The 143728-nt window shown below is 40.4% G+C and overlaps 7 protein-coding genes across 12 annotated transcripts in view; 6 read left to right on the top strand and 1 right to left on the bottom strand.

Moving 5' to 3' along the window:
• got2b (glutamic-oxaloacetic transaminase 2b, mitochondrial) overlaps positions 1–4283 on the top strand; it is a 9663-nt gene extending 5380 nt beyond the window's left edge. Inside the window, exons 6-10 of the mRNA XM_079666920.1 lie at positions 355–459; positions 619–769; positions 1489–1654; positions 1811–1961; positions 3185–4283. Of these exons, the coding sequence (XP_079523046.1) occupies positions 355–459; positions 619–769; positions 1489–1654; positions 1811–1961; positions 3185–3307 (696 nt within the window). The 3' untranslated portion in view covers positions 3308–4283. The remainder of the gene's footprint in view (positions 1–354; positions 460–618; positions 770–1488; positions 1655–1810; positions 1962–3184) is intronic.
• Positions 4284–5039: 756 nt separating this feature from the next.
• Positions 5040–16363, top strand: slc38a7 (solute carrier family 38 member 7). The gene is made up of 12 exons (XM_079663506.1): positions 5040–5111; positions 6608–7040; positions 7778–7831; positions 8733–8877; positions 10142–10286; positions 10397–10495; positions 10655–10712; positions 10831–10945; positions 11179–11326; positions 11841–12040; positions 12135–12186; positions 14767–16363. Exons 2-12 carry the CDS (start codon positions 6783–6785, stop codon positions 14867–14869), a joined length of 1377 nt encoding a protein of 458 aa, XP_079519632.1. The 5' UTR covers positions 5040–5111; positions 6608–6782; the 3' UTR covers positions 14870–16363.
• A 716-nt stretch (positions 16364–17079) lies between these two features.
• On the bottom strand, positions 17080–21603 carry LOC307028462 (lysosomal protective protein). The gene is made up of 11 exons (XM_079663505.1): positions 21317–21603; positions 21084–21195; positions 20316–20453; positions 20065–20223; positions 19627–19718; positions 18736–18820; positions 18492–18644; positions 18260–18405; positions 17667–17829; positions 17465–17554; positions 17080–17363 (listed from the first exon to the last, which is right to left on the bottom strand). Exons 1-11 carry the CDS (start codon positions 21484–21486, stop codon positions 17280–17282), a joined length of 1392 nt encoding a protein of 463 aa, XP_079519631.1. The 5' UTR covers positions 21487–21603; the 3' UTR covers positions 17080–17279.
• Positions 21604–22501: 898 nt separating this feature from the next.
• On the top strand, positions 22502–26942 carry LOC307030574 (transcription factor E2F5-like). 2 transcript variants are annotated; one of them, XM_079667078.1, is made up of 10 exons: positions 22502–22752; positions 23175–23346; positions 23948–24057; positions 24167–24322; positions 24464–24507; positions 25354–25418; positions 25523–25826; positions 26415–26462; positions 26586–26630; positions 26724–26942. In XM_079667078.1, exons 2-10 carry the CDS (start codon positions 23176–23178, stop codon positions 26831–26833), a joined length of 1053 nt encoding a protein of 350 aa, XP_079523204.1. In that variant the 5' UTR covers positions 22502–22752; position 23175; the 3' UTR covers positions 26834–26942. The 2 variants fall into 2 exon arrangements, with proteins under 2 accessions (XP_079523204.1, XP_079523203.1); XM_079667077.1 differs by having other exon boundaries at positions 23172–23346.
• A 936-nt stretch (positions 26943–27878) lies between these two features.
• Positions 27879–34762, top strand: LOC307029524 (dynein regulatory complex subunit 4-like). 3 transcript variants are annotated; one of them, XM_079665612.1, is made up of 11 exons: positions 27879–28092; positions 30481–30576; positions 31301–31498; positions 31638–31838; positions 31957–32011; positions 32108–32310; positions 32486–32641; positions 32754–32834; positions 32965–33168; positions 33264–33329; positions 33426–34762. In XM_079665612.1, the coding sequence occupies exons 1-11, from the start codon at positions 28045–28047 to the stop codon at positions 33495–33497; spliced, it is 1380 nt and encodes a 459-aa protein (XP_079521738.1). In that variant the 5' UTR covers positions 27879–28044; the 3' UTR covers positions 33498–34762. The 3 variants fall into 3 exon arrangements, with proteins under 3 accessions (XP_079521738.1, XP_079521737.1, XP_079521739.1); XM_079665611.1 differs by having other exon boundaries at positions 27880–28092; positions 32959–33168; XM_079665613.1 differs by lacking the exon at positions 27879–28092 and adding an exon at positions 29764–29872 and having other exon boundaries at positions 32959–33168.
• Positions 34763–36477: 1715 nt separating this feature from the next.
• LOC307028335 (stereocilin) lies at positions 36478–53996 on the top strand. Its single transcript, XM_079663269.1, has 30 exons — positions 36478–36769; positions 37181–37340; positions 37450–38577; positions 39627–39651; positions 39761–40337; positions 40972–41859; positions 41938–42000; positions 42093–42218; positions 42695–42861; positions 42942–43128; positions 43715–43830; positions 43910–44042; positions 44140–44322; positions 44861–44899; positions 44982–45158; positions 45471–45620; positions 46787–46845; positions 46986–47109; positions 47257–47339; positions 47423–47558; positions 48054–48256; positions 48781–48871; positions 48959–49130; positions 49231–49400; positions 50280–50435; positions 50550–50692; positions 51497–51645; positions 51875–51972; positions 52792–52939; positions 53127–53996. Exons 2-30 carry the CDS (start codon positions 37241–37243, stop codon positions 53204–53206), a joined length of 5871 nt encoding a protein of 1956 aa, XP_079519395.1. The 5' UTR covers positions 36478–36769; positions 37181–37240; the 3' UTR covers positions 53207–53996.
• Positions 53997–56141: 2145 nt separating this feature from the next.
• Positions 56142–141398, top strand: furina (furin (paired basic amino acid cleaving enzyme) a). Of its 3 annotated transcripts, none has more exons than XM_079663700.1 (16): positions 56142–56308; positions 63517–63841; positions 99238–99336; positions 107540–107635; positions 110485–110613; positions 110873–110949; positions 117537–117625; positions 122585–122757; positions 124961–125173; positions 127551–127651; positions 128879–128982; positions 129213–129330; positions 132563–132742; positions 132836–132960; positions 134400–134522; positions 136415–141398. In XM_079663700.1, the coding sequence occupies exons 2-16, from the start codon at positions 63632–63634 to the stop codon at positions 137017–137019; spliced, it is 2442 nt and encodes an 813-aa protein (XP_079519826.1). In that variant the 5' UTR covers positions 56142–56308; positions 63517–63631; the 3' UTR covers positions 137020–141398. The 3 variants fall into 3 exon arrangements, with proteins under 3 accessions (XP_079519826.1, XP_079519828.1, XP_079519827.1); XM_079663702.1 differs by lacking the exon at positions 56142–56308 and adding an exon at positions 56637–56788; XM_079663701.1 differs by lacking the exon at positions 56142–56308 and adding an exon at positions 59476–59528.
• The last annotated feature ends 2330 nt before the right edge of the window (positions 141399–143728 follow it).

The following is a 143728-nucleotide window of genomic DNA, read 5'->3' as shown; positions in this document are numbered from 1 at the left end:
AATATTCTGTATCAATATTTGTCCGAATGAAGTCCTTGAGATGTATCAACATGCTGTCAAGGGTACCCCAAGTGAAGAAAACTAAACACATGGAAAATAGAAAAGAACATGACACAAAAATGAAAAAAAACAAAACAGTGACACGACAACCAACTTCCAAAAAAGCTAAAGACAAAAACATAAAAGGAAAGAACATTGATAGCATTACTGAAGGATACCTTATTGTTTTAAGGGTTTAAGATGGGAACATCTAACTCTTTTAAGAAAGCAAAATGTTGGCAGCTGAGACTGAAAAAAAAGGTCTCCACTATACGAGGTGTTGTAATTGACCAAAACTGTTTTATTATGTCACAGAAAATCCCAGAGCAGAGTGTGATCATGCTGCACGCGTGTGCCCACAACCCCACCGGTGTGGACCCCAGGCCTGAGCAGTGGAAGGAGATCTCTGACATTGTGAAGGTGAGTCTGCATCCTATTTGCAAAGCTCTGTAAAACCTTTGCAAACACGTTATCTGAAAATCAGGTCTTGACAGTTCAAAAGCCGAGATGATAAGCACTGTGTGATATCTAGCTGTACATTATTATGAATTAGTTCTCTCTTTGTTTCTCACCCTATAGAAAAGGAACCTGCTGGTGTTCTTCGACATGGCCTATCAGGGCTTCGCCAGCGGAGACATCGACCGTGATGCCTGGGCTGTGCGCTACTTCGTCGAGCAGGGCCACAACATCCTGCTGTCCCAGTCCTTCGCCAAGAACATGGGGCTCTACGGTCAGTCAGGGTTCACTATGGGCTCTTTAAAAAACACACAGATAACACTAAAGCAATGAGATATGTATCATTATGTAAGAACTAAAATTGGGATCAGTAATTTTCTGTTTGGTTCTGTTACCATTTTGGCCAAACTGCAGGATCTATTGAAAAGAGAGTTTAATTGAATTCAAATTCTTCTGTGAAGTTTTGTAAAGTGCCTGTCGGAGAATGGAAAATCTACATAGATGCATAAGGTGAACTGAAGCTTGTGTTTACCAACACCCAGTGGTACAAAGTAGTTAGTGAAACATGATTTATTTAAATGGGCATTAAGACTTTCCAAAGAGTGAGTGTGTGTGTGTGTGTGTGTGTGTGTGTGTGTGTGTGTGTGTGTGTGTGTGTGTGTGTGTGTGTGTGTGTGTGTGTGTGTGTGTGTGTGTGTGTGTGTGTGTGTGTGTGTGTGTGTGTGTGTGTGTGTGTGTGTGTGTGTGTGTGTGTGTGTGTGTGTGTGTGTGTGTGTGTGTGTGTGTGTGTGTGTGTGTGTGTGTGTGTGTGTGTGTGTGTGTGTGTGTGTGTGTGTGTGTGTGTGTGTGTGTTTTATCGCGGCTCCTCGTGATTACTGAATTAAATCATCATTATTAGCCAATTAAAACAGTTGTCGTATTTCTCTCACATGTTGGTCAGACTCACTGCAAACCGCTTTGTTTAACACTTAACATGCATGTTGATATTCGCAGGTGAGCGTGTGGGCGGCTTCACGGTGGTGTGTAAAGACGCAGAGGAGGCAAAGAGGGTCGAGTCTCAACTTAAGATCCTCATCAGACCCATTTACTCCAACCCACCCATGAACGGAGCCAGAATCGCAGCAACCATTCTCAACACACCCGATCTCTACTCAATCTGGTATGTGCTTATAGATGCATATATACACGCCATATTATCTGAACCGAGTGAATAGTTTGGATGTGTGTTAGAAAACACTTCAAGTCTCTCTCTTTCATATTCTGTTCATGATACATCCTAATATGTATTTCCTGATTTTGATTTTGTTCATCCCAGGCTGGGTGAGGTCAAAGAAATGGCTGAGCGCATCATTAGGATGAGAGAAGAGCTGGCGGCGGGTCTGAAGAAGGAGGGCTCCTCCAAGAACTGGCAGCACGTCATCGATCAGATCGGGATGTTCTGCTTCACTGGACTCAAACCCGAACAGGTACACACATGCACATCTCGTTTGCTTCTGAGCGTTGATAATAAAGAAGGACATAAACATTTCTTCATCATTTAAATGTACTTTCATAAATTGCGGCCATACAACAAAAGCTAAGGAAAAGTTTCACAGTTTTTCAAATAAGTTTGACCAGTCTTCTCATCTAACTCTCTTACTTGATTTATTATATTGAAAAAGGGACTTCACACATTTCTCTTACATGATTATAAACTAGCATTTGTGTTCGACTGCCACAGCTGTCTAATTGTATCGTTTATCTGTTTTTAAGGATCTTTTCTATTACAGTACTATAAATCTGTGACATTATTTCTATCATAAGAGTTTGATTTATTTCTTTGATTATCTTTTAATAACAATGGCTTTGAAAAGGTGTTATTTAAAAGGTTTGAAAAACACTCGTCGCCTGGTAGTCAATGTTTAATTAAATTAAAAATATCTGTCCGTTTTCTTTTCTCACTTACAATATATGCAAACAGACATCGAGGGTTTCAATGAATTCACTGAAAAATGTATATGAATGTTTCTCAAATGACACCATGATCATAGCAGCAACAAAGCGGCAAGTTAGAATCACATTAGACCTCAATAATGAGCAATCACAGGCCCATATCAAACATCCCACTTTTGAGTGAAATCATTGAATAGGCTAACGGCTAAAAATAACTTCTAGGCCCTCAACAATAGTTTGGATATTTTATGTCTGAGTGCTACTTTAAGGTCTTAAATGACATGCCCTTTAAACACAGACATTGGAACAGTTTCAGTTTTGGTATATTTGGATCACAAATGACACGAGCACCCACAACATATTAATATCTCGCGCCGTGTTCAACTTGTTAAAATTCAATTTAATGGACAGGGACTACTTTGTGTCCAGCGATAAGTAATCACCCTGGCATACAAAAATGCAAATGAGTATTTCTTCTGTTCCACTTCTACTTGCCCCTACTAGGTCATACATTTAAAAATATCTTAATACCATATAAATACCTTAACTACGCAAAAACGATTTATAACTTCAATCTTATGAATTTGTTTAAATGTGTACCTGCTATTCTGTTCAGATCTACTTTCACTCCATTACCTTTTTTAAAGGTCGATCTGACATCTATACGATGAAAGGACAAAGTGTAGTGGGGATATTTGATGCTAAATTACCGGCATGTGGATTTTGAGTTGAGTGTGTCCATTTATTTGTCCCGCAGGTTGAGCGCCTGACGAAGGAGTTTTCCGTGTACATGACCAAGGATGGCCGAATCTCCATGGCAGGCGTGACCTCTGGGAACGTGGGCTTTCTGGCTCAGGGGATCCATGCCGTCACCAAGTAGAGTGGATCCTGCTGGCAGAGCTATGAAATCAAAGCAGCAGTGTGATCGAGGGGCTTAATGCTTCACTTATTCTCTGTCTCCTCCATTCCACCTTTTCGAAAAGAGCACTATGTTTAATTAGGCATTTTCTTGATCGGATGTCATCATGAGTTTAACTTGGAAACTGATGTCGAATGCATTTCGATTTTTGTGTTGATGGTTTACATTTCACGAAACTGGCTCCCCTGCTAAATTGTAACTGACATGTTTTCCCCCTGACGGATCATCTTTGCTTATTTATTATCTGGAATCAACTCTTGGCTATGCATTAGTGTCCTCCTCTTTGTGTGCCGCTCATCTGCTTTTGGCCCACTCACAATAAAACATCCAGAATTGGGGTAATGTTAGCACTATTGAGGTCTCTGTTTCTATGTGAAAGCCTGTAGAATATGTGAGTTTTTCCTTCTTTCTTTTTTTTTTCTTAATTCTAATAGTGGCATTTTAGCACTTTATAAGTTGTAAGGCACTGTTTGCATTTCCAGATTAGGCTGATCTGTAATGGTCCATCTGAACTAATCAATCATCCATTAATGTCCTCATTATCTGTCTTTGGAATTTTCCTTACCATCTCCCTTGTAATCGGTACTTTTCCAGAGGGTTTTGTGAATTTTTATTTTGGTTTCAATAGTTGGTGGTAACAACAGTTTCTCAGTCAGTCCTTTTTCAACCCCTTAAATAAAAACCAAGCACACAAGCCAGTTTTAATTTCAATCATGGAGGCTTTGTATTTGACACAAATGTCTGCGTTGTTAATAAAAGATGAGTAGGGTGCGTTATGGGGTAAAGAAATATCTTCATGCTTCTCATTCACTCAGATATTATGGTGTACAGTGTATGAATCTGTTCATCTTGTTCATCAATGTTTTGCATTCTGTCAGAATATAATGGATCACTGGACATATACCTTATTGAACAAACAATAAATGGTTATAGAGAAGTGATCTGTCCTAATGTGTGACTTTTAAAAAAATATAACATCTTGCTCATCTCAGTTGATGGGTTTACATATTCAACACATACACCATACTAGGTATCCACACATGTCTCCTATCTTAACAATGTCCTGTGTAATAAGAATGTGTTGATAGTTTTCGTCCCCTTGTTTGTCACTGTAAGGTGTTGGAAAGATTATTTATTGATTACAGTGGAGTACTAAGGTTCCTCTGATATTGAACTGTAGGCCCCTTAAACTTTGACATGTTATTCTTATGTCTTTTAAAACAGAAAAATACGTGATGTTTACTTACAAATTATTACACATTTTTCATCAAGACTTTCACTGTAATCTTATTGCGACCCTGCATATTTGTGGCGTTTAGAACTATGCTTATACTAAAAATGGGTATCCCACATAAAATTTTATATTTATTGTATTTTAATGTTTAGATTAGATGCTATAGGATTTATAGGATAGAATTTAGATGTCTTTAATGGCTAAAGAATAGGGAAAAACTATGTTTGATAGGCTTTAACAATGTGATTCATCTAGCTTTATCCCACAAGTCACTGATAAAATGTGTGTATTGTGTGTGTATGGGTTAGTTAGCATTTAATTAACCAATTACGTTAAAACTCCAAATGAAATGTGATATTCATAAAAAGATTACACTTTAAATAGAAAATAAGTCAAAGACAACTACAGTACCCACAATTCTTAACGCCCCACTATTCCAGTCACGTGATGCGGTGTCACGTGTTCCTCTGCATTCTACGGGCAGCAAAACAGTCAGACGCTCAGTCACCGGGAGGCTGCTCCACACTCAAGGTACTGTTCCTTATTTTCAGCTTTTTATCTTCTACACTTTAATAAACGGCTGAGGAATAACATCGATTGTAAATTATATATGGATGTTTAAATGTGTAGAACTGTTTGATGAAAAATTACTTACATTTGTTGTTTTAGTCAGCTATGTGAAACGTTAGCTAGCTATTGTGGTACATGAATAACAAAGGTGTTGACTGCGTTGACAGATGTTATTGTTACCTTATTGAAAAGAAAAGCATAATCTAATTACATTAAAAGGTGTGGTGTTTGACCAGATTTTTTTTTGGGTTGCTGAAGGAGAAGCTAAGTTAGCAGTAAATTAAATTAAGGTCAGCTGGACATCATCTGCAGCCTCTCTTGTTTCAAGTAATGTTAGTTTCATTAGCTATTAGTTTCTAATAGCAGTTTATGTACAATGTAGCTTTAGTTGTTGAGGGATGTAATGTGAGATCCAGCCTTCATTCTTCAACATGGTTGTATTTGAGATGTATGATCGCAGGATATTTCACTCAATACAGTCAAATGTGAAGGAAGTATTCAGATGTTTTAAAGCTCCTTAAGGTGTTTTTAATGACTTTACTTTCTGTTGTGCAGCTTGTGATATACATTTTTATATATATTTTTTTGTGATACATATTTTTTCTGATCCTTAAATTAACACGGAATTTAAGTTATCAAATGAATGCGTTAAAGTTAAAATATAACTTAATCTGAGAAGTAGTTTACATATTTAACTACTAAAGTAAAGGAAAAGTACCTACCATTTTTACTTGAGTAAGCAATGGTTTCAATGTTATGTGTCAGAGTCCGCAAAACTAAAACAACTTGTAAAGTAAACCACTTGTATCTAGTTTTATCTAATTTTATGAAAAGCTTTGTTATATTTGTTAAACTCTACAACAATGCTTTATATCAGCATTGACAGCCTACATTAATGGTAACTATTGGTTTAGTGGCTTGACCTGTGTCAGTACCTGGTGTGCAGTGGTCAGATGACTTAACTGTTACTGGAAAGCTACCATGCTCTTCATTGACTGAAGGTTTGCATTCCTCACACAGTAAGATGTTCTGCATTAGGTCACCTCCAAGTACTTCCTTGTTTGTTAGCAGGAGATAAGGTTTAGGAAATGGCTCATCAAAACTTAGCAGTAGTGGTGAAAAGCTCCAAAGGGATGGAACCAAAGATAGCGTTGGCCAATTGTATGCACGTTTCTTGTAAACCGAATACGTTACAGGCAACTATTTAGAACTATTATGAAATAGCCTACAGTTTTTCACCAATGAGGAAAACAGATACCTTGCTTGGGAACTGATGTTTCTTCCAAAAATACAGAGAACAAGTTCTGCTTGGATTTATTCACAGTAACTTAAAACAGTAAATAGATTAAATACTTGTTTACATTGACCTAAATGTTGATGTGATAACAGCCCTGTGCATGTTAAGTTCCTTTGTTGCTAATGCCAGTATCTCTAAATGCAATTCTATCTCATTACAGATAGCTAAAGGGTTCCATCATCATACTGATACTGGTGAAAGAGTTGAGAAACATCAGCTGCCTCCTGACTGTGGTGGGACTTCAGATATCAGTCATCAACATTTCCTCACTGGGATCGAGATAGGTGGAGACAGCAGTGTGAGGCTCGGCAGGTCGAGCTACAGCCTGGTAACTCATGGCGATCAACACAGACGTTGAGGACTGGGCCGGGGTTGGGAGCAATGACTCTGGAGAGCGAGCCTGGCTCCTGCAGAGCCCCAGCGTGGAATCGGTCCGGCATCTTGAGACGGAGAGCCGGGGGGGCGGCGGCGGCGTGTCGTCCTGGGCAGCGATCTTCATCGTAGTGAACGCAGCACTGGGAGCAGGTCTACTAAATTTCCCCGCAGCCTTCAATATGGCAGGAGGAGTGACTGCAGGAGTTATGCTCCAAATGGTGAGGAGATCCCAGTGACGAGTGTAATGCTGTGGTTACCTTTTACTAAGGCAACCTATAATTCTGTTGAACAATGACTAATCAGACATTACATTTCTGTGCCGAGTGAGACTAAAAAAATATCTATGTTATTACAGTTATTGGTATTTATCTAGACTTCCTCGTCTCTCTGACCCAGGGGCCTTCAAGGTTTTCAGGTAAAAGAATCCCTTAACTGAAAGACAGACAGAGCAGGGAGCCCCTACAACATTTGTATACAATTACATTTCATATAACTTGGCCTTTAACAACAGTCACATGTATAATGATACAATACTAAGCTATTCAAGAATAATAAAAAGCCATCCATTTTCCAATGGATAGTTGTCACACAGTATTTTGACATAGGCCAGCTAGCACACTTAATTGCATTAATGAAATCGAAATGTTGGATTTCTGTTACTTTAATGCTTTTTTTTAAGAGATCAATTATAAATTGAAATGATTTGGCTGTCCCTTGGCAGAAAATTACGGAGCCGCCATTAAAGACCCATGGATTAATCGATTAGTCGACCTATTGTTGCAGCTCTAGTGCTGGCACACAGCATTTAAAAACTAGTTTGAAACCCAATTAGGGTTAATAACTGCTGACTCAGACTGAATGTCCTTTTTTGTGTTCTTGTGTCCAATGTAAAATTGCCTCCTATAGGAAATAAAAATGGGAACTAAAACGTTTTCCTTCCTGTTTCTTGTTTCAGTTTATGCTGATCTTCATAATCAGTGGATTGGTGATCCTGGGATACTGCTGCCAGGTACATGTCCCTCAATACTTTCAGATGTATTTACAATTCTCACTCTGCCACTTGTCTTACTTTCCTTTTAAACCACTGTTAATATGAATACTTTTCATTCACATTTTCTTCTATAGTAGCCTTGTGTAATAATTCTGTTCTGCGATAGTATTCCTGATCATAGGAAGTGCATTGCACAACATCCCAGGCTTTCACTTCCTGTTGGTTCAGATTTTTGCTGACATGTCAAAAAGCAAAGGAGATTTTTGTCAGTTAAACAAAGTCTAACCAAGATACTCCTGCTGAGTTTTGCTCTAAAATACAAAAAACCAGTACATTCAGCAGCACAGTGAACTTTGTTTTAAAGCACGTGCCACCATTACAATTGCTGATGTCATGAGTATGGGTGACTGTACTCAGCAGCCTGAAACCTTCTTTATAACCATGCCTTAAACTGAAGGTTGTTAAAGTCAGCGTTGAGGCTCCTGCTGCAGGCTAAGTTGTAGGTATCTGCTGGGAATATCATATAAAGGGAAAATGCCGTAGGACAAATACCCCAGTAACTGTTATCCCTTTTTATATTTATATTTGCTTCAAACTTGTCACGCTGTGTTGCAAATGTATTAATTAGGAGAGAATCAAAGAAAAATAAGACAAAGCTAACGTGGCCACATGTATAAGTATCTTAAAGTCAGAGTTTTGAATGATACTGGTTGCGTTTAAACAGTGCTTGGGAATATTTTATTGACTCATCATTGCATTAAATCCCCAGCCTGCCTAAAACATTGTTGGCTCAGCAAGGGCATCCCCTCAAGGCCTCGCTTTATCCAAATGGGTATTTTTAGACTATTACTGCACCATCATCTCAAGCTATGCATTTACTGCTGACTCCACTTTCTAAAGATGTGTCTGTTGTCTTCAGGTAAGCAACGAAAGCACCTATCAGGAGGTTGTCCGAGCCACTTGTGGGAAATTCACAGGGATCTTATGTGAAGTAGCCATTGCCATCTACACCTTTGGGACCTGTATTGCTTTCTTTATTGTCATTGGAGACCAGCTGGATCGCTGTAAGTATAACTACACAGATAACTGAATCACTGCCACCATATTCATGTCTCATTTTATCAGACCGGTCAGACCATCTTTGATCTTTAACCTCTAACGGTTAAAAAATGCAATTTCTCTGAGCCTTGTCTTAATGTAATGATGTTCTTACAGTCGCATGCACTTTGTCCTACTTTTAGCTGACCTCTGTGTTTAAAAAAAGAAAGATAATTTTGGAGTAGTAGTAGTGTGAATCTGTGCCATCATTGATAAGGGCAAAGAGCATCAAGGATGACACCAGTCAGCTTTTTCCTCTCAGAAAATGTGACAGGCTTCCTAAATATATATAATATATATATATATATAAATCCTACTTCTGCCTGTTTCTGGAAAAAGCTGTGACCTTCCCCCTCTTTTTCCATGTATTAATGGAGTGGTTGTGACTTTAATTATCCACTTGGCTAAATGTTTGCCACGTGCACTGCAGTTAACATTTAAATCCACGAGGCACTCATTGCTCTAACAGTGCAGCGTCATTGTATGCAAACAATTCAAGGAGTAGATAGAATGCAGTTGACTGAGCCTGCTCTGAATTCAGCTCATCATTATCATTGTAATGAAAACAATCACTGAGAAAAATATATGTTTATATTGATAAATTACGTTACAATTATCAGTAGACTGTCTTTACGTTCCTGGTTGTAGAGCTGTAATAATAATAATAATAATAATAAACTTTATTTGTATAGCACCTTTCATGCACAAAGAAACAGAAAACGTAACAAGAATATTAAAATACTATTAAAATGAATACAGAACAAGATAAAACATCTACATTGATAATATGTTAAAATAAACAATTCAAAAAATTAAACAAAAAATGTAAAATATAAGCAAAACAGAAAAAGTAGTGACAATTCAAAGTTAATCCAAATTAAAAGCCATATTAAAAAGATAGGTTTTTAATTTGCTTTTAATCATTTCAAGGGAGTTTGCTGTTCTAAGATCCACTGTAAAGAAAGTCTCCGCTTGTGTAACTTGTTTTGCTGTCTTCATGAGGCCCTGTTTGAATTTTTGAAATTGTAACGCCATCTCGCCAGCTTGTCCTAAATGCAGGTATCCCAGCATGCCTTGTGAAGCAATCAGTCGCCCCCCATACACAATGAATGGGAGCAAATTGTGTTGCCACTCTGATTGCATACAGTAGACCTGCACTGTGATCCAGCATTTGCTTCCTGTTTCCATCTGTCTTTCTCAAGTTTAACATGCGTCCTGTTTCTGTTGCAGTGGTGGCTGCAGTGGTTCATGACAAAGATGGCTCAGTCAGCAGCGCCTGGTACACTGATCGTAAATTCACCATCTCTGTTACTGCAGTCCTCATTATTCTCCCTCTCTCCATCCCCAAAGAGATTGGCTTCCAGAAGTATGCCAGGTACAAAACGTTGTCTCTCTTGTTTTCTCACCAAGGATTAGAATGAGATCATGTTTTCTCCCCTTTACCCTGCACCATAATCATGTCTGAGTTGTTGCTCTGCATCGTAGTGCGCTCAGTGTGATGGGGACCTGGTATGTGACCATCGTGGTCATCATCAAGTACATCTGGCCGGATAAAGCAGCGATCCCAGTCTACGTTCCCACCAGGTGAGCGCTACACACACTTCATCCCGCTGCGCTAATTCTATGCAGCTAACGGCTCTTTCAGAACTTTTTACTAATCGTTTTACCACTGTCCAGCAAGTAACATCTTCATCCTCGTCTTCATGCTTTGCTTGAGTTGCTAAATTGTTGTGTTTGTTACAGTTCTTCTTCCTGGACTGCAGTTTTCAATGCAATGCCCACCATATGCTTTGGCTTCCAGGTATACCTTAATTTGCTTTCATTTGAAATCTTAGAACTAAATGCCTGTCTTTCAAAGAGAGTCTGAAAATGTTGAATTATTTTGGTATCATCTTAATCATCCTGCTCTCTCTCTTCAGTGCCACGTCAGCTGTGTGCCGGTGTTCAACAGCATGAGCAAGAAGGCGATCAAACCGTGGGGAGTCGTGGTCACTTTTAGCATGATCATCTGCCTCTTCGTCTACACAGGAACAGGTACTGTCAATGTGTGCAATTATTACTCAAATGTATTGCAATGATGTAATCTGATTATATTATATAGTCAAAGTAAATTATTTATTACAATGAAATGCCTTTTTTTTTAAATCCTACTTTGAAACAGACGGATCATTTATTTGTTTTGTTGTCACATGGATTATAGAGTCTTAATGTATTTTAAAGTCGGTCAGTATGTCGGTATTTAATAGCCTCTTGTTGTGTTTGTTCAGGTGTCTGTGGCTTCCTGACGTTTGGCTCTAACGTCAATCAGGATGTGTTGATGTCGTATCCTTCAGACGATATTGCAGTGGCCATCGCAAGAGCTTTTATAGTCATCTGTGTCATCACCTCCTACCCCATTTTACACTTCTGTGGCAGGTAAGAACCAGCTCATCCAGAAATATCCAGCATACTGTCAGTCACTTTGGCTTAGATTGTGTTAGGATTGTAAAATGACAAGTTGTTATTCAAATGTGTAGCTTTTTTCTACTGTGTAAAATAACAAAGTATGACATACTAAACGTACGAAAAGTAAAAGTACTCCTCATGCTGATTATATTTCTTAATGCATTAGATAGGCCTGCATACTGTACCTTTCATGTTGCAATTGGAATTCAATTTGATATTTTGTATTTATCTGAATCCTGAAAGTAACTGACTGAAGCAAAGATTGTAATACTCTACATTTGCAGTGTGTGAAGTGAAAGTGGAAAGTTGAGAGATAAAAGAATAATAACTACAGCTTGATGTTACCCTAAACATGCCAGAGTGATCGGGATCGGCTGCATACAGTCAGATGGACAGATTTCATAGAGAGCCTTGTACCTGGTGTCAGATCATTACGCTGCAGTTAATGCATCTTCAACCGCTCTGTGATAATGTGTCCTCTCAGGGCCGTCATTGAGGGGCTTTGGCTGCGTTTCCAAGGTGAGCAGGTGGAGTTGTGTGTGCGTCGCGAGCAGAGGCGGAGGATCCTGCAGACGCTGGTGTGGTTCACCATCACCCTCACACTCGCACTCTTCATCCCGGATATTGGTCGGGTGATCTCTCTGATCGGGGGATTGGCTGCCTGCTTCATCTTTGTCTTCCCAGGTAACACTTTAACTCTTCGTTTGCAAGGTTTCCGATCTGTGCGATATTTGAATGTCACACTAATGTATATTCATTTTTATCTTTTGCTCAACAGGTTTGTGTTTGATGCAAGCCAAGCTGTCAGAGACAGACAGCCGAACTACAAGGTGAGAGGCTGATTCTTGTTGGATGTATTTCAGTTTTATTGGAACTAGATTACATTTTAGTGTGAAGCAACAAGGTCCCTGTATCTAACTTCCAAACGGGCCTCAGTATTGGGACTTTGGTTCTTTAACCAGACTTGCTCTGCTGCCTTGTAGATGCTGTTTGCTGCTATAATTTAAGAATAATTGCTCTCACTGGGATTATTGAAGTGTAATTTTAAAGATGCAGTATCACACTTTTTCCATTATAGTCCAGAAAATATACCGTTTAAAACAACTACTAGTTCAAACTGTTTAAAAACGGCAGTTAGAGGCAAAGCATTTGTAGAACCCACACATTGTTTAAAAATAAGTCGTAGTGTAACGTCAGCATTTATTGACGTAATATCTACTGTTGGATGTGCATACATTTTTACTTAAAATGAAAATACGACGTGTTGTCTTAAAAGAATAGTCGCCATACTTATTGCATGAATCCTCAGTATATTACGGTAGTCCATGAGATTCAGAAAATATGTTTTAATTAAGTCAGCAACTGCAGCTTCAAGCGTCAGGTATGATTTTTGAATACATGACGCAAGAAATCATACCCTCGTGGGGGCGCGCTCATGTGATTGGCTTAGAATGAAGGAGACATCTGATTGGCTATAGATAGAAACAATTACAAGTAGGAATCGGGTGAGCGTCAGGGGAGTCTCAAAAAACCCATACACGAATGCAAAGCGATCCGTGCACAGAAAGTGGTTTGTGTTTGCAGGTTCAGGGGATTTAAACGGAAAACAAATATATGAGGGTCAAAAATACATACAGTGGGGCAAAAAAGTATTTAGTCAGCCACCAATTGTGCAATTTCTCCCACTTAAAAAGATGAGGTCTGTAATTTTCCTCCTAGGTATACCTCAACTATGAGAGGCAGAATGAGAAAGAAAACAAATCCAGAAAATCACATTGTCTGATTTTTTTATAGAATTTATTTGCAAATTATGGTGGAAAATAAGTATTTGGTCAATAACAAAAGTTCATCTCAATACTTTGTTATATACCCTTTGTTGGCAATGACAGAGGTCAAACGTTTTCTGTAAGTCTTCACAAGGTTTTCACACACTGTTGCTGGTATTTTGGCCCATTCCTCCATGCAGATCTCCTCTAGACTAGAGCAGTGATGTTTTGGGGCTGTCGCTGGGCAACACAGACTTTCAACTCCCTAGAAAGATTTTCTATGGGGTTGAGATCTGGAGACTGGCTAGGCCACTCCAGGACCTTGAAATGCTTCTTACGAAGCCACTCCTTCGTTGCCCGGGCGGTGTGTTTGGGATCATTGTCATGCTGAAAGACCCAGCCACGTTTCATCTTCAATGCCCTTGCTGATGGAAGGAGGTTGTCACTCAAAATCTCACGATACATGGCCCCATTCATTCTTTCCTTTACACGGATCAGTCGTCCTGGTCCCTTTGCAGAAAAACAGCCCCAAAGCATGATGTTTCCACCCCCATGTTTCACAGTGGGTATGGTGTTCTTTGGATGCAACTCAGCATTCTTTCTCCTCCAAACACGTCTAGTTGAGTTTTTACCCAAAAGTTCTATTTTGGTTTTATCTGACATTCTCCCAATCCTCTTCTGGATCATCTAAATGCTCTCTAGCAAACTTCAGACGGGCCTGGACATGTACTGGCTTAAGCTGGGGGACACGTCTGGCACTGCAGGATTTGAGTCCCTGGCGGCGTAGTGTGTTACTGATGGTAGCCTTTGTTACTTTGGTCCCAGCTCTCTGCAGGTCATTGACTAGGTCCCCCCGTGTGGTTCTGGGATTTTTGCTCACCGTTCTTGTGATCATTTTGACCCCACGGGGTGAGATCTTGCGTGGAGCCCCAGATCGAGGGAGATTATCAGTGGTCTTGTATGTCTTCCATTTTCTAATAATTGCTCCCACAGTTGATTTTTTCACACCAAGCTGCTTACCTATTGCAGATTCAGTCTTCCCAGTCTGGTGCAGGTCTACAATTTTGTTTCTGGTGTCCTTTGACAGCTCTTTGGTCTTGGCCATAGTGGAGTTTGGAGTGTGACTGTTTGAGGTTGTGGACAGGTGTCTTTTATACTGATAACGAGTTCAAACAGTTGCCATTAATACAGTTAACAAGTGGAGGACAGAGGAGGCTCTTAAAGAAGTTACAGGTCTGTGAGAGCCAGAAATCTTGTTTGTTTGTAGGTGACCAAATACTTATTTTACACCATAATTTGCAAATAAATTCTTTAAAAATCAGACAATGTGATTTTCTGGATTTTTCTCTCATTCTGTCTCTCATAGTTGAGGTATACCTAGGATGAAAATTACAGGCCTCTCATCTTTTTAAGTGGGAGAACTTGCACAATTGGTGACTGACTAAATACTTTTTTACCCCACTGTAGGGAAAACCTTTTTCTGTATTTGGATTTTATTTATATGAAACGGAACACATTCGTGTGTGCATGTGCGTATTATGAGACTGTTCTGAGCCCATATATTAGCTGAGTACTTCCTTCTGAATGTAAGTGAAATTATTTCCCATGAGGACTTTTCTTAAATGTCGGTCTTTCTTGTTACAGCTGGCATGGAATGGTGGTCTTCGGCATTATAATGGTTACGATTGGAACCTTCATCTTCGGCCTCACTACGACAAACTCCATCTACCAGGACATCATCAGCTAAGAGGAGCAGTTTTATTGAGCCAGCTGTGTCAAAGACAGAGGGGCCTCAGTCCTGTGCTGCTTTCTGAACTACGATGGAGAAGCATCTCATGACACTCATTTACAAATATTCCTCTGGCATTTAACATCTCTGCTCCACACTGAGTAAAAGCCCCAGAGATCTTTACTCAGGCAGTACTCTGAGACATCCTGCAATGCCAAATGACTTTAAAGTGCATGTTTTATGTTTTTATGATGGTTGGAAACCGTTTTGTGGCGGTTTAGTGGCTCCCTGTATACAAGAGCTGAGGGACTTTAAAGGGGTCTTACAATCAAATTGATTTTAATAATGAAATTGTACCAATTTATGTATTTTAACTTGCATGTCTTCATGTTTATCAAAATTGACATTGTGGTTCTCAGATCAAATACAGTTCCACACTTTAGTGCTGCTGCTATTTGCAGACGAAATTACAAACATTAATGAGTAGTGTGAAAACTGCAGGCCAGCTCTTTTCAAATCTTTGTGTAAACATTCAATAACTCTAAATGAGTTGAAAAATAATACATTTAGGAAAGCATGAGTTGTTTCTTATATTAGAATTACTAATGATTTTATAATTGGCTTTGAGGTGAAACCATGTTTGTAAAAGTAACATTTGAGAGTCAGCAGGTCTTAAACAGTCATGCGATGAATACCAAACTCTTTCTGTATGCAAACAAAATGATACTCAGAACTCAATTTGTACATAAAAAAAAAGTGACTCAGGCACACTGATAATTTACTTGAATCTGTTCATGCTGAAGACTAAGCTGTTTTTAACCTCAAACCAATGTGTGCACTTTCTTTTGACCAAATGTTCAACACTTGACAATATGATATTCGTTAAACAATCGAGAGCAGTTATTTAAACTGCTGGTCATTTTGGGTATGTTAATGCTATAATACAAGTGAGATTTGAAAACTTTCAGTTTGTACTTTTTATGAAACCCAGCCATACTGTTTGTGGAAAACAAGAGACAGTTACATTAACGGATCATTTTGTTGTCAATGGTGTCAACTAACTACATTTACTATGTACACACTAATGAAGGTAAGGAAACTAGTTAAAACAATGCCTGCCACCAGTAGGAGAACTTGAATGTCTAGTTATTGCTGGGATTTTAATTGTTTTTATGATTTGGTGTTCAGTATCAACATGTTTCTCCAATCATTTGGAACTAGTTTTTACTCTGTCAGGTGCATTTACGATTTCTGTTACTGATTTACTGTGTTAACATGGATGTTGTTTTTTTCCCCCTTCCAAGTCATTTAGTTCAGAAATCAAGTCGAATGTTTTCCCATACAGAGAATTGACGCAAACTAAGTTGATGTTTCAATGGGTATACTGAACAGAGCTACCTGTGATATCCCAATTAAAACAGTCAGGGTATGTGAATAAAGCTGACAATACACACCACTGGCAGTTCAAAACATGTAATAAACAGACAAGTGAAGTCAGTTTAGATCAAACAATTGGAGCATTGTTTTTATTTCCAGAGGATAAAGTACCCGCTTTAAAATCAGTGCCACAGAAGTATAGCTTCATTTGATCATGTTAAAGGTCGGGTAGGTAAGTTTGAGAAACCGGCTCGAGATACACTTTGTTATATTCCATGGAATGCTCTTAACATCCCGATAGCAATGAATGTGTTGAGTGTTTTGACAAAAAAAAAAAAAAAAAAAAATCCATAAAGAAAATGTCATCTGTGGAAGCCGTAGTACTGTAAAAAGCACGACCGATCATTTTAGCCGGCTCGGCTAAAATAACTGGATGGCCTACCTGCCTGTCAGCCTTCCATCTGTGCACAAACTTATCTCGTGCCCTCATTGCACATGTGTGCGTGTGTTGGAGGGGCTCTGTAAGGAAGTGGCAGATTTTTTCCAGCTGTGTATTTTCAAATTCTAGTGCATTCGAGCTGGTTTCTCCAAAATTACTTACCCCACCTTTAAGTGCAGTCATAAATATTTTGAAACGGACTATTTCCGTTTAGTCTTTTTTGCTCAATGTTCTGACTTTCTAGCAGCCCTATACCTCGTTATAGGTACATGTAGTACCCCAACACCATGAAGAACAACTAAACTCATTGGTTGGCTTGTTGCGTTAAAGACTAAACTACATTTTGTCAAAAGGCCGATGAGCAGCTGCAATACTTGCTGAAAAAAATAAAATAAGGCACAAATTCCCGAGCCAGAAGTAAAGACAACATTTTAATTTCAAGTCCAAACAAACATTGTCCCTCTTCAAATACTTACTGCAAGTCATCCACGAACAAATTAGATATGAATAATTGCCATGAAAGTAATTTTCCCTTTTAAAATCATCTTCCCTGAGAATAATGTGCCATCCGAAGTGATGAGTGCAGGTACACTACACAGCCTCAATCAGGGCTCAGTAGGGGCCATTTGTTATGAAGGACTGGAACATGTGGAAAGCTGGCCCTGGAGCCCACTGAGGAACCATGTGACCTGCACCCTGAAACACAGAACAGCAGTATGTCAGCCATAATGCAACCATCTCCAATGTGAAGCAGGACAAACATGCTTCTGGGGCACAAACTAAAACACTGCGGTTACCTTGACTGTCAGGAAAGTGATGTTTCCGTACTGTTGGTAGAAACCGGCCACCTGATTATCATGATGCCACATCTTGTACTCTGTGGTTGCCTGAGGATAGCAATTAGTATTTATTATTAAATTGCATTTTAATTTGCAACTTTTCTGTTCGTACTGAAGTTACTCTTGCAAGCTTTACGCAGTTCCCTTTGATAGTTCCTACCTCCAGACCGAGGTCTTCCACAAACCACTGGTCTCCCAGGAAGTTGCAGGCCATGTCGGTGTCGCCGTTGTAAACGAGAGCCCGCAGGCCCAGAGACAGCAGTTTCACATAGACGTACTTCACTGTTGGGTACAGGTTGGTGTACTGCTCTCCCACCTCATCACTGCAATGAAAAGTGATCATTGAGATGAGCATCAATGGGTAGGTGACCTTGTACCAAACGCCACACAGAAAGGACAGCGTAGTAAAAAGCAAATTCCCAATAATTATACACGAGTGAACAACAGTTTCTAAAAAGCAACATGGCTTGTAAAAGAAATGTTTTAAACTACATCTCCAAATAGTTTCAGACAAAGCAAAACATTTGTAAAATACACATGTTTTAAAAGGTCCCCTATTATAAGTCTCAGATATATACCGTGGTTGTTTTTTTTAAAAGAGTGAATATTTTGTCCTGAGACTTTCAGAATGTCTTTACACGGAGGGGACACATGTTTCTGTATAAAAGACATGAAAAAGTAGATTTTGCATAATAGGTGACCTTAAAAAAAGAAAACCAAAAAACAAGGCCATATCCCATTCATTCAGCATACCTGCAGATATCCCAGCGTGGCAGAGTGTCTGGGATGTGTAAAGCTTTCCTTACGTCGCCTCTGTTCAGCCAGTTCATCTGAGCCGTGCTGTTGATGCAGGGAGGGACTACACCCAGAGACATGATGGACGACACTCCATCTGAAAACTTTGTTAAGAATATATTTTGTATTATTACTACTAAAAAGAAAACAAATTATTTGAAGGACAGGTATATGGGTGGGCAGCTCTCACCTTGTGGGTTTGTGGGCGTTTCCTGATGTTCTTAAACAGCTGACTCATGGTCTTATCGTAGCTTCTGAGGGATCTCCCGCCACCCTCACAATCCAAGTACAGGCCGTACTCATTAAGCCCGCTACCATACACAATTCCAAAGGCCACATTCACCTTAAAGGAAACATGGAAAATGTCAATCTTAATGAGTCATTTAGTAGCACAAGAAATACCCATCTTAATAGTTAGAGATGTGAACAAGTACCATTGTCTTGCAGGTCTCTGAACTGGAGTTGTGGAAGTCACAGTTCCCCTTGTCACAGCAATTTATGTTCAGAGCACGCCACAAACTGCACATAAAACACAGCTTTATGAAATCAACCACATGATGAATTCAACATTTTTTAAACAGTGGAATGATTTGCGCCGAATATCAGTAACAGAAAAAACACAAAGTTAATTGCTAAAGTTTAACCACAGACAATGGTGAAAAATGTCCAATACAAGTTACTGATTTCTCAGGCAGAAAACACAAGTAAATAGTTATGCTTTATTAAAAGATAATTACTTTGAAGTGAAATTTAAATACTGTTCCTCCTTAGGAACGAAAAAAGCTTCTCCTCAGACTAAAGGCATACACTAAAAAGCAGAATAAAATATTGTAAACTGAAACTAAATAAATGTGGTCGTTATTTCAACTCTTCTGCTATAGAGCCAGAGATGTTAAACACACTTGACATCCCAGCAGGTGGTGCTATTTTGCAATAAGCGGGTGAGGGTTGCAATAAAAAAATATATATATTTAAAAAAAGGGGAAGACAAAGTGACAAAAGGCAGGTGACAAGTTCCCTGTGGTGGTAGCTTGAGTTCCCAATCATATCATTTAAAAAAGATATATCCATTAAAACTACTGAAATTGATGTCAAAACCTAATACAATTTATATAAAATGTAATTTTTACTAGACAAGTCACATGTTTAATCCACCTTGAAAAGGACTTCTTTCAGTTCTGTTTTAAAACCTCATGTTTGTCCAAAGCGTTAGCGTCATTCCAAAAAAAAGGTAGGTTCAGCATGTCGTGTGTATTGTCGCTGGATTATACAGGGGAACACACAAAGCAGTTTCAGAGGGCATTACTTTTTCTAGTGTCACTTACTCATCTCCAAAGAGGCCGTGGTAGTAACCGAAGTAGATCAAAGATTGGTCATTAAGAGCAAAGCTGCTGAGACCATTTCCCACTGAAAAGCCCTGAGCGCCAAAATATGAGATAGAAATGTATTTTAAATTACAAACATGTTTCACTGCAAAATTATTTTTCATAATATCACAAAATAAAAATCTCTACGTTCATGAAACTGCATTTTGGTGGTTGATATTCCTGCTAAGCAAAACATCAGATGCTTAAGAAACATTTATATCAGTGATGACAAAAGTACTTGGATTTATACCTAGAGTAAAGCATAGCAATGTGACAAGGTAAAACAAAACAACAAACTAAGAGAAAGGAGTTACCTTTTAAAAAGGAAATGTATATACACACTTCAATTAATATACGTGTCTTACTAGCAGTGGTTGTTAGCATGAAGCATCTCACCTTGAAGTTGATCTTGGCCGCTCCAGTAGCCACACGCAGGCTAAGAGTCGGTGCATAAATGCCACCGTAACTCTCCCCAAAGATGAAGAACTCATTTTTAGTGAAATTGGGAAACTTGGAGAAGAAACTCTGCAAGGCTTTGTAATTATCGTCAGAGACCTAGAAAATCAACAAATTAAAAATAATTAATAAAGGCCGTTTCAAAGATTCCCTTCAGTTTTTAAGATATGCCAGTCAGTCACTGAACTCACCTGATCATCATCAGTTGCATACTTCTTGTCATCAGAGTAGGAATATCCCACTCCTGCAGGAGACTCAATGTACAGCAAATTGGCAATCTTGTTCCAGCTGGATGGGTTCTCATACAGCGTGGCTCCATTATCATGGACCTGAAGGGAAGTCAAAAATGTCAATATGCCACTTCGCTTAACTGGTAAAACTTTTAAGAATAGCTATCCCTTAAATTCCCGCTATCAGCCTGGTTTGGCTGCATTACAGTTAATTTGTGTCATTTTCTGAAGTTAACATAATGTCTTAGCTGTTCATCATCTCCACAATGCTGATGATCAGAACCTCATTGAGCAATAGTTTGTGAAAAAGGCTAGTAATCAACCCTTCAATATCTTCTGTCAAATATTTAGCCATCTTTGAGCAATATTCTCCATATTAGTAAGCCCAACTCTCAGCTTCTGCCTTTAGGGCATATTAGGTACAGAGTCTGCTGTGAAAAGAAAAACACTTAGCTGTAGCCATAAAAAAAAAAGAAGTCATAAACGGTAAGGATCCTCTTTTTAACCTGGAAGTTGCACTCACCATAAAAGTATCTGGTACTGCTTTCTTTTTTTTTTAAAGTACTTAAAAAGAGTTTTGGGGGAAATGTATTTAATGGTTCCCGATTTATCATTGCTTTTACACATAAAGCCAAATATAAATGTCTCTCTTTTGTAAGAAAAATGTACACAAGAGCGATAGTTTATCCAATATACATGTAGATTTGTCCATATAGTTGGCATGCTCACATGAAAGGGTCCATTCTCTGACAGGAATCCGTCCAGTGAGCTGCAGCCTGGGCCTCCATTCAGCCAGAGCACCAGGGGGTCTTTGACGGGGTCCCTCTGAGAAGTCACAAACCTGCAGAGGACCAGCAGGAAAAGCTTAAAAACTGCAAATTTAACACACTGAAAGGTCACATACCATCACACATGCTGCTAAACCGAGGAGGAGCAGGGTCTTCTAGCCTGCTGTTTCTCACCAATAATGCAGAAACACGCCGGGTCGTGCCTGGAGGTACCCCGACCACTGGAGATAGTTGGGTTTGAACTTCATCCCCGGCAGATGGGTCACCTCATCGGGAGGGTACTGAGCCCGGGAGCCGAGCTGAAACACGGCCAGCAAACACACCAACAAACCGCAGGACGACATAACTGAACACCACTCACTTCTAACACAAAACTAAACAAAAAAAGACGGGTTTCTTTGTAGCAGTGACTTCCTCCACCGTCTTCATCAGCTGCTGCTCTGTGTGAAGTTACAGGACAAACCGGAACGTCATATGACTGCTCCAGTGCGTCACGTGATCAGCGCCTGACTCTACGCGGAAGTAATCAACAACACAAGAGAAGGTGTGTTTTGTGAAGCAGGTTTATTGAGTTATCTCATCAGATTGTTATTAAGGCATGTGTGCAAAAAGCTATGTTAAGCATCTGTTGCAGACGTGCATTGGACCTCCCAGAACAACTTTGACATTTTATATCAAATTCATATTCACACTTTTGACATATCTGTGCTTATGTTTGATATTTACCTTGTTATGGTTTATTAAATACATGATTGGTTATGACCTATTAAGATAAAGCGATTTTTTTTTTGAATTACTGTTATTTCTGTAACTTTTGCGAACTATAAAAATTGCCCAAATTAATAAATAATGAATGGATATACGTGGACTGTATGATTATGTACATTATGTGCACCTATACATGTATATATATGGTGTATATATTATATAGAGAGTGTTTTTGATTAAAAAAAAATATTTTTTTCATTAAATGCCTGGTTTTGGTAACATCTGCAATTGTGAAAGTAGCTTGATTCAATTAGAAAATGAAGTTATGTACAGTATGGTATAGATTCTTAGATTGTATTTCTTTACACAATACAATAAAGCAGCAGAAAAACAAAAAAAGATAGGCTGGGTTAGATTTGTTTTAAACCCTAGAAGCCTACTCCCCTCAATCCATCAACAACAGTGAACACACAACAACAACATTGTTTAATCTAAATCTAAAAAAGGTTACATTTTCTACAATAGAAAAAAGTCTCATTATCGGATCTGATTTAAATATTTATATAAATACAATTTCATTTCATTTTGGTCAGGCGAACATTGGGGCTTTTATTGTGAAGGCACGCCAGGTATATATCCCTCCGCCCCCTCTGCTAGTACCGGGAAAAATACGCGCCCAACAGTGGGTTTGTCGGGGTTCACTATCAGTAAAGATCGGACATTATCATTTACATTGGCTTCAGATTGGATTTAAACAGAGGGTAGATGCTACCTCCCTGGTAAGTTTGAATCTTAAATTAATGACCATCGGTTGTCGTCCTCCACACGTTAGCCCAGTAGTGTTGGCAGCAGCAGCAGCAGCTCTGTGGACCCCCGTTACCGCTGATCCAGAAACAGCCCAGGTAAAACTGTTTAACTATCCTAACTTTCAAGATAAGCGCTGATATCATGTAGAGACTATAATATATGTTTGAATGCAGGTGTTAGCGCTTCTTCGAAGAACTTAATTAGTTATACAACAAATTAAAAACCTAGGGTTTACAAAAAGGTACACAAACCGTAATTGAGTGTCTCCGGTGAAACCCTTTCATAATAAATCTGCGCCAGAGAGAAATTAACCATGTTGAAAGTGAAGGTGAAAAGGGTTTTTCTTCACCAAATGTTTTGCAAATAATTAAGTTGAATCCTTATATAACTGCACATTATTGCTCATACGGGAAACCCTGACAAGATTTCATTTCGATCCCAAAATAGTATCCAGTTGTGTGAAGTGGGCTGATTTGTGATTGTTGTTTTTGATTTGTTTTTCTCTCCCGCTCAGCAGAATGGATCTTCAGGGAAGCCCACCAAGTCCAGACCATGATCCCGATGTAGAGACCGCAACACCAGAGATAATCCCTACATACAAGAGGAGTCTGAGGAGCCTTCATATGCTCGCTGTAAAGTTTGTGAGATTGTTACAAGAAGCTAAGGGTGGTGAACTGGACCTCAGAGATGTAAGTGGACAGGGTCGGTACAAACAAACATCCATTATTTGATAAATTAATGAAATTAATGTTAAGTTGGTCTTACCTACAGAACACTTAAAACAATATATCTTACATCCACGTTTGTAATTGATCACAATGTGCACTGGGAAACCACGCCTTTTTGCAATTATATTATGTGATGCTTTGTCAGAAATGTGTAACTGTAAAGATTTCATTGTTTCTGTCTACTTTAACCAAATGTGTAATTTAATGAACATATTTTTTATCTATCTAGCTTTTTTAAGAAACCTAAGCCTCAATGCAGCATTTGAAGTGAGTTGCTCAAACATGAGCTAAGTGCTTTCAACCTCCATCATAACACAGGATTATCACTCGTTTGATTACATTTATGTTAAATGTACATCGTAGTATAAATAAAATTGGAACAAAATATATTTTTGAACAAGACAAAGTGCTTAGTTGTTTTTTCCAAAAGCTATCTTAAAAACACTTGTCATTTCCAAAATAAGGCTCTTCAAATGTATACAGAATAAGAGGTCAACTAATATAACAACATTAAGATAATCTACAAACAAAGGGTCAATTTGCTTTATTTGTGTTCTTTCAGGCTATCAGAGTCCTGGCTGTCGGTCAAAAAAGGCGAATCTACGACATCACAAATGTGCTGGAGGGTGTTGGTCTAATTGTGAAAATCTCCAAGAGCACTGTGAAGTGGAAGTAAGTCTTTAGCTCTAAATTGTGTGCATGCTTTTGGATCTTCTGTGTATAAATAGTGTGGGGCAAAATATGTGACAATAAATAAAACATTTGCTTTTTTCTCAAATAGGGGTACCATTACAGGACAACATGAAGAAGTGTTTAGCAACAAGCTATTCAAGTTGAAGTCCGAGGTGGAGGATTTGGAGATGATGGAATCCATGTTGGACCAGCAGAAGCAGTGGGTGGAACAGAGCGCCAGGAACACGAGAGAGGACTGCAGCGAATATCCTTTTGACAAAGAAATTGCAAATTGATGTCATGTAGGAAATGTTAGATTACTTCTGCTTTAACAATAACATTTAAACAAAAAATGAGATGTCTGATATAATATTGTATTTTAATTTAAACCTTGACTCAAATCAACTTTGACCTATGTGAATCATGAAGATCTCTGCAACTGCTTCAGTGGTAAGTTACAGGTACTTTTTTTGTATGCATGTTTTTATTCCATCAATAAGCCAAGCAAAAGGGAAGTCCATGACCTACTTTTTGAACAATATATCTGCGGCACATTTCTTCCTCTATCTGCGTTTCACTGATAGATCCATCTGTGTGAACCCTTAAAAGATGAAACGTTACAAGTATATTCAAACCTTCTAAATGTAAATATCCACTTAAACATGTTAACATTGGTGACTTTTGAGGACATGTTGGATAGTCCTAGATCAGTGCTTCTCAATCTGGTGGCCCGTGAGCGCCCCCTAGTGGTCCGTGAATATATTGGTAAAATTTCACATTTAAAATAAATAAATACATTTAAGTTTTCCGCACTCTTGCGGGAATATCTCCGCAATGGAGCGAGCTTAAGTTTCACCTTTGATTGCATGATATACAATTTTCAGGCGATTTGTAATCTGTTCTAGAAAAATGATGTGTTTTTGGATATTTGTGGAGTTAGGTGGACCGGGAGTGTTTTTTTTTATTGGTTAAGTGGTCCTTGGTATGAAAAAGTTTGAGAAACACTGTCCTAGATTAATCCAGGATAAAAACTAAAACAGTAAAAGAGCAATATTTTTTATCGGGGCATGTTGCAGCTCAAAATTAGTTGTTGTTTTTGCAATTTAGTGTATTTACTAGTTGGACTGATATTAAAACGGCTGGACAAACACTGTCCAAAATGCATTGCCACAACAGCTTATATTGTTGCAGTTTAAGACGAATAAGGCCCACTCAAATTTATTTTTATTTTTAATATATAAAGACCTGAGAAAATGATCGTCATTTGAAAGGATGTTCACCCTCTTCTGTCCTCAGGTAATACTCTTTTGGCAGTACGAGCACCAATAGGAACACAGCTAGATGTTCCCATTCCCAAAGCTGTAAGTGTTGCATTACTGGATCCTCCTGTAGATTCTTCTCTTTGGCTTTCTTAAATGTACGGTACATGGAACAATTGGGTATTTGCCTACTTTTCATTCTTCAGGTCCAGAACAGCCCAGCAAAGTACCAGATTCATCTGAAGAGCATCAATGGGCCGATAGAAGTCGTACTTCTCAACAAACTCTCTGTCAGCTCTGCTCCTGTCGTACTGCCAGTCCCGCCGCCTGAAGAAGTTTTACAGAGAGCAAAATCAGTAATGTCCACGTCAGGCGATACAGGAAGCAGTAGCAAACCGCGTCAGGCTTCAGCTAATAACAAATTAAGCAGGGCAGCCACAGAGAAGATCCGACACCTTATGTCATCGTCATGTTTAAACACTCAGCCAAACCGAACTGGTGCATCTCAATGTGAGTATTTTATTTGGTACAATTTCCAATGCTGCAACACGTTTTTATCCATATCGATTTATCTTCCGATTATTTACTTGTTTAGTGGTTTGTTCTATATAATGTTATAACATTTTGAAAATCACCATCAGTTTCTCAAAGTGCGTATTAGAGTGCTGAAAAAATTCTACAAAACAATTTCTGTAGTGCGTTTTTTGTAAAAATGGAAACTTTAAATGACGTTTATGCTTGAACTCTGCCAGATAGCTCTTAGATCAAATGTTTTAAAAGTGCATTTAATATGAAGTTAAGGACTTTATTTATTCATAACAATCGTCAGGCTAAGACTGGACCAACCTACTGCTGGTACACTAAGAGTTAAAGCTTTTGGTATCGTTCTCCTTATCTGAAGTTATCTGATAATGCAGCAGCAAAGCTCTTCCTTTTTTGGACAGATGAAAACCATTTATCTTTTTATACATCAAAGTGGTTGCTGGTTCTGCGGTTTCTTTCTCTGTGATGATTATCGATTATTTCTTGGACAAAAAGAAATCATTCACGCATGTTTCTTTCAGTTCACATTCATGTTTTTTAACATCTTTTATTCAGTGCAAGATTTATCAAAAGAACTGCGGGACCTAATAAACCCAACCAAAGGTGGGTTCCTTGATGTAATTCTTTATTTAAAAAAAAGTGTGTTTATATTCTTTACATTGTTATGTAAGTGTATTTGACTTTATAAGAATGTATAAACTAAGTATGTCTTCCCGCATTTTATAGAAGTAATAGGCGCAGATCTGATCAGAGAGCTTATGGCCTCAGAAGGTTAGTGCACTTTATTTTCTGACTTCATATATTTAATAGTCATATCCATCACGTATTGATATTTGTATTATCACATTTGCCTCTGCGCTTCAGCTTTTTCCCCGCTGCTCTCTCCGCCCCCATCTGGAAACGAATGTGCTTACAATCTGGATCAGAGGGAAGGCCTCTGTGATGCCTTTGACGTCCCCATGCTCAATGTTTGACCATGAACTCCTGTGTTAAGGACTCCCCAAGTAAACATTATACTTTGAAAATGTACATAGTTTTCTGTTTTTAAATGGTTATTTACAAATAAAAACATATGATTTTGAATATTGTCTCCAATTCATTTGCTTTATTAACAACATTATCCAACACAAATTGAAATTAGTATTCCTAGAATTGTTTAATTGATAGGTGCTGTATAAAGAAACTGAGACAGTCGTGAATCAGGTAACTACTGAATGCCCATTGGCAAACTATTGATAAGAATGAACTACACCTACTAGAGAATCTAGTCAATGCCATCAGAAAAAGTAAAAGAATATGGAGTAATTGTATTATCCAGGAAGAAAGCGACTTGAAATAAGCAAAGATTCAAATGCAGGTGCAATGGTATTCGCCAATTGATAATCCATCATGTGTAGAACTCTTGATTTTACATACATACAGTGCACTTATTTCTGCAGTTTTGCTGCCACAATTTATGTGAATAAAATAACTGTTCAGCTCTTGTAAGTAAATTATGGCAAATTTCAACTAATTTTAAGGTAATTTCATGTATTTATGATTTTATATTTTTCTATTGGAAGATGGGTCAAAAAGTTTGACTCAAATCAAGCACTCCAGTCTCACCAGCTGAGTTTTTTGTTGATTGCTGTCCAGGGGTGGAAGAAGTGCTTAGAAAGTAGAAGTACCAGTGTAAGAATACAACAAATGTTACTCTAGTAAAAGTACAAAAGTATTTGCATCAAAATATACATAAATTACCGAAAGTAAAAGTAGTTAATATGCAGAATGGCCCATTTCAGTTTAATATAAATGACATGTTTTGATTCTAATTATTAATATTAAAGTGTTATCAGTGTGTTACTTTGTACGCGGCAGGGTAGCTTGTGGATTTTACTCCATGTTACTAAAGTCTTATCTTAGTGTTTGTAAGGGAAACTTCTGAAGAAATGGAGAGTTAGGACTCAGAGAGACACGAGGAGAGTTGGAGCTTTGATGTCAAACACTGATGGTTTATTTGGAGTTACGGCCGAAGAGTTCACAAGACAGGGGGTGTGTCACGAGTTGACACAGCGGTTGCCAAACCAATTCTGAAGAACTCTTTCTGTAACTCGAGGTTTTATCTAGTTCGGAGTGTAATAATCATCATTCTTCATCAGTTAGACTAAACAAATATGGACCCTGAATCTAACTTGAGCTCTCGTCCATGGAAAAGAATGCGCGCCAGGGTCAGGGAACCTTCATCCCTGAAAAGGTAAACTGGCGGCTTGTGCTCTTTCATAGACTAGCAACAACAATGCGCCCAAGCTGCTCCTCCTTAAAAGAGATAGCAACTATATCCAAGGCCTTAGATCTATGCCAGTGGTCGCCAACCAGTCGATCGCGATCTACCGGTCGATCGCGAGTGTGGTGCGGGTAGATCGCGGACCGTTAAAAAAAAAAGTAACAAAATTAAGATAATAATGTTTGAAAAATACGTTTTTAGATGTAAACCTATCATCCACCACCCCGTTAGCAGGTGCCACTTCATTGACGTATATTTGAGACACCTCAATAATATAATACATTAACCGTGCTTTACGTGAACCTCATCATGACACAAGAGACGACGGCAGGAGTGTCATTTCCCGTGTTCAGTGAACGCAACAGAGGCAAGACACCAGACCAATCAGAGAGTTGCATGGAAATAAATGTGTGCTTGTGTCATTCAAGCTTGGCTCTGTGTGTGTGTGGCAATAGCGCATTTAGTGTGATAGAGAGAGGGAGAGAGAGGGACCTGTGCTAGCAGGGACCGTGATGTTAGCATCTGGTTAGCTAGCTGCACTAACGGACTTAAGGAGCTGTTTCCATAACAAGCTGCGGAGAGTCCTCTCCTGTCAGACTGAGGGGCTCAGGTGAGCTAAAGGACTTTTAGTGTTTAGAACGGTTTTGTCACAAATTATTCAAAAGATTATTTCCGCGGCATGCCCACCTTCATATGATCATTATAGTTATACAAACAATAAGAGAATACATGAAAAACAGGTATGAAATACTATATGGCAGTAAAACAAGAATACAGTTTAAAAGGGGAGTGATTTGTAAAATATCCATAAAGAAAAAGAAAATCTGTTTACAGTTCTGTTTCATATGGGTGCTGAGAGATGTATCCATAGATCTCTTCATGTTGCTCTCAAAGTGCACCAGATTGATGCTTTCAACTTCAATATTTAAAAAAAAATCTTCCCGGGGGAGCATCCCCCCGGACCCCCCTACAGGAGGTGAGGACCCCCCTAGAGGAGGTGAGGTACGCCCCCCAATAGCACTTTACCCCTGCCTATATGCCGTGAGCTGATTATGGAGCCTTCATTGTAACATTAATTCAGATGCACTTAGCCTATATAAAAGGCCTCAAATTGGAAGCATTGTCTGGGCCGTCTTTTTCACTCAATTCTGCAATAGGTAGATCTCGCCTTTCACCTAGGCCGAGGTCGGTGATCTTGGGCTTAAAAAGGTTGGTGACCACTGATCTATGCCATGGGAAAGGAGACAGTGAGAGGAGAAAATTATGAACTGTGTCAAAGGTTGAATACTTAGGCAAATTATTCCCTAACGGTGTTGATTATATTTCACAAAATCTGCAAACTACAGATACATGTAGTGTAGTAAAAGTACACTTTTTACCTCTGATTTGAAGCGGGTTAGAAGTACAAAATAGCAACAAAATGTAGATACTCAATGTAAAGTCCCCCAAAATGTAACAAAGTCAGTACTTGAGTAAATGCACACAGTTTAGGCCTATACACCACTGTTGCTGTCAAATATTAGTGTGGTGTTTATGTCTTGCTTCACTGCAGGTGCAGCTCGCCCTCTCCTGGAGGGAACACATTATAACTATCTATATCGCGCTGATTACAACGTGCTCTTGTCACTATGGCAACACATGTTTGAAACTAAAGGCTTGACTCTCCTGAGTACTAACTGCTATGCTAGCTAGCTTCTCAAAACGACCAAACATTTCCCTTATATCTGAGTAGGTGGTGCAATATAAGATGGTGAGTAAAGCGTTGTTTAACATAATTATAGCAACCATGTAGGTTTGCACTGAACCGATACAGTAAACAGCTAACGTTAGCAACTATCGCTTTGAACATCATATTGTTGCTAGAAAAAGTATACTCTGTTTACATGTACAATTCCTGCATTTAAATATTACATAAGTAAAAGTATAAACATCAAAATATACTTAAAGTACCAAAGTAGAAGTAGTCATTATGCAGATTGGCCAATTTTAGAATAGTATATTATATGTTTTGAAGATAATTATTGATTCATTTAAGTGCTATCAAAGATGGTAAAGGTTGAGCATGTTTTAATATCTTTGTAAGCTGCAGGGTGAGTTTTACTCCTTTAAAGTGTTTCGCAAGTAATTAAAGGTATTATTTTCTTATATTAATGTAGTAAAAGTACACTCCTAATTGTAGTGAGCTAGGTACAAAGTAGCAAAAAATAGAAATCCCCAAGAAAAGTATAAATACCTCAACATACTAATAAAAACGAGTTACTTTACTGGTTGTTATTAACGTTACATTCATTCAGCAATGTTTAAGAAATATGCTGTGAATCACTTTTAAATAGTTTCTAATGTTTTGAATTTTTACAGCCACCCAAGAAGAAAGGATCAAGTAAAAAGCCTCCAAAGGCGATTACTCCCACGCTTATTGATGGCCTTTCCAAAGATGAGATGTCCAAGGAGCAGGTCAGAGCTGGATTGTGTGTGTGTGTGTGTGTGTGTGTGTGTGTGTGTGTGTGTGTGTGTGTGTGTGTGTGTGTGTGTGTGTGTGTGTGTGTGTGTGTGTGTGTGTGTGTGTGTGTGTGTGTGTGTGTGTGTGTGTGTGTGTGTGTGTGTGTGTGTGTGTGTGTGTGTGTGTGTGTGTGTGTGTGTGTGTGTGTGTGTGTGTGTGTGTGTGTGTGTGTGTGTGTGTGTGTGTGTGTGTGTGTGTGTGTGTGTGTCTGTTTGAAAGTGCTGAGGGATGCTTGACTTGCACTTACATACAGCTGCTAGAGGTTTTCCAAAAGACACAGAGTGGTTCAAATCAAACCTGCAGCGCGGGCAGAGATATCCTGACTTCCCTAGAATGGGTTAAGTTAACACTGGATACTGCTGTACCCGTGTCACATTATCGTCACAGCCCCCATCCCACTAAAGGCCTGTCAAGCTCACATCCCTGAGTTTGGGGCAAAAGTACCAGGATGTCCTACTACATCCGTTCACATTTGCAGTTTGCAAGCTAGCAATACATCCATGAAGCCAGCATGCTTTTCTAGTAAATTGTATTGTACAGCCTGAGTAGCTCACTTTAACGGCAAATTGGACTTTAACATGTTCAATAGATAATCTGCCCCTTTGGGATAACAACAACCTCTCATCCACACTGTCTGGCTCAGATGTGCCCTCACTAAAATATATTTCTGTATTTCAGCTGGAAGAACACATTGTGCGCCTTCGAGAGGAGCTGGATAGAGAGAGGGAAGAGAGAAACTACTTTCAGCTCGAGAGGGACAAAATCCACTCGTTTTGGAAGATCACAGAAAGACAACTTCAGGAGGTCAAGGCTGAGTGGAAGAACTTTGATAAGGACATAGAAGAGGATGAAGGGCGCCACCAAGTAGAGATCAAGGTGAAGTTATTACTCACGTGTTTTGCAGCTCTACATGCTAACACAGATCACTTTTATGGAAGAAACCTCCCTTCATATTGCAGGTCATTTCTTACTGAATCGCTTTATTAAAGCACATTTTATTCATTTTCCGCACCAGGTCTATAAGCAGAAGATGAAGCACCTCCTGTGTGAACATCAGAACACCATCTCTGAGTTGAGAGCAGATGCTTTAGTCTCCACTCAGGCGGGGCAAAAAGAGCAAGGACAGCTAGAGGCTCAGCTTCATAAGGACATGAAGGCCATCATGGTCGACAAGCAGGCACACGATAATGAAAACCTTGTCAAGGAACTTGATCTGGTTTGTAGTTCAAACTTTTGTTATTGCTACACATAAAGATCTGTTGAAGGAATATTTTTCTTTACTCTCATTTATTTAAACAAGTAAGCAAACATCAGTTTTGTTGTTATTTCAACAGACAAATGCTGAAGAAATTGCTGAAATAAGGGACAGCTTGGAGAAGAAACTCGCAGGTAAAAAAAAAGCGAATCTCATTTTGATTTGAATGCGTCACCCAGTGCTGTAAAAACTCAATTGGAGCTGTCTTTTTTTTGTCACTAATTGAGTAGGAATCCAAGCCAAGTATGAGAAAAAGATGGATTCACTGCCATTAGAGCTGTACAACATGAGGAAACAAGAGACCAGTCAGAGAGAAGCACTTTGGAACAGACACATTAACACTGTTATAGAAGACCACAACCAAACCTTTAAGGAAGCTAAAGCTCTCGTTGATAGCATGCCTCAGGATTTGGATACGAACGATACAGTCAAGGTATTTATTGACGCATTATGCATCTTTGTCAGACTGAAGGCAAATACATCTCAGATGTTTTGTTCAGGCTCGATGATGAGCTTTTCTTTTAGTACTTATTGATTTACTCTATAAAGTGGAAACAATTATCAGGTTTTGTTTTATTTACATGAAATGTTTAATTGTTTTTTCTTAGCTCCTAATACAAGCCATGAAGTGCAAACAGAAGCAGAAGATACAGGATTTGACCGATCTTTGGGACGATAACAAACGTCTCACTGAGCTTCTATCCAACGTCAAAGAGCAAATTGTTAAAAAGGAGAAAAAAATCCATAACTATACAAAGAACACGGTTTGTTAGTTACAAGGATCGTTGACATGTGTTAATACCAGTGACCTAATCAGTATAAGTGTAGCATACTGTACATGGGCACAAGGTCAATCTTTGAAACTGTTTTTGACAGGATTTCAATGAAAAGCTCAAAAAGAATGAGCTGGATGATCTGAAACGGGAATGTGAAACTATGGAACAGAAATTCAGCAAGGTAAGATTGAAATTGAGTTGCGCTGTCATGTAGCTCAAATGTTGAATGTGGGTCAAATGCTTTGATTTCTTTTGGGTATTTATGTGAATGTTTTTGCATTTGTTTGTGTGTGAACGTCACTCAGCTTCAGCAGGAGAGGGATGAGCTAATCAAGACTTTCACTGAGAACGTTCAGAAGGTGCAGCATAAAGTGAATCTGAAGAGCTCGCTGCTGGAGTTGAAGCTGGAAGGCCTCATAGAGAGCGTGGAGAAGACGCAGGCTCAGCTCTTCTCTGTGATTTCTGCCTCTAACATGGACCAAACTGCCATTAATGGGGTCACTAACAAAATTGAGGTGCATTTCCTTTTAACAGTATATAGTATATCATGCACGTTGCATACATTGCACGTTTGTACAATACTTTCACAGTAACATGTTTTTGTTTGTAGGAATATCTTGACTCCAGTAATAATTCCATCAAGAAGTTACAGAATAAAAGAGCTCAGATTTCCAAGGTTAGTCATTTCTTTATTTACTGAAATGCATATTTCACAAATGATGATATTCACTTTGATGCTGTCTTGCTGTTCATACTCACGTGTATCCGGCAGGCTCGTAAGGATTTGCTGCTGACCTACGAAGCAAAGCAAAGATCTCTCCGTGTCTCGGTGGAGGGGCTTTGAGTTAAACCCTTTGAGAGCAGTCTTGTCGGGAAACAGTCTCTAACAGGACTTGGAACTTGGATTTGCCCAAAAATGGGAAGTAATATACACCGTAAGAGTTAACAGCAAATCATCTCTTTTTTTTGCCTCTGATATCATTTGTCTGACAGCTTTGTCATATTTTATATTCATACAGACACACAATTAATACCATCATGTTTTCTTAATTTGAAAATATATATTTGGAATAATGTAGTTATGAACAGATAGGAGTTTACCCTCGGTTTAGACTAAGAGGTCCATCGTGCCCTTGGTTCACACTGCCCTCCGAAGGCAGAGAGGAATAACTGCAGAACGACTGCAGAAATGTTGTAGTTTTCAAACAGACCAGCAAACGGTGTAACACATAAAAGTTTGAATGCCTTAATTTGTCGATTTAGTTGACTTCTTAAAGTCATTGTCAAAGACCAAAAATAGTATCTAAAAGCTACTCCTAAAGGAAAACCTCGTGCCTCTACACATAAAGTCTTATGTCATTTATTTCTTAGCTAGTTTGTTTAAGTATAGTCTTTTTGATTATATTATTTTCTTTATGATCCTTTTGCAAATGGTTCCTATGGATTCAGTACATTTTTATTATCCTGTGTGTCAGGCCAGATATTCAGAAGTATATACAAATTGATATAATAAATGAAACTAGGATTAAATAGTTACTGAAAATGTGCATCCTAAGTGAATGTTTAAAGAAAGGTTGGTAAAAGAGATTCTGGTTTTAGCTCAGTTTGGGTCCAACATTTTAGTTTTCACTACTAGTGGTAGTAGTATATACTTGCAGTTGTAATGAGTCACTGGATTTAGCTTCTAATGGAGATTTGCATCCATTTCACTTAATCTAAACTGATATAAAGTTAAGAAAAACTAAATTAGTTGCAATGTGCAACAATTTCCCTACCTGTCAAGAGTATGAACTAAGCTCTGGGGATGACATAAAGTTATTTTTTTAGTTTTATCTCCAACTAACAGCTCACATCTTTCAGGGATACGTAACATTTTAAAAGCATTTTCCTCAAAACACATTTTCTGTTGGGGATAATCTGCTCTATTTTGGTCATTTGTGCAATCTGTCTGCACTTAAAAAGTGATGGGTTTATATCAGGCTTAGAGGAAATGTAATACATATATAGTACCTAAAACCTCTTTAAACATTGTGTCTCATAATTACAGAGATGATTGTCTTTTGTGTCTTTATTATGCTTCTTGTGTTCTCTGGATGAATAAATAAACACATGATTTTGGCTTTCATCATCACTCTGGAAAACAGTACAGGTCATTCTCAACACTAGGTAACATTCATTTAACAAACAAATACAAATATGACTAAGGGACTGATCTGTCAAATTCTAAATCACAATGTGCTTCACATAATTATCTATTATGACATTCATTTAAACTCAAATCGTTAGGAACATCTTTATCTGGGAAAGAAAAATTACTGTAGCAAAAGATTGAATTTCAAACTTAATATTAGTATTCGACACAAAAAAATCTCAATAGCGAAGAAGCATTTTATGTATTGGAACTGCAACCCTTATGGTTGAAATCTTGATATTTAAGTATATATACTAACATAAATGCCTTTTCTTTGAGGGGAAACTAAGATTTAACAACCCTTGGTAATAATATAAAAATGTTTCCAAGAAAAGTAATAACAGCAGCCAATAAGTGCAGTGGTAGTTATTTCCTTCTGTTTCATTGCGGTCGAAACAATTTTTATCCTGTGTTCCTTATAACAAAATGTTATATCATTTATTATTTCAGGGGGAAACAACTTCGAGATTAAAGGTGGGGTAGGTGCACAGATGGAAGGCTGACAGGCAGGTAGGCCATCCAGTTATTTTAGCCGGGCCGGCTAAAATGATAGGTCGTGCTTTTTACAGCGCTACGGCTTCCACAGATGACATTTTTTAATGGATTTTTTGTCAAAGCACTTTAGATATTCATTGCTATCGGGATGTTAAGAGCATTCCATGGAATATAACAAAAAGTGTATCTTGAGTCGGTTTCTCAAACTTACCTACCCCACCTTTAAGGTTCCTTGTTAGATTTAATGGAAAAAACTGATTGCTGAAAAGCTGTGTTGGAAACTTGTATACTACTATATACAATGCTAATGGTTATCGTTGTAAAAGGGAGTTGTGTTGAGGTTTATTTTTAATGGGGTCATTTGATGTGTTGATGTTTTTCCATTGATGGAGGCAACACAGTTGGAGACAAAGCAAGTACCCAAATCTCAACAGCGAGTTTCACCAGCAGATTTCTTCCCTGCCTGAGTTTCCAGCAGAGAGAGGAGAAACGTATAGGGGGGTCGGGTTTCTCATTGAATATTCCTGTAGTGAATCGAGCCCTGCAGCGATGAGTGATCGCTGTTCCCTGTGGTATCAATAATACAGGAGGATGTTATTGTCCCTGTGCAGGCCACAGTATCATACAGCTAAAGCAAGTGGAGGGAGGGGGGGCCCTTTCACTGGGCCCTCTTGGGTTTCAAGCCCGCAGACAGGGGTCTGACTCTTGGGAGCCGGCTGCTGCACACTTGCACAGGGCTCAATTGTAAGTCTACCTGACGGAGGGATAAATGTGTCCAAACACTGACAGCCTGCACAGTCTCTGCTGGCCCCCGTCCCCGTCGGTAAGACTACACCCCCAACCAACCCAGAGTCACAAGATGAGTCCCAGCTGAGAGACGGCTCAATAGGGAATCAGTCGGTGGGGGACATCGGACAGTTAGAGAATGGGATATATTTCCTGGGTGTGATTAACATGATCCAGATTTTCACCTTGTTTGAGCACCTAGCTGAGTGCTGTGACCTTCCTATAGCCTCGAGATGGCCCACAATACTGGACTGGAACACAAAACCATATCTAATAGATACAAATACAAAATTCCCCAAATAATGAGGAATATGTCCAGTATCTCCCTTTCCCCCTGCACATTGTCATAAACAGCAGCCAACATGCTGTAGCATGGCAAGATAACTCATGAAATATGAGGTCAATCACCAAACCCCAGAGAGAGAAAAAGTGCAGCAACCATGAGCTAAAAGCAAAGAGAGAGTTGAGGACACAGGTGGGAGGGGTGCAGAAGAGAGAGTGAGAGGTAGAGAAAGTCGGAGTGATGGTGAAACAGAGAGTGACACTCACAAAGAGGTCAGCTCCCAGTGTGTTGATACCCCTGAGGAAGACATGCTACCAAAAGCTTAAGGGGTTCTCAACGAAATGACGGATTGTAACTTTTGGTGAGTTCAGAATTTATTCTAACCAAATGTTGTGACCTCTGGTATTTTCTTTATTATTTGATATTACTTTACACTGGAAAACATGCATCTTTGCTATTCTTGTCAAAATAATCTCCTAAAGAGCTGTTTCTTTAAATTTATTTTAGTTTCATACTTCATAACTTTTATATATGGTCAATTTTCAGCATCACTTCCCTTTAACATGTCATCGATGTTGAGTAAATTAAACGGTAAATTACTGATGCTTGTTTTGGTAACCGCACAGTGAGAGTGGTAAGGTGATGTGGTGGACGGTCATTAACTTTTAATATCCCCTCTCTCCGTAGAGGTACCTTACTCCTTGAGTCCTCCCTATTACTTAAATGAAAAAAGCAGCACCTATTTAATCACAACACTTTGTGAAATCATTAGGAATAACAGCCTGAGGAAAAATATGTGACACCACTGTATCACTTTGTGTGCTGCCATGAGATGAAGATGGCTGAGAAAGGGCCAGGGATGGCCACTCTTACATTCACCAGCATCATTGTCTGTGCTGTTTTACTGGGGCAAGGATCCCCTGAGAAGACAGGTGAGTGCACCACCAACAATTTTGCTAAATAAAATATTTAGTTCTTTATTACAACATGTGTTTTTTACATGATGCTGGGTTTAAGCTGTCTCTACTGGGACTTTTTCAGAAGGTGGTAAAAAGAACCAGAGAGATGCCATTCTGAAGGAGATCCTTTCAAAATGGAGTGCAGGAAGTGGCTGGAATCCTCAAAAAGCTCCCCCAGAAACAAACAGTGAACAATCGATGCCCCCTTGGGTAAGGAATATTATGGGGGGCCTAAAGACACTTGGCCTCCTCCCCAGCAAGAACCTGCCTTCGTTGAACAAGCCATTTGACCGGCACCGTCTCTCGGGGTTCCTCTACAACATCTCTCTGTACCTCCAGGAGATGGGTGCTGAGCTGGAGGAGGCCCCCGCGGAGCCAGACGAGGAGCAGCTGTGGGAGAAAGTGCTGCATTACTTCCTGCAGTCTGAAGGCAGCGCTGTACTGAACCAGTGGAACGACCAGGCACCACCTCGACCCAGCATCAGAGTGCAGGACTGGTTTCTGTCCATGCGGGGCAGCCCTCACTGGGACTGGCTCCTGGGGCTGCTGCAGAGTCTCATCAGTCTGTCGGAGCGGCAGCCCCAAAAGCCCCTGTTGTCTTTCCTGTCGCAGAACTGGAGGACAGTGAGTGCTGTGTTTGAGGCTACACTTCAGGCTCTGCTCAGTGGCACCTATGGCCAGGCCAGTGCAGGCCTGCAGGGCTTCATCTGTGCTCTGAAGGGTCACAGTGACTGTGCCTTCAATGTCAGCTGGCTCCAGCAGCTGCTGCGCTTCCTAGAAACACGCAACTGGAAGCCTGTGGTGAGTCTACACCCAGCAGGGGAAGGTGCTGAACACAGTAGGAGCTCAAGTGCATTTGGACGATTTAAGCCCTTCAGCCTGCCCCCTGAGGCCATGAGGCAGGACGGGTTGTCTGGTCACGCATCTGTGGAAGACGCAGAGGAGGAATATCCAGAATCCATACAAAGTTTCCTGCTTCAGGCGTTATCACGTTCAGGTGGAGGAGAGAGAGGGGGCCCCATGGCACAGAATAATCTGGCTCTGGTTCAGACTTTGGATGGGCTGCGGAGCGGCCTCTTACACAGGGTGGGTAGCTCTGTCTACGGTAACCTGAGGAAGAAAGTGTCACGAGTTACCATGGCACTGCTTGATGATGTCAGCAGCCTGGTGGACGTGCCGCAGCCCAACATTCGGGGCCGGTGCTCAGTCGGTGAGTATGTGGAGGAGTTTGCCCTCAAGGTTCATAATAATAATCATAACAGAACTAAAACCAAGTTATATTAGTAAACTTCTCACACACATGTGATAATAGATTGATTAATTTCTTACATTTCCGTGTCAATGGCAAATCCTCATGATTGCAAAATTACAGCTCATTTCAACACTTCTAAACTAAATATGTTTGCCTTAACTCCCAAGCATAACAGATAAATACTGTTACGAAAAAGGTGCCCTGAAGTAAAACTCAATTTATTTGACATCCAGCCAAAATACATCAACAAAAGTAATCTCTTATTTCCTCGTAGGCAGGAGAGGAAAACAGAACGTGAACCTCATTCTTAAATTCGCCAAATAACAAAACTAACAAATAAAGTCTGTCCTTCTCTGAAGTGGCATTCAATCTACCGGTCTCTAGGGATAATGATTATGTTCCTGAGTGTTAGTCTGTGTCCATAGGGTGCTTTTACCCTTTTTTTCTCTATAATTCACAAGTTCTAGTATATCATAGAATAATTCATTAACTAGGAAAAGGCATCCTCCCATTTTAGCTTACATACAGAAATGCTGCTGTAGTTAGATACACATATCTATATCATAACTGTATGCTTTGCTTCAAAGCATGGTTGTGGAAAAAGCCATGATACTTAAGACCTTAACTAAATAAAATGCAAATTCAAACGTAAAGAAGTAAATCATGCTTTATTTTGTGTTATTCACAGAGTAAAAAACAATGCAAAGAGCCTCATAAGTTTGGCCCTGGTTTCACCTGAAAGAAGCAGAGACAGTGACTGACACTGCTTTAAAATCTTTATAATCATCCCGGCCGGTGAAAGCATCTGTTGATAGCCCAGCTAATCTCTTTATCCTCCCATTGATGTCGGTAACATTATATCTCGGGCATTGTTAGCTGAGCTGCACTGTTGCATCAGGCATGGTCGTGTACTGCAGGAGCTCCCAGCTGCCCTTTTCCACCGCTCATATACAGTAGGCCTACTCTGATTATCTGTAAATATGTGCTTTTCTTTTGTCTTTTTGAAGGTGACCTGAGACAACTGATCTTATGGTGAGATATCCCTAGGAATATAACCTTTTGTGTAATTGAAGCCACATATTTGACTGTAAGTTATAAGCAAAACAATTGTTTTTCCATTGTTCTGTTCACACCCATGCAGGGGGATAAAACATAATGTGACATGGAACACTCAGGCTTTGGGCGTTAACTCCCAGGGTCTTCCAAGCTCACTGCCTTTCCTGTCCTGTCCCTCCACGGAAGGATATGAACAAAGATCACGTCTAACACCGGCACACTCATCTCCAAAAACAGGCCCATCCTCACGAAAAATCCCAGATCAAAAACAGCTTCACGACCTCCCTATCACACCTGAGCGCTCCCAGCCACAACAAGGCAGAAGAAGAGAAAGCAGCATCCAGCAGAGAGAAATGGAGTACTTCACCTCTATAGAAATCCTGGAGGCAGCGTGTAATGAATCCATCCCGGGGTTAACAGGCGTGTCCAACTTCACTGTGTTCCTCTACTGTAAATTGTTTGAAGGGGAAAACGGGTCAGTTGATCCTGCTGAGGCCCACATGGGTCTCGACCTGCATGCTACGTGCTCTGATGCGGCTTGGTACCTGTCTGCTGCTGAGGAGGACTTCCTCTGGGTTCATGTGTGCAGCGAGTACTTTGCCCATGAATTTAACAACACAGTCTGTGCCAACTCGTCTTTTTGGCTGCAGAGAGCACATCAGGTAATGAGCCACCTTTTGATAAAGGTGTTCTGGGAAGTTGCTATATCTGTGTCACAGTTAGGGTCAGGGTTACTGTTAGGTGTGCTGAGAACATGCTCACTGTTAGGGAAGATTCTTTGAAATCATAGCTTTGCAGGCTACAAATGACTTCAGACTGAAATAATTTGAACTTCTCCAAAAGGAAGAAATCATGTTTGGTTAAAGCTAGAAAAATATATTTTTTTAAAAGATAACAAATAATTCACATGGTACTGCCAGCAAAAAAAGGTAACCCATTTGAGGTTTATCTCCAAAAATGCCACCTTGATCTCAGGGGATATACCCCCCAAAAATTGCCAACAAATTATTAACATGCATCTTTTTAGACCATTCGATTGATTTGATTATCGTTCCAGAAAGAACATGTACATAATGTTGTGTACATTAATGGTCAAAGGGGTTCAGTTACAATAGAAAATTAAAAAAACATGTTCTCTCTTTTAAGACTCTATAATGTTTGTAGTTTCAGCATTTAACTACAGAAAACATGGCAACAATTTACTTCACTACTCCAATACCACACTTGCTATGTATTGTTTTTCACTCATAATTTCTTCTACTTCATGTTTGCTTATTATATCATTATTATTTGCAGGCTGCTTCTACAAAGGACTACAATTTTTTTAACCTGACGAGTATAGATGAACTGTGTGTGCAGCTGCCGAGTGAGGCAATAGAAAGTCCGGTCCTGGATGATGACTGTCTGGCTCAGCTGGGCAGCAGGTCACTCAGTGCGCAGGCCTTCAGACACTGTTTCCTGCCCAACAACTCCGTCCTTATCTCTGCTCTGTGCGGGAGAGAGTCCCCTGACTCACAACAATCCCTGCCAGAGGAAAGCTGGGCCGCAGCGTACTGCTCAAAGATACTCAACATCTCCCATGAGGACAACTTTGAGGAGACTTGTCAGTACAGCGCATGGGCTGTGCATCATTTCACCAACTCTACGCTCCTGGAGCTCTGTGGGCAGACACATGGGTTGAGAGAGTACATTTGTCTAAATGTCACACTCTACAATAAACTGTCAACATTAATCCCTCAGTTTGCTGATTTCTGTGCAGATCTGCAGGCGGAATTGGAGGGCAGGAAGTGCCTCCTGCAGAGGTTTTTTGAAATGCTCCCGGCGCCCTATGAGTTCGACACATCGCAGCTGTGTGTGGACCCGGCTCCTCTGCTGGTGGAAGCTCTGCACAAGCTCAGTGTGTGTGAGGTCGAGGGGGGGGAGCAGGAAGGGTTTTTAGTGGTGCTGGGATATGTGTTGAGGGTCCTCGACTTCATGGTAGGCCTCTCTTCGGGCCTGGATGAGGGGGAGAGAGAGGCGAGACAAGGTTTGGGTCAGGCCATCCTCCTCTCCAGTCTCCTTGACAACACACCCTGGGCCGCACTGCAGCCAGAAGCACAAAGGAGCATCCTTCACACCGTGGGAGTTTTCCTCCGCAGGGAGCAGAACGCCACTCTCAAAGAGGACCTACTGAGCTGCTTCAGTGTAAGATAGCTTACACACACACTCACACACACACAAACACACAAAGCAAAGAGTAACTTGTTTTTTCTGTTACATCAGCCCGTCCTATGGGACCTCATCCAGCGGGACGACAACTCGTCTGCCCTGAGGTTCCTGCTGCAGGTACTGGCCTGTGCAGCTACTTTCCCATTGAACCTACACAACATCTCAGCTACCTGAACTTTATATTTAGATGAATCTCTTTATCTTTCCAGGAGTACCTCCAAATGCCCAGAGACAGCATCCGCACTCTTGTGATGTCTGCAGAAAAAGATGCTGTAAAGAGATTCATCTCCCACATGCATCAGAGCTGGGACCAGCTGCAAGTTGAGACCGACCAGGTCTGTCCTCAAACTCTGAAGAAAGTGCTGTACTATCATTGATAAAAAATGTATATGGACAGCTCAACCTAAAATGTTACAAAATTATACCTCTAACCCGCAGTGCTATTTATCAAACCCCAAAAAAAACTAAATATAGTTTTTCAAGTTCTTGCCCACAAGACGTGAAGTGCCATTTAGTTCCATTATATTTATAAGAGAAGGTACAAGTCTCTACCAATCTTATCAATCAACCCAGATTAAATAATAGCATCACTGATAAGAGAAATGTCTTTTTTATTTTGTGCCAAATTGTGAAGTTGAAACCTTTTGTGCAGGTCCCTTTATTCCCTCAGTTTACTCCAGAGGGATGCTCTATTGCCTTTTCTTTGCTCTATCTGTTTAAAAAAATAAAATGTCACGGCCCATGCATAGTTAAAGAGGGCCAAATTGAATGCACATCAGTTTGTGTCCCGCTCTTTTGTTTTCTCTGTCAGGCGTCTCAAAAAGAGTTGCAGGCCATGGAAACAATGACCGCTGCTTTCATCCATAAATTCCCCCGAGTGACCCCTGAATTGTTCGTGGACATGTCTCAGTTCATCCCCTTCATGTCTGTTTCCGATATTATGAGCTTCCCAGCATCCCTGATAGTCAACGACAGCGTGTGAGTCACTGAGATAAGAAATAGTTGCGTTTTATTTATCTTACTCTTCTAGTGCTTACAGATTCTGTGTTGCTCTTTAGGTTGACAGCCATTCGTGACCACAGCTCCGGGATGAAGTCGCTGCAGAAAAAGGCCTTTGTGAAGAGACTCCTGCAGTCCAGTGTGGTTGGGGATGTCCCAACATGGCCACCGTACTTTCTCAGTTCAATCCTCCCACTTTTGCCTTACCTCCCAGTCAGTCATTTTCAGCAGCTGACAACCAAACAGGTTGGCTCTCTTTCACAGTTTGTTATCGCAGACATGGTCAGACGATAAGTAAATTATTGTTAATATTAAATATGAACAAGGGAGAATCAAACACTCCTGGAGAGGGGCATACCAGGAAAAAAGGAAATAATAAGCCATTGCCTTCATAGATCTCACTCCAGTTATGGAAGATGTGGCAGTGCTCTCCACCATCATTACATTAAACCATCACTCAGTGGAGAACTTACTTAGACTCTTTACTTAACCAAATAGCTACTTACACACTTTAAAAATACTTTGTTACCAATAAAATGGCTGCATTAAGAATGTTACTTAAGAACAAGTTTGTTTGGAATAGCAGATGATGTTTTAAAATATAGAAAGATAGTAGAACATTGTCACATTTGAGAAGCTGGAACCATTATTTATTACAAACTGTTTTTCTCAATGTACTAATCGTTCCATCTCTGTATACACTTTTGTTGATAATTTATAGCGAAACTTATACAACTTGTTTTTTATAAGCATTTGTATGTGTTGTATGTACGAATCAAAATTTGTGGAGAAACTAGTAAATTAAACCTTTTTATGCTTTATTTCCGTCTAGCTTACTCCTCTGCTAGAGTTGCTAGGCAACAGTAGTCTGGATGGTGTAAGGGGGCGCCATGTGCTGCGGACGCTCTTCAGCAACAGGAATAATTTTACACGTGATGACATACCAAGGTGAGACCCAGAAACTCTCTCTCTTGTCTCTCTCTCTCTAGAGGGCCAAAACCAAAGTGCCATCCCATGTGTTTTGCAGGTTAGGAGTGCTTGTCTGTTACCTGGATCCAGGGGAGCTGGGATCCTTTCTCCAGGACTCGGCTGTGTCCTCGGCTCTCTGGCAGCAGCTGGCTCAGTGCATGTCCAAAGGGTTGGTCAGCACCAGCGGCAGGGTGAGCAGCAACTGTTCATGAGTCCAATACATCAAATGTGCTTTAAAACGACGTCCTCAATACTGACTATGTCTGTTAAACGATGTTTCGTGGTCAGCTGTCCTCTTGGTTGATACCTGCTGCTGAAGCCCTGAACATCAGCAGCATGGCCCCTCGGGAGCTCTTGGCCCTCAGCGGTCTGTTTCCTCAGTTAGGAACTTCCTTCCTGCTGTCGCTCCCCTCACAGCAACTTCTGGAAATCCTCTCACAACCAGGATCACACAGTTACTCCCCAGCACAGGTCAGCAGGGATATATTTTTCATTTTTCATGTGACTTCTTGTCATGTCTTAGTATTAGTCAGGTCAAACGTGCTTCACAGAGTGTTTGAAGAAAGGCAGGAATGTTCAAATAGATATACATCAGATAATATTAACAAAGACATATTAATACAATCAGAGTGCCACAGCATTCAATTTACAACAATGAAAGTTGCACACAAATAAAGACCTAATAAAGAAACTGTTAAGGCTTTGGAAATGATTTGATTGGGTTATTCGATATTCGAAAACCAAACCTTTTGGGTCAAATAAATGTTTGATTTCCATAAAAATGATTACATTTGGTTAACAAATCAAAAAAACATTTTCTCTAAGATACTACATGGATCTAAGATTCAGCCTTTACTGTTACATGTACTGTGAGGGTTTTCTCAGAACTGCAGACAATGCTTGCCAAATTTCTAGTGAAAGAAGATGATAATGTGTGAGATATGTGACCTTTGCACGATAACATTTCTATATCGATGTTTGAATATCTCTTCATTTTTAATGTTCCCAGGCTTTTCAAATATTACACAAAATATCACAGAACACCACTGTAAGTACACAGCTTTCAAAAATATATTGGCTGCATTTCAGCCCACTGCACTTTCATCAGTGTGTTTCTCTCTCCCTGGCAGCTCACTGTAGACCAACTGTGCAGACTGAGGCCGTTATTCTCGGGTCTCTCCCCCGCTGTGCTCAGAGACCTCCAGTGGCATGAGATCAGTGAAGCTGCCCACTGTCAGTGTTGGAGGACCATGCTAATTGAGCTTAAACCCGGACATAGAGCCATGCTATACAATGCAATGCAGGAGGTGACGCCGCTAATATCTGTACAACACTTCTCTTATCTTTTCATCCCTCCTTATAATTAGCTTTGGCTCGTCTGTTTTCACATGAGGATTAGATTGACAATAGAGGTGGTAAGGTTAATTTCCTTCCTGACAGATAAATCTCACAGGGCAAATATGACATTAAGTTAATTAAAAAAATCATTGGACTAATTATCTAGCTAATTTGGTTTTCCAGGAAGTTAATTTGATCCACATTTTTCGTCCTTTTTTATGTTTACTTTAAAGGCTTCTTGGTTTAAATTCACCTTCTTGTATTGTTGTGTGAGTTAACAGGCTCTTCACAGAGACTTGCAGAACATCACTCCGCAGGTGAACTGCCTTCTACCATGGCTCCCTCTGAGGAAGCTGACAGAAACTTTAAATGGGGAAACAGTTCTGAGAGATGTTGGCCTGTACAGAGACGTGCGCTGGTCGCCACAGCAGGTGCGCACTTTACCTTAACCTACCTTTGAGTGCTGTTTCACACTGCATTGATACCACAACAATGGGTTGGTGGTTCTCTGACTAAAGAAGAAAATGTTACCAGCTTCGGTCCCATTAATCTGCAACTCATTAGATATGCTTCAGGTGAGCCTTTCAGGATATTAATACTCCCCACGCATCAGCTGCCATCAAGCTAATTAGTTTGGATGTAATACAATGGTGTAGAGGAGTGTAGTATAAATTTATAATGGCTACCTTAAAGGGATTTTGTCACAGCCAAGAGTATATTTCACCTCCTGTTCCCGGCCTAACAAGACCTGAGTCAAATCAATAAAGTTTGCCCTTTTCAGTGAGTCGCTGCATCGCAGTATACTGTGACACTTAATATAAAACCAAAAACATGATATTTATACAAACCAAAAGTTTAATCTTTCTATACCTTGCCATTGTGTTTGATATTTTGGAGACATCTGTGTGATTTTAAGCAACATGTCAACCACACTGTTGTCCCTTCAATAATTCAATTCAATACTAATCTGAATGTTTTTAGGTTTAACCCAAAACTCTTTGCACCTATTTAGAAAGTAATTTAAGTTTATTAGGTATTGCACCTTTCATATAATGTGCTTTACAAGAATAAAAATACAAGGTAGTGTCTCTGGTGGGCTACATCAGTGATATACAACCTATGTTGAATTTAAACCCAGACTACATTTTTGCTGTGCAGCTGGAGATGAATTTTAAACAAACCAAAAGTTGGAGACATATTTCCACAGCTTCAACAGATAGACATACTTGTTGTTATACCTAGGGGCACAACTCATGTCACAGAAGCAGTACACAATTGCAACCACCCTGAACACAGAATAGAGCGCAGAAAGACATATTAAGAAAAAAAATAAAACAAGAGTTACAATGAAAAAGTGTTCCTTTTAAATATGTGCATACAATGTGCAAACGTTTGTATGGTGTGCAAAATGGATATAGTTATGAGGTTGTTTATCGATGAACAATTCTTCATCCACTCTTGAGTCCAGACTGAGGCATTAGAGGAAAGTGTTCATCCTTTAGAAACATGTATTGGATAATGCTGGCGTGTATGTGAGGGTTATGGGATCATTACAAAAATGTGTGAACAATATTCTATTTTTTCTTTGTCGTGACAGGCACAACTTCTGTTCAAAAAGATCCATACATTTAAAAACATTACCCGAAATATGGTGAGGTAAGTTGGATGAATTTGACCAGATCCTTGAGATCATTGGTATTAATCATGATGTATTTGAACTTGCAAATTGAACACATTTCCAGGTGTGATACTCATCCAATAAGCAATTTAAATAAAACTTCTCTTTTTACTTTTAGGGATCTGGGTAATATTGCCAGTGGCATGAGTTGTGACTTTTTGAAGCTTTGGATCAACGATACAGATTTTGCAGAGCTGCTTCAGTTTGTGATTGAGCTCCCTGGAGGCGTGAGACCGGCTCTGGTGAGGAACAAACACTTCAGCACCTCTCACAGTCTTTATAGTCTCTGATACGTAGCCATGATTCATGAATGTGCTGTTTTCACATATCAAATGACAATATTATGTTTGATTCTAACAAGTTCAGATATGTTCTGTCTGTGTTTCCAGAGAAAATGTATTGTAGAAGAACTGAGGAAACAACCCCAGCTCGCACTCAGTGCTTTGAGCTCTGAGTTTGCTGTAACTTTACCGTATGTATCTCTTTTTAAAACGTAAATATTTCACCGTTTTGCCAAAATAACTGCTTTAACACTTCTGCTCTGTTCTATTTCAGCGTGACAATGATAGAGGATCTCTCTAATGTATCCTTCAGAGCCATTCTGGACCACATTCAGGCACACTTTGAGGATTTCCTCAGACTGCCATATTACAAGCAGACACATTTGGCAGAGAAGGCCGTAACTGAGCTGGTAAACACAAACAAAACCCATCAAAATACTGCCTTCATCATCTGCGTATCTTTAGATGATGTGAAGGAGTTGACACATTTCTTAAAATAGAAAAGTGATCAGAAACCATGCCGCATGTAATCTATTAACATCCTTATGTTGGAACAGAAATCCTTAATTAATCTCAGGGTATTTAAGATGATAAACTGGCACCATGAGCATTCAGAACAAATGCTATTTTTGGTAAAAGGAAATTAGCGCTTGCCTCTGTGATTGTGACTCGTGTATTTGGTTTGTTTAAACAAACTGATGTGGCAGAAAGACCACACAGCATTTGTTTTTTTCAAGCTATTTCAAGAAAGCACACACGAACAGACACAAACAGAGAACAGATGGAGACAGAGATTCAGAACATAACCTGCTTCATCCTCTCAACAGCATGTCACACCACCAGTGAAGTCATATCAGTGTGAAATCCCTGTGATCCAGCCCTACTGACGGTGTGCTGCTCTGCAGGGCTCTTTTCAGGTTCAGGGGGAGATTGATGGCTCCACTCTGGACATCCTTGGGCCTTTACTGCCTTTCCTGGACCGGGACAGTTTGGCTCTGGTGGACAGAACAGCTGTGGCTCTGCGGCTCGAGGAGATGAGAAGTTTCTGCCTTCCTAAAGAGACTCTGAGAGAAATGAGTGTCCTGCTCACAAAGAAAGACCTCCTCGGGTAAAAACACTCCTCATGTCCCGGTTATAACACATGGGTCAATAAAATGTTAAGATATTGATTTCAAAAATTATTGAAGTGAGTTATAATAGCAACAACTATCTGAAAATTGTCAAAAGTATGTTAGGGGCTCATTTCAAAAATATGCCTAATATATAATGTTTGGTCGCTACATATTTTTTCTAGACATCTTTAAAAAAAACAAATACACATTTATATTTTGATGGTGCACGATAACATATATCACAGTTCATCCTTAGGTAAACAGGAATGTGTGTAGCAAAGTTTCATGGTAATCCACCAAAAAGTCATTGAGATGTGTCAGTCTGAAACAAAGTGATGGACTGACAGGGAGTCCTATCCATAGAACCGTAAAAATCATAAATAAGTGAAAACAAGTATTCGGTTTATACCTTTTGATTCCTATCCTCTAAAATGCATTAAATTCCATATAGAAAACTTGCTTGTAAGACATGGTTTGCATACATCTGCAGTGATAGTAAGATATGTGTACTCATTGCCAGGGAGCCGTCTAAATGGCAGGTTGGGGATGTGGAACATTTGGGCCGGCTGGTGTTTTCTCTCTCCACAAAGCAACTTAACTCCATCCCTCTGGTAAGCACCTAAAAGCATCAACCCAGGGATTTAATTAATCTTACCTGCTTTTGGAGACACGGACTGATATGTGTTTCCCCTGTGCAGACAGTGTTGAATACAGACACAGTGGAGCAGGTGCTGGAGGGCCAAAGTCTCTGGGAGGACAGTGTGGTGGGCGGAGTCTGTGTATCTCAGTGTGTGGACCAGCAGCGGCAGAAACTGAAGACTCAGAGTCTCATTCGAGGGATTGTCAAAGCTCGGAGCAGGAGGGCCAAAGGTTCTCTGAATATTTTCTATCTAAGCTGGCGTGATACTGTGGCTTATGTTTGGTGTAAGTTTTAACAGAGTGTTACATTCACTGCCCTCTCTTTGTGCAGTGCCAGTCCCAAGCTGTGCAGACATCAGAGGGACGTTTCCTTCAGCTTGGACCTCAACTCAGCTCAGCCGTATGACACAGCAGGATCTGAATCAGTGCGTAGAAGTTTTTGCTCAGGATGCTTCTCTCAGCTCTGAGCAACGCCGAGCACTCTGGGTGAAACTCAGGCAGGTCAGTAAAACTGTGAAAGACCACAGGAGGTTTAGAATGTCTCAAATATATTTCTTCACCCAAGCATGATCTTTATTGGTTTCTTTATAAACGCCCAAAGGCTGAATCAGCCCATTACTCACCCCCTCCCCACTACCACCACACATCCCCTGTAACCCATCCAACCAGTATTTTCTCTTTAGTATATAACTATTCTAAGAAAATAAATAAATAAATAAAAACAGGGGAAAATAAGAAAGTACATTCCGGGAATTAAAAGCCCTTGTGAATAATTTTTGTGCGGGATGAAACAAATAAACAAATAAAACAGACGTAATTCAGAAATGTTAGAAAATAAATCCAACTATTTTAAACTCACCTGATTTTTCCTTCAGGTTATATAGTCTTTTAATGTTGTATACATGACACTTCTTAATTCGTCCATCAAGCAACTGTGGGTAGATGTTCATCTTTGTTGTGTTTTTTCACATCATCACCTTTCCCCCTCGCGGTATACAGTAGATATTGTTCCCATCAGGCCAATCTGAATACAGTATAAGTACAAATTCTAATTCCACAGTGTTAAAACACTAGGTTACAGGTAAAAGCACTGCATCGGAAATGTTACTCAAATAATGTAACCTGTGACCAATATTTAAGCCTATATTATATTATCAGATTAGCCCAAAGTGACACCTTCAGTGTTTGTTTTGTCCACCAACAGTCCAGACCTCATAATTATGTAAAAACATGTAATTGTGGTGTTGGTGAGATTCTGCTTTCATCAGTCCCTTCCTGGCTAGTAGTTGCCAACCATGAGAGAGATTACAGCAGAGTGAAACGTTTTAACATCAACATAATCTGTGGTTGAAACATGTTCTGGTTCTTCGCTCACTGCAGTCCTTCGGTCCGGTGAGAGAGCTAGGGGGGGATCAGGTGCTAGCTCTGGGCCCGCTGGTGACTGAGATGGGAGACAGAGAGCTGCACGACGCCAACCTCACAGACCAGGGAGTGTTGGCACATCTGGGGACACTGACACACTGGAGCCCAAAGAAGGTATAGTATTTAACATTCTGATGTACAACTGGAAGTAACGGGAATTATCTCCTCATAAACACTTTGGTATTATTAGTATGTGTTTAATGTTTCTATCTGTGTTTTTGTTTAAAGATGAGAGCGTTGATTTTAGGTGTGATGCGGAAACGAAAACTGAAAGTGGAGCAGTTAACAGCTCTTGATCTGGCAACGTTTGGCCATCTGATGTGTGGCCTGTATCCCTCAGAGATCAGAAGACTGAGCGCCTACAACCTCAGGTCGGTCACATACCTAAAGTATAAATGGTTAGTGGTAATTGGACTGAATTTATATAGCGCTTGTCCATTCTTTACAACCACTCAAAGTGCTTTTACAAATACAAGTCAGCATTCCCCCGGTTCACACAGAGGCAGAGGCCGCCATACAAGGTGCCATCTGCATGGGGAACAATTTACAAGACCAAACAAGACCAAATAACACGCTATAAAAGAAGGATCACACTCAGCAATATGTAGTCAAAAATAATTGTGACATATATTCAATACAGGTAAATGGCATCAAAACAAAGATGAACATATACCCAGTGCTAAAATCTTAAAAAATACATTTACTAAAGTACTGCACAGGTATTTATTTATTATTATTTCCATTTGAGGCTATTTTCTATAATATGATTCTGTGGAATGAGTACATTTACTTATTATACTTTGATTACATTTGAATGCTTACACTTTTCTACTTGAATGCAGGACTTTAACAGAGTTTTAAACACTAAGTATGTCTATGTTATCCTTAATAAGTGATCTGAGTTCGTCCACCACATACAGTCCAAAGATGTTGACGAATACTGCACCTACACAACACTACTGAGCAGCATTGATAAAAAAGTATAAATCCTTTAAATGCCATAACAGAATGACTTGCTTTAGGTTTCAGAGAGACATACATTGATTTTACATCCACCTGCCTACAGTTGCTAAATAACAGGAGGCTTGTGTGCATTTCTTAGAAGCACAACACTCTTAAAACATTCTGCATAGCCAGAGGAGGATAAAGTGCTAAATCGTTTTCTCACACTGCAGTCTGGCTGTCCTGTTCCTGCGGGAGACGTCCCTGCCGTGCACGGAGCAGCAGATGGAGGTGTTGACAAGCCGTTTGTCCAGACCTGAGGCCTTTGGTCCACTCAGTGCTTGGGGACCAGAAGTTTTCACGGAAATTGGGACAATAGCAGGTACAATGAAACATAATATCCTTCGGGGTATGAACGTTTTTGTGATAAACCTTTTCTTAAATTGTTTTAAGTGAGGAGGGTGCAAGCAGGAAACGACAGCTCCTGGATGGAAAGTTGCAATTAAAAATATCCCTGAGCGTATACAAGTTTCGACAAATGTTTATACTACTTGTGATTTTACAAGAAGAAGATTATTTTCTGACTAAACATTGTTTGTGTCTCTGTCCAGTGGGCCTGGAGGACATGGTGCTGTCAGCTCTGGTACAAGAACAGGTGGAGGGAATCTCCCCTGGAGCCATCGCCCTGATGTCCCCGAGAAAAATGGCAGTGAGTGTGAACCACGATTCTATGGCTAATTTATTCAAGCGACACGACACTCTATAGCTTCATTATAAAGGTATATTAATGACATGTTATATAATTGCACTAATGGCAAATCTCTCTTACTTTTAAGATATGACATTTTACTTCAACAACAATCAAAGCCTTATAAAAGTGTCAAAGAAATGAATCAATAACTCTTTTGACTTGTTACATTAGGAAAAATAGTGGTATTTAAAATAAATAAATGATGGTTTGATTTTATTTTGCTGTTGTGGGGGAAAAAGTAGTTAAATTCTTGAAATAACTAAAAGTATGAATCTACTGTATCACTGAGAAAATACTCCACCACAAATAAAAACCTTATCCAAGTATACATTTGAAGTATTACCAGCAAAGTGCACTTAAAGTTTCAAAAGTAAAAGTGTTATTTCCATATCTATAAATTAACCTTTGTCTTTGTTTGATGTATCTTCTCTCTTTTTTTGGCAAACTAATTACACTAATTTGTATATTGGATGTTTGGGAGGAAGACAAAGTCAGAACAGAAAGGGATTCTTTTAAGAGGTGCTGGATCTTTTACACAATATTATCAAGAGTGTATTTTGACATGATATATAAATAATAAAAAATGTAATATCAAAGTTATTGTTAATACCAGTATATCCCAACACCCCTAATAGGTTCATAAGTGACTCCTCTAGAATGACAGTATCTTGTGTGTGTGTGTGTGTGTGTGTGTGTGTGTGTGTGTGTGTGTGTGTGTGTGTGTGTGTGTGTGTGTGTGTGTGTGTGTGTGTGTGTGTGTGTGTCTGTGTTTGACAGGTGGTGTTCAGTGCTGTTCAGATGTCGTGGCTGAGTGCCGAGCAGGCGTGGGCCGTCTCCGAGGAGCAGTGGGCAGAGCTGGACACCGAGCAGAGGCACGCTGTCGGCCTCGCAAGATATGAAGGAGACGTACTGCTGGAGCTGAGAGGTGTGTCTTTAAAAAAAACACTAGGAGGATAAAATGTATTTTTAATAACCTCCTTCATAATGAGGTTGTCTTGTTTCCTTGATGAAATGTTTGTGAGTGTATATCTTTTATATTACTTGTTTACACTCACAGGTTTTTACGAGGTGTAAATAAGGTGATAATGAATGCTGTGTTTCTGCTTCCACAGGGAGAAACTCGGCTCCAGCAGCAGACAGCTTCTCTATCCGCTCCCTGGCTCTGTGCCTCTTGTTATGGCAACTCATTTAACAAGATGGAATGAGAGTAATTGTCCCTTGACCTCCCTTGGAAGCAACATATTTGTACTTCAAATAAATATTTTGAACTGTTCTGTTTCCCTTGTGAGTTGTTCCTTTAATTTACATCGCTCTTGATTGTGCTCTGCTGCACATGTTTCTCTTTTATTGCAGCTATCCACTTGAGAATAGATAAGTGTATGAGATGGTACTATATTTAATATTCTTTTGATAGAACAAGTATAGGAAACAATGCAATAATACATGTTTGTGTGACAGAGAACATGGCGTTTGAAACGTTACATCATGTGTAGTCAAACAAAACCACTTGAGATTGTATTTTATTGAACTAAACAAAATGTCCCTTTACCTACAGACACTATGGGATGATAAACGACATTTTAAATCTTTCTCACATTTATTTCTATCATGATGAAGCACTAACTACCTGAAACTCTTGAAGTGCAGTACATATCCTTTCTCGTAGTGTCTTCTATACTTCCTGTATGTTTGTAGCAAATATTTCATCTCCTCTGTACAAACTGAGATAACATGTATCTGTTTTTTAGCATTAAAAACGTCACGAGGGGATAGATTAAGTATCAGAACTGTTATAGACTTCCAATCTGTAAATCTGATGATTTACTAATCCCTCTTGATGCCCCTGCACGCAGATTATGTGCTTTCCATGTTTTGAGAACTGCGACACTGTGACTGGACTTTAAGTGACAGCACTAGTCAAGTTACAACTGCTACAGTTTGTCTATTTGTCTGTATATTTTTTTCTAAATTAAAAACACAAATGTTTGCTCTTACTGTAAGTAATTAACTGGGAAAGTCTCATGGTGGTATCTATTAGTGTTTATCCTATTTTCATTGTGATATATTTTTGTTCCATTTTTAACCTATTCTCTGAAACGTTGATGATTAAACAGCGCCCTTTGGTTTATGTGCGTAGAATGAAAGAGGTCAGATTACCAACCAGGCAAAGCAAGCAACTGCCCCGAGGCATTGGGAACCAAGAAAGCCCCCTAGGTTCACTGCCTGTTCATTCTTCTTTTTCAATTATTTTGGTATAGAATCTGACCCGCTAAAGTACTATATCTATAAGGGAAATATTAGCACATGGTATAGCTTTGTGTTGTACAGGGGCTCCTTATGAAAATGTAATTGTTGTTAACTGTTGAAACAATAAGCAGTTATTGGCCTCACATGTCTTATTTTCAATTATTAGTTTTTTTTAGTACTGTATGGCCTTGCAGTATTAGTTCCAGTTGAATAATTACAGAAAATGAGAGGAGAGAGGGGGAGAGAGAGAGGGAGATAGAGTAGAGGCCGGACGAGGAACCAGGGATGTTGCGGTTCATGGTTGACGGCGAGGGCAGCCCCCTAGTGCATATTTCCAATCAAATTTGGTTTAATTTAATTATCACAAACTCTGACGCACAGAAAACCTTGCACCAGATTAATGGGGGGGGGGGGGGACGCATCACCTGCAGGAAACAGCGTCTGAGGGCTTCTTAATATTTAATAAACTATGAATGTTTCATATCCATGTAACGGGAAGAAACTCAGCTAACTGATCATTTTTATTTATTTTTGCAAAATAACACTGAGCCTCTTAATTAGCCACGAGCGAAAAAATGCTAACGCCGTTTGCACAGAAAACACGGTATAACACCCTTATTACTTATCGTAACTGCACATCCAACATATCGATTAGCATCGTGAGATGAAACAGAATCGATCAGTACATACATCATCACTCCTTGATAAGAACTCGCAAAGCTATTTACAAGAACAGACATCAAAACATGTGGCGCTAGGTAGCTAAAAACGGCAACATGGCTCAGCTTGATCGTTGTCTGGTCAAAAGTGGTCTTCAATGGCATTAAAACGATAAAAACGCTGCTGAAGTTAATTTATAGGTTAATCCAATGTGTCTGTGTCCCTTTGAAATTATTTCTGATAATCCATAAGCAATAAACCTGCTTTTCCGTTTCCAGATGTCAGAGCGAGAGATAGGTTCACGCTGATGCAAACCTGCATGCACAAAGACCCCACCTTCTTTTTTTACCATGTGTGTGTATAGGGAAATTCACCTTCGATTCTATTGGCTCTAACGGTCAAAAAGAGATGTCAATCACCAAAATCGACCAATGGGTTTTCACCCAAATCACCTCAGAGGTGGAGTTTTGTTTGCTAAACCTCTCTAAAAAGGTCAAATGTCACTTGTTTTGCATCAATCTTGATAAAGGGTACTTATTATATGTTGTTCTTTGGATTCCTAAAGCTTTTAGTCTACCTTACCATCATCCAAGGGTAGTTTCACCATAAGTAACAAATAATTTTTGGACGGACACTATAATTTACAGTTTTTTACTATGTTCAATCTGAATTTTCTTTAAAATAAAAAAACATCTATATTGATTCTGACTTTTCTACATCCAACTCACAGGTTTATCATTACTTTGACATGTATTATTATTAATGTAACCCTTTTAGAAAGGAAGATATGGTCATTTGTTCTGGGAATGTCATTTTCGAGCCTGAGACCTGAAAAACAGGCTCAGGGCTTAACAGGTTCAATTCAATTTTGAATTGTCACCTGGAGTGTAAATAAAGACATTCCTAGCATGAATTGATGCAGAAAAAGCACAAATTAGAGCATCAACAATCCAACTCCCCTCCTTCCCCCTTCGTCCCTTGTTGCCCTTTTACTAGAAAAAACTGTTTTCTCAATAAAGATGGCATTTTCTGGGATCATCCTGTGCATCTATCAAGTATTTCCATCTGTGTTCCCCATCCATCTGGGAATAAATGATCGTGTCTGCGGAGGAGGGTGCAGTTCCGTGGCTGGCCGGCAGGTGGAGGTGTCGCCGCGCCGCTGTCCGCTAGGAGGTTTTGCTCCAACCGCTCCACTTTGTCCGTGGCCGTGACGTATTTCCTGGGGCTTGCACGGACCACTCAGCGGTACACCGGAGGGGTATCATGACTATTTATAACCAGCAGTTCTCTCTTATCAATTTTTCAACCGCTTCGCCGAGCGGTCGTCGGTCCTAACACCGCGGGGGGAGACAACAACACGCCGAGGTCGAACAGGATGTAAAAGGGGGTAAGTTAAGCGGATTGTAAGTTGTGCTGGAGCTTGTAATTGTACTTGTTTGGGGCTGCGTGGTCGGCGAGTTTGTCTCCGGTACCACAGAGACCCTGGCACCGGGCAGGACAGGGAGGCATTGGCATTATTGATCCCGGTTTGCTGTCAGTGTTTGTGGGATCGTGAAGGAGGGCAACTCGCGTCCCGAGGTGACGTCGACTGCGTCCTGTTCTCCTGTGGTTGTGTCTGCGAGGAATGTGTGTCTGTGCTCCTCGGTAGGGAGTAGTAAAATGTGAGGTCGGAAATGCTCTTCAGGGGTGGATGAGAGGAAAAGTGGGAGGCACCTGTGAGCACCGCGGTGTCAAGTTAATCACAACGCGGTGCAGTTTCAGACATATTTGTCCAGCGGAGGAGTTATCATCATTGGATCAACTCCAGCCGCCGCTTCGGGCTAAATAATGACTACGTGTTGTTGTCACGGATTTATCAACGCGTGAGGTGAGTCAACCGAGGGCAAGCTCAACACGTACCCCGATCAGCTGATGCATTTACACATCTTAACTTTCATAAACATTCAAGTGTTGTGGCGTTACAGGCCGGAGAAGTTTTCCTCCTTCCTGCAGTTAATCTCTGCTCCACATAACTATGTCCTTTCTGACAAAAACAGGACGTGTTGCTGTTTACACGGGCACACTTTACACTTAATATCTTGTGTATCAGCGAGTATGAAGGCTGTGGCTTTACGACTGAACTTTGTCACAAGGAGTAATCAATGCAAAAACAGCTGATTTTGTTGGGTTAGACTGGGCTGGATTGTTGTTTTCTACATTTTCGAACTTCCTGTGAAACATGGACCTGAGCTTTAGCCATTTCACATAAATAAGTGTGCTTCATTTTGGAAACTGAGCTTCTAGTGTTGTCTTTGCTTCCACTAAGCCCGACACTGTAATACCTCTCCAGTGAAGCAATACTAAGCTACTGATCATTATGAATAAACACTTAAGCAATGTTGATAACATCGTTGCATGCACTTACATGAAGGCTACCAAATGAGAACAAGGCATCTCAAAAAAATAATGCCCATTGTTCTGAAGTAAGTGACTGCTTCCTTCTACTGTGTGATACAATTATTTAGTAGGGTGTTAAAGTTGATGCCTGAAATACAAACCTCTTAACTAAATGCATGTACTAGTTGTTAACTCAACTCAAACATATTAATTGATTACCAAAAAGTTGCAATTGAACTGATGTTTACCAACCAATTAACTAATTGTCTTAAACAGATGCACCAGGGATAACATGAAGAACAGGCGAGACCTTTTTGATAGTTCGCAGGCACTTGTTTAGGCTAATTGTCCGTCAAGCAATAACCGCCAATGGCTTTTACAATATATAGATTCCCATTGTAAGAATGATTCACAAAGATGATCGCACTTTGCACACATTCAATACTTTGTGACCAACTTTACGGTAGTTTCGTCGGGTGGGGTCATTGTTATATCAGGTATACAGTCATATTAAATACAAAGTTCAATGGTGGAAATCCTACACCACTGAAGAAAGAGGTAAAACCCTCCATGTCATCAATATCCTGTATTCACCAAGACAAACAATGTGGCGAAGAAGCTGTTGAATGAAACATGAAGGAGTTTCTGCTTTGTGACATCCTGAAACAAGGCTTTTATACTCATTGTGTCAGGATGAGGATTTATTTGACTATTTAGGTGGTATACAATTCCACCATTTCCTTTCCTCTTGTTTCCCTTTGACTTGACACACTATGTCACAACAGTCTATGAAGTGACCTAAGCACAAATATTTGAATATCATTTCCCCTGCTTTCTGTTTGTCATTCAGCTTCTATTGAAAGATGTGTGAAAGAGACTTCTGCGAATAACACACTCTTTTGTGTTTGCCTAAATACAGTTGTTTTTCATAAGATTTATTTTTAAACATTAGAATATACATGATATTGATCAATTCAGTTAAACATCTAAAATACTCATAGCAAGTGTTTTCAACACCTTCATTGTACACAAACAACAAAGTTAAGATTCAAAACATTTGCTTTGACATAAACAATATATGCTTTTAGATGAAGTGCCCCGCTTGCAGATGATGTTAATTTAGCTGCAGATTCATATAACTGCAACCTTAAGCACATATTTTAGAGTAAACAAGGCACACGAGTAAAAGCTAATTTGGAAACCAGAAAACATAACAATTAACCTTTTAATACCTTTTCTTTGTTATAATAATGGTCTGAATGTTGAGTTGCTGCTGGTAATTACAATAAAGACCATGTTTTGCTAAATTGAGGCTTTGTCTAGCACATTTGCTGTAAAACCTCTCTGTAATTAACCTTAATCAAAGTGAAATATTAGTGCCTCCACACGGATAGTTACTCTGAAGGGAGGGAAATTAGATGTTGGGTATTCTGCTGTCTGTATGACACTTACTATGTGATGATGATGATGTTATTGTTACTGTAGTTATGAACCCCGTTTTTTATACTATCTGCCATGAGCATACATCATTGTCACAATTTAGGAACTGAGGAATAATTGAGTTGTTACTGCAATGTGGGATTTTCAGGTGTTGATTATGGCATATTCATTTAACTTAAGTGTTATTTCATCAGTTTGCCACACAAACTCAGCTTGTTATTCTAAATCTCAGTGGGCTATCTGAGCGCTCGCTCTGTGATATTGACAATGCGTGAACAGGTGATTAAAATAAAGTCATGTGTGGAAAAAGGTTCATATTGGCTAATTGTATTACAGCTAATTTATATCTCATTAAAATGTAAAAATAAACTGATGAGATGTAAACGGTTTTCTTTTAAAAACATCCTGATGAGTGCGGTAACGAGGCTGGTATTATCCTTTTGGGTTTAATGATACTTGGCTAATTATAATTTGGTGTAGTTTCTGTGTGTTATAACCTCTGTTATCGCAGTCTGCCATATGGAATCCTTTACCGTGGAAACACTAAAGAGCACTCGCAGTGCGACGGTCGGCTTCTCCTCTGTTCCTCGGGAACAATAAAGAGGTTGGGCAGTAGTTGCTCCATGGTGTGTGGTTTTCACGCTGACGTTAAAGAAACTGAGTGGTTGAGCGCCCTGATGAGGTCACAGCCGTCAGAGCTTATAAGTCGATGTGTGTCTGGAAATCAAACAGAGGTTTGGAACCGTTCGCTCTGTTTACCTGTGGCATCGAAGGACAGAGGGCAACGTTGAGTGAGTTGTGCCAACAGATTTATCACGAGCTGTCTTTGTTTCTTTTTGGCTTATTTGAATTGTTTGCTGTATTTGAATTTTTGACTGAATTAAATTGTTATCTGTTTTATTTATTGTTACATACTAACTCAGGATCGTGCACTTCTGTGATGTTTGGATGGACTTGCATTGCCACTTGTTCAGTTTAAGATTTCATTGGGCATTATTGTTGTGTATGCTGTCGTCCTGTGGCGTCACAGAAGACAAATGTCCATTTTATGAAATTGTAATAGACAATAAATGCAATCTGAATCTTATTACTTTAGATTTCTTAAAATAGCCACCTTGTGTTTCCCCAATGTCAGTGGGAACTGAGCAGATGATTGATAAAAGTAAACATGTAATTAATGCTGTGTTTGGATCCATGCTACTTAATGTAGGCTGATTTGATTGTGTTTATGGGTTTAAATAAGCTTAACTCAGCTGGAAGGTAGAATTAAAACGCGGTGGAGGGATTTATGTGTTACTGAAGATGGGCACGTTCTACTTTGAGAGACACAGCACCCGATTTGATCTGCTTGGTTAAATATACGCGGTGTTTGTTTTATTAAATAGTAGTCTCTGTTGTGCGACTAGCTGTTATCCACATATAAATGAACATCTTTTGCTGAAATGCTTGTACGGATTAGCAGCTTGCCGTACCGACTCAGTCAGGCCGACCGCTAACGATGCAGCTACCTGTGGCTTCACAGCACATTGGATAAAGTCTCTCTTAACCCTTTAGAAGTTACTCTGTTATTCTAGTCATCAAGTCTTTAAAACAGTGTTAGGTTGTATCTTTCTCACCTTACGTCTTATAATATTTCCACATGGGTCAGGATATTGCATTAGGATTCAAACATTAATTTGTATCGCCACTGATAAAGCAGCGCTTCATTTGGAAAACACATTTTAGGTTTGTTAGCAAACAATAAGAGTGAAATGTAACCACATACGTATAAATGCCACTTATAATGGAAGTGATTCACAGAAGCTATATTTGTTTCAACAACATAGGAAAAAGAAAGACGTGATCTCATCAAGGAAGGCATTTCTGAGTAACCAGCCTGACGGGAACATCAGATGGATTTCAACAGAAGAGAGAGTCATTTTTCCATTGGACCATTTATAACAAAATGTTGCCCAGTGCCCACTGAGATAAATTGGCTGTGACATTTAATGGAAGCTCATTTTTGAAAATGCAGGTTTTCGCCTCATGTTCCTTGTTATTTAAATGTAAATGAACGCAGAACAGGAGCCCTATTCCAACCAACAAACCGAATTAGGAGTTGTACATGTTTTGCAAAAATACCTGTCAAGGTATTTCATCGGTTTAAACAAAATCCTTATCTATTATAGCTGAACATTTAGGAATGGGGAGCGGGTTTACTAAAAGCTTTGTGAATGTAGTAGCTCTGCCACGGAGGTTAGGTTTTCAGTGTGGTTTGTTAATTTGCCTGTTTGTCAGCAGGCTTAGGGAAAAACGACTGGCCGATTTCATTAACCGTGGTGCAGCACGGGCCTAGAAGAAGAACCCATTAACTTTTGGAGCAGATCTGAATCATGGTGCAGGAACACACATTATTATTCGCTTATGGGAACAGCCTCAGCCGCGCTACCCTTGTAGTTTGTCTATGTATCAGCGTCTCAGTGAATAGATTTAGTCCAATTAAGAAACAGCCGCTGAATGAACAATAAACTATTAATGATGAACGTCCCAGCTGCCTCTAAACACATCATTCTTTCTTCACAACAAACTTTTCAGGAGCAATTTGAGAGCTTGTTTGTTCATGTGGAGTAGTGGCACAGCGAGTTCAATTTGAGTTTTCTGTTCAGCTATCCCAGGACAGGGGCTGTTTTATACAAGTCTGACACCTGCAGAAAGATGAGAAAACTAAAGAGACTTGAAGCAGAAGAACAATGTGACTGCAAGAAGGAGGAAACCAAGAAAAATAAGCACTTTATTCAGAGAACTCCAGTCATCTCAGGGGCTACAATAGAGGTGGCACTTTGAGTAATAGTGTCAACAGACTGAAGGCGCTGCTGACCCTCCTCGGTCCAAACCACAGTTTGGAGGCTACATCGTACCAGGAAACAATTACACCATGAGCTCTGGCTTCTGTATCTATACTATCATAGAATGGCATTTATTAAGAGGTGTTCTTATGGCGTCCTATATGTGTAGGCTCACGGCCCCTACACACCGCGGCGTGCATTGTCGCTTGCCGGCGGGGGGGGCTGAAACTCGACCAACAACCAATCACATGAATCTCCCGCCCCAGACACACAAGCACGCCGTGTGATTGGCTAGAGCTTGTACTGGCGGATGATTCGATTGGCTGACGCCTCCATCGAGGCGGCAAAAGTAGAACATTGCTCGCGAGAGAAGCTACGCTTTGCTCCCACAATACAGTTCGGCGAATCGTGACGTCACCCAATTCAAAGTGAATGGGCAGAAGCGTTGAAGCGGCAACTCACGCCGCTGTGTGTAGGAGCCGTCACTCCAAAGACGTACCCACACTCAAATCAGTGCATTGTATGCTGCAGTGAAATGTTATTCTCTGACACTTTAAGTGTGTACGTTCTCTCCTTGGCCGGAGCCATTCAGCGGCTGTCTCAGTAATTTAAACTCCACGTCGTAGTGAGGCTGACCTGCTGCAATCCCTCAGCTTCCAAGGCGAGGTCTGGCTTTTCCAACCACACTTCTCCACCTCTGCATGCAACTCAGTACACCTAAGCATTTTCCTTTCGTGAGCTTCATCTACCCTCCCACGGGAGTGTAAACGCCAGATTTTGCTGCTGTGTGTCTGACCACAACATCAGGCCTGGCCTTGGCGTCCTGCTCGCTGCTTCCTGTGGGATTATCCGATGCCTGTACTTAGCCCGGCTGCAGTACGCCTGCTCCAGACTAGTGTTGGGGTGGCTGTTTTTCCTCATGGTCAAAACAGATCATATATAACTCGATAGTGTTGATTAATGTTAGCCATTTCAACACGTCTGTTTTCATTTATCTTGAGATCTGAGAACCTTCACAGTTTATTCCTCTATTCCTGTATCTATTCCCCATTCAATCATACATTGAAGCCACCTGAGGGTAAAACTAAATCTAATTTCGAAGAAATGTTCTTTGTTGGCCTAATATGAATAGTTCCCTTGAAGCTATAGCGTTTTGATTCCCTCTGTGAAACTGGTCGGACCTGCCTGGTTCGGGCTGGCCGGGCTTTCATTTTAGAAATTCCTCTGGGCTTGGTGTGGTTAGCGCCCATTTTCCAGTTCTACTAGTTTGCTTATGCCTTGCCATCCCTAAATTGGTAAACTATTGGTCTTAGTCGAAAATGAAATCCTGAGTCATAAGTCATTTTCGGGGTATTTTTTCATGAAGGATTTCCACAAACCCTTCACCTCATCTCTAAAAAAAAACAACCTATACAGATTTGATGAATCAGTTATTGGTTTAGTCGACACAATTGTGGATTGAGTGTTAGTCGATTAAGAATGGATTTGATAACGAACACACAAGCGCTATTAGTGCTATAATCAATAATCTAATGTTATGCATAGTTTGAATATCAACATCGCTGCTTTCTGAAAATCCTTTCCCTGAAGCAGAGACACCTGATCCCACTTTTCATTAATGAGGAAACACTTTCTGGATTGTGTTGAACATTTTTGTCACAAAACGACTTTATTTGACTTAGCTTGTAGTACATTTTGAACAGTGGAAATGCGGCTTTTAATATGGGCTCAGTCCATAAACAACTGCTGTCACTCGGGTCGGGCTCATACAGAAACTATGCAGGTTCATGTATGGTCAGGTTTGATCGTCGCTCTAATCCTGTCATTCCAGAGTACATAGTCTTCTTCCATGTAACAGTGTTATGACACACAACTCTCAGCCTTTTACACAGCTTTCTAAACATAGCAGATGTTTATTCTCTATTGTGTTATTTTCTTCTCTTTTTCCTGTCAGGTGAGCTGTGACTGCCCCCTTTCTTTGTCTCTCCGTGCACCTGCGTGTACTGTGGGCAGCCCCGGCCCGTCGGAGAGGCGCTGTGCTCAGAGACTGCGCTGCGCTAGGAGCACCCATGGCTTCTGGCCCCTCATGTCCCCCTGTCGGCGGCAGGCTCCGGCTGAAGGAGCTGCTACTCGGGCCTCTGCTGGTCTTACTGGTTTCTGGGCTGGAACCGGTTCTGTGTCAGAAGGTCTACACGAACACATGGGCTGTCCACATACCTGGAGGTCAGGAGGGAGCTGATCTAATCGCAAATAAACATGGGTTCATCAATCAAGGACATGTGAGTACTAAGATGCACTTTTTGGCTCTTTTATCTATTTTTGAAGACGCAGTAGTATAATGGTCAGGTTTGATTAAAAGCTCAAAGAACTATGGCGCTTTAGACCAGGGGTGATTCTAGCTCCATGTGTGGAAAATAAAGCAAACTACATTTTGACTATGCAAATGTTTTGTTGGATCCGCCTCCTTAAAGATTGCATTAAAAGGAGGTGGACTTGCTGTTCCTCACTGTATAATCTCTGACTTGTTAATGTGTGCTTGTGTGTGAATATATGAGTTATTTATGATTCTTTAGAACTTTTATAGTTGATTTTATTGGGGTTCCTGTTGGCTTAGTTGCCAGAGAGTAATGTTCAGTGGGAGAGCAGCTCGTCCTTTTCCCACAATTTCATCTGCTTTCGTCATGCCCAAGACATACACTTGAATCTATTAATACTAAATTATTAGTAGTTCCAAAATGTATGATAAGCCAGTTTCAGTCAGGCTGTTGTGTGACTGTAGGGCGAGACATGATCACCACTCAATGACATCTAGTCTGTTTCTTATTGTCTCAAAAAGGATTCTTTACAGCTCTTTCAAATGTACTGATCACATATACATGTCGCAACAATATATATATTTTTAACTCTGGTGGTTTACTTGTTACTGAACCATTTATAACAATAGTCTTAAAGGTGGGGTAGGTAAGTTTGAGAAACCGGCTCGAGACACACTTTTTGTTATATTCCATGGAATGCTCATTGCTATCGGGATTTTTAGAGCTTTGACAAAAAATCCATTAAAAAATGTCATCTGTGGAAGCCTTAGTGCTGTAAAAAGCACGACCAATCATCTGAGCCAGGCCGGCTAAAATAACTGGATGGTCTACCTGCCTGTCAGCCTTCCACCTGAGCACAAACTTATCTCGTGCCCTCATTGGTCATGTGTGTGTTGGAGGAGGGGCTCTGTGAGGACGTGGCAGATTTTCTCCGGCTGTGTATTTTCAAATTCTCGCGCACTCGAGCTGGTTTCTCCAAAATTACCTACCCCACCTTTAAGTCACAGTCTAAAGTCACAACTGAATCTAAAACCAGGAACAGATTCAAAGTTTTATAAAACATACAAGGGTAAAAAGGGCTTCAAATGACTAACAACGTGCTTTTAGTGCTGACTGACAAGGAATAGCACATATTGAGCAATTGTGTAAAAAGTTGCTGAAACATAGTATGATTAGAACTTTGTCCCAGTTTCATAGGAGAATGGTAATCTATAACAAAAACATTTAGTTTGCTCGTTCATGCTACAGATCTATATGTAAAAGCTGAAAAGAAAGATCTTTCCATATGTGTAGACAGCGGTGTCCAACGGGGACTCGGCAGTGGGGGAGTGTGGTGTGAGTCAACTTGGGAAGATGTGAGTGAACTTTAGTCGAGCTGTGGGCGTGAGCTCACATGTGTATGACCTGGATTATAAAATCCCCCTCAAACACATGGCACTGCATTTTAACTCTCTATTTAGAACAATCTGAAAGTTTAGACACAAATAATCTTTCCTTTTCTTACCAACTTTTTGTTGTTGTTGGCATACCCGACTTTATTTGAGGACACTAGTGTAGGTGCAAGGTGAGAATAAAACCTGGTTATTTGTTATGCGCTGTAACTATTTGGCATCAAGTTGCTCCATATGTCAAATAATCAACGCCTGGATCAAAACGGTTACAATTCCCAAACACCAGACACTGTTTGATTATTATATAAGAGTTGGATTGAGCTAAAATAAGTTTCCAGTCAACACACTTTCTGTAAAAGGTTTGGATTATTAAAATCGTTCTTGCTTGCTAGACACAGAGCAGGCAATGTAACATTTCCTGTTTGCTTTAGTACAATTCACTTTTGTATCTTTTCCTGTTTGACCTCAGTGCAAATAAATTATCCTTTTTATATTGTCTGTAAAGAAATGTCAGACTTTTTAAATGATGAAGTCTTCAGCAGGACTAAAGGTTTGTATACCAATGAATATCCGTTTTAGGGTTCAATGTAAGTTTTTGCACTTACTCTTACGTTTTGTTGTTAGGTTACTGCTGATCCTTCTTTCAACCCCAAACTCTTTAAAAAACAACTTTCAAAGTATGTTAACAAATGTACGTACCTATGTCATACTTAAATAATAGTTTATATATCAATATTGTTTTATATGTAACATCAAACCACATTATAGGATCATCTATTCCTCTATACTTGTTTTGAGGAAGTGCAGTGTAGTGGAGTTGTAATTGGCAGATTGCAAAATGTACCTTTCACACTGTCAGGCTTAAGTGTGACATTGCACTAATTTAGGTTTATAAACAAAGTTTCATGAGAAATGTAAGGATGCCAAAAGTGTGCCTTTACTTTTTCAGAAAGTGGGGAAAAAAAGCCATATAAACTGAAAACAAGCAGCTCTCATTGCAGATGTTTAATAACAGGCTCAGCACTTTCCAGGGAACCATGTTCTGCTTTGCACCATATGGTGTTTCTGGTCATGACCAGGAATGTAATGTGTGCTGTGAATCATAGCACGCAGACTGGTGAGTAATCTTTCTTTAAACCTTTAACTATGTATTGCCTGTGGACACCCAGGACTCCAGACAAAATAATCACACCCAAGTACTTGCAGAACTGCCTCCAGGAGACGAGGAGCTGTGTGGTTTGGCTGCTCTCAGCAACTTGCTATCATAACTTATGATATTTTGAGGGAGGGAAAACCCATATTGTTTGTCTGACTAGAGCTGGTTTGATGAGGTAGTCTTGACACAGCGTTTAAGATGGAAAAATGGCAGAGCAGGGGCCCGTCTCATGAAGAAGGCTCAATAAAGTTTTCTGCATAAATGCTGCATAAAGCCTTGAGCTCTCAAATGTGATACATGGACTGAAGTAAAAACAGATGTTCCAGATTTTGACTGAAAGCAGTTGTTCTTCTTATTCAACCGGCTTCATAACTTATAACCCTGAGCTGGATTACTTTTTTCAAATAGTTAGATAACCCCAGTTACAGTTCACCAGATCACCAAGGAGCAGCCTGACCTGGCCTGGTATTTGGTCTTTAAAGATATTCATAGAAACCATCTTGTGCTGCAAAAGAATCTGTTCGTTACCTGTTTCTTTATAACCACGGCAACGGTTTTCAAAAGTAATGTCAGTTTGACATAATCAAACAAAAAGAAAGAGAAGATCCTCTTTCTGTATGTGCTGGTTGTTCCTCTTCTTGAGGAAGTTCCTGTCGTGTTGAAATTAAAGATATGGTTACAAAAATGAATAAAAAACATTTTTCAGTTTAGAGCTCCAACAATAAGCCAATTAAATAATTGGCTGATTAACCGCAGATTTTTTGGAAAGTGTTCTTAGTCCATGTATCATTTTGAGTAATGTTTCAGCTCTGGGTCCTAATCCCATAATGAAAAAAGGGCTGAAAACACCTAATATTTTCAAATGATCGATTATTCTACTGATTGTTTTGTTTAATAGTTGTTGAATGAGGATGCTGTTTGCTGTTTTATTAAGTTGCCTGCTTCAGATGGCTTCAGACGGATTCCCGTTGGACACGGTCAGTATTAGGACTGGCACCTTGACATGGCCATGATGAACCTCAGAGTAAATGACATGGAACAGTCACATCTGTTAAGCCCCTGTTATGGATGCATCCTCTCTGCTCAATGCATTTGAAAGTTGGGGTATAACCACGAGTGATGACTGTATTAAATACGCTCCTGCATTCAGGACGTCACTGCTCATTGATAAACTGAAGCCATTACCTCAGAGATGGAAACAAACAAATCTGTTAAGCTTTTTTCTTTTGCCTGAAGCTGCGAGGGAAATGAGTGTCGCTTTGTGAGCTATGCGTGGTGAGTGACTCTGTGGTGTGTTCAGGTGTCGGTGTCAGGCTGGAGGGGAGGATCAGAGACTGCAGCTGGGCAGGTTTTACAGCTCTGATGACGGTCGTTTTTTTTATTTTCCTCGCCCTCTCTCTTCCCACTCAGACTATGGCACCCATAAACCCCATGTCTTAAACATGTCAGACTTTATGATCCATCACAATCCATCACGGCACACGCAGCATGTTGTCAAGCAGGCGAAGGCACAGTTTTAGTGAACACATACTTAACATTCTCATGTTGCACTCATGTTGAGTAGAACATCATTTTTTTTAATGATTTTGCGAGGATAATAGAGATTTGATTTACTGTAACGGCAAGTTTCAACTTCTGAGTTCATTTTATTTCTATGGGATACGTATTTCTATTTGTTAAAGTTATACATTTTTGCTGCATCTAAGTATCAGTATGTTATTGATAGAATGTCAGGAGACAGGGAGGAAGGAACGTCACAGTTAACAACAATATAACACTCGGAGATAATCATTTGACTGTAGAATAAATACAAGCAGGAGCAGAAATTGCTCACATTTGCTTTTGATATTTACACAAGTGTACAAAATTACACTTGGAAACCCCCGCATAAAGCCGCCAGTCGCCTTCGAGTGTTATTGTGGTTTCTGCCGTTCCTTGTTTTACTATTTATTTATCTTTATTTGGCTGCTGCTCTTAGTAGTAGCAGTAATGTGGCCCGTAAAACTAAAATGTATTTTTGTCCAGAGGGCCTTTTATTGGAGGTTAAGAGATTAAAGTGGGAGACAGAGACGAGGACATTGTCTGAAATGTTCGAACCGGCTTACCAGGCGTTAAATGTTTTTTTTAACGTCCAATATAATGCCTCATACTTGATAGATATTTTCTTTGTACTTTGAAGGTTAGACACACAACAGGCTTGTCATCTGGCAGATGTGATGCATCTGCTCGTCTTTGCTGACTCTAGTTCCTAGCGGTTGGTTTGGTTTGTCGGGGCCATTAGTCGTACGGAGTCAGTTCCCTCTTCTGTCACTACTAATCAATCAGGGCCTGAGCTCCAATGTGACAGTGGGGTTGGTCGTTTGTCAGCGAGGAAACTTTAAGGTAACGTTTGCTGACAGTAGCAAATAATGTAAAAATTCCAACTGCAGCAGCTGTCTCAGTTGATCTACCCCCCCACTTTGCTCTATCTCTTGCATAGTTGTCATATCATTCATCCTTCCTCTCTTTTTGAAAAGATAATAAGGAATACAGTGTACCTGAAACTAATCAAGCACTCTGTTTAATAAATAAAAGGTTGCTCTGGGGGTTTTCAAATGGATTATACCTCTCATTTTGACTCTACATTATAGGCCCGTTTTATAACAAGAGGAATAATTAAACCTAAGTTAAAGTAATACAATTAAGAAACGGCTGACTCACACTGTGGTAAATGGCTATTAACTGCCAGCTTGCATCTCTGGATGGTTATTTTACATTTTAAAAGACATTTTCTTGCCCACATCATCAGGCTTGCACTGCCGTTTCTCAGTGGAACATTGTAGAGCTATGTCTGGTTCAATTGCACCTTCATTACGCCAGTATTTAAATAAATAGGCAAATGTGATTAGAGGCACTGCTGGAAGAAGTGATTTGATATTGAGGCCTGACACAGGTTACAAAAAAATAAAGGAGAATAACAATCATTGTTTTTTTAACACTTTTTTTTTTATTGATCTGTTAGCTCGACTGCTCAAGTACAGCGCTAGATGGATTCTTTTGATATTTTTCAGATCAAAAATCTTTTTATTGCGTTTCGACAATGCATAAGTAATGTTTGTCATTAGAAGTGGAAAGCAAAATATGTGCATACAAATGAGACAATGGTCTACTCTGTACTGATTGTATGTACAAAGAGAAAGAATAATTACAAAAAAACACAGACAATAACAACGACTAAAGCAATCCCCTACATTCACTGCCAGCGAGCCTCATACACACAATTTCTTATACACACAATTATTTACCAGGGACATTGTTAAATGAATATATATGCATGTAATACATATGCATTATCCGTACATGCAGCAAAAACCTATAATCATACACATCTACTGTACACACACACACACACACATACACATACACACACACATACACATACACATACACACACACGCGCTGCAGATAAGCTATACCAATAGCAGGTGGTTTTACAGAGTGTGGAATACATTTAAAAAGCTTCCCAGGCTTCCTGAAAGGTCCTGTTTGAGTATAGAAGTGAATATCTGATCTTTTGAAGTTTCATGCCGGACATAACGTCCGTCAACCACTGTGGATCCTTTTAATATTTTTAAGGTCACATGTCGAACGATGCTTCTCTGACTGTGGCCTCTGATTCACCATCTCTTCCATCTTGTAAACAACTCATGAAAGTTGACGAAGCCCTGTATCAGGAAACAACATGCTCTTTGCGATGTTGCAGGACGGCTTAATGGCCCTACCCTTTGTTGAGCAAAGTGTTATGCAATTTACATCATTTGGGTTTGTTGCATAACTCTAGTTTAATGTCGTTGTTGAGAAACAAAGCTGCACCATGTCACAAAGTGTTGTTTAGAATAGCACCATTTCTGAGAAAGTATATTAGTTTCCTGCTTCCTGGTCCTGGAATATGAAACAGGTTATTGTTGTTTCTTCAAGAAAAACTAAAATGATGTCAAATCTATATGACACTGTGTTTAGAGGGTGCAAGATAAACCCCTTGGTTTCCATAGACGCTCTATTTGTATTAGTTTGTTCATAACCAGAGGGAAAAAAGGTGATGAATGAATAAATAAGTCATCTATTCTACTTCAAAGTCAAATGTAGCACTTCTCAGAAGCGTGTTACTTCCCTTCTTGTGAGCAGTGGTTTCTGTAACTGGTGGAGGATAAAACCGTCTGTTTGTAGGCCGCCTGCCTTTATAGCTCATTCTGCCGGTCCACCCCAGGGCTTTGCATGTGAGGGAGGATTGTGTTGGGCATACTGTGCCCCCACTGTACTCCGTGGCACCATCTTGGCCTATTTTCGCTCCTGTCAGAAGTGGTTAGACCCCTTTTTATGAAGGTTATTAATATTCTGTTCAGCACAAGATTAAAGAAGGGGCAAAAGGAGATGGATATTATCTGCAGTTCTGATTCAGTAGATGAAATGACACTCCTATCAGTTACTCATGACGCAGCACTGAAGTTGAAGGACGCCTATGTGAGGACTTCACGTTTTAATCAGCTCACAACAAAAAGAAAATAATTTCTCGAGATATGGTGGCGGCGTGAACTTCTAATCTCTTCCTTCCACATTTGGTTGGTTTTCCCTTATATTTTTTTTAAGCTTTCTTAAAAAGAAAGACCCTTTTCCATAGGGTCTTGCACTATCGGATATTTAAAATGTTTTTCATATTAATATATAAAGTGATATCATTCGCATATCTGATTCTGATTCTAATAAGACTTTTGGGTTTTAAGATCCCATTTGCCTGCAAAGAGAGAAAGAATGCAATGTAAACATGTTAATAAAAAAGACGTATTCATCAGTATGTCACTTTGCAACTAGGTCAGTATTCCATTGTGCGTCCTCTCGAAATTGAATACTAATAATATGTTTAATTATTATAGCACCTTTCACAGACATAGAATTCACATAGTGTTTCACAAGTAAGAACAAAAGTTTAAAATGAAGACCACAGAAACATCAATACAATAACCACATGAGGCAGAAATGTAAGGTCAACATAAAAACAAAACACAGACCACGTAGAGTCCTGAAAGGAACAAACATAATAACAGAACACATCACACACATTTCAAATAGAAATAAAAGCCAATGTAAAAAGATAGGAATAACACTTTAAGCTATATTTTATTATTTGAATCTCTAAAATCCCAGTCTATTCTCATATCCCTATTTGACTGTAAGCACTGGAACTGGACGTTGTTCATTCATTTGTCTCTGCCCAACTTTACACAATGTTTGTGGTAACATAATTGCTGAAGTGACACCCCATGGTCATGAGTAATGTCTCCATTTGTTCATTAATCTGTGTCATTTAATTTGCTCGATTAAATAATGTAGTTTGAACTGTATGTAGTTTGCGGAAAGGGGTGGAGGCATGTTCGGTTGACTTACAATGATTTATCTTTGTTAAGTCATGAAAGTGTTCGCCAGGGACATGCACAGACATTTTGGGGGGCAGGAGCTCAAGTGAGAAAAAGAGCACTTCCCATAATAATTTATAAAAAAAATGTTTAAAACAAAAAGTAAAAAATAGTTGCACATCTCTGACTTACTGACCAATTTATTTTAATACACTCATGCAATTGTTTAATACTCAACAGAATTCTACAAAAATAATCAGTTAACACAGAGACAACGGTCTTCTTTAGTATTCACTAAGCACAAGAGCAGACAACAAACTAGTACAATTATTAGTTATTAAATGAGCAGCCAACAATCAAAATGATGAAGTTACTGTTTAAGGAAATTACAGGCAAAAAGATCGTTATGTCGGAATTCATCTTTAGAGTATTTTGGCTAATTAGCTGTGAACTCGAGGCACTGGCAGTTTAGTCATTTGTTCATCTCACTCACCTTCAAACAAGCCAAGAAAAACAGGCATAACATGGGACTTTAAGGTGGGAGGTGCTGCTACCTGTCTGTCTGAAGTGACTGTCCGCACCGCTGTGCAGGAGACGTGGAGGGAGAGGGGAGAGAGGGGAGAGGGGAGAGAGGGGAGAGAGGGGAGAGAGAGCATCAGAACTTCACAGTCTAATCTCCAGACCTGATATCTTTATTTTGTATTCAATCAATATATTTTTGGAAAGGGAAACTGTGCGCGAACAGCAGTAGATATATTTTCATTTATTGAAAAAAAAAAGAAAAGAAAAAAAAGCACCCCATTAAAAAAAAAAAAAGGCACTTTCGTTTCTCTGGAGGAAGAAAAAGGGCAGGGGCTCAAGCCCACTTTGATGTCTTTGTGTGCACGTGCCTGGTGTTCGAGAACTTGTTTGAAGTGCTGGTCCTCGAAGTGGTCCACTGCAGTTTACAAATACAGGTTGCGCACTCTTTGTCCTCTCTCCTAGGTTCTAAAAATTGCACTTTTTTATCTCACCTGCAACAACTTGTAATTGTTGAATGTCTCACCCTATGTCATAAGACTGTGAAGACATCATTGTATAAACTGCAACACCTCCATTGAGAGGCTCTGCTGAACCGTTCTTCCTGTGCGAACTGATCAGTGCTTCTCTCACATCTCTGTTGAAACTTTTTTGAAAAGTACTACCAGAGTGAATCGGAAAACACCAGAAATGAGAGGCTGAAGGTATGGACACCATAATTGGACTCTAGAGAAGTGAAGCAATTAACTGCGGGGAAATAGGGATTTGATGGACAATCTTCTGACGGGATATGATTGGCCCAGAGATGATGGAGGAAGAAGCTGCCTGCTGAGTGCTGAGATGAGCTGCTCTGCATGATTATGTAGAATCCCACACAGGTGTTTCCTCACCTTTGTGCTGGTTTGCCACCGAAACATCTGCCAGAAGCGAGAATCACCAACGCCTTCACATGAACCTTTCAAGACCTCTTTGCTTCTCCGCCTTACCGTAGCCTCCTGACGCGATGCCAGCACGTCTTTCATCTAACTATGTAGCAAACGGCAAAATGCAGAAACTGTGGCTTATTTCTGTTTTCCTCCAGCTGCATTGAAATGAAGAAATAGAATTTACTCAACTAAAATGCAGTCCTGTAAATCTACCCACATGAAAATAGCCTTTTAGGAATGAATTAACATTGAGAGGGTTTATGCTTATTTCTGCCATTTATTATTTGCAATCTTTAATGCTCTGAAGGTGAACAGAAAGATGTGTTTTACGATATTCTAATGTACACAAATGGAGCAATAAACCGTAGAAGCACAAAACATTTAATATATCAAGTACATTTTGCGGAGGGATACTTACAGGGGGAGTAAACATCGTTAAATCATAATGAAAATGAGGTATTCCTTTTCAAGCCCTTCATCTTTTGACAAAAAACAACCATATGGTTTTTGCAATATTCATAGATCGCTGATTCTGCCCTCTTTAATTATTAATGATATCTAGTGTATACGTAAAACTAACTTGAATAAAAGACACCTATTAAAACGTCATCACGATTTCTATTCATCCACGATATGTTACTTTACCCTGAGGGCCTTTCAGGGTCCTGGAGTCAAACACCTGGCTCAAACTCACCAGCTATATAGATCGCCACCTCTAAATATTTTATTATGCTTAAGCATGTTTTGTAGGCTGGTTTACTTGTGCAATATCTTCATTAATCTTTCACGCACCCCCCTGTGTACTGCGTCTCTGGCCTACTTTAGCCAATGAGAGCTGATGTCTCCAACAGAGTGTGCAGCCCCGTAGAGTGTAGCACGTCCCGCTAGAGATGGTGCTGCTTTGAAGTGCAGTATAATGATAGCGCTGCAAACACAATCCAGTCAGAACGGTTGGATGCCGGCCCTTGTTTGGTGCGGACCCATTAACAGGCAGGGCCTTTCATGCAGAGAAAGATGGTCTCTCATCTCGGTGCGGTTGATCAGCAGCAGAGTGGCGCATCTCTGCAGCCTCTTTGGTCCCTCTGGCTTTCGTCGTTTTGTTGCTGTCGATGAGAGAGCCTCCCTTTATCCCTCGACCAGGCCTCTCTCTCTCTAAGTAGACTCAGATCTCACTGCAGGCTTCTCTTCTTTGGAAGATAATGAACTGCAGCGGGAGACTTTTGCTTTTCACTCTAGTGGTCGATATTAAGAGAGCTGTGCTGCAGTTGGAATGTTCTTTTTGTATTTGATGAAATATACATTTAATCATAGAAACAAATGAGGCTGTCAACTTATTTTCAGTTTGAAAAAAGGGAGGATATAAATACATAACCATATGTGAAAACTAGGTAAATAGGGTTGAAGTGCATTTACCAACACACTTTCTCAGCCGATAGAAGCATCTCCATGTTTCTGAGAGACAATAACAACTTTATTTGAATAACATTTTTTTTGTATATTTGCTCTGTGTTAAGAGGAAGATCTTTGGTGCTAATACACCTTCAACAAATTATAAACCACGACAATCACATACACAAATAACTGCTCCAGTGTTATAATATTTGTGTTAATTTAAAATGAAGTATCCTAAATGGTCAAATGAAACCTCAATTTATCTTCTGTCATTATTTTTATTTTTTTAAAACGTGCTCAAAATCATGTATCTTGTGTTATTTTAACTTGAAGCATTCAAAGAGGAAATCTTTGCAAATAGTTGAAGTAAATAAGAAGCTGATGTTGCATATCAGAAATCCAAAACTCATCAAGGTGAACCTGACTTTATAAATGATATAACACACTGCAATATAGATGCAGAAGTTACTGTAGTCTTCATGATTGCGGCTATGCTGTTTTTGGTAAATGATTTCTAGATAACTTGAACAAGATGAATGTATCAAACAAAAGCAGAGAGGTTTGAAATGACCTAGTTAAAAGACAAAGTACCGAGCAGCGATCTTGAGTTGCTGTCATCCATCTGTCGCACCTTCTCGGTGTCAACGAACAAAACAGAATCACGCCTACACACTCCCTACCGCATAACAAGTTGGGCAACAGAGAGTAGTCTTTGATCCACCTTTAGCTGTGGTATTCTTGCATAGAAGCAGTTATGTCACAATGTTGGGAAAAAGCAATCTGATTTATTATGTCTAAATATGACAAGATCCCAGATGATGTTATACACAGTAAGCCATTTCTGGTTACACCTTTAGAAATCTTATTAAGCTACATTTTCAGGCATTTTTGACTATAGGCTTATGTGTAGATATTGCATTTTTGTAGATACACTTTTCTTTCTAAAATAATAAATCTGGTGCAAATAGCCTGAAGCACGAGATGTGGGTGAGGACTTTCATTCCAGCTCAGCCACTGATAACATTTTGTTATCCTTGTGTACCTTTTTAGATTAAGTTAATAACAGAAAGGCAACTGCATTAGGTCAAACCAATAATTACTATCCAAAACCTGCCCCACCAGGCCATGAGGCCATCCTGAGGAGCAGTGCATCATAGTGTTCCTGGAAACATCCTGACATACACGTCTGGCTTCACTCCTTCTCCTTAAAAAAACATCCCCCTGAAGATAAAGAAGGAGAAAAATAACAAACTGGTCACCAGGAGGCCCCCCCCCCCCCCCAGCCCCCAGCCCAGCGCAAAGGAGCGAACACCCAAACAGCCGGGGGTCCTGGGAACTGCAGCAGCGAGGAGTCATTATTACCCAGCGCTGGGGGCTGGGCTGCAGCCGAACCACACACAGGTCACAGCAGCTGTAACAAGAGCCAGATGTGCGGAGGGGACGTGAACATACTTGGACACGCACCTCTATCTGGTTTTTAAATATGTGCATGCTCTCATGTACACACAGAGAGAGTGAAGGACGAAGTATTTGAAGAATGTCAGCACTGGAATGGAAATAACTAAATTGTGTTTCTTTAATACGAGATAAATATAGTGATAGCCGTTGCTTGCAGTTTTTGATCATCACATTTTGGCTTCATTTTTATAACAAAAAAAAGACTGGACTGAAACACTTCAACAAAACAAACAACCCTCTTGTGGGTAAAGTACTAAAAGCATTTTCTATTATTATGCCTGTTGTGCAGCTTACACACTCAAACCTGCAGGGAGGCAGCGAAAGATCTTGATTATCATGGTTTCAGTTGGTTTTTAAGCATAATCAGTGACAAAGAAAAGCCATTACTGACTCTGTTATCTGTGACATCATACATCACTTTGAACAAATATCTTTGGGTTTTTATCTTTTGGTTGAAGAAAAAAACACATTTAAAGATGTCCTTGTGGTTTGAATGACCGAAATAATCACAAGGCCTTTAACTTTGCAAAGAAGGCCATAACATTTCATATCGGCAGTGTCGGCTATAAACCATAAGCTAAGGTTTCAGCATGTCTTGTTTAAAGATTTAAAAACCTTTTTAATATTCAATTTATGTTACTTGTTACTATTTAAAGACAATCTTTTATATTTACAATCCTATAATATTTACATTAAGGACTATAACCACAACATCCCTGGCTCAGGCCTGTAGAGAATATTGTACAATCTTTCATGTCACCCCCCAAACTTAACCCTGTTTCCAGTAATTTGGCTTTTATTTAACTATTGAACAAACTCAAAAAGCCCGGGTGAAATCCAGCAAAATCCCGAACAATTCATTCCAATTGAAAGCGTTTAGGGTTTATTTGGTCATCGATTAGGATGCCATAGAGTATTCCATATAAACTTGAATTAAATGTTTTAAACGTAAGGTCATGTTGAATTCAAACCCTGTAATAACAGTATCAATCTGGGTGGGAAAAAATGACCACAGACCACTTGACGGAGAGGAAGCAGTGTGGGGCAGTTAAACAATGCAATTATCCATCTGCTCCAGCGGCCACAAGATAAGACGGTGGTTGTTCTGGGCAGCTTCCAGGTGGGAATCTGTCACAAACCCGGATGTTTGCCAAAATAATGAACACAGGATTTATATTGGTTAGTCCATAATGATTCCTTAAGTTTAATAAGATATTTCTCAGTTTGAATTGTGATGGTGCTGGCAGCAAGAGCCACTGTTAGAGCTATCTGATCTGAGTTGGTTTTGGTTTGTTTGTCGTGTCTAAAGCACAGAGCGAGGACAGGACGCTCATGTCTCTGACCCGAATCAGCCTGTCCTCGTGCTCTCCACGTGCACACACACACACACACACATACACATACACATACACACACACACACACACACACATACACATACACATACACATACACATACACATACATACACACATACACATACACACATACACATACACATACACACACACACACACGCGCTGACCCTGGAGTCGGGAAGGTCGTTTGTGATGCAATTTCACGAGGAGGGTTAGATCTGATAAGCCCTTTTTACAAAGAAAACAATCAGGTGAATGTTTTAAAGGCCTGTAACCAGCATAATGGAGAATGCACTGCGGGAGGAATGCAGCATTTGGGAGGAGCTTTTTTTAATATGATGGCTTCAAGTGTTTTTTCCCCCGTTGGTAACACGAGTCCTGCTAAGTTGTAACAGATCTGCAGTTTCGGAGCTGTTTGGTTGTGTTGCAGTGTAGCAGAGATGCTGGATTTAGATTTCACGCCAGGTGTCCTTATCACAGATGGAGTTAGTTTAGCTACGTATGCTGGGGGTGAAAAAAAAACAGGATTCTATGTGTGAGGATTCTGCTTTTGTGCTTCTCGAGTTTGAACATTCGAATCATGTATCATAATTATAATGTTTTACTGTTATGATGTACAGTTTACAGACGCGCAAATGTTTTCTGGGCGGTCCACCCACACTCTTTTCTTTGCAGTGTTATTGAATTAGAATCTGAGGAACATCTTGTTTCTTTCGTCAGTTGAATCTGTTTTTTCTTCAGCCTGAATGACCTCAAGATGTCAATACAGTTGCTTTTATTCACATGCCTTGAAAGAAATCTTGTCAAAATACTGTTTGGCACCACATACTATAGCTGATCCGAATACCAAACAAACAAACACCTCTCTCTTTCTCTCACACCTCTTTAGAATGCATTTTTTAGAGCTCTTCACACACCAGGCGGTTTTCTCCTCGCAGCACTGCACTTGGAGTAGGTGCCTATTTGTTTTTCAATGTTTCCAGTAATGTTTTGGTAACCTGCCATCTTGGCAGAAAATGTTCCTAAATGTGCTAGAGTTTTTTTCCCTTTGAAATTCCTTTTTGAAAAATGAGTGGTTGTTCTTACAGGATGTTATATCATCTGTTTTATTGATGTGACAGTCAGGTCTGTGCGTGTTCTTCAGATTCAATAAAATTCAGAGTGGCACACGCTCTAAATGTTAGGCTATCTAATCTACGTTGCATAGGAAGTAGGATTAATCATGTCTGTGTACAGTATCAGTGGTCGCCCTGTGTGCGTTCGAACGTTCATGAATATTTTATGGCTGATGTAGGCTATGCATCAATGAGTTGCAGTTTCCCCCCCACCTCATCAGATGTTTGTGAAATTGAATCCCTGGTGCCTGCTATTGCAAACGGAGCTCATCTTCTTTATTGTGTGTGATGATTTTGCTGACTGAATTGAATGCCTTATAGAGTGGATTTATAACCGTGGGGGGTTTGCCATCACTAGGTTGTGGGATTGGGAAACTATGCGTTATACATAACAGTTTTTTGGCTCCTGGGAGAAAGACTGTGCAGCAATTGTAGAAAAAATTAACTTATTTATGGCAAGCGAAATACGGTTCATTAATATTAGAAAGGTATGGATAATTTTATAATCCAATATTTATTAGACTGACTCCTGTTTGCATTTTTTTGCATATTTATACGGCTGCAACTTATAAATTCCATTATAAGATAAATTGTTAAAATATTATAGTGTTTGAACTATGAATTGTTACAAAATGGTTATAAATGCCCTCTATCAGTCAAGGTGACCTAATCAAAGTCATAAATTTGGTGCACATAGCAAGTTGGGAAGTACCTTTTATATTTATGATTAATATTGATAACAACAGGTACATTAATTTACATTTGTCATTTGTCTTCGAAAGCTGTACCCATTGTTTGGAAATGCTGGCGTTTGAATTCCATGAATGATGATGCATAATATACAGTACATTTTATTGTACACATACAATGCATCTGACGTTAATATTGGCCCAAATGCCCACTGGGCTCTCACAATATTTAACACAGTACAGAGGAAACCAACTGCACAGGAAACACTGAAGAGGCTGTTCTGTGAGGAGTGTCCATCTGTTTGGTTATTTCTCTGAAGGCTGCTTCAATTCAGGGAAAGCTACCAATGTTTTGGACAGGATACTGTGGTGGCTATAGTCGGTGAGCCTCAGGGACCGGCTTTTCTCCCCAGGGCACGAGTCCAGACATGCACTACTGTGGCACGGTGGAGAAACTCCAGCTGAGAGTCTGGTGCCGGCGTTCATTGACGTTCCAATACGCAAAGTAAACCTGGAGAACTGCAATTATGGTGGAAAGAGCTGAGGCTCTGAGGGAGCTTTCCCAGCGAGTGGGTTCATGTGTTTAGTCCACAGAAAAACCGTCAGCCTCCTACTGCTTTACAAACCTTAATAGCTGTTTATGAAAAAATCTGTCTCTACCCCCAACCCAGCCTGGAGCCTTTTATTATCCTTAATTTGGTACCAGGTTGCCTTGTTCGTCTATTTTGGGACCGTTTCCCCACTTGAAATGTTGTCCCAATTTACTCTCAAGGCTCAGGGTTTCTTTAGGTTACTGGAAACATTGTTTTATGTATTTCACGATTACACACAGGGAGAACGAAAGGCAACCACAGACTAATGTGTGCCTTTTTAACAGTGCCTAATTCATTATCTACGCCTTCTGTATATCTACAAGCAGGAGAAAAGTGGAACAAATGTGGTTGAAAAGAGATTTAGGGAATATTTTGTTTGGATACTGCTGTCTCTAGGAAATGATTGCGGCCGGCCTTCCTGTCATTGTTAGAGCCACCATGCAGCAGCAGTAGCAGTGGTGGTGGTGTGGTTTTGGCAGAGCGCTGAAACCAGCAGCTGTGGGACTCAGCTGGACACAGTTGTTGTGTTCAGAGCTTGAGACTGTACCGTACTATTTAAGAGGAATGTTCCTCTCTGTGAGTAGTGGGACCTTAAATGCCACCACAGGACACACACATGAACATAGACGCATAGAGACACACACTTATCTGGAAGAGGACAAAGAACAGGAGACAACTTTGTGTTACTGTTAAGCCCCATAGCCCCCGCCGAGGAACCTGTGTCTCAGGGCTACTTAACATTTAACAACCTATTAATGTGTCATACCCACTTAACGGGAAGAAACTCGGCTAACTGACGATATGAACAAGGGTAATACCAAGCCTCTGAATTAGCCTGAGCGAAAAAATGCTAACGCACTTAGCACAGAACTCACGGTAGAAATCGGATCTGCACAAACAAGATAGCAGATTAAAGCTGAGATTCCACAGAGGTATAAGTATAATCACTGTGAGACCAAAACTCAGGGCAGCGAAGGTAAACCCAGACAACACACAACGTAGCTTTACGGAACCAAAACGGCAAATATGTCTTGCCTTTGCTGTTTTCTGATCAAAAGTTGGCATTAAAACGATAAAAACGCTGCTGAAGGTTAATTCCAATGTGTCTGTCACTTTGAAATGCTTACTGATAATCCATCATAACATTCATGTCAATAAACGTACTTTTCATATAGAGTGTAAGAGAACTTCCGGTTTTGGCATGGCATGCTGGCTGCACATCACTCTCATTCACCAATGGTAATGTTTCGATGGATTTTAGGGACCTCCCCTCGATTATAATGGCTCTAACTTTTCAAAAGAGGTGTCAATCATCAAAGTCGACCGAGGGGGGCCAGAGATATGGCAAATGCACCCAAATGACCCCAGAAGTGTTTTTTTTTTCTAAACCTCTCTAAAAAGGTCAAATGTCACTTGTTTTGCATCAATCTTGATACAGGGTACTTATTATATGTTGTCGTTTGGATTCCTAAAGGTTTTGGTCTACTATCCCATCATTCAAGGGTGGTTTTCACTATAAGTAATGTTTTTTTTTGGACGGACACTATAATTTACATTTTTTTTTTACTATGTTCAATCTGAATTTACTTTAAAATAAAAAACATCTATATTGATTCTGACTATTCTACATCCAACTCACAGGTGTATCATTGCTTTGAGAAAAAAGATTATTAATGTAACCCTTTTTAGAAGGGAAGAATTGTCATTTAGTTTGGGAATGTCATTTTCGAGCCTGAGACCTGAAAAACAGGCTCAGGGCTTAAAGGTGGGGTAGGTCATTTTGGAGAAACCAGCTCCAGTGCGCTAGAATTTGAAAATAAACAGCCGGAGAAAATCTGCCACTTCCTTACAGAGCCCCTCCTCCAACACACACGAACGCGCACATGACCAATGAGGGCACGAGATAAGTTTGTGCACAGATGGAAGGCTGACAGGCAGGTAGGCCATCCAGTTACTTTAGCCGGGCCGGCTAAAATGATTGGTCGTGCTTTTTACAGTACTACAGCTTCCACAGATGAAATTTTTTTATGGATTTTTTGTCACTAAGATATTCATTGCTATCGGGATGTTAAGAGCATTCCATGGAATATAACACAAAGTGTATCTCGAGCTTACCTACCCCACCTTTATCAGGTTAACATCAAGAAGGTTCGAAAGAGAGAGTCAGCGTACTGAGGAAACATTTGTGTTATTTAAACTTGTTTTTTTGGAATTCAAAACCGATTTATTGGCATTACCTTTACCTTCTCTTTTATATTTTTAGGATACAGTACGCTTTGAAAAAAACCTGTCAACTTCCTAGTAGTTTATTAAATGTGAGCTTTAATTATCACAAGACTCAATCATCACAAAATGAATTATCATCTCATTTATTTGGGGAATAAGTTGGAAAATACTGATGCTACCACACTCTAGGACAAGGGTCTCCAACACGTCGACGCAAGCTACCGGTAGCTCGCGGGCAGCTTTTCAGTAGCTCGCCGCTCGATTATCGATTATAGCCTAGTAACGTTGCTTCTTGATTCTTCGGCCGCAGCTGGACAATAAATTTTTTTTGTTTTTGAATGTTTTCTTTGACACAACTATCAAATTGGTCGGGGACGCAGAGATCAAGGAACAGACGTGACAGCGGCACAGAGACAGGGATTTGTGTTTTTTTGAAAAACACTCGTTATCTTCATGTCAGGTTTTTGGTGGATTTAATCAAGTCTTGGATTGCAGAGTATGAATGTCCACTTGCTATTTTCAGTTGATAAATACGTGTGTAAAGTTTGTGAAGGCAGGAGGAAAAAGCTTTCCGCGATCACCGTCTCCTCTGTTCCTCCAAAATGCCACATTCAGGACCTTCAGTGTCCTTTTTTTAAACAGAAGACCGTTGCTAGAAGCTGCAGCTAGACTGCAAGAAGTATTAGTTTTTTGTTTTTAAGGATGGAAAAATGTCACACACAAATATAGGGAGGCTAGACCACAATTGATTTATTATGGTTTATAATAAGAAAAATATGGCTGAACTGTTCAGTGTCAATCCTGTGGAAATGGAGGTTATGCATCTCCAAAATCATGTTCAGCTTAAGTCTCAGCAAAACTCAGAACATTTCTGGAGCCTTGTAGACCCATAAAACTATAAGAACATTCACCAAGCAGCAATGAACATGTCTGCTCTATTTGGCTCTACATACCTTTGTGAAGCAGCTTTTTCCGACATGAATCTCATGAAATATAAATACAGAACAAGACTGACTGATGAACATTTAAGTGACTATTAGAGTGAACCTAAGTGGGTACACTCCAGCATACACCTCTATGGTGGACTCCATGCGGTGCCATTCATCTCACTAACTGCAAAAAAGAGTGAATGCACTTATTTTACACATGTGCCATAAGATGCTTGTCAGGTAGTGATTAGGGACTTGATGTGAATGTTCAGTGATGTACTTACTATGTGGCCATAATAATATGTGAGAAATTGCCATTTTCTTGGACCTTGATGTGAAGCTAAGATTTTTGATAAGCTTTAGGTATTGCAATTTCACACGTGTACAAAAGTAGCTTAATTCAACTGATGAGGGCTATGTGAATAAATGTAAGCGATGTGATGGAAGTAGCTCTTGGCCACTTTCATTTTTTCAAAGTAGCTCTCAGATGAAGAAAGGTTGGAGACCCCTGCTCTAGGAAGTGAGAGTCATCCATGTCAAGTGTTGTGCTCTAACAGGTGAACTAAAGGAGAACGAGGCAGCTGTCAATCCTTCATAGTTTCTATACGCCTGCCCCTGAGAAAAGCTCTAATCAGGCAACATAAGTGAAAACAGCTGTGTGGGTGGCCCATGGGTGATGGACGGGAGTCCTGCCATAGATGCTGCTGCGTGCGGTTTGGTTTATAGTTATAGAGTCACCAGTTGTCATCGACACCACAATGATTGATGCAGGTATTGTGCATTAATCAAATGTCCCTAATGTAATGTAGTTCATTTTGGTTATTTTGTCAGTGATGTAAAGCAATGGTGGTCACATGATCTGCTTACTTTGGACTCACACTTGCACATCAACATATATATTCATATTGAACTTTAATAATATCCGTACATGTGTAAATTCAGTCCTTCAGTGTTTTACTTAATCATACTGTCATCTTCATTTGTACTTTTTATCCTCGCGTGAACTCTTACCTGTCCTACCCTGCCTCACTCTTTTGCTGTTGCTGCTCTGACACCTGCATCTCCCTACAGTACGTTTATCTTATCTTATCTGGATAACTTTTATCGCCTTGTCTCATCACTGAATGAATGAATCTGTGTTTACCTCCCTGCGATGAAGCAGTGCATTGTGACGTGATGTTGCGATGGACTTGCACAGTGGGGCAGCTGAAGATTGGATTCCGAGTTTTATTTGTGCGTCTCTCTTTCTTGCCATGATGCTGTGACAATCCAAACTCTCTCTGGGAGAAATAAAATATCCAAAGGATTCAATTATAGCGCCGTAAGGTCACTGCCAATACCCAGTCATTGTGTTATGCTTGGCCCCGCTGTTTTCACTCTCACGTGCTGTGAGTGAGATTGAGGAGGAGATGGGTATGAAGAATAGTAGTATGACTGTGCGCTCAGACAACGTGCAGCACATCCTGTTTCAGGCAGGACCCATTCATCAATACAGTGGTCTGCATTGCCATGCTGTTCAGTATCCATCGAAGCCTGTGGGCTTCGTGTGGTTGACATTTTCTTTAGATGTTTGCAACATAGTATCTAACAGCCAGTGTGGTTACTTAAAGGTGGGGTAGGTAATTTTGGGGAAACCAGCTCGAGTGCGCTAGAATTTGAAAATACACAGCCGGAAAAAATCTGCCACTTCCTTACAGAGCCCCTCCTCCAACACACACGAACGCGTACATGACCAATGAGGGCACGAGATAAGTTTGTGCACAGATGGAAGGCTGACAGGCAGGTAGGCCGGGCCGGCTCAGATGATTGGTCGTGCTTTTTACAGCGCTACAGCTTCCACAGATGACATTTTTGTATGTATTTATTGTCAAAGCATTTAATATATTCATTGCTACCGGGATGTTAAGAGCATTCCATGGAATATAACAAAAACTGTTTCTGAAATAAATTACATACCCCATCTTTAAGAAAAGAACAAACACAGAGAAAGAGGAAGTTACCAGAAGTTTACTCGACAGTCGACAGTGTGTTGAACTCAAGTGACAAGAACATTCAGACAGTGTTGTAAATCTAAAGTGAATACACTGGTAAAATGAACATCTGTACATTTGATTAGATCAAATGTCAAGCACATAGCAACTCCCAAACTATACAAAATAATTGTCTTTTTTGAGATCATACGTTTCAAACAAACTTGCCCTTGGACTGAAATATACACCAACAAGAGGGTATCACCAAACGGGCTCGGCTCAGAGTTATTCACCCACCCTGTGGCGTGACATCAGAGTTAGTGAAATGATTGAGACGGGCACCCCGGTCATAATTGCTCTTCGTAATTCATCATGCACGCATAGCCCGGTTGTGTTGTGTCACCTAAACTGTATCGATGTAGGACTTGATTGTGATGATTTCTCTGCCAGGATGACATTAAGTATGCAAGGCATCACGCTGCTCTATGTCTATACTTTCCACTGTCTGGAAATAGCGTCTGATTGATATAATTGTTATGCTGGACCCATGCGCTGCTTTTATTTGAGAGCTAAAATAGAGGCAGCCATGTCATATAAGTGTAATGTTCCTTGACAAGGCAGTGACTGCTTTTCGTTTTTATAATGTAAATGAGAGCAGAGTTGTTTTGCCCCGCACTGCTGTCTACTATGAATAATTCTGTCGTAACTGCTTTCAACATATCTTCCCACGATTGCTAAATTATTTGGTTGGAAGAACTCATTTGTGCATGCTGCCTGGGGAATAGAAATTCAGAATATTTTTTGATCGACATTCCCCCACATAAATGAACACATCAATTTCAGATAAGGAGGAGCAACGCTTTACGACGGCAGCAGAACTCGGTTTGCATGCATCTTCTGCGTTGATTTGCTTTCAAAAGATTAGAGGTTTTTAGGGTAAATAAACCGTGATGACCTATTAAAAACGCCCAATCCAATTCCTCTGAAATGGACTCACTGCTTTCCTCTAATTTCAGTTCAACTTAATTGCTGTTGATGATATTTTCCCTTTGCTCCATTATTCTCAGGGCAATACATGCATAGCCTCGATTCAAGCTGCAAGGACAAACGGCACCGTAGCATTAGTAGCTCAGTGCAAAGTAACAGAGCGGGGACTGGGAGCTGCAGAGCTGCCAGTTCACCTGCCGGGTATTGCCAGGGGCCCCTGAGCAAGGCATCACACCTGGATCTGCTCGGGGCGCTCCGCTGTTGCAACCCATCATTCTGACATCCCTCCACACTTTAAGGAAAATAAAAACAGAACGAAAACAAACATTTTACCCAAGGAACAAATATAAAGTGCATCCCCTTATTTCTTGTTAACTCGTGACTATGTTTCACTGCTGCATCCGTTTTGCAGATAGTTGCTTAAAGGTGTGGAGTAATCAAACATATTTGTTTTAAAGTGTGTTACCTTGAGGTGTTACAAACATGATAACGTATTTCCTTTACAAAGCAAATGTTTGCACATTTTTTTCATTATTCACATGCTGTCTCCCTTGCGCTTTGTTCCCACATTTTGAGTTTTTTTAGCACACTTCTGCCACCTACGGATCAGTGAAACAGTGTGAAATGATGGGCAGGACTGTGTATCAGGTCGCTTTCATGCATGCGAGCAGACAAAACAGGCATCTACATGACAAAGATGCATTTTATTCAACTGATATTCATTATACTTCCTTTTTAATGTCAAGGCATCTAAAAAAAGAATTTCTGGAAGTTCCTGCCAGCCACTATGTGCTACGTGAGATCTGGGTGTGACATGATTTGCCTTAAGTTACTGGAAAGATATACAGGGAAATGATCCTTTACTTGCAGGATGTCATTTCTTCAGATAAATACTGAAACTGTTCAGAAATGGTCCGTGGCTGTTTCCTGGTAATGTTCACACTTGTGATTCAGTTAATTCATGGGAAACTTTGATGTGGTGGCAGAGTTATCTCTACTGGGTAGCTGGAAATGGGTGTGCCTGTAATGTGTTTTTTATACACAGCTGATGATCCATTTCATGTGCCGGTCACATTGTGTAGACTTCCTTCCCCTCAATAAAGGGCAAGACCGTTTTTGGGAAGTGTTGTAGGAAAATATCCCAATTTCTTTTACTGTTGTCTTCTGTCCGTGCTTTTATATGTGACGACGAGTGGCAGGAAACTTTTAGGTGACATCAATTTGCTGCACATTTATCTGTGAAATTGATGTTAGGATAGATTTGAGTGGAAGACAAAGGATTGGCCCAACAGGCACCAGGTACTCGGGCCAAAGTCACCACAAAGTCAGAGAATGGGCAGCAAAAGGGTTTTTAGCTTTGCTTCAACATTATAAGCCAGAAAGCTTCAGTGTACAGTCTTTATTGTTAGCTTAATAATGACGGTACAGATAATTAGTTATAGCCAGAATGACTTGCATGCATTTTTTCATAAACGCCAAGTTGAGGTGTGCCATGCATACCTTACCAAATCAGTCGTGTCAGGTTAGTCATGTTTTGTAAAGGCTTGCCAGTAAAGAATACAGAGCAGAAGTATTTGTTTTGGATTCCTGACGATAATTGCTTGTAAAAATAACCAATCTATATTTGAGTCAACCAACTTTATTTCATGCTCTTGCCCTCTTAGCCCTCCTACAAAATACCACATTGTCATAATTGAACCATGACTGATCTGTGTGGAAACTGCGGTAACAAACCGTGTTGGAGGGCTTCCCCTTTCCCAGCTGTGTGGTGGATCTTGTTTTGTGATCTGTCTTTCTTTCACCCCACTTCACCTTCAGTGCAGCGAGGAGGCGCACAATGAGTGGGAGGCTTTTTGTAGAGCGAGGGGATCACAGACTGTAATGTGTGCAGCCTCGGGCGTTGGCAGCTGTAGGACGAGGTAGTGGCTCAATTTCATGCGAGCGGTGTGCAAAGGGGACATGTTGGAATAACCAAACCAGCGATGATGAGAAAAAAAAAATTCTAGAAACTTGACAGATTCTCTTCTCTCTCTTTACCGAACAAAAATGCAGAATAAAATACAGCAAAAATGGAAGTACATGTTTTCTGATGTGAAGGCGCTTTTCATCAAAATGGGACCATTATGTCCTTTTCACATTTTTTCTCAGTCACTCTCAAAATACTGCTGCCTAGACCCTTATGACAGTCCATTAGATTGAAGTGCAGGCTACCTGAATTGGGTGAAGAGACAAAAGTGTCTGTTTCTCCGTGGAGGGAGAAGACGTGATGGAAATCCTTTAGATGGAAAGTTGTTCGGAAATTAGGAATGCAGCTTCCTCAAACGGCCCCTGCGGTACTACATTGGGGTTGGAGGAGCCTGTTTAGTATTTCTGCCCAGCAGCAGAGCTCTATCAGTGAAGAGGGGAGATAAAATTAGATGCCAGAGTTAAATCTTATTAGCTCCTGTCCCACTGGCAATCACCTTTTGCTCCGTCTCCAGTGTGTGTGTTCGAGAGAGAGCAAGTAAGAGAAGGATGGAGGGGAAAGCGCAACAGGTAATTAATGAGATGTTATATTTGAAAAGAAGTCTCTCTCAGGTACCCACCATGTGTCCTTGCACCTTTCACATTTATAGCCCGAGTAGTCATTGCCAGCTTTAACGCACTGTTAACTTTTTAGAAAAAGCTTCAGAGTCAGCTGTCAACCTCCTCATCAAGGACGCTCCCCGTCGACATCCCTTAAACTGGCCTCAAACACCTCCCTCTGTAACCTCTCACATGGAGACATTTTTAAATGAAACCCAAATCAGGTGATGTGACTAAACATTTTCAGCCTAATCTTTTAATTCAGCGCTGTAATCTGTGGCTCGGGTCCTACTTTGCGACTCACCGCTGTATTAATATCACTGCTCATGCTTATTCATCAGTGCGCATTAATTCTGTCCGCGGCAGGATTTTATGCTGCGTGCTTTCATGTCTACTTATATAATGACGTTTATTCCTGCACTCCTGGCATGGGTCCCTAGAGGCTGAGAAGCTGTGGAAATGCCAATGAACTCAAAGTAAATATTTTCTGACTCTCCCATCACTGTCACGCTTTACTTTGTTCTGCGTGAAGAGGGAATAACTTAAAGGCAAACCCAGACAGTTTTTTTCCCTTCCCATTATCATTTTTCTACTAAAAGCAAACACACAAAGCAGCAGACTTAAGGAGAAACATTTATAGTATGCCCATGTTTGGTGGTTTAATTGTTTCCTCATGCACATGAACACTCTAAAACATTAAAGGGATAGTTTCACGTTCTTTGGTCATACGCTTTTTCAGTCACCATGAGGTTGCCAGGCAACAAGTGGAAACTCAGGAAGCCACTGCAGCCAGTCAAAAAATAATCCTGCCAATACCTTTCAACACTTTTTATTTTCAAAAGTAAAACCAATCAGGACAAAGTGTTAAATATTGAGCTTTAACGGGGGTGGAAGGCAGATTTGTGATAGAGCTAGGCTAACCTTTCCCCATGTTTTAGTCTTTGTGATAATCTAAGATAACTGGCTGCTGGATGTAGCTTCATACTCAAGTAGTGTCATCCCAAACTCAAGAATTTCATTAAGTGCAATTTTCCAATAACGATAAATGGTTCCTTAAAATAGTCCATGGTATGTAATTATATTTATTGACTGAATAGCAGATTGGCAACAGCAAAATGTTAGTTTTGGTAACAGTTTTTTTTTTTTCAAAGCCTCGGTTTGCTAAAACTGGAATTTCCCCAAAGTATACATTTGCCAGAAAGTGGTCATCATTAACTTTGTGAAAACAAAATGAATCCAGGATTGCTAAATGCCTCCCCACTATCCCCACAAAGTCTTTTTCAACTAGATACTGGTCATGTTTATTGTCCTGTTTTATACAGATTTAGTGCCCAGATTAGATTTTGTATTCCCCCATGGTGTCAAAAGCAATCATAGAGTTTCCACTCCCAGTGATGGAACTGCCTCCCTCCTGGTGAAAACTGCTCCCTCCATGTCCCTCTGCAATTTCCTCCATCTTAGTTTAGCTGTCTGAGACACACACACACACACACACACACACACACACACACACACACACACACACACACACACACACACACACACACACACACACACACACACACACACACACACACACACACACACACACACACACACACAGACACACAGACACACAGACACACAGACAGGCTCACGCACACACAGACACACACAGACACACACAGACACACAGACAGGCTCACGCACACACACACACACACACACACACACACACACACACACACACACACACACACACACACACACACACACACACACACACACACACACACACACACACACACACACACACACACACACAACTGGGATAACTAGCAATGGGTGCAGTTGAATTCCTCAACTAATGAGGATGAGCTCATCAAGGCATCTGCATGAGAATCGGCGTTAGGAGAGATTATCTCCAAACCGTTCATATGACTCTAACGATATGAGCTTTGATTTCCAGCAGATTGATTATTCAATTCAAGAAGATCAATGTGAAAATACCAATTTAAAAAGGAACGTAACACAATGACACAAATACAGTTAGAGTACAATAAATACAATTCCATAAAACGAAGGGTCCATGAGGATGTATACAAGGGGGTTTAAAACCAGTCTTAACTGTACGCTGTACTAAAAAGGAAAGTCTTTAACCTACTCTTAAATGTGTGGACTCTGTCTGCCTCCCTAATCGTCACTGGAACTTGATTCCAGAGGAACCGGGCTTGGTAGCCGAAAGCTGTAGCACCTGACCTTTTTCTGTGGATTCTGGGAACAACCAACAGACCTGCACTCTGGGATCTTAATGCCTAGAAGGCATGAACAGTTTTTAGTCTCCAGCTGTGACAGATTTATCAGACAAGTGAGATTAGAGATTCTCACACTGATTTTACATTTATGAATGATCTTCGGAAGTCCATACATTATTAATTCAATTGCTCTTCTTTATAATGTGTTGATTTGGGAGAATATGAAAATCGAAATAGATTTGCAGAAAATGTCATCTGTACTTGAACTTATCTCTGTAAGACGCAGGAGTTTCTTATAAAGTAGGGCACAGAGTCATTGCATAAGTGGGGTTATGGCTCTTTGTAGTCTTTGAAGGCTGAAATGTGTTTCCACTGCAGCTAACAGATGTATATCTACACTGCATAAATTAATACTCTTAGTTTAAATCTAAGAAAATTGATTCAAATAAATGTTTAAAAGTATAGAAGAAGATAAGATATATTTTCCGAATCCCCGACTGGGAAATGTTTTAGTTGTAGCAGCATATAAAACTAAGTATTGCACACATTTGGAAATAAAAAAAGGGTTGCAAATAAACAATTATACAATGTAAACATCTCAAAATAGAATGAAAAAATATAAATAAGTAATACTAATTACTTCACACATAGTTAAATTGCCCATGATTTGATTACATTCTAATAATCATTTTGATATAGATGAGAATATCTTCATGCAGTGACATAGAGTTGTTTTATTTCTTGTTAGGTACACACATATTGCGTTGCTAAATTAAATGTTTGTGCAGGAATATTCCTACTTTATTCAAGGTTGAGAGGTGTAATGAATCATTTACCTTTTCGAACCACATGAGTTAGATTTTCTGTCATTCTCAGGTTATGCCTGAAGACTTTTGCTACTTACTAGAGGACATTGCATTGAATTAGTGAACAGGAACCGCAGTGGCCTGGGAGGTAATTACAAAAGAAATACATGACAGAGTTAATATAAATGAAATCAAACAGTTGAACGCAGTAACGCTACAGACCCATACATCAGGATGCAATGACGTTTTCCTCAAAGAAAGACAAGCTAACATGGATGCTCTGTTTTTCACTTGGTGAGGAAGGGAAACATCAAGTGCTGTGGGTGACTCACATCTTGCACTTGACTTGTAAAGACTGTTCATCTAAACCTTCAGCTGACTTTCAAGATTGAGGAAAAGCCCAAGTTGTTTGCACGCTTGATTTGCCTTCTTCTAAACTCTTCGAAACTAAATTAAACTAAACTCTTCGAAACTAAATTAATATGTAGAGCATAAGACTAATTCTATGATGCAGTTACGGTTAAAACATAATTTACCTTTTTCAAAGTCATCGGCCTTAACTTCCACCAAATAGCACACGATGGCTGAGGAATTGAGTCTTCCTTGAGGAATAGATATGATGTCAACCTTAATGAATGAAGTCACTGAATTGATGGCTGTCCTCCTCCCTCTCAAAGCTCTGCCTGAACACGTGCAAATGGTAGTTCTAATGATTTAGGGCCACAACTCATAGAAAGTCCATTATGGTTCAAGTTCATTTCCATTTCTATGATGACGACCATGTCTATTATTCAAAATGTATAATCTGCATTATAGCAATTATTGTTAAAAGCCCTCATAAATATGTATTATGCATTAAAACAGTGATCATAACACATTATAAAGTATTTTTTTTAATTAATCATTAGAACAAGTTTAATAAAAACCTCATGATTGCTGGATTCATTACATTCATTTTTTATTTAACTGAATGCAAGCAATGTATACCTTTTTTTTTTAAAATAGTTTCAACCAGCTTATAATGTAGGAATTTCATTACATAATGCGTAATAAATAATCATAATGTATGACAACTATATGAGTTACAACACACTATGATCAGTGAGGTGTCAGCAATAATAAAGTACTCTGATACTTGACCGTGAATCATTATGAATAGCTTTTTACTGTTTTATTATTATTATTAATAGAAAGCGTTATTTCTGAATGCTTTAACCTTTAATTATACAGTTTTATAATCATATTAAAACTCATTAAACATGTGTTTATAATGCATTGTAGTAAGTGGCTCAAGTGTTACCATAAATTACACACAATCACCTTTTCATCTTTTAGTTCTGATGACATTTCTTTTAGTGAAAGTGTTTTTCTCTTTTCCAAATGTTACCCAAGCAGTGCGACATCCTCCTCTAGCTTTAACACACCAGACTTGTACCTTTTTATAACAAAATGTTCCCCCTGATAACAGTTGGCTCTTGTTTAAAGAAGCATGTCTCTGTTCTGAGAGGTTATTCTCAAATAATAGCTCTCAGCCAGAGGTCATGCCGCCTCGGTCAGAAATCCTTTCTGTGCCCCACCCGCTGATTTTGGCTTTGCCCGGGACAGAGCGACTGTTCGAGATGACATCTGACTCCAGCCTGAGCCTGAGGTTTGCCTCTCACAGTCCGTCAGCTCTGCTCCGGCGGGGGGTGAGAGTGGTTCGATGATAGGCTACAGAGTCATGACTTTTATTTCCTTTTAACACATCAATATGGTTCTCTTTTGTCAACCGTGGACATTGAGAAGAAACATTTGAGAGTAATTAGCTGAGAGGGAAAATATCCATACCCGTAACTCAATATCCATTTAGCTAATCAGGTCATTTTGTTTCTTTATAACAGTGGGAAACAAAAGTGTGATTGCATGTGTGCTTCTGAAATCTATTGACTTTTCTGTAATTGATTATGATGGCCTGTACCGACTCAGTGCAACGGTAACTGCGTATGCGTGTGAAGACTTTTGCTTGTCTGACTCCCTCGCAGCACTATAAAGAACTTGCTGTGAAGAGTTAGTCATCTGAGGGCAGCTTCCATCGACCCGCGAGCTAACAGCCCTGCAGCAGGTCTGCCATGACACCGTAAACTTTTTACACTCTAATCAGCTCTATAAAGTCGAGGTGTGCTGCAGCGGAGGAGTCATTGTACTAATGTGACACCCAAAGAGGACGGAGCATGCATTAAAATAATATTATCCCCATTTTATTACATTTACTGTAAATATAATCCGAATTTGTCTTAGTACAACATTGACACTAACTGTGTACCCACAAGTTAATATGTAGTAAAAATGTCATGGGGTTTGCCAGCGTTGCATCACATCTCAGTGGGATGTCTGTTAACAGTAAAGCTCTGACAGTGTTGCCAATGAGTAAACATCATGTTTCCCCGAAAACATGCCGGCACCTGTTGGCCAACCACTATCAGAATCTATCTGAGCTTTATCAAATATGACTGACAGTTGAGCAGCACTGCAGACATGTGTATCCAACATACACAAACACATGCAGACAAGCACATCCAGCATCTCCACACCACCACCACCACTATGTTAGCTCTTTTCCAATACAGGAATATAACAACCTTGAACTTGTAAGAGCCTTTGAGTTCTGGATCTAAATTTCTGCTTTGTTTTCCACTTTATTTTACCCAACACAAATTCTGTCTCAAGGTGACACTGTGAGAAACAACGTAATGTTCATGCATGTCAACAATGGACGAGTTAAGCTTTTCTTTCAAATTGACATCTGATGACTTTTAAATGCAGTTTCGCTGAATCAATGGAAGAGCTCCGCAGCACAGTGGGGAGTCGACAGAAGGAGCAAAAAGAGAAAAACACTTATAAATCAAATGTAATATTTTGCATCTGGGTGCGCTTCCCTGCTACTTTGTTGGAAAACATAGCTTGAAATGTTACACGATTTTAGAAAAAACTACCTGGATGTGTTTTTGGCAAACTATTAAAGTACTCACCAGCACTTCACACACTATGGGACAAAGCATAACAATGCAACGCAACTCATGTCAGATGTTCTGAATAAGAAAATAGCTTGCATCTTTTACCATCATTTTAAACAATGTTTTCTATTTTGCAAAATGTTTATTGCATTTCATTACCTGAAAGTATCTAGAAACGTGAAAGAAGACTCAAGAACTCTCCCACAATAGCTTAACCTTTCTGTGAAATATAGATCATAGGTCCTTTTGAGCTATAGTTTTCATGACCATGGTGACTGAGAATTTCAAAACAATTTTCATCAGCAGAAATGAAGTAGTCCCCTATTCATGAAAAACTATCAATCATCCTCAAATGGCTAAACACATGGCACAATGTCATTCTATGTAAACTGAAGTATTCATTTGTTAAGCAGATTAACAAGGTTGGATACGAGTTCAAACTCTAGCAGATTTCATTTTGGTCAACTGAAGGACACAAAAGAGAGATTGGTTATCAAATATTGTTATAAAATACTTTTGTGAAAGCATATAAAGGATGCATTCAAACCCTTAGAATTTCTCTTGTATTGCCTGCTGACAGACATGTGATAATGAATGACCTTAAACATAATGAACAAGGTACTCCACTGTTATAAGGGCTTACACTGAGGCCCTCTGGCTGAATTACGGTCACGATAATCACAAAGTCAGCTTGAAGTCATTGGGGGTATTTCCCAGCCATCCTCCCTACAATATTGAACCATATTTCCCAATCCAATTTAGTCCTCTTGTTTTTTTTCTCAACTTAATTTAATAGACTAATCAAACATCTTCTCAATCAAATGGCGGCGACTGCCAAGAGTCATATTCTGTATTTACTGTTTGAACTCAGTGGAGGAGTGCGGCTTGTTGAGGATGCACCGTGTGTTGATAAATAAGGTAGCTTCTGTTTCACTTTTACGGCTTCATAAACGTAATAATTTATTCCTAGATGATTTAAAAAATGTCTGCATATGTGATCTTTAAAACCTCTGCGGTGTAAAGGCTACCGAAACTCTTGATTTAGCTTTGGTACAAACTTAAGATAGATGCCTAATAAAACCAAAGGCTAATGAGTATGAAAAAACACAATGGCTGCTACGGCAAGAGTAAAATAGGGGAGAAAACAATGAGAAGACGCCATGTAATGACTAAGAGTAGTTTGGCAGAAGGGCAGACCAGCTGTTCATTTTCAGGTGTGCGGTGGCAGCTCGGCCCTCCTTTACCGGAACTGCCCGTTACGTCCAGCTGCCATTGGACCGCCTGTGGTCCTGTCGTACCCATTCACCACACTGAGTAATTAGACTCCAGACTCATTATAAAAACAAGTTGCTGAACTATTTTAGGAGCCCTATCGCCTGTGCCTCCAAAAGTCTCATTTGCTCAATTCATCTCAACCCGCTGGTGCACAAACAAAATATGGTAATGCCCCACATCCCGATGCCCTTAAATCAAATACAATTAGACATCAAGACTGAGGGGAAATGTGTCATGATTGATGTGTGTTGTGATTGATGTGTCTGTAGTTCAACCGCTATAATGGCTTCCTCTCAAGTGGAATTTCCAAAATGCGCAGGCTTTGTTCCGGACATTCACGACTCCGTATGGAAAACCATTTCATATCAAGTTATTGCAGCCTCCAAACCTCTTTCCCACTTTGTCTCTAGACATTGTGTTGCTCTTTGTTAAACATAATTGTGTCAACAGTCACTGGAGATGAGACACCAGACTTTTTTGATAAGCGCTTTCCCACAAGGTAAATTTGGCAGGCGGGGTGCGAGCAAACAAACCAGCAGACAGTAATTTTCCGCTGTCTGTTACCGTGCATTTTAATGAAGTTGATGGATTAATGCCTCACTTCAGTAATAAGCCACACGGAGAACACCGGTTAAGCCTGTTCTGCTCTATCAGCGCCCGGCTTATCACATCAGTAATGGTCACTCAAGTCCTGATCGGTCTGTTTCCGCGTCCTTTTTCCATCTGAATGTCTTTGTCGTAAATGGCTCTCTTTTCCAGTGGAAAGCAGTTAAGCCTCACAAAAACATTGCTGTCCTAAGATTAAATGGTCCAAAACAAAAGCTCTTAACTGTTGTGGCTGATTTCCATGATGATTAAGCTGTCGGGGAAAACATTAAGCAGAGCTAAAATGCACTTGATGATGTTCAGTGAGGGTAGTTTGTGTGATCGCATATGTTTGACACAGTTGAGCCGTTTAATGTGGGTGACCTTTGTCCATGTATGTGTATATCTGTCCATCTATACATATGTGAAGGTTTTGTCTATGTGGGAACAAGTCTATGTCCAATGGGTAGCTTGTGTCTTGACTTGTGTCTGTAGGAAGGTTGTCGTAATTGTCGCGAGTATCCATGTTACTTTTTATATTTTAATATCTGCTGTGGCAAATGTAGACGTGTAGAATTAAACTTTCCTTGAAGTTTAACAAAGTAATTATTCACTTTTAGAAAAACTTCAAGTACTTTGCATTGTCATACACATTTTATAAATAATCCAGTGTTACTTTTGACAACTACTGATTTTTGTGAGCTTCCTAAACTTTTTACAGTGCCTTATTTTAAAACAAATAAAAACATAGCATGTGTTGCTGCCTGCTTTGGACACATTTGGGCTTATGCTCTCTGGTGGATATCAGCATGTCATTTATAACAAATACTACTTGTCTATGATTTAAATCATGCACCAAAACACCTGCAACCTTATTCTGTCTATCAAACTGATTGTGCTCTCTGCCCTGGAAAACTGGTATAATGTTGTTTATGGGCTCATGTGTCCAATAAAAAACCCTCAGAAGAACCGTATAACACGATGCATCACGAATGCCTGCTTTATATTTTGGTAAATCTTAGAAATCATTGACTGACCGCAAGCATAGACCATCAATGCTCTGTTTTTGGGTATACCTGTTCACTGGTTTTGGAGTTATTTAGAGTTTCTTAATGGACCCTGCCAGTGCCACACTCTCCACCCAAGTCTTTGATCAGTGTCCACCTCCCAGCCTCTTATCTGGAATAACACAATAGGCCCACTGCCTGCTCTTATTCTTCTCTTCTCTGGCTCAGCTAATGCTTTTTAGAAATTCCGTTTTTCCTCTGTTTATAACCCACACACACACACACACACACACACACACACACACACACACACACACACACACACACACACACACACACACACACACACACACACACACACACACACACACACACACACACACACACACACTCTTGTGTTTGTGCTCGTGGTTCCTCTTCTGAGTTGAATATCACTGTAAAGAGTGTCTTCACTCTCCGTTATTGCCTTTCTATTGTCCACTGGCTTTGTGTGCAGGGGCTTTTTGCGTCAGCCCGGCTGGAATCGCCCTGTTTACTGTGATTAAATGGGAGCAGAGGATTTTGGGGGGAATGAACCGTGAATCTTTTTAAAGTGAAGGAATGCAGTACACACTCTAGAGTACCTTTGCTCTACAAAAAACCTTCACTCTGACTCCAAACATCCCAGTCCGTTGACAAAGTATGTTTGGATTGGTCTCCTTATGTGTTTATGCTGTCCATGATTATGTTTGCCTCACATATAAACTCTGTGTGTTGTGGTAATGTTGTTTATGAATCTCAGTCTAACAGCAATTCCCCTGTTCTGTCATTAGTGAAATCGAAAATATGCAATTCAAAGACCCATACGAGCTGATAACACCACCTGAGTACCTCCATTGAAGTTTGATTGGTCAGCAGCTGCTAAACACAGTATTTAACTATTTATTTCCCTTAGTCTAGATTAAGATTGGAACCAACATTGTTTCTCCATTTTATATTAATCTATCCATTTATAGGCTGTAACAAGCACTTGGTTTATACACAATAGATATCAAATATAAAACTCTCTCAATAAGTATGCTATTTTCCAGCACTCGTGTAGATTAACCATGAAGTTGCTCAGCTGTGATGTTGTGAACTTTTCTGTGCTCAGAAAACATACTGTATTCTTTGAGGTAAAGTGTGCCTTCTCAGAGCTGTTAATGACCTTCATTACACAGTAGTAATAACTGGACTGGGCACAGAGGATTATGGTCCAGGTTTCCCACAGGGTGATGGTACTGGGAGCTGGAGAGGGCTATTGGGAATAGAAATGGAAATAGGCTTCTCTGATTGTGAGCACACCCTTCTACCGGCTAATGCAGCCCATTAGCTACACTTGGCACAGTAAAATGGAGAGAAAAACCTCACAGCTCCTGATTAAAAATGTGCTGTACAGAGAAAGCAGCAATCCAGATATCAAGGTTTTAACAACATTATGTTTTCTAAAATCTTTGATGCTGCTTTAAGTGGGTCTATGCTATAATACGTCCATAAATAATGCATTTACTGTAATAATATATTACATGTCAATTGGCCTAACTTTACTGTATAACGATTTTGAAGGTCAGATGTGTACACAATCTTTTTGGTTCTTTGTCTCTATTGCATTTTGAGCAGAGTATCCAAACTGAATACCACTTCATTCATTTCTATTAACATGGCAGAGAATACCCCGAGCAGATTCATGTCATACTTTATCAGATGTAGAGCCCTCATCAGATTTACAGATTCAGATGTCCTTGTGTGATCACTGATCATATCTCTTTGTCTTTTCAGGTATTTGGTGATTATTATCACTTCCGGCATCGCACAGTGGTGAAGAGATCTTTGTCTGATCACAGAGGGACACAAGTCCGTCTCAAAAGAGATCCCAAGGTAAGACGTTTATTTCAGGAGCTACGAGCGGCGCACGGTGAGTTCAGGGATGTTGATCAGGTTCATGTTTGATTGGGAGTATGAACATTTGGATGTATAATGTAAAGTTATAGAGATATTAAAATGTTCATCATATTATTATCACAATTTAAATGCAAGATCACATTAATGTGGCAAATGCAAATACATGTAGCGTGTTGTGAGAGGCAGCTTGAAACTTGGTGCCTGATGGCTGTTGACTGTTTTTGTTCCAATGTAAAAATAGTAAAAAGAATTGCAATAAGCAGAGTACTTTCAGCTGATGGGGCTTTACTACGGTTTTTTTCTTTCTGCTACACTTTGAATTATTTCAGATTATTAAGAAACCCCAAATGTACTATGTGATCCATAAACCACATTTCCATAACATCTTCTGCTTAACTCATTATATTAATATTCAATGTTATAGCCATGTTTTTACCCAACGCTGTTATTGAGTATCAAGCCAGATCTTCTTTATTGGAAAACAATATCTGATTTTTTCATGATTTATGATCTCAGAAATCTGCTGCAGCTAAGATTAAACTTTTCCTTTTACTCTCTTTTTCTATGCTTATTATTCAGTCAGTCCACCCAATGATCAGTTCCAGGTCTTGTGTGTGTAGGATGAGAAGTAAAGAAAAGAGGAAGCAAACAATACAGTAAGATAAAAGCCACTGGGCAAAGAAACAAACCAATAGCCCCCATTTGTCACCTCAGTGTAACGTCTGTCTCAGACCAGGTGCCTCGTGCTCAGAGGTCACATGATGCTCTCCAGATACATGTGGAACTATTTCCTCCTCTGACTGATCCAAATTGAAATTTCACATTTCTGTAGTTTCTCGCTGTTTTTGAGAGATTTTGAAAATGAGACAGTGTCCTACCCCATTGGGAAGGACAAAAGGGACAAGTGTGAAATTAACATTTGTAGCTGTGGGAATACAAGGGAGTGTGCGCCGGTAAAAGAAGAAGTAGAAGCTTTAAAAAGAAAATCTTCTATCCGCCTCTAACCTTTGAAAGTACTGAATATAAACCTTAGCAAGGTTTTTTTAAATCTACTTGACTAACTACTAAACGCTAAAAACGTACAGCATTAAAGCAAATGAACCTGAAGCAACAACATCAAGTGCTAAGCAAAAAACATATGTAACTTGCTTTCTGGTGAACACATTTAAAACCATGACACTGTTTCCATATGACAGCTTCACTTCACTGGTTTCATATTTAGGTTTGTGTAATGTCGTTCAGTAGTATCTGTGGACAGGGGAGTGTTAGTCTAATGGTGTTATGACAGGCTGGCTTGGTTTCACACAGCCTCTCTGCAACCTCAGCAAACATTACATTTTAGATTCAGTGTACAGCAGCACTTGAAAGCAGCTGTGTAATGTTAAATGTCGCTGCAAAAAGACAAAACTGTCATTTTTCTGCAGCCTTTCTTGCATCGCTTGCTGAACCTCGTTGTCGATCTAAAAAATATTAATTGGAGCTGCCGGATGGTACTTCTTTGTGTGTGCTCCTGCGTGGTTCACCGGCTGAGAACGTTTAAAGTGTTAGAGTGCAGAAGGGTGCATTAGACATCTGGTGCACCCAGAGCACAATGGGTTACAATGAACACTGAGTGTGAAATGGCTTAGGCTTTATATAGCCAATCGTGATCAACTCCAATACTGATCCAGCCGAGCGGCTCAGACTCCTCCGCTCCACTCCTCATTTGGTTCTTTGTTTACTCGCTGATTGGAGTTTATTTTGCGTTGTGTGTGCTCTTCTTCTCCTAATGATGAAGCTTGAAAATGTTGAAAACATTTTTCACCCCGTTTCCCATATCCCTGCCTTTCAATGGCCCGTCTCTTCTTCTTTCTGTCTCTTCTTCTTTCTGTCGCTTTTTCTTTGGAAATGATATGAACATTATGAACTGAATTGTGTCCACTTTATTTGAGTGATGGTTATTAAAGGTAACCTATCATGCAAAATCCACTTTTTCATGTCTTTTCTACATAAACCTGTGTCCCCTCTGTGTAAAGAGATTCTGAACGTTTCAGGAAAAAAGATTCTCTCACTTTTTGTCCTGATCCATTTTATAAAAACCTGTCTGAAAATGAGCTGATCAGATTTTGGCCACTTTATGATGTCATAATTATTTTTTTTGGCTTGTGTAACCATTAGCCAATCACCAACCAAGGTAACCCCCCCACCACCTTATCGCCTGAATCTCCTCCTAGAGCACCATTGTGTTCTTTTTAACCAAACATCTCTCAGAGGGGCGTGGGGAGTGGCTCCTTATTTTCATCTAAAGTAACAGACAGAGAATCAGTACTTTTGAAACAGGGCTGAAACAGAGGGGATTATGGGATGCTGCCATTCACGATCTGTTTGGCATTTAAATCCAAACACTTCAGAGACATGTTTTGTGTATATCTGAGACCTATAATATATTGATGAAAAACAGTATAATAGGGGACCTTTAAGTCAAAACTTAAAATGAAAATATACAAGTGCAAATGCAGAAGCTTCATGCACCACACAGATTCCACTGCCATACACAAGTCTAATGAAACCTGCCTTAGGGTAACACTGGCCATGCAGCCATGCTGTGCAGCGACACATCACAGGTGCACCCTGGGAATAGAGCAGCTTCTGCTGGGTTTGTTTGCGTCCGTGTTAGAAGTGGTCCACCTCCCTCTTTGGGATTTCCTTGTACAGTGCGGCTCTATTTCCTGTTGTTGAATTCCTTTTTTCCCCCAGCACCTCGGAGAGAGTGGAGCGTTAGAGTTCCAGGTTCTCCGGTCTGTGCTGGAGGGGTCAGCCCCCGCAGGAATTTCAAAGATTGTTTTATCTATTTGTCTGTTTATCTGATGCAGGGAACTCGGCAAATGCTGCAATAGCTTGCAATTCCTTTTACCAAATCCCCTAATACTTAATGAACACTCCTTACATTTGTGAAAATATGCTGCTAGAAAATCTGAGCCATTCATAAATTAAATATTTATAAACGTGATTAGCATGTGCATCAGCTGCACAGGTTTCCTAAAAAGGAAAAGCCTTGAACAAATATTTCTAATGGGAGAAATTTTAAATTCAAATGAGACCGTCCCGCAGCTTAAAACAGTTTGAGCTGAAGCCTGAACAAAAGGTGCCGTAAAGTCTCTTTGAAGAGTGTCTAATTACTGACAAAAGCACATGGACTTGTGCCAGATCTCATAGACTAACAGAGCCTGTTAATGGGCTCTATTGAAGATTTAAAGCTGCAGTCTATCTGCTACCTCCATGCCCTCTACTGTTTCCTGTTTTATTCTGTCAATGCCTTGTTGTTGTTTGGGGCTTTGCTGTTTTGTTTGGTTAGTGGAAAAGAAGTGAAGAAAAGACCAGACGTAGCAAAGAAAAGTAGGCTCAGAAATGTTGAAAGTAACCTTTTAACTATCGGCTGGCTCTGATGCCAGTGTAATAACTGTAACAATATAGTGGGGATTTCACCATATTGAGCTTCAGGATAAATACAATGACACATTATCTATGTTATAATTGGTATTTTGTTCCTTCATTGTAATGATTCTTTATTTGAGGCTTTCATTTTGAGGGAGGATGCAATGTTTGTATAACAAAGAAGGACAAAAAGATGGGACAAAACCTATTTTTTGGACAGATATAGTCCTACATGTCATACACACATAATCTGGATGCATTAGACATGTTCTGTTTTTGCATTTCCATTTATAATAACAATAACGCTTTGTTAACTCCCGGGCTCTGTGTTCTGCCACGGACTATTAAAGAAAGAATTAGAAAATATGACTTTTACTTTATTCCTGTTTCCTATTGTAATGTGGAGAGTGAGCAGAACATGTTGTTGGAAAGAAGTTGCTGGAAGTGTGCTAGGAAGATACATTCCTCTGCATCTATATAAACTTGCTATGAATGACATTCCTTAGTGATTCATTTCAAGTTGTTGGTACACTGTGTTCTGAAATGATGTATTTCTGCCCACAAATGGAACTAAATATGAGGCTAAAATGAAGGTAACTAAAGCTTTCAGGAAGTTTTCCTCCCCCCCCAGAGTTCACTGATTCAGCAATGGGAATCATTGTGTGTTTGTGAACACACCCAACCCACTAATCTGTGCCATCATGTCCTCATGACTAGAGCAAAGACTTTGCTGTGATTTGATGGACATTTCCAATAACTTTGTGTCATTATCAAAACTGGCTGCACTAACTGAGACCTGCTGTCACTGAGGTGTCTGCCGTCAAAAGAGACCAAACTGTATCTCCTGTAGCAAGGACTAAATATTTTCAGGGACTTAATGCCGATGAGCTATGATCCTTCAGCTTATCAACAGCTCTTATTCAATTGTTTCAGTAGTTTGTTAAAGCCTGACCCTGTGGTTCAAAAAGATTTCTCTTTTTGAGCAACACATATTTCTTTAATATTAATTAAAAAAAGAAGACACCGGTAAATACACTCCCAGTTCTGCTTGTAGATCTCTTCCTGTAAGAGCTACACATTTAACACTCCGTAGCACCGAACATCAAATATAACTCGCTGTGTTTCCACAGTTAATACATATTTCAGGGAAATATATATTAGTTTCTTTATCAATCCTGTCATGAGTCAGTCAGCATGGACAAACTACTACGTATGTGAGAAAAACCAAAGTGGTTTCATACACGATTTCACTGAGAAATGTCAGAGGAAGTACAAGAGGGGGAATCCCACAAACCACCGCATGACGCCGAGAAAAAGGTTGTTTTCGAATTGACTGAATATCACATAAACAAGTGTAATGACGTTGAATTTGCTTCCTGCACACAACTGAGTCTTTCTCACTCAGGATGTAGAGATCCTTATCAGTCAATACGGCCGTTTGCTCTAAAACAGAAAGCCAATATCAAAGCCTGAGTGAGAGAAGCACGTCAACAGCTGGATCTCAAACTGATTAGATGTAGTAATAATGCCACTGTGGAACATCTTTGTGAAACTCTGTTCTGAAGCTCTCCTTCTAAAAATGTGATATTAACAAGACACACATTTACTGATTCAGTGAAGATGAGATCGAGCTGTCGATATCATGGCATTCATTTTAGATTCAACACGATTTGAATCGGTGCTAGAAGAAGCAATATAGCTTCTTTTTTTATCCTCATCTCGTAACTTTTGCAACTATTTTAAAACGGATGTCATTTTTGGCAATTAAATGAGCACGGAAAAAATATACAGTTATTGCATCACCAACTTACAGTGGGGCAAAAAAGTATTTAGTCAGCCACCAATTGTGCAAGTTCTCCCACTTAAAAAGATGAGAGAGGCCTGTAATTTTCATCCTAGGTACACCTCAACTATGAGAGACAAAATGAGGGAAAAAATCCAGAAAATCACATTGTCAGATTTTTAAAGAATTTATTTGCAAATGATGGTGGAAAATAAGTATTTGGTCAATAACAAAAGTTCATCTCAATACTTTGTTATATACCCTTTGTTGGCAATGACAGAGGTCAAACGTTTTCTGTAAGTCTTCACAAGGTTTTCACACACTGTTGCTGCTATTTTGGCCCATTCCTCCATGCAGATCTCCTCTAGACTAGAGCAGTGATGTTTTGGGGCTGTCGCTGGGCAACACGGACTTTCAACTCCCTCCAAAGATTTCCTATGGGGTTGAGATCTGGAGACTGGCTAGGCCACTCCAGGACCTTGAAATGCTTCTTACGAAGCCACTCCTTCGTTGCCCGGGCGGTGTGTTTGGGATCATTGTCATGCTGAAAGACCCAGCCACGTTTCATCTTCAATGCCCTTGCTGATGGAAGGAGGTTGTCACTCAAAATCTCACGATACATGGCCCCATTCATTCTTTCCTTTACAAGGATCAGTGGTCCTGGTCCCTTTGCAGACAAACAGCCCCAAAGCATGATGTTTCCACCCCCATGTTTCACAGTAGGTATGGTGTTCTTTGGATGCAACTCAGCATTCTTTCTCCTCCAAACACGTCTAGTTGAATTTTGGTTTCATCTGACCATATGACATTCTTCCAATCCTCTTCTGGATCATCTAAATGCTCTCTAGCAAACTTCAGACGGGCCTGGACATGTACTGGCTTAAGCAGGGGGACACGTCTGGCACTGCAGGATTTGAGTCCCTGGCGGCGTAGTGTGTTACTGATGGTAGCCTTTGTTACTTTGTTCCCAGCTCTCTGCAGGTCATTGACTAGGTCCCCCCGTGTGGTTCTGGGATTTTTGCTCACCGTTCTTGTGATCATTTTGACCCCACGGGGTGAGATCTTGCGTGGAGCCCCAGATCGAGGGAGATTATCAGTGGTCTTGTATGTCTTCCATTTTCTAATAATTGCTCCCACAGTTGATTTCTTCACACCAAGCTGCTTACCTATTGCAGATGCAGTCTTCCCAGCCTGGTGCAGGTCTACAATTTTGTTTCTGGTGTCCTTTGACAGCTCTTTGGTCTTGGCCATAGTGGAGTTTGGAGTGTGACTGTTTGAGGTTGTGGACAGGTGTCTTTTATACTGATAACGAGTTCAAACAGGTGCCATTAATACAGTTAACGAGTGGAGGACAGAGGAGGCTCTTAAAGAATAAGTTACAGGTCTGTGAGAGCCAGAAATCTTGTTTGTTTGTAGGTGACCAAATACTTATTTTCCACCATAATTTGCAAATAAATTCTTTAAAAATCAGACAATGATTTTCTGGATTTTTCTTTCTCATTCTGTCTCTCATAGTTGAGGTATACCTAGGATGAAAATGACAGGCCTCTCATCTTTTTAAGTGGGAGAACTTGCACAATTGGTGGCTGACTAAATACTTTTTTGCCCCACTGTATATTAAAACGGATGTCATTTTTGGCAATGAAATGAGCACGGAAAAAATATACAGTTACTGTATCGCCAACTTATAAGCAGCCTCTGACCAGTTGTACATTTTCGGCGACATGATGTACCTTTCTATCTTTTCATTGTGTGTCTGAAAGAGAATTTACTAGAATAAAATGCAGCAGTAGGACCATAGACTGTGTATATAAAGAGTAGGACACAGGCAGGCATTCATTTTTGAATGTGGCAGGTTAGATTTATATTCCAAAAGTAAAATTCCTCAGGCTGACAACGGCAGAAGTAAATAGTGCCAGTTCCCTTTTTTCTTTAGAGACGTATACTGTATCCATCCCTGTTTGTCAGCAGTAGTTCTTTGACTGTGTCAGGGCCAATAACTGTGTCACTGCCTAAGTGCACATGTTCATTGTGTCAAAGCTGTCGCTGGAAACTTCCACATCTGCACCTCACAGGTCTGACCTCATCTTCCCAGACAGTGGGATGAATCCTGGTGGAAACGTCTCCTCCATTTTCACTGATTAAGCTTCTCACCGGTTAACAACGCAGAAAACAAACACAAGCCTTTACACACTCCTCTCTGCTCCTTCAAATAACGTTGTTCCATTATAGTGCCGTTATATTATGGCAATTTTGAATTAGCAACGTTAAGGGAAGCAGCTAATGTGAGCTTCATTGCTTCGTTTCTTTTTGAAACTCCTGTCTCTAGTGAACTGCAGAGGCGGTGCGCTGTGATTTGGTCGTCCTTCACACCAGGTGCTCTGTCCTTGCGGCAGGCAGTTCTCTGTTTTCTGTCTCTGACATATTCTTCTCTGTTCTCGTCTGCTCTGGTGTTTTTTTTCTATACAGCGAGCGAAGCTCTGCAGAGGGAGAGGGATGCAGTTATTTTCACTTTTTGCATTTTGCTTCTTTCAACATTTTCTGCTGTAGCTCACACATGAAAGCCTGCTGCAGACTGTTGTGTCGTTAGATTTGTGCTGAATGTCCTGTGTGTGTGTTGTTTGCGTACTTTGCATACATGTTTAGCTGTACCCAACCATGATAAGTCCTGCTGCATCCGACTTTACACTCATTCCAAATTTGTAATTAGTGTGGGCTTCTCTGGAGTTCCTGGGCGAGTCTCATTAGTGAGGAGCCGGCGATACTCCTGCACCTCTAATCTCTCTCTCTCCGTCTGCTGTCGTCCCACTGAGAATTCAGATCTCTATTAATTCATTTGACATGTTGATCCTTGTCCCTACCTCATAATTATTTCTTGTCCTGAAATAGCCTTTTTGGCTGGCTATATTTCTCTCTGTACAGCACCACCTCACCTTTCATGTTTGTATTACTAATGCCTGTTTCTGTGCTCTCCTTGTGTAGGTGACTTGGGCTGAGCAACAAGTGTCGAAAAAGAGGAAAAAGAGGGACATCTACCAAGAACCATCAGATCCCAAGTTCAGAGACCAGTGGTACCTGGTGAGTATAAACACTGCTGAACAGAAACTACCTTGAACAAAAGGCTGTGTGTTCTGTGTGCGTCGGTGGGACATTATTCAGCGCTGCACTGTGGTTGAGCTTTTTATCGACCCAAAGTCAATAAACCTAATTAAATTTGGGGGTTTGATGTTCCCCCCGAGTCAAAAGACAAGCGTGTATGAATCCAATATGCCATTTTTGTGCAAAGTGCTGTGGCGTGTCTTGTTTGCAGAACTCAAAGTCTAAGTGACTTCACCTGAAGGATTCAGATGAACAACAGCATGCATGCACACACACAGTGCCTTTGACTTCTGTAGTGCATGCTTTTTTAAAAGTTGTTTGTATCTCCAAGAAACAAAGAGTGAAGGAAGAGGAACAGACAGAGGGGATTCACCTTGAATCGTTCTTGTTCTCAGTTGATTGATTTTTCGGTTTGACTTGAAGAATGTGACTGATACGCTGGCCTTTTTAAAAGCAGTAACAACCCCCAAGATTTTCTTTTAGGCTCCACTCTTCCTTCCATTACTCTGAAGCTGCTTCAGGCGGCAGGAAAATTCATGGTGATGCAAAGCAGACTTGCATCAGCAGTTGTTCAGTCTGTACTTTAACGGAGGCGGACTGGCTTCCCCCGTGTGTTGGAGTAGTTAGCGCCAACTTGAAAGGCAAATGAGCAGATAAGAGCCGACCGCCTGGTTGTATTAATGTTTCCACATAGATTGTGCCATACATCCACTACAGTTATTGGCATTTCACTGATGTAGTAATCCGTCTTTGATGCATATGGGAATGGAAAGAATTTTTGCAAAAATAAATGACTTCTTAGTATCTTTTATAGCTGCGGCTTACGATTATATGCATTATCAGTTCATTTGCTAAATGTTTATTGATTAATGCTTTTGTTTTTCTAAAATGAGAACAAATGCCCATCAAAAAGTAATTATTTTTTCCAGCCAACATTTTAAAACCAAAAATGATTATCACTGTCTCATACATTAACATTTTTACCACAGAAAAAGGCAACACATGTGAGTCATTTTAATTGGTTTGCATTCCTAAAATAGTTGCTGTGAAGTCTTTAATGGACTCATCACATAATCCATGCAGCTTCACCATCCTTTGCTGGCACACTGTTAACCCTAAAGGATAACAAACGTCTAATAAAAGAAAAATGTTAAAGACGATTACTTAACCTAATCTGCTGATATTTATGAACACGATGCACTCTGGTATTTTGTTAGAGGTGCTGAACTTGTGTGAGTGGGAAGCATCAAAATAAAGATTGATTTCTATTTCTAAGTCTGTGTGGGCATCCCATGAGATTGCAAAGCTCATTAAAACAGCAAAAGACATGAAAACTGGAGCACCACCTTGCTAGTCTCAGATCCTTCCACTCTGTATTATTCCGTAATGAGCTTTAAGCAGAATACAAATGTCCCCTTCTTAACAAAGTGTTAACACTTTAGTTGACAACAAACGAAACCAGATCGATGAGCATTAATCAAGATGAAGCTTGTGGACACGTCACACACTGTGCAAATAAACAGATGATAATTTATTTTGATGTTCAGAAGTCTAAAGATGTAACAGAGGATTTCAGGTTTTAGGCATCTCTCCCTGTGCCTCATTAAAAGTGGACCTGGCTGGCCAGAGGAGAGAGTGGGTGTGTTGTGGTGTCCTTGGTGGACAGGTGCTAATGGTCAACACCCGCTATAACAATGAATATTTCATATTGTTCAGATATTTACCTAAATGATGAGACATTGTAAATCATGGTCAAGCCTCAAAGCAGCTCCCAGGCTCGAGTGTGCAGAAGGAATACTTTCATTACGGAAGAAAAAGGACTCACTTGATGAGCAATATTTAAAATGTTACATTACCATGCCCCTCAGGCTGAGTGTATAATAAATCTGTCGGCCGCAGAGGGCATTTGTAATTTAAATCAGCAGTGAATATCACAACTCGGATTTAATTGATATTATTCTTGATGGTTATGGTGTCAATGACATTACAAGGCTCAAGAACAAAACATAATCCTATCTGATTCACTGCATTTAAAAAGGTCTAGAATCTAAGAGTGGTGCGTCAGACACACTTTATTTAATTGAAGGCACACTTTAAAAAGAAAAGCTTTGATCTTGATTAAAGCCAGAAATAACTTTTGACCAAATGTCAAGTTGAATGTCAAAATCATATCAAAAAGCATAACGAATGATTAGTGTGCCACGATCCAGGTTTGCTGTGCTTAGTTGGTATTAATAATAAATGCAATAGAAGCTAGCATGGCATTGCTGCTTTCAGGGGAGAGATGCTCTCTGTAACCTTGCAATCCCTCCGCCACTCAATTAGAAACTTTTGCTTTTCACTAAGGAAGAATGACTAGCTGCTCCCTTGTCCTCCGTGCTTCACTCTTCATCAGATGTCTTCATTCAGACGTCTGAAATGTTTCTTCAGGCCAAGGACCCCATAGCTTAAAGAGAGAATGAGTTACTAACTACATGTGTATCAAATATGCATATTGATCTGGCCCAACAATAATGTAAAGTGCCATGCATAAATATAAAATAGTTCATGGGGCATATAATACTGAGTTTCATGGGTAACATTTAAACTATCAAAAAAGCTGTGTAAAGCAAACCACTTTTTTATTTCTACTAAAATGAATTTATTTGTGATAATAATATCAGCCCACTCTCCCCCTGCGGTAACTCTGAGGACACTTTGAGGATCCACCTTGCTTAACAATTAGAGTGTGCCAGTCCAGATATAGTTAAGAGCACATTCTTGTCAGCAATCAGGTGTCTATCAGATAATTGGATTCAATCTAAGCAACTTGTCTTCTCCGTCCTCAGTACAACCCAAACCACCGTGACCTGAATGCCAGATCTGCGTGGGAGTTGGGCTACACAGGTAAAGGAGTGGTGGTGTCCATCCTGGATGATGGAATAGAGAAGAACCATCCTGACCTAATGCAAAATTACGTGAGTATAACTCCTAAATAAAGCATGGTATGTTATCCACAGTGAGGATAAGACAAGAATGGAGATAATCGAGCAGATTTTCTATAACAAATAGTCTCTTCTTGTATGTGTGCTGAGACTGATATTTAGAACGATTTACATACAGACAGATTTGAAGGTTTTGCATTTTGCATGTAGACGATAGATTGAAGTACGTACTTGAATGGATCACACTGACCTCGGCGTCTAACTATAACGGCTTATCTACGCCTTTATTTAGGACCCGGATGCCAGCTACGATGTGAATGATGGCGACCCAGATCCCCAGCCCCGATACACGCAGCTTAATGACAACAGGTACACATCTACACAAATAACAACTCCATGTTAACTCTTCTCTCTGCCTGTTGGTTTTCTCCATCTGTGTTTTCTAAATGCCGGCGGGAGGGGTGAAATGTTCTCTAATTTGTCCCCCTCACTGTCTGATACCTAGCTGTTTATAAAAAGGCTTTATGTCTGGGGCACCATTTATGTGAACACAACTAACTAAAGGCCATTGTCTATGGGGTTTGCCAAAGATATTCTGGTTTTTATTTACAACATTTTTGTGGTTTTGCTCTGGGCTGTTAAACCACACAGGCGCCACCAGTCTATTTCTAAAGCCTGCGTGAGGAGAGTAAATCTAAACTGGGATTAGGGTAGTGTGTGAAGAAAACAGCATTATTGCAGTAGCCTCTGCATATGGCATTAGGACTTGTTTACCACCACAGTGATGCCTTGTAGAGAATTGATTAAATTAAGTTCATCAGCATTAATGAAGCAGAGAAAATCTCTTGGCTCTGGAGGGCCCTTGATCGTCTTCCTTCATTCTCAGCGCCTGCCTCCTGTGTGACGTTAATTTCTTATTCGCTGTAATCTGCTGTTTGTGGGCAACTGGCCTGAGAGGCTTTTTTATTTAGAGGCTCACCATGATTACTGGTGATGGGCACGGGAGATTATACTTCTACGAGGTTGGAAATAAAACATCACCATCAGAGACAGGGGCCAGAATCGGGACCATGAATAAGGAGGCCTGAGGGGATAGTCAGAGCTGTTACTGTAACTACGCCAAAGCTGTAATAACTCCTTAAAGGCTTTGTGAGACTTATGAGAGGTGGAGGCTGATTGTAGAGGCTGTGTTGTTGTTCTCATAATTAAAATTGAGAACACTACTTTGGGGCAGAACCTCCCACACACAGACAGAATAATCATTAAAAGTTTTGATAAACATTGAATCAAAGCAAACAAAATGTTGTCGTCTTCTTATTCAGCCCTGTGTGTTCAAGATTTTGTGCCAGTGCCTCAAACTGTTTTCACCGTCACTATCAAACAAACCCTAAATGATGGCGTTTGTTGTGGAAGAATGTGCGAGAACATCCCTCCGGCTCCACAGATCTAAAATCTGTGCCAATGCACGCTTAAGCTCCTCTGGTGGCTCCTAGTGGCCCAGAGCCCAGCTAAGACACTCACTATTGATGTTTCCTGCTTTTGGCTGCACCTCCTTCTAACCCTCACTCACCTCAGCCCTTATCTCCTACCAGCCGGCTCTCCGTGTCTTCCTCGTGGCGGGACCAATTTAGAGCGAGACTTGTGCTGTTGTGTCTCTGTGCCAGTTTCTCTCACTTTACGCTGGGTTGGTGCAGATGCATGTGTAAACAACCCGTGGGCGGGCAAGAACATGCGTAAGGTTTTTGTAGGACTGTAAGTGTCTGTTCCCTGCAGAAAGCACAACTCTGTTCACCTCCACAAGGCTGCCTTTCTATCCCAGCATGCGGGCAGCAGGGAGGATGGCTCGGTAGCAATGTGGCCATTCACCCCCATGTTTATCTAAGATGGCATGTGATCTAGATGTTTTACTTTCCAGGGTTTACCCCCTCTGGATCCTATCAAGACGGTGTCCAAATGTGCATATTTTGGATTAAAACTGGCTCAACAGGGATGGAGTAATATTATCTTATATATATATTATTTATTTTTTTGGACAAATATTCAATTTATCGCCCCCTGATTAGAGAAATACTAACTTTTAACATAAACAGTTGGAGTCTGAATCCAGAATTCCGAAATATGAGTTGCCAAGCGGTGGATAGAGGGTCCTTTTCAACATTACTGCAGACTGATTCATTCTCAGACGGTCCTACATTAATATCTCCCTTGATATTTTCCTTCATATTACCCTCTCTCATCCTTTGTCCAAACGGCCAGCTCATTACTAACCTGGCAGTACCATTAAGAGACTTAAGAATAAGCAGAGCCCAACATTTGTTCAAATGTACCTTTGTGGTTTAGTGCAACCCCGAGACTAATGAACAACAAAACCCACAATGCAGGGCCTCGAGAGCCTCCATGATTTAAAAAAAAGAAATTAAGTTAATGTGAGATAAAACAATTTCAGGGAATGAAGGATTTTGTGTGCCAGAGAAGTGGGTAGAGATAAAAAGATCAATGCAATGTTGGACAAGTACATATTTCATTGAAATGTCTTAGATGGTTATGCTTTGATAGAGCTTTTAGCTGAATTTATGTACAACTTCGAAGTCTCACAAAAATCCTTCTTATATAAATGTTTAATGAAATGTTTTAAATTCTGATACCAACAGCTATAATAATTTAGCAATAGTGTAGTCTTTTTCTTTGTTTGTATGCTTGGTTAAATGTCCTTTCAGCCATCTTGTAGTGAAGTCACTCATTTGTATGTATCTCAATGTTCAGGAGCCTCTGTTAGAACTTGTCAAGTATCACTTTTTGCACAGGGCACCTGAGAGGATTGCTGTTTACGTAGCACAAGAAAAATTGCAGAATCAGTTCTTTATATAATGAGCTCAAAAGCTGCTTTGTGCCATTTTATTTTTTGTAATGCACTATTTGCCAAGTGCCGGTTTGGGTAAACACTTTCCCCATCTCTGCACTACAGCTGTATGACAATAGCATGTCTCTTTAGCAAGCCTCCAGAGAGGGGCGTTTTAGGTTCTGCACGGTGATAATGGTTCTGCAAGCTGTGCGTATGAATACTGATAGTGTTGTTGGCCTCGGGCCTGCAGCCGACTTTAGCTGCTGTAACCCGAGTCAGTCTCTGTGCCTAGAATCTGCCGCAGGGTTGTTCTCGCTGTAATTGAAACAAGACTTAAATTGCTCTTTGTTCACCTTAATCTCCTATTATCACCCTTATGTATGACGACAATGTTTTACATGTTTTGAAGTTTTTACACTTTCTTTTCCAAGAAGTGAGGTTCTTTTTCAATGAAGGTTTTATTCAGAGGAATAAGTGCAGGCATTAAGTGTTTCAAATAAAAAACACATTGCAACTGCTTTAGTAAATCTGTTGACATGGGCTTTCTGGGACAGTTTTTGTTAACTTGAGACTGATGCTTGCACACACTAATAGATGCTTGCTTCGTTTAGTTTTAGTTTTCTATACCAGTGGGTTATTAATTGTATCTCAGCTTGTTGTGACATGAAAGAGGAAGCACAACATGACGGTGCTGATTACAAGTACTAGATATCTCTAGTACACACTGGAAGTGTTTACCAACTTTTATTTCCAGCAAGTAGTTAGGGAATTGATAGGATTTCATCTTTACCAATTCAATTTACAATTCCTGATCAATTGTTGGGTGGAGAAAGATTACACAAGTGTATTCTCGCAACCATTTTGTGAGTTTCTTTCCTCCCAATAGCTCCAGTCAATGAAAAATGAAAAAAATCTTTACGTCATCGTTTCAGAAACATGACTGTTGCAAAGAATCGATAGAAGCGGAGACGGGTGATTCAAAAGAATTGGAAAACTTGAAATGGGTTCTTAAAGGGAACAGTAGTGTTTAGTTGTAGGATAATTACAGGGTCATTGCATGGGCTCTGAAGTACAACCATTAACAGAAGGTAATATTATGAATCCTTAAACATCTCTTATTGTATACCTGCTGGGTTATCTGTCTTCTTAAATTAGTCACTACAGCGTACGTTTTTTACTTTGTAGTTAATTTGTGTTGTTTCACATAGTGAGCTACTTTATTCTGTTACCTCGTGACTGAAGTCCGAGAGTCCTTCCGTGTGTCAGGCAATCTATTAGGTAGTTATTACAGCAGGGATCATTAATCAGTGTGACTTGTTAACAATGCTGTTCTTGTAGTGACAGACAGTCCATTGTCCCTGCAGACAAGCTCTGTTTCTCTGGAGCACTTCATGTGATCTCTGCGCTGTGCTGTCACCTCTTAAGCCTCCTCTCTGAAGGGATCCAGGTCTGGTTTCATGTGATGTCAGCAGATCAGTACAGATGTGTGAATACACACAAATTGAGTCATTCAGTCATGCCTTGGCCTCATTGTCAAAAGACTGGCAGCTCCACAGGTTCCTAATTATATTTGGTGTTGTTCTGCATTTAGGGAATTGGGCTGGACTCTGTTAACATTAATACAGTGTGTGAAATGTGTCATTTAAAAGTAACCAGTTTAATGAAGCATCATAATGGGTTACAAAGGTATGCAGTAGTAGCAGTAGTAGTATGCATGCATGTAACTGTGATAAACAATGTTATCATATTTTATTTTGTTATTAGCATTAAATAAATTCCACCTATGTTAAACAATTACCTAATTTCACACTTGTTTGTGCTGGAGCTGGACTAAATTTAGTTTTAGGGTTTAAAAAGCAGGCTACCCATTATAGGTGGCCAGTGAGATGAAACTATCATGGTTTGTCGATGGAGAGTAAATCGTTAAAGTACGTTTTTTTCTTTCTTGGTTTTCGTTTAATGTTATTTAGAATATATTTTTTTGCCTTTACGCGAGGGCTGCTCTCACGAGACAAATTGACCCAGAGATGCACTCTTCTTCACATTGACCTTAACAGTGAGTGGGAGCTGTAAAAGGATATCTTCCTGTATCCATTTTATCTCTCCCCGGATGAAATCCCTCCCAAAACATGATTATGCAAGTCGTTCTTGCATAATCAGATTCAGAAAGCGAGAGCTTTACCTCCAATACCATTTGTATTCCATGAATCAGTCTACCATGTAAGTGACTGTAATGAATGTCAGAGGAAGATTTGTAAAGCGTCTCCGTTGAACACTGGAGGTATAAGCCTGTGCATGCCCAGCATCCCATCACAGACACCTGAGCTCTCTTATCATCCGCTGCATCACAAACACGGACGCTGTAGGACAAACGGCTCCCAAAGTCAACAGGCCAGCACTTTCAGGAATGTCGAGATAAGGTTCTCTGGAAAATCATCCAGATGACATTTGTGTGTCTGTCTCTGTGTGTGTGTGTCTATAAATATGTTTTTATTAGCATGCTGCAGCTGAGGCTCTGTCTCTATTTAACTGACTTCCTGTGACACGTTGGAGACGCGGTGCCAATGTTGACCGTGGCATTGACTTTAACCTCCAACCTCTCTGCTCATCAGCGTGTCGAAGGGAGCAGCAGATGAATTACAATTCTCTGACCGTCTGTCATCATACCTTTGTCTTTAATGGAAGCAGATGTCCTAAATGTTAATACAAATAGTTAGTCGATAAATCTGGTTTGAGGCTTCTGTGACCTCTGACCTCTAGTTTAAATTCGACTTCAATATGGTTGATTAATGAGTTCTTAAAAGAGGCTTAGTAGGACAGTCAGAGAATACATATGATTGAAGGATTGCCTGCTCAAGGCTCTCAACATGACGCTGGCTTAATGAGGCCCAGCAACAATTGAAGCTAACAGCAAAGGATGCTAACACTGCTGACGGATCTAACAGTGTTAACCAGGGGGGCTTGAAATCTGAGGGTGAGCATTACCCAGGAAATACAGCACAATGTTATCAGTGGTAACAGGCGCCGTTTGAGTCCTCTACCGAGTGGCAGCCATTAGCTAGCCAGTGGGACAAACATGGACTCTAGCACAAAATGCCTCTGTAGCCGGCCTGGCTACATAAACAAAGAACACAGAGGCATCGAATTCCAACACACATGGAGGGTTGACTTCATTCTCTGCTGACTTTACTCCACTGTATCTCTACAAAGAAAATAATTGTTTGCTCTATTTTAATGTTTTAAATGATTTATTTATACCTTAAATACTCACATTAGCATAATAGCACTTCTGGCCGGTTTACTTCAGAGGAAATGAAAATATCCTGAGAGCAGATACAACCTGTGTGTCATGGGAAGCCGCTGATGATGTTTGTGTATTTGGTTTGGCTGAATACCCAGAGCTCCTTAATATAACCCTGCTGGTGCTTCCTTCAGTATTGAGGGTCCTCTGTTTTTCTGTTGTTTCCTGATGCGGCACAGTGTTGCCCTGGCTCCAGCATTCCTGTCTGGGAATGGCTGAAATCCAGTGGGGATTGCGCCATGGTTTGAAATTCATCCATCTGGCAGACCAGGGGAATGCACCTGACAGGAGTGTGATGATCCGCCTCTCTGTAGCAGCTTCTTGGATCTCCACACTGAACTGCCTCGAGCTAGATCTTACTACAGAGGCCCAGGCTTAATGAAAGACCCATCGGGAAAATTACAAATCTAATTCTCAATTTCCTCCCGTGTGTGACGGTGCTATGTCATCTTATTTCCCTTTTTCCTTCTCTTGATTCCGACACTGTAGGCATTTCAAGGTTACTAATGCTAGAAAGCCATATATATTGTACTAAGTCTCCACTTATCGGCTGAATGTTTTCTTTAAGACAAATGGGAATCAGATGTATTTAAAGGGATGAAAGCCAACAAGCTGTCTGCATGAGTTTGTTTTACCACGGTCTGCAGCACGACCTCTGCGGGAAAGAGCACATTCTCTCACAATCAACCGCTGTTAGATATGTACACTACCTGTCTGTGTGTATACAGTAAATGTTCTGTTATAAAGGGAATGACACTGACAAGGATAAATAGTTTCCTTAAACCTACCTCTTGCTTTCTTCCTCCTTTGCAGGCATGGAACAAGATGTGCAGGAGAGGTGGCAGCGGTAGCCAACAACGGGATCTGCGGAGTCGGTGTGGCATACAATGCCAAGATTGGAGGTGAGGTTAAATACTGACAGGTTAAGACAGATTGATTTAATCTCACCGGGCCAAACCTCGGTTTTTATCTCCGTTTTCTTTTTTGACTGCCAGAATATTTGAAATACTGAAATAGTGTTATTTTCAGTCGATTTCCCAGGCACAGCAAGCCTATGAATCTGTCTGAACATCACCACAGTTGTGATGGGGATTGCCAACTCTCTGTAACATCATTAGTACATCACTGAGTAACAGTATTGAAAAAGCAGTGGCACGCAGTTTGAGAAATGATTTGGTGCCATAGCTTTTAGGGAATCTGTGTTAAATGAATGCCAAATGTAATGCTCTTGTCTTGTTTGCAAGTCAAATGGCTGATTTAACTCTTTTCTAATGTTCCAGTAGATCATTTAGTGCAGGCAGAAGATGATATGAGTTCTGTCCTTGCCAGCGTTAACTCTTTACAGATATCTGGTTGTGCTGGTGGTCTCTAAAGTAAGAGAAAATAAACTTTTTCGATTTGGTATGAATTCAAAATTGCTATATTTATAGTCTGTTGAAGGCCATACACCTACTATAAGATTAGCCAGAATACATATTTGGCAGGATCTCAGTGCCCCCCCCCCCTGCTGTAATGACAGCCCCTGCTGCTTTTGAGTGATGCATGCGCTTCAAATCTGATGGTGTCTGGCCAATCAAGTGTCATCTCCCAATGTCAGTCAACCTCTCAATGTGTGCAGGTGGGCAAGTTTCTCATTTCCATATTGTTTTTGTGTCTGAATGATTTCCGTTCTCTTTCTGGCTTTGCCTCTCTCATTGTTGGTTAAATGACTACAAAAACTCGAAAAACTCCTGATAATTGATCAAACGTTGTCATTTTGAAAGCGAAATGCCAAATATCTTTTTGTGGTAGCTTCTTTTATGTGAGGAATAGCTGCTTTTAATCTTTATAAATTGATATTTACAGACATCACATACATGTAGGGTTCTTGAACATTTGTCATGAGTTATCTTTATTTCTGTCTAACATTTTCTTGTTAAATGAAATAGCTGAGAAATGAATGGCATATTACTTGACAATCACAATAGTAGTTACAAGGCAAGTATGGAGACAAGGAGAAAGGGATCACAACTGAATTAACTGTGTTTGTAGATGTGTTGACTGAAAATCTTGCAGAGAGCTTTAGGCCTCATCGCAATCAGGCATAATAAAAAGATGAAACAAACGCTTGAGTTTCAGATCTGTTGGAGACAAAACAGACGGGGGAATCTGTTCATTTATGAGAAGATACAAAATATGTGAGACTGGAAAAATATTATGAAATATTAATCTGTTTGCTGCTCTAGTTTTCACCCTGAAGAGTTGTTTCTCACTGCCTACAGGGGGAACAGTTTTGTAGTTTCTGTTCCCGTTCTTCAAATAAGCTTTTTTCGGTTGATTTGTATATTTTGTTTTCTCACTGTAAACAGTTTATTTTCTTTTACATTACATGTCACTTGTTAGACGCTTTTATCCAAAGCGACTTCCATACTCAATACTGTGGGCAATCCCCACAGGAGTAATTTGGGGTGAAGTGTCTTGCCCAGGGACACAACGACATGCTGACTGCAGTGGGGTTTGAACCTGACCCCCTGATCCCAACACCAACGCACAACCCACTGCACCGCACTCCGCCTTATTAAGGTTTTATTACCTCCATGAAGTTGAAGCCACATATCAAGACTAAAGTTAGTTGATGGTGTCGTCACTTCACTGGTACAGCTGAACATGTGTTTTATATTTGTGATTGCTTCTGTCTTGTTCCTGTGCTGAGGGTTTGTTGTAATGTCTGACTCCAGGATTGTGTTGTCTTTTTAACCGAGGAGCGGCTTTATCCCAGTGTATGCTTTCTCATTTCCTCTCTGCTTATCTCAATAGCCTCCAGCATACTTTTAGCTCTCATAAAGTTCGAACCCCTCATTAAAGTGGCATGTAGAGAAAAGATTTTTGATGATTCCAGATGGTAAGTGGGAATATACAGCACGGCATTCAGCTTCTCTATAATGACTAGTGGGCTGTGTGTGATCATGTAGGTGGAGGCCTAGTGCTGTGAAATCCTTCACATGTGGATTTATCCACACTCAAGGCTCTCTCCGATGGTAGGATGAGAAAGTCAAACAAAGAACAGACACTACATAGAAATCTTTCAGCGTGTTTGTGTTTGCGTTTCCTCTCCAGTTTGAAGGCTGTGAAGCTTCGCTAAAGCAAGACAAGAGAAAGAGCACGTCGTCTAAAAATGGATCTTGTTTTTCTTAGTCCTTCCTGGCAATGCCAACTCCACAAAATCAGTTTCAAGATAAACTTTTGCAGACTGGAAACATTGTAACTTAGGTTATACAAATATTTTATTCAAATATTATTTTCAGGTATAATTTACTTTCAAAACTTGCCTCTAACATTTGAACCTTGAATGTCTTAATTCTGACGGTAATCAAACCTCGTAAAAAGGTGTAAGGTTCAAGTTTGGCCTTTTTCCCCAAACACAAGTTCTTTAGACATACCGAAACGTTCACTGAACATTAAACTGAGACTCTCAGAGCACAGAGTCACACAAGAGTCCTTAAAAAAAACGGAGCTGGAAGCCCGACCGACAAGCAGCATTCTCCAGAACAGCAGAAACAAAAGGCAGGAACTCAAACTGTCATGTTAAATCCAAAGCAGCAGCACTTATTCAGGCCATCCTATTCATCTAAGTGGCCAGGGAGAATGTATTGGGAACGCGGAGGGAGCGGTGCAAAAGCTTCTGTGAATCCTCTTCGCTCAACATCACTTGAAACTTGACCCCATGCCACCTGCCGTTCTGTAGCTCATCACTCTCAAAACACTCTGGTGAAATATCTCCAATGCAATTTCAAACACATATTGGCTAGCTTGGATCTTCCAATATTCACTGATTCTTGGGAGTAAAAGTAGAGTTTCAGGTGAGCTGAAATAAAAATGGAGCTCCAATCAAAGTCCAATTAATTAAACATTGGGTTGTCTGCTCAGAGCTGCTGTTCAACATGTCGGGATTGGCGCTTATTGACTTTCTTGCCAAGAGTTAGATGAGACGATCGATACTGCTGTAATATCTGTCAGTGTAGTTTTATTCTGCAGCCTCATATCAAACCACATCCTGTCGTTGTTAATAGTCTTTATTCTAAGCTTAACTAACTAGATGTAGCCTCATATTTGCTCTACACATCAAATTGGTCTTGTCTATAGAGCTTGGCAGTATGGCCAAAATATTCTATCATGATATAGGTCATTTTATATCTTGATTAGGTCATATATAATACATTGAACGTAAAATAACAAACAAAACCGAGTCTCTAAATGATATGAGCACAACATATTTCCCTTAGATGTTCTGATCAATTTAAAGTAATATTAACGTTATTTTTAGACGACATACTTTTGTAACACATCTCAATATATTTGATTTCATCATGATATGATTCCATTGAAAGATACAAATGTAATAATCACCTAGCCATACATGTACCTCTGTAAGAAAGGGAATACGTTTACTGTATTTCCCAAAAAGTTGAACTGTGCTAGAATGTTCTTTACCTCCATGAAATGAAATCCTATATAGAGAGATGTGCCCGACAACATACTATCATTTACATTTCAACCCCAGTAGTTGGTACATTTAAATGCTAAATGTACTTAAGCTTCAATATGATCTGAGAGTTATTGAACGATCTACCATGAGCTCCTGATCTCGGGATAGACGGATATTTGGGCTGAAAAATCCTTGAACCTCTTGATGAAAAACATGGCCCTCCTACAGAAGTACAGGCTGCCATGGAAACACTAGCAGCCTGTTTGATGCTTTTGGAGGACTTCAAAGAGCACGTGCTTGGTTACTCTAACCCATATAGAGCAGCATGGAGTAACCTGACCTGCAATGCATCAAAGAGAGACATTTGTTTGTTTTTCAGGTGTCTTTGATATCTCACCACTCTCCCTCTGTGAAGGAACTTGAGGACAAGCACCGACTCTCTGTTTGCCCTCCCTTCTTTGTTTTGTTGTGTGTTATCTGTGGTACAGCACTTCATCAATAACCATTGATCTCAATGAACCTTGGCTCGGTTGTTCACTTCTTTAGAAATAAGTCTGATTCAATTTACACTTGGACAGTTACACTGATTTCAACAAGACACATAGAGGGAGACATCTAATATTCATCTGTTTATCTAAAATTGACTGCCTCTGAATTCTGCTGCAAACTTGACGAAGGCAGTTCACCCACAATGCACCGGATTTTCTTATTTTTCTGTTTTTTCCGAACGAGTTCAGGCTCCAAAGCTTTGATTTACATGGTGGGGGCTATAAGAAGGTCACAGTGTATGCACAAATAAAAAACACCAGCAGTGTGTGCCGTGCAGTCTAATGTGAGCGGTACAAATACACACAGGTAATGTTTATCTTTGCAAACAAGAGTGTAAATATGCTACTCAGACTCCATCGCAGCAACATTGGTTTGTTCAAACACATGTCAAACGATGCTGGACATGAGCTACAACACCAGCAACTACATCACTGAGCTGCAGACTAAGAAGAGCTACAGATTCCTGAGATTCTCAACACCTGCAGCACCTTTTACATTTCTTATTGTGGTCTTTTTTGTGGTAAAGAAAAGTGCTGATTTGGCATTGCACTCATAGGACCTTGGTACACTCATATTTATGATATTTAGAACCACTAAGGAAAGATCCAAATTGATTCAACAGCTTCAGAGATATTGACTTTTTGGTTTGTAACTTTAATGTTTCTATTCAAAAGCTGGCACCTATTACTCAAAGTGCAAGTTGGCTGACCAGAGTTTTGTGTTTGTTATGGTAGCCGAGTGTCTCTTCTCCAATCCCTTTGGTTCTATGTTTATTAGGTTTTCATTATATTATTAACCTTAAAAAATCTGTATGTACTAAGAAAACCTTTCGTCATTGTTTATTCAGGTGTGCGTATGCTGGACGGAGAGGTGACTGACATGGTGGAGGCCCAGTCCCTCAGTTTGAATCCCCAACACATCGACGTCTACAGCGCCAGCTGGGGCCCGGAAGACGACGGCAAAACTGTGGACGGACCTGCCAAACTGGCCAAAGAAGCTTTTCTGCGTGGAGTTACAGAGGTTTGTGTTTGAGAATCTTTGTGTGAGACTGAAATTATTTACTCCGTGTGTGTAACTTCCTTTTAGCGGCCAGTAATTGAACTGTTCAAGCATGAGAGGACACACAAGCGGGAAGAACAAAGCAATTTATGACCCTGACAATTATGAATGGAAGGGAATGTCCTCTAAAAGCCACCACGGAGTAAAATCTTTAAAAGTTAATAGAAGAAGGTGCACTGAGAGAAATTAAGTATGAATAGTCTTTGTTAGTTGAAAGGTGCTTCTTTAATTGCAACCGCTTTTATATCTCAACTCTTTCAATCTGTCAGCAGAGGCATTCAAGTGCGTCTGAAAAATAAATAATTTCAATCATAAGTTGTCTGTGAATTACTGATTCAAACCTATTGTTCAGTTTCAACTTATTGAGTAAAAATAATCAGACTTTCAAACACATTGCAGAGATTTAAAAAGGGGTCATTCTGAAAACTCTTCTATCAGCATTTGAAAACATGGCAACGCTTGTTTTATTGCACAGGACCGTGTCAGATATGTAAAACGAGCAAGTGAACCGAATAGATCAGAGCACCCCATGAATAAACACATCCATCCACTCTCACACTGGCTCTTGTTATACAGCAGTAGGACTCCGGGCCTGTGCCACAAAGCTGATTGAAAGCGCTGACACTGACTACTAAGATAATTGCCAGAATGACAGTGCTGTCAGATGTTGTTGTGGGTGGTGCTTTGCGGGGCTTGATCAATGCAGAGAGAAATGGTTTCACTCAATACGATAAAGCGGCTCTTAGATGAAAATTATTGCACTTCAAAGGCTGAGAGGTTGGATGATTTATCACAATGAGCTGTTGTCATATGGAGCCTTTCTGTATTACATTGCTGTCCTGCGATGTTTAGTTGTGTATAATTTACTGAGTGACCACCCGGCTTCTGTGATGTATGCTGCCTTTTAACGGGCCCCTTTTCAAACGAGTCCTCAAATGAATTTCCTCCCTATAATTGGGATTCCAATGAAAGATTGAATGAGATTTTGTCCTTTCCTGGTCAAAGGCATGAATGAATGAATAAAAGAGTCCGTGTTTTGTTTTTCTAAATCAGTGGTTCTCAAAGTGGGGGGCGCGCCCCCCCCCCCCCCCCCCCCCCCCCCCTTAGGGGCGCACAGGCATGCCAGTGGGGGCGCAAGAGACCAGGAGGAAAAATGGTTATAAAAAAAAACATTAAAAAAAAAACAATATTTTGTTTGAAAAATTATTGATTCGAAAATAATATGATGGAGTACAGTACTATTGCGTCTGGGTCTCTGTGTTTCATTAAAGCTCGACTCTGTTTGTGCGTGTGGAACAAGCCATTTTGTGTGCGTGCGCGAGAGAGAGCGCACCTGTACTGGAGATCGTTGTTGTTAGCTTCTGGTGCTAGTCAGCTACGCTAACGGATATACAGTGTAAGGACTTTTTTCAACAACAAAGTGGAGGACTGTCAGACTGAGAGACTCAGTGAACTAAAGGACTCTCTCAGTGTTATCTCAGTGGGTCTCAAATGTTTTGGTCACCATTAATGTAAACAATTATTTCTGAGGCACACCTTTATATGATCATTATAGCTATAAAAAAATAAGAGAATAAATGAAAAACAGGTATAAAATAGTATATGACAGTAAAACAAGAATAAAGTTTAAAAGGGTGATTTGTAAAATATCCATAAAGAAAATTAAATCTGTTTACAGTTCTGTTTCAAGTGGGTGGTGTTGAGAGAGGTATCCATAGATCTCTTGATTTTGCTCTCAAAGTGCACCAGATTGATGCTTTTAACTTCAATAATTAAAAATAAATTTTCCCGGGGGAGCTTGCCCCCGGACCCCCCTATGTGAGGTCCACACACCACCCATAAAAATAGCACGTTACCCCTGCTTACACCTATATGCCGTGAGCTGACTATCGAGCCTTCATTGTAACTGTCACACTGTGTAAATGTGTAAAGTCGAAAATTCAACTGTAGCGCCCGGTATATTAATGGGAAACCCTAAATGTTTGAGCACCCTCTATGAAACGTCAAGCTACCCCACAGCACCCCCAAAATAAATCTCTGGCGCCGCCACTGAGCCTGACTATTTGTGTTGGGGGGGGGCCCAACTTTTTTTTTCCTCCAAAGGGGGGGCCTGACAGAAAAAGTTTAAGAACCACTGGTCTAAATCTACTGTACGTCCCTGCAGGGTCGTAATGGTTTGGGCTCCATCTTTGTGTGGGCTTCTGGGAACGGAGGGAGGGAGCTGGACAGCTGTAACTGCGACGGCTACACCAACAGCATCTACACGCTGTCCATCAGCAGCTCCACCCAGAACGGAAACGTCCCCTGGTACAGCGAGGCCTGCTCCTCCACCCTGGCCACCACCTACAGCTCTGGAAACCCTAAGGAGAAACAGATAGTGAGTCGTTGTTGTCTTTCTCTCCTTGTGTCCCTCATTAACTGAGCTTCTGCTTTCATCTTTGTGCTGAGAATAATAAAGGTAGGTTATTAATTTCCGAGGTGAAGTTTATCCACAGCTTCATTACAGATGATGACATGTTTAAATGACAATACATTATCAAGGCTGTATCCGTGAAGTCTAAAAAAACATTTCTGTCCTGCTAAAAAGTTTGAAAAGCTGATTTGGTTTCAACATTTTGAACTACTGTCTTTTACCTCCATATTTTCTTGCCGTTAGTCCTTCTCTCCTCTGTGTTTGCTGGCATAGTGCTGTAAATCTAAGCAGAGCTCAACCCTGTCGTTTACTGGAAGGAGCTGATTGGACAAATCAAGACATTTGACAACTTAACATTTGAAATGTACAATGGGTGTATACTCTAAAGTCTAAACAATGATCACACTTTCAGTCAATGGTGTACCAAAGTAATGTTTTGTCTATTAACTGCCACAGTTTATGTGCAGTGGTTAGGATTAAATAAAAGAGGAGGAGATTATGACCAGATTATTTTATCTTTCAAAGTTGTTAAACCCCTTAGGAATGCAGCTTAATGTATATCGAATGCATTATCATTTTGTACAAACATGGCTCCAAATATTTAAGTTATCGACTAATCTACCAATTATTTTCTTGATAAACCGATTCTCTTCAGAATCAGAAACAGGTTTATTGCCAGGTAGGTTCACACGTACGAGGAATTTGACTTGATGTTATGATGCATACATAAAATATAAAACAAAAAATGTTAAAAAGTACTGATAGCAAACTATATTAAGAACACTGTTGTTGTTTTTTTGGTCTTTAAGTAGCCAGGACATATTCAAATGTAACGTCTCAAATGTTTCAATGTGATGCTTTTCAAGTGTCTGTTTTGTCCGACCAGCCGTCCAAATCCAGCCTGCTATCACAGAAGTTTTTGCTTGAATAAACTGAAATGATTAATTGATTGTCGAAATAGTTACTGATTGATTTTGATCTGAAAGGACTTAGTGATTAATGGAGTATTTCTTTCAGCTCCATACGTACAGCCCATTGTTCAGCTTCCTCCGAACCTGATGTCTGATCCACAGCATGACTTCCCCATTCTGTCCTCCTTTTCTTCGTCTTCTTCTCAATTCATTCAGTCTCGGACCATTAAATTATTATGAATAGTGAACGGCTGAAACTCCGTCTGGCAATCTGTTGCTGCTTAATATTCCTGTCACACACACAGAAAATCATACACATGTACCTTCTTCCGTTTTCTAGCTAACAGTCTCGCAGCCAGAGTAACTGGACAGACAGGTTTTGACATCTCCATGACATGTGGCTGGTCCCTTAATGCCTTAGTGCTGTACTCATTTAATTGTGCTGTCACTCATAAAGCTGGGAACGAAGAGATGGAGTAAAAAGGAGCGTGTGGGACCTCTGGGGTTATGCTAGAGCGAATATTTCAATGTCTGCTTAGTTTTATTTCACTTATATTATCCTTCTCTTTCAATTGACATATACAGTATGGGCACATAGTAAGCCCCCTGAATGCATGACTTAAGCATTAAAGGCAATTCTGCAAGTGCGTTTATGATTCTGTTAAGTCAGTGAAAATGTCAGTTTCTGGAGTCTGTGCGTTGGTCAGCACAGGGAGCAGATTCTTGATTCAAACGTTTTTTCTATCCGTCTAATTCAGTTACATAGATTGACCTCCCGGTCAGGATCGCACTTGGAGTTTTCAGCGAAGCAGTGTTTTGCAACCTTTATCCTCAGCGAGATAAGTTTTGCTACAAACATGCTGTTCTGCACCGCCTCATTTTATATTCATGCAGCTGCAGAGTTTCTCTCCGGGGAGCGGCCCGATACAACCAGAGCCCTGCGCTGTGGGTCACAGGAGATTTCTACTGGAGCATTTGATTTGAAAACACTCTTGCTCAAAGATACCTCACTGGTAGTTGTTCAGTGAGGGAGAGCATAAGTTATACGTTTTCCAAGCTTTGATTTTCGAGCTGGTTTAGGGAGCCATGCTGAGGACTTTATGCTCTTCAGTTCCTGCATCTTTCACTGTTAGGCGATTCCTGCCTCCAGCGAATACATATGAGATAGCAACATAGGAAGCGATGGTGAATACAAGATAATAGTTTTTTTTGGCTCAAATGAGGTGAATTTGAGGTTTTAAATGTGATATTTTTGCGAAAGGTACGAGCAGTTTTGGTACAAGTTTTGGATTTCTGGCTCGATCTTAAGATGAAGCAGTTAAAAGCTGAGTCAAAGGATATCTTTCAGTGCGTTTATTGAGAACATTTTCCTTCGTATTTTTGGCTGAGCTGCCTTTTTTTTATAGCTTTTCTCCGTGTGTCTTCCCTAGGTGACTACAGACCTCAAATCTAAATGCACAGACTCCCACACAGGCACCTCCGCCTCGGCTCCGCTGGCTGCTGGGATCATCGCTCTTGCCCTTGAGGCCAAGTAAGTGCTTATCATCATTTTTCTCAGTGTTACCAAGCATCACAATTCTCTTCAGCTTTACAGCCTCATTCATAACTTCCCCTTCTACATAGATATATGATTTTTGTTCAGTTAAAACATTGATATGCTATTGAAAATATCTAATTTATGCAAAACAAACTCATCATTAGACTGGGTTGTAATTATTCTGGTTATTTTCAGAATCTGCATACACTCAAATATTCAGAAAAGTAGTATTTCTAAATTGTCTCTTATCAGTTTTATGGCAGAAGCTTGTTAACAGCAAATTGCTCTTTTAATGACAACAGGTCAAATCATTTTCTGTCCTTTTTTTGCACAGACTTTTTCAAGCCTGATTATTATACAGTGGGGCAAAAAAGTATTTAGTCAGCCACCAATTGTGAAAGTTCTCTCACTTAAAAAGATGAGAGAGGCCTGCAATTTTCATCCTAGGTACACCTCAACTATGAGAGACAGAATGGGGGGAAATAATCCAGGAAATCACATTGTAGGATTTTTAATGAATTAATTGGTAAATTCCTCGGTAAAATAAGTATTTGGTCACCAACAAACAAACAAGATTTCTGGCTCTCACAGACCTGTAACTTCTTCTTTAAGAGCCTCCTCTGTCCTCCACTTGTTAACTGTATTAATGGCACCTGTTTGAGGCTGTTTGTTTGCCCTTCATGTTTATGCATCATTTCTGACTGATTATCCTGTTTTATGAATGACTTTTAACCCCTTTTGCCTGGTAGACTTTTACAGTGCAATTACAAAAACAGCACTTATGATTCTTATCCAGTCACGCGGCACTAATGGGGAGACCAACATGAACGTCAAAACAGTCCTGAAAGGAAGTAATTAGTCTTGTGGTGGAAAAGTATTGCAATTAGGAACGGATTAAAGAGAAAGTCAGTAAATAATGGGCATTATATTTCTAAATATTTTTCAACTCATCTGTGTCCTCCGGTAACCTTTTCCGACCGTACAAATAAAAGGAAAGGCACAACAAACATGTTTTGCGGGGTTGAAATTGAGTTCAAACACATGTTGACAGAAGATTAAGTTTAACAACAGTATGTGACTTCCTTGTATTAAATCAGCTGTCCATCTGCAGGTTAACACTAATGTGTGATCTGTTTAAAAGTCTCACAATGTATGTTTTTCTGTGTCTGTCGTCCTCTTTATGTGTTTGTCTTTATTTGTACTTGCATTTACACATTCCAGTAAAAATCTGACCTGGAGGGACATGCAACATCTGGTTGTACGAACTTCTCACCCTGCCCACCTGCTCACCAACGACTGGAGAACCAATGGGGTTGGACGCAAAGGTACAGCAGCTCCTTCAGAGTTCTCTCCTGCCCTCTGCAGTTTACAGGCCCTTTGAGACTCTTTCACGTGTTATGCATCTGGAAAGATACATTGTAAATGGAGATATGAGGCCCTGGAATACGTCGTGTGAAAGTCTTAGATAACATACACACTGCAGCTAGTCGATGTTATAGTTGGGAGGGCAAACATTCATGTGTCTGTTTCCTCTTACTTTTGTTGGTATCTGCAGTTAGCCATTCATATGGATACGGTCTACTTGATGCCAGTGCAATCGTTGCTCTGGCAGAAACGTGGACCAATGTGAGGCCTCAGCGGAAATGTGTGATCACCATGGTCAGTGAGCCAAGGTAGGTACATTACGCAAGCACACACACAAAAACACAACCTTTGAAACTGCATTTTAGAATAGTCCATTCATTCAAAGGTGCCTCAGCATTTGAGTCACCACCCAGTCTCTAAAACAGGCTTACCTTTACACAGTTTCCATCAGCAGGTAAGATTTTGAATAAACTATCAGCCCTACTGTGTTCAGGAGGAAGCTTTTAAACTTGAAAAATAATTCTGGAATCAGGATCTTCTAACTGTCTTAATCTGTCTTGTGAGTCCTCCAACTTTATGTAACTGCAATACTAAATCACTGGAGCTCACCTTTAAACCAGAAAAGTGCCTCGCTTGCACAAAAACCTCCACTACAGGACGGTCCTGGCTACGATACTGCAGCACATAGAGCACAGTATAATTACCCAAACGGATTATAAAACAAATATGAAAGGAGGAATTTGATGCTTATAAAATAATAGTATTACAAGAAATTAGACAAAGAAAACCAATATGTGTTTTAAACGTGTCTTTGATGTAGCCTCAGTGTGTGAATAAAGCTTCATCATGATATCCTATGTTTGAGCAGCAAAGAGCGATAAGAGAAACGGATAATGAACTGGTCCACAACAGAGCGCAGGTGCTCGTGTGTAACCGAGCCGCCATGCTTTGCTGCAGTGACACATTATGTCTTCATCTGCAGCTCTGGGCGCATGCTAAAGTTCTCCGTGTTGTTGTTTGTGTGCCAGGTACTCGGCTTGAAGGGGAGCATTTAAAATAAAATAGTAATTTGTCAATCCATGTGTTCCTTTCGCTGTTCAGACTATATTTCTCCTCTGCCTTTTTCTCCCCTTAATTTCCCCGGTGTCAAAGTCTAAACCCAGTCTGACATCTCCTCTTCATTATGCGCTCCCTGTCACTTCCCTCGCAGAGTTTGAGGTTTCTCTCTCTTTTACTGCAGCTATGAGACGCTCAGAGCAGATGGTTTGAGCGTCTGGGCGCAGCAGTCAAGGCAGGTTATTTAATTTACATTTGAGGTGTTTAGCTGACTCACTTATCCAGAGCGACTTCAAATACGTCGAAGGCTTCAGTGTTGGTCTCATTGTCAATTCCAACCAGTGATTAAACCTAACAGAATCACAACAGTGAGATCAAGAAGGACATATTTCCAGGGGAAACTACAGAACTAGACCATTATGACCATAATTATGATTCATATTTGAAATAACCTTGTGTTGAAAGGATGAATGAATAACTTTAGAGGATTGAGCTTAGTTTTATTCTGTATGGTTTGTTTATGGATTTCAGAGTGCCTGGGGTTTGCAGATTATTGATGGATGTATCGGCCGGTATATCCGTGTTTACTTTTGGAAATAGATTGTGCCTTAAAGCATGAAGTAAAGCTTCTGTAAGCATGTGGTTAACCAAATACATCGGCATCTGGGGCTCAGGAAGTAGACAGGTCCTCCACCAATCGGTGACTTGGGGGTTTGACCTTTCACTTCTGCAGGCTACATGTCGAAGCGTCCGTGGGGCACGATACTGAACTGCAAATCGCTCCCGATGGCGGTGCCAACAGTGTGTGAGTGGGTGTGCTTTTGTATCTGTCCTGATGACTACTTGGCACCTTGTATGGAAGTCTCTGCCACCGGGGTGTGAATGTGTGTGTGGATAGGTGAAGGTGGTTTGTATTTAAAATCGCTTTGAGTGGTCTCTAAGACTGAAAAAGGGGCTTTATAAATGCAGTCCAATTACCATTTGTCTATTACTTCCACATTAAATATAACAGCCATGTGTGGGAGCTCACCTTGTTCTGGAAGTTCTATGAAAGAGGATTCTGTCAATTAATGCAAATTGCCTCCATGTCTGCAACATTTGTTGGTATTACTGCAAAGCAAGAGTGCGGCATGAATTGGAAGCTTTGGCAAAGCTTTTCAAAAAGTGATTTATGATTTAAGACGCTCTGGAGCGTGCTAACCACAAAAAGGATGGCAATTCCTCAGGTTTGGCTTCCTCCCAGAATATTTGTTGCTGGTTCTGAAAAGCTTTTTAAACACTGGAATGAAATACACAGCTGTTTTTCCCTGCAGGATTATTGCTTTAGGCAGATTTCATTAAAAAAAATGTTTTAATAAAGGATGTTCAATATGTGATAAATGTGCGATTGATAGATTTCCGTGATGCATTAGACAGGATCTCCTGTGAGCTGCTTAATCCCAGAGGAAACACACATTCAAGCAAAAGGCAACTAAACAGAATAACACAATACTGTTTCATTAATGCTGGTCTTTGGGAGGAATCTTGTTTTACTTTTCTGTATTCAACAATAGTGGTAACAATCACTGGTGCGCTTTCCCTTGTAGCTGCTACTGAAGTGTTCATCACAATTAAAGGAGCCAGAAAAGATTTGTTGCTCTCAATCACTGATTGTCCACAGTTTGTAGGTTGTTAATATTCCTCCCTCCCTCTTTCTGTGTGGGCTGGTAAAAACAGATGCCATGTCTGCAACAGTGCCCGACATTTTGCTTCTCCCAGACCTTAAATCATAGATGCCTGTGCTGCAGCGGTCAAATGGCCAAGATAAATCGACTACAGCAGCCATTTGTATAGATTTCCATTTCCTTCTCTCCTGTTGTTTGACTCTCCCTACGGGAGAAACACCACAGAATACATTTTGCAATAGCACAAACATGCAAATGATGAAGTGCAGCTTTGCTACTTATTTTCATTACAAATATAACGTGGACAGCCTCAATGTAATTATTTGGCCTCTACTGGAGAAAAGTGCTCTAAATTCACCTTCTGGACTTTTCAATGTGATGCTGCTACGGAGGTAAAAGACATTCATGTAGTCTTCTAATCCATCATGAAAAATGTATCTTCTTAAAGAGCGTGACAGTTTAGTGATCACTCCCCCTTTTGGCACTAAAACCCGGAGTCTTCCTGCTCTTTAGAAATATCGTGTATGTGTTATCTCGAAAGCGAGGAGGTCAAAAGAAGTGTGTGCTTCCAAAGAGAGCAGACTGTGTGCTGCTACAGGTTTGTGAGACGCTAATCCTGTTCAAGGCCACAAACTCTTCACCCCTCGCAAGCTTTCACACTGGCCGCGAGCCAAATGTCACACTCACACATTTATCCAGACGGAAGCTTATCACGAGCTCAGAATGAGCCAGTAATGATTTTAGCAGCACTCAACCGGCGACCAACGACAACGCTGTCTTCATGTGTCATCTTCTTTGTGTCGTTTCTCACGTTTGACAGGAATATTGGCAGCCATTTGTCGATTAACATGAGCGTAGAAGCCTGCATGGGAACAGGCAGTCACGTGACCTCGTTAGAGCACGTCCAGGCCCGGCTCACGCTGTCCTACAACCGCAGGGGGAACCTGGCCATCCACCTCATCAGTCCTTCCGGCACACGCTCCACTCTGCTCCACCCCAGGTGCAAACACCAGTCTGCAAACACACAAACAGTACAGTACAAGTCCATGCACACAAGATGTTCACACTCTGCTTGATTGTGGTTCTCCGGCAGGCCTCATGACTACTCATCAGAGGGTTTCAACGACTGGGCTTTCATGACCACCCACTCCTGGGACGAGAAGCCCAGCGGGGCCTGGACTTTGGAGATTGAGAACGTGGCAGGGGCCAGTGACTATGGTAAGCCTTGTCATTGAAATATTCATGAAATTAATATGTACCAGCTGTACAAGTTCATTTTTATCCTTTTTTGTCTTAAAGCCAGATTCAAATATTCCAGCACATTATGATTATTTTATTCCATTGAATTCGATGAGTGCTTTTCTGACAAATTATTCTTTTTTTTTCAATTAAATATTAAGAATTAGGTGTTTTGTCGTACCAAAGGTCTAAAAGCTAAATAATTTTAATTTAAAAATAATTGCAATAAAACCACACATGTAAGACGCTGGAACAAGAAACATTGGCAACATTTCAAAAACTGCCAATACATTTTTCAGATGCCAAACTAATCATTTTATTTGAAATTAAGAGCCAAAGCCCGACAAAGACAAACGACGCCAAAGAGAAACACAAACTAAAAATGTAATTAGATATAAACACGATATGAAACAGAATACTAAATCCTCACTTTGTTCAAAGTTAATGGCAATTTAATGTTTAAAAGTTTAAAAATACGTTTGCCTGGATCATCAGTATTGTTAGAAAATGTTTTCAATGTTTTAATTTGAGTAGTCATTTATTAGAATGATCTACAGCTTAAAGGTATCAAACAGCTTTGGATGGAATCCTTTCTATGCTAATTATTTCTACATTATTCTGCAATATTACTATACGAGTACATTTACGTTGTTCATATAAAGAAAAAGAAAACGTGTATTTTTATACTTTCCTTTGGCATGTTATGCTTTTATTTGATATTGACAATAGAGATCAGAGGGAAGAGAGGCAACAAGTGGATTTGAACATCCGGTGTTGAGATTTTAACTGAGAGGTCACCTGGAGGGCATTACATGACATTACTTAAATGTTGTTTTACACACGCATTCATCTGTTGAGTCTAGAGTTCGGCTCGAGGGTTACAGACTCAGTGCAGGGAGATAAGAGATCAGGTGGTGCCTTTTGCCTCAGCGATCCGTTTTCTCATAGCGGGGAATATCATAAAGCAGTGGAGTGAATTCCTCAATACTTCAGTTTGAGCTCGGATCATCCACCAACGACCGTCTGCACACGGACTTATCAGGTCCACCCACAACACGGCCCTCCGAAGCCAAGAAAAACGGGGGGAAAAACCATCTAGATAATCGCCTCACACCTCCCTCCTCAGCAAGAAGTGATTTACTAAAGTGGAACCACTCACGAGTCCCCACACTTGAGTGATTCTTCAGAGACGTGCACTTTCTAAAACTCTTATTAGGGAGTGAAATCATACTGTCTTTAAATTGCACCTCATTTCAAAGATTCATTTACTGTCACTTTATGCAGAAAATCCAAGAGTCTACAATGAGAAGAGGATACATTTATGAAATCCACCCTCGGGAGTGCCTCACGGTTTTTGACAGGGCTACTTTGTCTCTCGGTTAATTTCACAGTTTGATCTTCTCTATCTTTCCGCTCAGGCACTCTGACCCAGTTCATCCTGGTGCTGTATGGCACCGGCTCAGCCTCTTCCAGCCCCTCTGAACAGGCCCCGTCTGGCAATGACAACTGTAAAACCTTGGACCTGAGGCAGATATGCATCGGTAAGTCCAGTGTCTTCTGTCCCCAGTTTGTTCCTCACAGAGCTGCTTTCAAAGGGGGGGGGGGGGGGGGGGATTGTTATTACTGAGTCGTGTTGAGATGTGATTTGTGAACAGGATGAAATATGATCCCATGTGTGTCCGTGTGCTGTGGGCAGGCTCTTCTGAAAATCACACAATTACCCTATTCAGACTGTTCACACAGACGTCATGGAGCTCTAGCATCATAAATATCAAGATTGTGATGAGATCAAATACAGTTTTACTGCAGGTCCCTTTTTAATAATTTAATTTAATTGTAATGGTCTCCTAGCTCTCCTAAGAGTGCTATAGGCAAGGTCTCAAGAATGTATACAATAGGTCCACCTACACGTTGTGTGAAGCAGAGCCACTCTGACCCCTGCAGGCTGTCAGAGGTACTTACATACTGACAACATTTAATTATGATATATGTATCATATATTTTAAGGATCACAAGTCTTGTTATTTTCAAATTTTAAACAAGTTGATAAGACGCTGCAGTAAATCAGATGTTTCCTTCGTCTGCTGGTTCCTCTGTTTTTAGCTCTGTACCGCCGGCACCCTCAGTCTGTTAATTGCCAATGCAGGCAATGGTCTGCATCTGGACCTGCTGCATATGGAAATGGCTCTGTTGACTTAAACATGCTGCACTCAGCATTTTAATTGCAAACCTTTTTTCAACCTCAGTTTTCTTAGTAAGCAAAAGTAGCACTAACAAAAGTGAAGGTGTGACTTGAGAGTAGAATAGACTCTTCTTCCAAGGTACTTAAACAGCCTGAGGGTCAGACACATCTAAACACATTGCTAAAATGTTAAATATATATTATTTTGGCGAGAAAGAGACATCTGCAGGTGATTTGGCTCCTGCTAAAAACATCTTAAAAGATAAACAATGAAGGAATAATAAGCAGGAGAAGCTCACTGAAACGACAAACTCCCATGACATACTGTATGGTGTTTTTAGCCGTCCCCCAAAAGCCTCTGCTGTCTGAGCAGGAATCCTAGTTCTCTGTTTCTGTGTGACTCATATGAAGCACTAGGATGTTGTGACGGAGCTGATCACAGAGTGACTGACCCCGCCACTGACAGCGGGCGGCACACACACACACACACACACACACACACACACACACACACACACACACACACACACACACACACACACACACACACACACACACACACACACACACAAACATTTCCTGCTCTCTTCCGTTCGTCAATAAATAAGGTTAAATCCTCACTAAACGTCCCTTATTCCTCCCCCTTTCTGTAGCACGACCATGAGTGCACGCTTGTGAGTCTACAATTATTTAAACATACATTAAACTCTAGTACACGATACTTGCGTGACGGGCAGCGAACAGAGTTTCGCCATGGTTTGAATATGATGTCATGAAACATTCAATTTATTATTTATTTTGCGTTTATTAATGATGGGTGATGATTGCGTTATGAGATAGTTAACTTGTTTATGTCTGGGGCGTATAGTTTTCTCATGTTTGAGGGGTTAAAATTATGTTGACAATGTGTTTTTTGAATTAATTGTGTAACCGGTTGACGGTAAACCCGTGGGGAGGGGCTATGGGTTCATGAGGGACGGTGTTAGCCCTGGACTGGCATTCGGGAGATTATTGCAGCGAAGGCAACAGCTAGTATGTGTTTACTCCATAGATGAGTGATAGACAACCTCATTTTGGGAACTTTGATTTGGTTTATTTAAGTTAAACTGTTTCAATATTGTCAAACAGTATATCTTTTTTGTTGTTGTTATAAATAAAGTTTTGAGCTTAAATCAACCGAGTAAGCCCAATAGAACCCCGTCACATATGATTACAGCTTTTTAATTTCACTTGTATTTCTCTGCTTCACAGAGTGCAACGCCGGCTACTACCTCTTTCAGCAGGGCTGTGTGAAGGAATGTACCGCAGGCTTCTCGCTGGGCTCCCAGCCCGTCAACTACACGAGGGGAAACTTCATCCCCCCGGCGTCCGTCCCCGCCTGCCTGCCCTGCCCCCCCCCCTGCCTGACCTGCAGCAGCCTCAGCTCGCAGGCCTGCCTCTCCTGCCCCCCCCACAGCTCCCTGGACTCCTCGGGCACCTGTGTGCACCTCAACCAGTACATGCGCGAGTCCCCCGACAGCTTCATGGCGAGCCAGGGCAGTCCGGGGGTGCAGCTCCAGCTCAGCTCGCGCCTGCCCATCACCGTGGCCGTCCTCAGCTGCATGGCCATCATCGCCACCTTCGCCGGCACCTTCCTGCTGCTGCAGCTGCGCTCAGGCGCTCAGATCAAGCTGCCCACTCTGGAGGGGGGCCGCGGCCTCGGGGGGGGCTTCAGCCTCGGCGGAAATAGGGTTGTGTCGTACCGCGGGATCCCGACAGTGTGGGGGGATGACGTTATGAACACGGACTCTGACAACGAAGACTTCGACGGCCACAATGAGAGGACTGCCTTTATCAAAACACAAAGTGCTCTTTAATGCCTCCCCCTCACCCCTCAAGCTCTCCTGCTTTTAAAGCCTTCTCACTTTCACTCGTCTGATAATTCAAGGCTGCCCTCTCACAGCCTTTTCTGGCATTATCTCTCATCCCTTTCCCCCTGTCTCTGTCTTCCCGGGTCTCTTCTTCGTCCTGCTCCAGGATGTTGCGTAGGAGACCTGACGGGAAGCCTCTGTCTCTCAGAGCTCTGGGATGGCTGAGCTTTGCTCTGTTCATACTTGGGCGCTTTTCTATTAAACTGGCTCTCTCCCTCCTCTTGCCCTCAATCACTAACAATGTATGTCCATGCAGAGTCCATTTTCTCCTCCAGCTCCAGCTCCTTTTTGTTACAGTAAACAAATGATTATTATTTTCCCTCTCTCTCCATCAGTCTCAGTGCAGTAGCCAGACGAGATTGTTGAATGTGAGGAGTAGAGACGTGTGTGTGTGTGTGTGTGTCTGTGTGAATGCGAGCGTGTAAATCTGATGAACAGAGTACTGCCCTTTATAGAGAAGCTAAAGCTGGTCCTGTCACATTCAGTACTTTAACCAAAAGTGATAGCAAGGCATACAATTGGATTAGGAAACATTGATTCTATCTGAAACACCGTTTAGTGACATCAACGTCCAAATTCTGATCATAAATGCACCTCTTATCTGTAACGAGTTTCAGTGTAATGCACAAATCAGAAGCATAATAATTGACATGTTAATGTCCACACCATAATGATTTTTAATCTTGTGCCAGCTCTCAGAGAAGCAACACAGACCGAGGGCCTCTTGGTTGTGTTTCTCTTTATGACCAGACAATGTTTTGTATTAACAAAATCCATCTTGCACACTTTTTAAAAATGTAATAAGTTATACTATTGTAGTAATGGAGGCTTTAATTCTCCTATTGAACACAAAGTCTGGAAATATCTCTCTGGCGGAACAAACTGTGACTCCACTAGCAAAGCTTCGTTCAGCCTTCAGGGATTCAAGATGTGCTCAATTTATCCCGCTTTGAAAATTATAAATTCTCCTTTTTGCTCTTCACCTCTACAACCACCATGTGGAAGAGAACCAACAGTAAGATGAATTAAAAGGCAGAACATAAACCACACAGGCTACTTGATCAGCCCGGAGGCACAATGGCTTCCAGGGATATTTGATTTCTGTGTTTGAAGTGCTCACATCCCGGGGCGGAGAGAAAAGCAGGAACAGAGTGATGCTGAGCACAAGAGCTTCTCAAAGGCAGCGGTTGAGTTACCTCGGATTGATTTGTGACAGAAGACTCAACAAAACACAAAGGCTTATTCCTTTCTGCAGAGCACATTAGCACTACAATCGTACATTAGACACACCTCGTGTGTGTGTGTGTGTGTGTGTGTGTGTGTGTGTGTGTGTGTGTGTGTGTGTGTGTGTGTGTGTGTGTGTGTGTGTGTGTGTGTGTGTGTGTGTGTGTGTGTGTGTGTGTGTGTGTGTGTGTGTGTGTGTGTGTGTGTGTGTGTGTGTGTGTGTGTGTGTGTGTGTGTGTGTGTGTGTGTGTGTGTGTGTGTGTGTGTGTGTGTGTGTGTGTGTGTGTGTGTGTTGTTTATCTGCCCTCTAAAGTGAAGGTTTCCTTTTCTCCTTTGCTTTAGTCTCCGCTTTCTTCTTCATATCTTGAATGCTGTTCAGAAATCGTGCGTGGAGACTCCACATCTCATCAGCTTCTCTGCACTTACCCTCCAGTCTTCATCTAATCTGAAATTCAGATTATCTCTTCAGCGTACTTGCCAATTAATTATATTCTGAATGAGACTGCGGCAACTATTTATTCGGAGGGTTTTTAATCATACCTTTAGGGGAAATTGTTTTAAAGTAATTCCTTTTCTCCCGGGCTGGTTATCATCTCAAATGTGCATCTCATAATTTAGCCATTTTGAATACACAGCCCGCTCTTTCTACCATGTTGAAATTATGATTATTCTTTTCATTTCCAGCACAGAAAACGAGAGGTTGTCATGGTGATGACATGCATTCAGAACTGCAGCTCCTCATCCTCTTTTTTTTTTTGTATCTACCTCTCATATCATCCAGCGAGGTCTCGTAAGCTGTTAGAGGAGCTGTTAAATGATTATAGAGGTCGAATAATATGTAGGTCAGTTTTGAAAATGCTTGTCAGGAAAGATTTAGACACCCAAGTAAATTGTATGTATTTGACGAGAAGGAAGCAATTGCGATTCAGAAACTTTAACACTGCTGTGTAAATGTTTGAGAAATGCATTGCCTGTAGGATCAGCATTCACGGGCAGTCACACCTGGGCTGTAAAAGCTGTTATTGGATATAGAACGAGGTGGAAAGATTGTCCATAGATCTTGTTGGCCAGCGTTTAAGTACTCCATCATTTTTCAAATTGTTAGGGGCGTTTGTTTTCCACATCTCTCATACTAAGTTTCAACTGCATTTCTTTCCTGTCACTGACAATCAAATAATTCCCTTGTTTCCAGGGCGAGGAAGTGCACCAGCACACAAAACTAATCGATTGAATTTTACCACTTTAGTTGGAAAATCTTTTTTCCTGAAGGAATTATTCATAATAACGATATTCAGAGCCGAATGTAAATTGTAAATGTAAATTGTAAAAGCGTATTCAGAGAGGGAAAGAAAGAAAAACGTTAGAGAATAAAGAGTTATAAACCAACACCTTCCCACATCCTGTTTCAAAAAAATGGAGAAGGATTGGTTTGTATCTCAAACACAGCGCTGAGCCAGGAAGCTTGATTCATCTCTGATGGCCGTGCAGGTGGACTGCTTAACGCTGCAGTTTCAGCCAGGAAGCACTAAACAGGATTGGAAACCCGTCTGAGAAAGTAGATTCAAAGAAAGTGCCGTTGAAAAGAACAAAGCTGGTGTGGCTGCAGAATAATGAGTGTGTGCTGCATAGCTCTGGGATGTACATTAGTGCCTACTGCCATTTAGGATTCGATTAGCCCCAGTTTAAGGTGGTGCTAATTTAAAAAATGTAATAAATACAGCCGCAGACTCCTGCAACAAAATCTTATTGACTTCCCAGCTTGGTGTGAAGTTTGTAAACAACAGTTAATTGGCTCATTTGGCACCAAAATTGCTTCCATAAAATATTTGTCTTAAAGTGTAGATGCTAAGAGGGCGCTCCTTTAGAAGGAGTATAATGTGGGACTCTGACCAATGCAATTAGTATTGATGCTCAGGCTATCAACGTTATGCATCTCCCCATACAAATAATTTCTATTGCTTCAAGGAAGAATAACGTGTTTCCAAGAGTGCAACATTTGGGAGGGTGTTCAGGCAGTTCTCTTGTCCCCTCGAATGCACACACAAAATGATTTATTCATCTTTTCTTGATGTCGTATCCACTACAGCTTGAAAACTCTGAAAACTTTAAACTGATGAACTCGAGGCCTTGTGCATTCAAGTGTTCATCTTGGAGGGAAATCATGAATGCGGGCAGCATTAAGTAGCTAGTGCTTCCAAAGCAAACCATTAGAAGCCAGCTCACTACTTTTACTGCTAAAACGAGATGGAAACATTACACTAAGAAAAGAAAAAGGTTTCTAATTGTGCCGGAAAGCAGCTCATCATTAAAAGGCTGCCACTTCACCGGCAGTGTGAAGCCTTTTGATGTATAAAGTAACAGGAATGTTACAGAAATCTGCTCGTCACAAATTGTCTCCTCTGGCTATAAAGGAAGATGTTTTTTTTTCTTCTCTTTTTGCATTATTTTCAGCAGATGCTGCTTCAGTCCTGCCTTAGGATGTAGTCTGAAGTGATCAATATGAAGTCTGACGGAGTTAATAGGAGCAATATCTTTGGCATTACCAAAGACAATCATTTTTATGCTGTCTGTTTAGTGTTACGACGTGTTGCTTTCAGGTTGTCACAGTCCATCGAGCCCCTTCACCCATGTTCAAAGTGTTTTTGTTGATCTGTCACCTCTGTTTTTATTTTCTGAAGATGTGTTTTGACACTTTGTCTGTTCAGCAGCTGTGGAGGGAGGAGGAAGAATGTATCCCATCTCCATTAACTTAAGGGCTCAATCAGATCTGCGTACGTCTGTGTGTACACATGCTTGATTAAGTCTAAATGAAACACTTTTTGATGGGGGAGGAGCTGTTGACCCCCCGCCTCTCCAGAGGATCCCGGCCTGTGGCTGCACACAGTACCTTACAGATATGTGACCTATGAATAATGTACAAGAATGACTATCTTACATGGGACATAACTCTAAAATAAGGCCTATTTTTGTACTATATGAACGGTGCAGTGTAATTTTCTTGTAATTTAAAGATTTTTTCGCTCTTGTTTTTCTTCTTTTTATTTAATTGATGTCAATTATAGATTCTACTAAAAAAAAATAAAGATCTATGCAAATTTCAATGTGTTTTTATTAACTTAAAAGCTCTCCAAGTAGATGTGACTTGATTTAGGTCTGTGTGTAAAAACCAGTGAGACCCCTTTTTAAGAACAAGTACCAGAACAAATACTGTAACAAGTCAAATAATGAATTCAAAAGGTATTGTCAGTAGGGGTGTAACAATATGGTTCGGTACACGTGTGTACCGAAGTGTACCGAACGAATATAACGTTAAACGTAAACAATTGAGAACGTGAATAACATTTTGGAAGTAATCTCAGGTGCTGCGTCGCAGCGTTTGAGTAGCATGTTCCTGCAGCCCATGCTCCGGGGGGGGGCTGCAGGAACGCAGCGTTCAGTGCAATTTTAACGCGTCATAGAGCGAGCAAGTCATTTAATTGGACGAGAGGCATACTATGAGAGCTAGTCACAGGAATGCGTTCAAATGTAGTCAGTAATTTGAGGAACTGTCGAAATGGCGAACGCAGATAAAGTTGAGCTCGAAAATCCTCCAGCATCATTGAAGTCTCCGGTTTGGGAACATTTTGATTTTGCAGTTACGTACAAGGATGACGGACAAAGACAGATGGACCGAACTAAAGCTGTTTGTCGGCATTGTTCAAGTAAAATTGGTTACGCGGCTGGCAATACATCAAACTTGCACACTCATTTGAAAAGGCATCACCCGAACGTGAATATCATCGGTACCAAAAGAAAAATGACTGAAGTGCAAAACCCAACTCCCACTAGCATTTAAACCTCCACCACTCGCAAAAAGTTCAGACCGAGCCAAAGCTATTACAAACGCCAAATATCCTTATGTTGCCATGTTAGCAAAGCGCTACCTGGCTGTATCTGCTACCTCTGTCCCTAGCGAGAGGGTGTTCTCATTCATAACACTCCGTTCGATGTCTCACTATGGGATGCGCCTCAATGCGTATGCAAACAGAAGCATCAATCTCATTACGCCAATCCTGATTGGCTGGTGATATTGACGTCTACGTCAGGGAATCCACCCAGCCTTTAAGTAGCTTGCGCTACGTCGCAGCGTCATTAAAACACCTCTTCTCGCTTCAGAGCACAACTCGAATATCAGTAGCCGGGCTAGCTTAACGGTCCACAGACTCACTGAACCCAAGCTAACATTCGGTCGACGGGCGCTTGCCGGTTACTTTTTTGCTTTGCAGAAGAATTGAACAAATATTGACACACCAGTTAATATTGTAATCTGCTACGCCGTTTTTTCTTTCGAAATAACGGTAAGGTTTGATTTTTTTTCTTCAAACAGTAACATACCTGTTGCTAGTTTATCCCTCCGCGCCGACATCACGGCGAGCGAGGACGGACTCTTCTCTCCCTCACACCAGAGGAGACGGAGATAAGAAAGATATGAACACACCAGTTAATATTTTTTAAAGAAAAATCTACCCCGTCGTTTTTTCCTTTCGGAATAACGATAAGGTTGGATTTTTTTTGGTAACATACCTGTTACTAGCTTGTCCCTCCGCGCCGACACCCCGGCAAACGAGGATGGACCCTTCTCTCCCTCACACCAGAAGAGTCGGAGGCTCGGCTCTGCGGCTGCGGGTTTAAGATCTCGGGCACGGACTCACACCAGGTCTGCTCGTCCTGCCTTGGGCTGGAACATGCCCAGGAAGCTATCGATACCCCCGGTTCGTGCGGGCATTGTGCCCGCTTCACCATAAAGAGCCTCCGCCGACGGCTAGCGAGCTAAGCTAGCCTGTCGGGACAGGACCCCTTCATGTCCGTTGATTCGCCGGCCGGCAGTCAGGACATCGTGGCGACCGCCACGGAGATTGAGCCCCGCGCTGTGTCAGGCTGGGGCTCAACAACAGCGGTAGCCGCGGAATCGGAGCCCCGGGCCGTGTCAGGCTGGGGCCCGGTGGCGGCAAGAGCCGCGAGAGCGGAGCTCCGCGCTGTGTCAAGCTGGGGCTCCCAACTGGATCTCACCGTGGTTCCACCCGCGGAGGATGTCCTAGAGCTGGATTATATTGAGGAGGATGAAGAGGATGCCTCTGAGTTCCTCTTATCCGACTCGGATGAGCACGAGGATGACATCTTCGTTTCATCAGCTCAGGCTGCCAAGCCTGAGTAGATGTCCGCTCCCCCGGGCGAAAGCACACCAGCTTCGCCCTGCCTCAGTATGGACTTGCAGGCCGTGTGCCAACGCGCTGCGTCCAGGCTGGACATCCCCTGGCCTGAAGTGGCCAAGGTGACCTCCAGATCTCGCTATGAGGGGAAGAACTTGCCCCAAGCAGCGAGGATGAAGAGGCAGCTTTTCCCAGTCTTTCCAGAGATGCTGGACAAGGTGTCGGTCTCGTGGAGAGACCGC

Source organism: Notothenia rossii (assembly GCF_949606895.1).
Source record: "Notothenia rossii genome assembly, chromosome: 2".
In the NCBI taxonomy this organism is placed as follows: Eukaryota; Metazoa; Chordata; class Actinopteri; order Perciformes; family Nototheniidae; genus Notothenia; species Notothenia rossii.
The sequence above is the reverse complement of the archived record's forward strand: the minus strand, read 5'-3'. Positions and strand labels throughout refer to the sequence as shown.

Bases quoted from the DNA above. Each gene is read 5' to 3' on its own strand.
- slc38a7 (XM_079663506.1), top strand. From the start codon at position 6,783: ATGGCGATCAACACAGACGTTGAGGACTGGGCCGGGGTTGGGAGCAAT. The intron at 10,713-10,830 runs GTATACCTTAAT...CTCTCTCTTCAG, and splicing joins CCATATGCTTTGGCTTCCAG to TGCCACGTCAGCTGTGTGCC. The intron at 11,327-11,840 runs GTAAGAACCAGC...GTGTCCTCTCAG, and splicing joins ATTTTACACTTCTGTGGCAG to GGCCGTCATTGAGGGGCTTT.
- LOC307028462 (XM_079663505.1), bottom strand. From the start codon at position 21,486: ATGTCGTCCTGCGGTTTGTTGGTGTGTTTGCTGGCCGTGTTTCAGCTC. The intron at 19,719-20,064 runs GTGAGATGCTTC...TTTGGCGCTCAG, and splicing joins CGGCCAAGATCAACTTCAAG to GGCTTTTCAGTGGGAAATGG. The intron at 17,364-17,464 runs GTAACCGCAGTG...TCTGTGTTTCAG, and splicing joins TCACTTTCCTGACAGTCAAG to GGTGCAGGTCACATGGTTCC.
- LOC307030574 (XM_079667078.1), top strand. From the start codon at position 23,176: ATGGATCTTCAGGGAAGCCCACCAAGTCCAGACCATGATCCCGATGTA. The intron at 24,323-24,463 runs ATATCCTTTTGA...ACTCAAATCAAC, and splicing joins ACGAGAGAGGACTGCAGCGA to TTTGACCTATGTGAATCATG. The intron at 24,508-25,353 runs GTAAGTTACAGG...TTCTGTCCTCAG, and splicing joins TCTCTGCAACTGCTTCAGTG to GTAATACTCTTTTGGCAGTA.
- LOC307029524 (XM_079665611.1), top strand. From the start codon at position 28,045: ATGGAAAAGAATGCGCGCCAGGGTCAGGGAACCTTCATCCCTGAAAAG. The intron at 31,499-31,637 runs GTGAAGTTATTA...TTTCCGCACCAG, and splicing joins GCCACCAAGTAGAGATCAAG to GTCTATAAGCAGAAGATGAA. The intron at 32,012-32,107 runs GTAAAAAAAAAG...CTAATTGAGTAG, and splicing joins CTTGGAGAAGAAACTCGCAG to GAATCCAAGCCAAGTATGAG.
- LOC307028335 (XM_079663269.1), top strand. From the start codon at position 37,241: ATGAAGATGGCTGAGAAAGGGCCAGGGATGGCCACTCTTACATTCACC. The intron at 39,652-39,760 runs GTGAGATATCCC...ACACCCATGCAG, and splicing joins CTGAGACAACTGATCTTATG to GGGGATAAAACATAATGTGA. The intron at 44,323-44,860 runs GTCAGCAGGGAT...TAATGTTCCCAG, and splicing joins ACAGTTACTCCCCAGCACAG to GCTTTTCAAATATTACACAA.
- furina (XM_079663700.1), top strand. From the start codon at position 63,632: ATGGCTTCTGGCCCCTCATGTCCCCCTGTCGGCGGCAGGCTCCGGCTG. The intron at 63,842-99,237 runs GTGAGTACTAAG...TTGTCTTTTCAG, and splicing joins GGTTCATCAATCAAGGACAT to GTATTTGGTGATTATTATCA. The intron at 132,743-132,835 runs GTGCAAACACCA...GTTCTCCGGCAG, and splicing joins TCCACTCTGCTCCACCCCAG to GCCTCATGACTACTCATCAG.